At 39.7% G+C, this 140153-nt stretch overlaps 7 protein-coding genes across 11 annotated transcripts; 6 read left to right on the top strand and 1 right to left on the bottom strand.

Annotated features, from left to right (window-relative positions):
• Window positions 1-13349: 13349 nt before the first annotated feature.
• On the bottom strand, window positions 13350-15928 carry CHCHD10 (coiled-coil-helix-coiled-coil-helix domain containing 10). The gene is made up of 4 exons (XM_089489624.1): window positions 15879-15928; window positions 14873-15086; window positions 13793-13952; window positions 13350-13369 (listed from the first exon to the last, which is right to left on the bottom strand). The coding sequence occupies exons 1-4, from the start codon at window positions 15926-15928 to the stop codon at window positions 13350-13352; spliced, it is 444 nt and encodes a 147-aa protein (XP_089345750.1).
• A 1931-nt stretch (window positions 15929-17859) lies between these two features.
• Window positions 17860-49952, top strand: MMP11 (matrix metallopeptidase 11). Its single transcript, XM_089489492.1, has 9 exons — window positions 17860-18657; window positions 18985-19197; window positions 43719-43921; window positions 44481-44624; window positions 47361-47494; window positions 47673-47917; window positions 48617-48821; window positions 49342-49602; window positions 49810-49952. Exons 1-9 carry the CDS (start codon window positions 17860-17862, stop codon window positions 49950-49952), a joined length of 2346 nt encoding a protein of 781 aa, XP_089345618.1.
• Window positions 49953-54717: 4765 nt separating this feature from the next.
• SMARCB1 (SWI/SNF related BAF chromatin remodeling complex subunit B1) lies at window positions 54718-63456 on the top strand. Of its 5 annotated transcripts, none has more exons than XM_089489567.1 (10): window positions 54718-54807; window positions 55556-55666; window positions 56008-56138; window positions 56503-56640; window positions 57632-57635; window positions 57921-58110; window positions 58744-58910; window positions 59448-59638; window positions 60781-60912; window positions 63417-63456. In XM_089489567.1, exons 1-10 carry the CDS (start codon window positions 54718-54720, stop codon window positions 63454-63456), a joined length of 1194 nt encoding a protein of 397 aa, XP_089345693.1. The 5 variants fall into 5 exon arrangements, with proteins under 5 accessions (XP_089345693.1, XP_089345692.1, XP_089345696.1 ...); XM_089489566.1 differs by having other exon boundaries at window positions 55556-55682; window positions 55997-56138; XM_089489570.1 differs by lacking the exon at window positions 57632-57635 and having other exon boundaries at window positions 57983-58110.
• A 12111-nt stretch (window positions 63457-75567) lies between these two features.
• Window positions 75568-88142, top strand: LOC149290324 (solute carrier family 2, facilitated glucose transporter member 11-like). The gene is made up of 12 exons (XM_089489491.1): window positions 75568-75624; window positions 76159-76251; window positions 76877-77037; window positions 77848-77972; window positions 78673-78802; window positions 79942-80090; window positions 80639-80826; window positions 81040-81150; window positions 81309-81410; window positions 86301-86376; window positions 87440-87567; window positions 87942-88142. The coding sequence occupies exons 1-12, from the start codon at window positions 75568-75570 to the stop codon at window positions 88140-88142; spliced, it is 1521 nt and encodes a 506-aa protein (XP_089345617.1).
• Window positions 88143-91860: 3718 nt separating this feature from the next.
• LOC149290323 (solute carrier family 2, facilitated glucose transporter member 11-like) lies at window positions 91861-99230 on the top strand. The gene is made up of 12 exons (XM_089489490.1): window positions 91861-91884; window positions 92039-92137; window positions 92726-92886; window positions 93487-93611; window positions 94222-94351; window positions 95329-95477; window positions 95800-95987; window positions 96503-96613; window positions 97128-97229; window positions 97492-97567; window positions 98311-98438; window positions 99051-99230. Exons 1-12 carry the CDS (start codon window positions 91861-91863, stop codon window positions 99228-99230), a joined length of 1473 nt encoding a protein of 490 aa, XP_089345616.1.
• A 1608-nt stretch (window positions 99231-100838) lies between these two features.
• Window positions 100839-111499, top strand: LOC149290322 (solute carrier family 2, facilitated glucose transporter member 11-like). The gene is made up of 12 exons (XM_089489489.1): window positions 100839-100862; window positions 103274-103372; window positions 104397-104557; window positions 105657-105781; window positions 106369-106498; window positions 107585-107733; window positions 108304-108491; window positions 109870-109980; window positions 110273-110374; window positions 110477-110552; window positions 110729-110856; window positions 111302-111499. Exons 1-12 carry the CDS (start codon window positions 100839-100841, stop codon window positions 111497-111499), a joined length of 1491 nt encoding a protein of 496 aa, XP_089345615.1.
• A 4485-nt stretch (window positions 111500-115984) lies between these two features.
• On the top strand, window positions 115985-120243 carry LOC149290321 (solute carrier family 2, facilitated glucose transporter member 11-like). The gene is made up of 7 exons (XM_089489487.1): window positions 115985-116008; window positions 116679-116777; window positions 117258-117418; window positions 118076-118200; window positions 118574-118703; window positions 119118-119266; window positions 119945-120243. The coding sequence occupies exons 1-7, from the start codon at window positions 115985-115987 to the stop codon at window positions 120241-120243; spliced, it is 987 nt and encodes a 328-aa protein (XP_089345613.1).
• The last annotated feature ends 19910 nt before the right edge of the window (window positions 120244-140153 follow it).

Raw genomic sequence — 140153 nt, 5'->3', positions numbered from 1 at the left:
GATAAAAACTGAGCACAGTGTTCATGATGCAGGCGCAAATGACTGGATAACTTACAAACCCAGTTTCAGCCCTTTTGTGCTCAGTGACCCTATAGAGTAATATAGAGTATAACTCACACCTCCCCTTTATGCAAAACAAGAATATGCCTCTGAAATATGATTTGTTGACACTTCACAAACACTGTGAAGGAAAGCAAAGCTTTATGATGAATGATACTGAGCTGCCTCCGATGAGGAATAAGTAGACTTCAGTAATTGAAGATTATCCATTATCTCAGGCAGCTCTACCATGTCCACTCATAACCATAGGTACAATTATCTATTATCCTTCTGCATTTTCTGGGGAGCTTTTTAAAAGTAGAGACAACAGTAAGCTAACAAATATTATCAAAGGAAAAAATGTAAACACAGAACATTAAAATACTCATCACTGAACAAATGAAATCACCCAATAGAAGTGTATTTGAGCCGGCATCTCACATTTTGCTATAACAAGTTTCTACTATTGCTTCTTCAAAAGCTAAAAGTAAAACTTACAGCATCATTTAAGTGTTTCTTTGTAATTTTGCTGAATTATTCTGTCAGTTAGGGGAACGTGTTAATAAGAATGTGTGCCTGACTTCCAAGGGCAGGCTCAACTGTGATACCCAGGTTTTACTAGAGGTCCCCTTGGAACCCTTGGCAATCCGTTAACATCCATGGCTTGCAAAAAATATACATATATACCGGCATTCAGTAGTGAAGCAGCCCGCACAGCAAGGTAAGTGAACTACAATGGAGGGAGAGGGTAGATAGTGAGAAGGGGGGAGATAGTGAGAAGAGGGGAGCTAATATTAATATATATTAGCAGCAAGAGCTAATATTAATATATATTGGCAGCAGGGGCTAATATTTACATATATTGTCAGCAGGGTCTAATATTAAAGAATGAAAAATAACTGCCAGTTCAGCTGTTATTTTGAAATCATATTTTAATCATGGTCTTTACATCAAAGAGATAAGTACATATTATGCATGTCTAACGCATATATATATATATACATACATAGCGTTTTATAATTGCCCCCCTACTTTGGTCCCTGTCCCCCATGTGCCCCCTAAATATGAAAGCTGGAGACGCTATTGGCGAGTGGCATAGTGGAGCAATGACAAAGAAAGATTAATCTAGCTGCAGTATTGAGATGGATTGGAGAGGCTAAAGGTGTAAGAGGGGGAGGCCAGTTAGTAGAGAGTTACAATAGTCCATACAGGATATGTCAAGGAAGTGGATTCATTTTTTTGTTGTTTCTTGTGTGAGGAATGGGCAAAATCAGGAGATGTTTTTCAGGTGAACGTGGCAAGATTTGGTGAGGGATTGGATGTGAAGACTGTATAGCCCCCAGCCTGCCCCTTGATTTATGTAATGCCCCCAACTGCCCCTTTGTGTATTGATGCCGCCAGCCTAGAAAAAATGCTGCCCTGCAGTATGGGGGATGTATATCTGACTAGTTGGTTCCTTCCATTAGTCTATACATCCCCCATTCAACATGGCAGCATTTTATCTGGGCTGGTCAGCAATATGTAAAAGTTATATATGTGCTTGAAAACATGACCGATGTGGTCACCCTATTGACCCCACACCCCAGCTAGCCCCACATTGTATATTTATCCTACGACCCAGCCCCCCCCTTGAGTATTGATTTTTGTGATGCCCCCAGCCAGGACCTCCTTGCCAACACCCTTGCATATTGCCCCCCCTTTAGTATCATGTCAGTCCCGGTGGGTCAGCCAAGCTTTAACTGGGCCTTTTTCAGGTCCATTAGCCCCTATGTTAATCCGGCCCTGATCACAGCCATAACTATCAATAATACCACCTCTCTTTTTTTGGCTACTGCTACCTAGCAACTTTTGGGCTCTGGCTACCTACCCTTGTGGGACGCGGCCAGGGCTACCCGCTGATGTCAGTAAGCTGTCCCACTGACATCAAAAGTGGTCCCACTGATGCCGACTGGCTGTCATGCTGATTTCGGTGGGCCACACCCCCATTTAAGGGGGAAATAAGCGAGTAGTGGGGTGTGTCAGGAACCCGTGACCAGGAGGATTCAGGTGTCGACCTGGAGAATCGGTGCTTCTTCCTGGGTCTCTGGGCAATTACCCGAAGAGTTCCCTGGTATCAGTCATTCATATGTACCCTCCTATACACAGTCCTTTTCAACTTTACCTCATCGAGGAGCACCAAAACAGCTTGTAAAATTAGATACTTCAACATTGTACATGGATGGGAGAGTATTGGTTGTTTGGTTGGGTCAAATATTCTAATTAAGTTTCTTTGAGATTAGATGATAATGGTAAACTACAAAAAATATAGATTGTATAGATTTTTTATACAGATTCTAAGCTTGCAGGAGCAGGGCCCTCATCTCCTTTTGTACTAGTGTGGTTTAAGTGTAATTTGTGTTAGTATTAATGTTATGTACTATCAGTACAGTATTCCTTCATGTTGCAATAGCGCCATTTAACCCCTTCAGTCCCCTATAGACGTACCGGTACATCCTGTCCTTCCTGCATCCCTGCCGCTACATGGGAGATCAGGCTGTCCTCACAGCCTGCACTCCCTCCTGTCAGCAGAAGCCAGTACCCTGGCTTTCTGTTGCCCGATCTCATGTAAGGGCTTCTGGTGCGAACGCTGGAAAACTGTCACATTTTTAAATTCCCTTCCGGGTCGCGTCACTGCTTGACATCACCCAGAAGGTCATCGGAGGACCCTGCTGAGATATCCGATAGCTCCGATGAGGCACTGATCACAGACACTGATCTCTATGCAAGTCTGTGGGGACTTGCATAGAGATCACAGTGTGATCGGTGCAGGGGGATCGCAGGGAGATTTCTAACTCTTCTACTGTGAGAAACCATGTTTCTTCTCCCTTGCTGAAAAACGAATTAGCAAAAAAAGAAAAAAAAAGTTAGTGATTTAAAAAATTAAAATAAAAAATCACTAAAATAATATTAAAAAACAATAAAGTGAGCTAAGTGATGTCATTGTGACATCACTGGTATTAATAACAGGTTCAAGAGGTCCCTAAAATGACTTAAAAAAGGAAAAAAACCCATTGCCCTAACACAACAGCTAAAAAAGTATAACCATCCTGCCCCCATTCACAACCCCCAAACCAGTTAAGCCATAAGTTTAAAAAATACTACCCTATAGGATACTATATGCAAGGGATGGATATGGCCCTCTAGAAAGAAAAAACTAAGGATGTGGGGTACCTCTGTAATCAGTAGATCAGCTAAACAATTTTGGCCGGGTTTCTCTGCCATAACACATACCCTTGTGCAAAAAATCTAATCAACGCAGAAGTGTTGGTGAAAAAAGCGCAGGAAATAATTTCTGAGGCCACCTTTGACAGTGATTGGTGGCCAAAACGCTGCGTGAAGAATGCCCAAATACCCCTGATACGACAGTCTGGGTTGTCTGCTTTACAGAAATATATACTTTTGTGGGTATTTTTGTTTTATTTGTTTAAAATTAGAGTTGCAATCCCATCATACCTAATGTAAAAAATAGGTATTTCTGAAATCAGGACACCTGAATTGATAAACTTGGAGAGGATTTTCCATCACTTTACCTAATTTTGTGAGGATTCAGAGGGGAAATATATTAAAAAAAATAGGGTTTTTTTTTATTTTCACTAGTTTTTTTTAATTTCTCATCCTAAATTTTCAGCTAATTCTCTAACTATGGAATCGAAAGCTTTAGCTCTCCTTGAAAAAACAATATATAGTTTAAATAAAATGTAATCACAACAATAATGATGGTTCGCTTTGTTGGAATTATACAGGGCCCTGGTGCCATCTAGTGGTTACTTCAGAGAATAACATCGAAAACGTGCAAGGCTGATGCAGCTTTGTCTTTTTACCAAAGAGAAAGCAAATTTCTTCCCATGATCATATGCACTAATAACATTATATTTATTTTATTTTGACAGCCAAAAGGAATATTTTGCCAGTAATATTGTGACCTTTCTACCGGTGTAACCCTCTGTGTGGCCTTAGAACTAGTCTCCCTTCTAAGCACAAAAGACTTTCATCACATTTAGTCTTTAGTCTTTCATTGTAGTGTTCGGGTTTACTATTAGTTTAACTCAATGTATTTTATTATTTCAAATATCAATTTTCATCTAAGGGGTTTTACACACTACAGTGAGATGGCTTTCAAGAAACCTCACTGATTTCAACATGGTTTATACAGGGCTATCCAAGCTTTTGTTGGAGCTAAAGTTCACTGGTATATGCCCCTTTTAATGTAAGTGTAAATCAGTGAGATGAATCTGTGACATGTGCAATGTCAATTTGGTCATTAAAATAAAGGCACAGGCACAGAGTCATGGAGGTAAACGGCCAGTGTTATTGAACACTGTGACAATTTATTTTAAGGCAAACTGTAATGAAATCAACTGATCAAATGTGTTATGCTAAATGTGCTAACTGATGCAATCCTGCCTGGGGTCACTGAGGCTACTGACAGGCATTGCCACTGGCATAAACATCCCCTGCACATTAGGAAAAAAATGCTTGCCACTAACCCTGAATACAGCCCATGGTGAGTCCTGCACTTGGTCCTGCTACTTGGTACTTATGCCACCCAAACTAGCTGTACCTTAGACAGCTTAACTCACACTGATGCCAGCCCCTGGTACCATTGATCCTGACCTGAAACAAATAAGAACAGAAGGGAGGTAGGGAAATAAATCCTTGTTGGCAATTTCAATGAGGTCTGAAGTCAGTGAAGCACTACCTTTTTTAACATTCCCATTATGTACTCTGACCACTCTGCACTGACCTGAACCCTGGGCACTATGTATATGAATGAAATTCCATGCCCAATGAACATACAGGGTGATTCGAAGCTTCTCCTCCAGGTCGTGGGAGCGGGGTCTTGACACGTCCACCGTTCGCCCAAACCACTTTGGATTTGTTGAGCTTTAAGGAAGGTGGTCTACATATATCTTTGGGCAAGCTGCAAAAGAGAATCCTGATTTATCATCTGAGGAAGCCGGTTGTCCAGTGAAATGCGTTGAGAGAGAGAGGCTTTTATGCCGATTACTTTGTACACGCTTTTGTACTTTTCATCTGCTCTATGAAGAATTAAAGAATATTTTATAATGAGCTCATTTATGTCCTTGGAAATGTGAGTGCATTACTTACCTGCAATACTGCTAAGCCCCTATTTGCATACGGAGTTACACTATTTTGTGTAAAATATCTCTTTTTCCCAATGTGGATGTGCGCCCCATTTGGAAGAGATGTTGTCATCTCCACCTTGAATAACATTTTCTACAAGTACAGAATTCATTGTATGCAAGTTAGTGGGCTCAGTACATGCCAACGCATAGACATTGTTAGAGATGTAAGAGGTTTGTGTCCCTTGGTTACTGATATTTTGGCCACGTTCTAGATTGTATTTCCTCATTGTTGTTCCCACCATGGAAACTGCTGGCTGAAAAAACTACCACTTATATATATAATATGTATATTTCAATTGTGTCAAAATACAATTCAATAAAAAAAACATTTTTAAAGAATAAAAAAAGAATAAAAAAAAGAGCCATAGAAAGAAACCAACAGCTCTAATCCAAGTCATCAAATAACAGACCCTTATTGAACCATTAATACATTCTCAAGATTGTAAACTTGCAAGCCGGGCTCTCTCCACCTAATGTATCGGTTTGTCTTAGTCTGTCAATTCTCGTCTTGTCACATACCCCTTGAATATATGTATTGTATTAAGTGCTGCGTAAACTGTTGGCGCTATATAAATAAAAGATAATAATAATTCAATTGACAGTACCGGACATGCAGCCAACACACCGTTAGCAGTAGAAACCGTAGGTGCCTTAGGCAAGGTCAGAGGTCATGGTATTGTCATGTCTACTTCTAGAAGCAAGGAGGCACAGGGACATTGCTGCTGGGCAGCTCAAGTGTGTCTCTCCATGCAATGCCTGGGGTAGCGGCCCCTCTTGTCCCATGGAAATTGAATCCAGGGTTAGTAGCTTAGTTTCTTTTTTTTTTGGCGCTGTCCTGTAGCAAGTAACATGATTTGTGTCAGCCAGAATTAGTTTATAGGATTCGTCTTTAGAGGTTTTAGAGAGATGACATGATGAGTCTAAATGTGCCACCATAGAAATACAGAAAATGCAGAATAAACACACGAGAGTTTAAATTTTTTTTCTGAACAGTAAAACAGATTTAATTTGTAAATTAAAAAGGCATCAGTCTAGACAATAGGTATCTGTTTGGGAAAGTGTGTTGTATTATACAGTAAGAGGGATTCCAAGCCTACCATTCTTGTGCAATTGTAAAACCCCAGAGGGGTTAATTAGATTCCACCAAGCACAAGCTTTTGTGGCCTCTTAGATACCAAGACAAAAAAGACGTCTTCAGTGTAACCGACGGTTTGAAGCAGAGCTTGCTAAGCATAGACCTGTTTTCTTGTTTCAAAATGATTTGGAAATTTTTCTAAATAACAGCTGTTTTTTTAGTACTCAAACTTCAATCTGTGTCTTAATATCCGAGTGGAAATTTTGGTAGCTGTGAATCAGAGGCCCGGTGTGAGTTTTGGCAGCTGCCTGAAACAGTTTGTTACAAGATGTTTGTCACAGTGAAATTTGGAGGTATGTAGTAAAGTTTGGTTTTTTACTACTTTGGGAAACATTTTTGTTATAGGTAACATAAAAAGATAGATATTGATGATACGCAGAATATCTCAAGGAACAGAGGGTGACATGTAGCTCCCAGATTATCCAAATGCTGCCTTCGTTCAGTGGAACTCTCTATTATTGTTAGCAAATTAGCCTTAAGGTTTATGTAATTTTATTATTCCCTCTGTAGATTTAATCTCATAAAAAAAAAAGAAATTATGATGACGCTTTATTAGTTTTTAGAACACTAGACAATATATAACATATAAAGCAAATCAATGCCTTCTTTTTGTCACAGGATCTTGTCCTTCTAGATTGTAAGCTTGGTTGAGCAGGATCCTTTTGTTTCTTTCTAAATCTAAATTGTTATGTTATACACTAATTGTTTTATTTACCCGTCGTACTGTGAAACAAGATATCTATATAAATCAAAAAGTCATTAATAATACATGATAATTGTATCCCTGCAAAAATTATGAAAAATGACAATTTAATATTTTTGTGTGTTAATGGCATTCATTTGTGTCATGATGTAACATAAAAGATGCTAAAATTAAAGAAGGGTATTCTCAAAGGAGGAAAATGTATGTAATTAGCAGTAAATAGATATTAAATGTGTTTTTTTCCACGTCTTATCCTCCTTGACAGTATTATCACACCCATTGATATTAACTTTGTAATAATTTAATATCATGACTTTCTGAGACCCGACCCTTTGATTTAAATTCTGTTACAGCTGACCACCAAATTATATTAAACCCAAACTGCAAGGTAGTGAACTTGATTGAAAGTTTAAGAGAGAGGTGCCAGTGTGGATCTGATGGTGAGTACAGAGGATACATGAGTTGTCTAGTGGTCATTGGTGTGGGATTTGTGAAATAAGTGAGGACTCTATGTATTGTACCAGACAATGGCAGGAATTAACATGCAATAATAATAACATGCAAGTGGACCTGTCGCATTTTCAACATTTTACAGTTCAGTACACTAAGTAAACCTATGCTGGATTAAATTACGACGACAGTGTAATATCTCGTAGAGCCCGACTAACGAGTAATTCATACTAAAGTCAAGAAGCAGGGGCAAGATGTATAAAATGTATAGATGGGATAATACTGTAAATTGAAAGGTGATACTCAGGTATTGTAAGTATTAGAATGCATATAATGACTGAATTACTTTAAGCAATATTTTAGAATTCCTTTTTTATGTCTCCACCAGGGTAAAAAACAAAACAAAACAAAAAACTTTCTGCTCTCTTGATCTACAAGATTATTTTTAACATTGTGTATTTTCTCATTGTGCTAGGGTCTAGCAGCCTTTGTGACATTTGGTATGTTATTTATTTTGGTCACAAAGCTAACCATCAATTAAGTAAAGTTACCCCTTCTCACATATTTCAAAAAAACTACATTGGCTGAAAAAAAAAAAAAACACGAATGAATGCATTTGTTGAGTCAATAAGGTTTATTTGGAAGTGAGCTGAGGAAAGATAAAACATTTGTACTTAAGCTACTCCATGTTGTGCACATATTTGAGAGTATAACGGACACGGAGGCTAATCATGGACAGGGTGAGGGCTTTCCCAGAGCCCTGATAATAATCTGTGACACCTGGTTGCTTCAGGGAAGATTTTCAGTGCTTCTAGGTGTGAATATGTAGTGTAAACCACCAGGCACTTGATCCCATGATGAGAATGCTAATTTTTTGATCATTGCAATGTGTGTCTGCAGAAGCATATAAGTAGACTTGGGTTCCAAATGCACAAGGCAAGGTTTACTTGGCAGGTACTTTAAAAACATATGAGGTTTTCCATAAGGAAAGTATTATGAGGCCACATCCCAACTTTAACATCAATATAATTTTGATTTTATATAACATAGCTTACTTAATTAGTAGTGAGCCATAAGTTACTGAAAGCAAGATGAATAATCGGATCTTAAGCCATGCAGACTTAAGTCTTCTTCCTATCTGTTTCTCTCAGTTTCCATAGATCTATTGGATGAGTCGGGGAACTTAGTCAACCTTAGCGATTTGGAGGGATCACAGGATATTGGTACGAACTACCTAAAGGAACGTCATTGCTATGTTCTGGTCAAAATCATCCGTAAGTTTTTACAATACATCCAATCATTATTTAGAAAGTCATGTTACAGCTTGTTCCTAGTGTTTATGTTTAGCAGTTACATGTGCACGTGTGCAAGATGGCACTGTTAGTAATGGAATTGTAACAGCACTGCATAGCACCTCTGTCTCATATAATAAGGCTGGTGTAAAATCTTTGGTAACCCAAAAGATGCAAATCAAAGACAGGCACAGTCCTTACCAACAGATAGTTATATCCCTCAATTGCAAACATGTTGATAATAAGGTTATCAGCCTGGCATAACTCAACAACACTGTAACAAGCTCGCGTCTTCTTGCTACAATTAAGCTTCAAAAATCTCCATGGCTCATTAAAATATTTACGTAAATTAAAAGTAAAATAATTAAGCAGGTCGGTTGGTCCCCAAGGTAGTTTTTTTTAGTTAATGCATATTTAGTTATTGACATTAGACAATGATTTTTACTAAAACGTGGAAGCAAGCATAAGTACCTTTCCTGCACCTGCTCTGTAGAACTCCTTTTGAAATAGGATGGAGCTAAGACATATGATTTTTTTTTTTCTAACTCCAATAACGAAAGAGTGTATGCACCAATATACCAGCAATGTCACCTTAGATGTGAAGATTTATTTGTTGTAATATGTTGTAACAATTTACTTCCATTTGCTCCTGGATCTGGAGTACTGTTTTTTTCCTATCTGCCTACAAGTTATATACATTACAGGTGTAATCAAAAGAAACAGCAACGTACTATTTAATGAATCAAAGACAAAATAGTGTATAATGGTTCTTAATGTTTTTTTGTAACGTCTTCTGTGAACATCCATTTTCATGTTGTTTACAATTTGGATTGTAGGAGGAGATGGATCAGAGCCAGCGCGGTATGAGTCCATGCTGGAGAACTTGTGGAAACGCTACCCAGAACTAGCAGGTGGGGAGCCTTAAGGGAAGTCTAAAGGGTTAATACAATATTCTAAAAAGCATAGAATGGATCAATTGACCTTGGTCAGGGCTCCACATCTCCAGTCCTCAATCACTGCAAACAGGGCTGGAGCTCTGTGTATTCTTGCCTGAAAACAATGTGCTGTTTGCGGCCCTCCAAGGCTGGAGGTTTGCAGTCCTGCTCTTGGTCCATTCTAATATCAAGGGTAGTCAACACTGTTTGTTTAATGTCAGAGCCGGTCTTAAGTGTTCTGGCGCCCTGTGCGGACTACTCCTCTGGCGCCCCCCCATCCCAAAAAAAAGAAAGGAAAAAAATCTCCCCCTCTGTCCCTTCTCACTACCTTCCCCCCCTCTGCCCCTTCTCCCTGCCTTCCCCCCCTGCCCCTTCTCACTGCCTTCCTCCCTGCCCCTTATCACTATCTACCCCCCCTGCCCCTTATCACTATCTACCCCCCTGCCCCTTATCACTATCTATATCCCCTGCCCCTTATCACTATCTAACCCCCTTCCCCTTATCACTATCTACCCCCCCTGCCCCTTATCACAATCTACCCCCCCTGCCCCTTATCACTATCTACCCCCCCTGCCCCTTTTCACTATCTACCCCCCCTGCCCCTTTTCACTATCTACCCCCCTTGCCCCTTTTCACTATCTACCCCCCCCTGCCCCTTTTCACTATCTACCCCCTCTCCCTATCCTTACTTACCTTGTTGCCGGAGTCCTGCAGTGGGAGCGGGAGGCGTCCGTCACGGAGAGTGAAGGGCGCCGAGCGGTTGCTGAAAACTTCATGAGCAACCGCTCGGCGCCCCTGCCCAGGACTTAAATGAAAACACCGGGTTTTTTTGTTTAACTTTATTACAAAAGTTACAAAAAAAACAAACAATGTGTCGGGATGCTTGCTGGAAAGGTAGGGAGCATAGAGCAGGGTAGCACCAGATGGAAGGAATAAGCCAAATACAAAGTCCGAGTGAAAAGTCCGGGTCAGGGCAGGCATCGAAGGAGCAATAACGGGAAACAAGCCGAAGTCGAATACAGGAGGTCAAACACAAAAGGCAGGATAAATGGGGAATCGCACAGAGCAGAACACAAGGCACTAGAAGCTCAATAACTAAGCTCAGACTGAAGGGTGAGCTGTTTTTTTATATTCTACAGGCCAGGTTCCTCCCACTGACTCACAGGTGTTACCACCTACACCTGAGAGCATAAGTATTCCCCACCATGGGGTTAATTAGGGGTTAACTTTGTCTGCCCTGCACTACCGTACAGCGCATGAGATTGGGATCGTGCGGGAGTGCGCCTTTCTGTAATTGCTGTCCGCGGCCGCAACGGGGTGGGGGCGCGCCTCGCAGCAACTGCCGCAGGCGGCCGTGATGGCCGGATGATCCGCCGCGTGGTTGCCGGCACGGGAGACACCGGAGGACAAGGACGTAGTCCGCCCCGCAACGGAGCACGGCGTCCAGCCGAAGACCCCGGTAAGGGGTATGATGAGGGGCTGGGGGCCTGACACAATGTTTTAATTTAAGTCCCGGACGGCGCCCCTGTTGCCATGGCGCCCTGTGCGGCCGCACAGGTCGCACACCCCTAAGGCCGGCCCTGTTTAATGTTATGTGTGAATGGACACTATCCATATGGATCCTGTTGGTCCACTGGCAGGTAGCTTTAAAAGTAATATTATATAATATACCGAGACCATGAGTTACTGCTGAGAACCTGCAAGGGAGTAGAGGAAAACATAAATAATGTGTGAGACACTGAGTTCTCTGCTTGTTATACACTAGTTAAATATGTTGAGTAGCATATGAAATTGGATATTCCTTGGTTTGTGATGTGCCAGTTGATGCATGGTTGATCATAAAGCGACAGAAAGAAAAGATATGTAAAATTATTGCTTTACATATCCAAACAACCTTATGGGGGTTGTATTTGTGTTGAAGACCTCGGGAACTATATGTCCTTAAAGTAACTACACTTTCTTGAACGCCTGTTGTTCCACTGCTGTTATCAAATCAAGTTGTTTGTCTTTTTGTTGCAGAACGTCTACAGAAACTATCCCATCCGCACCTAAAAGATAAGTGGCGTAGTACTGCTCAAAAAAAGGTCCGTCAGGCCAAGGAAACACCTTTAAGTTCTCCAAGCAAGAGTCGCTTATCATCCCAACAAAAGAGTCGGTTATCCTGAGAAGCCACATACTCATGTAACAAAGAAATTTATGACCAGGAGATGAAAGCCTAGACTATATTGCATCTATATTTCTAGTTCAAGGTGGCTACTATGAAAGAGATATAGGCATTTATATACATACGTTTTTCAAATTGGTAATGTTTATGACAAATTTTTTATCCAGCTCGTTATTTAGATTACGCTATAAAAAGGACAAAGGTATTCAATTCTAAACTAGCATATGGGTGGAAAATGAATGCCTTGACACTAGAGATGGTGAAAGATTTTTTTGAAGAAAGAATGTGTGTATAATGAATATATATATACACACACACACACACACACACACACACACACACACAATAAACTGTTAAGACCCCTATCACCGACATATAACCTATACAGGGCAACTAATATTCATTATGTATTCTCATTATGCATCACGGTAAGGCATGTTGCCGCTTTATAAATCAACAAATAAAAACATGCAAGTAAGGCTTGATAATGGCGTAGAAATTCAGAATGGTTTCTAATCCGTGAAATCTGGGTTTCATATTGGGACAAAAGACCCAGACAGTGCCTATTCAGACACAGAAATGACTGCATTCAGCAAGTCGGAAATTGTAAAAGCAGTGCCAAGACAGACCCAGTAGGTAGATAACATCACAAAACCATCTAAAAAAAACAAAACACAAAATATTATTGTTCATAACAAATATAGAATAATAAAACAATAGTATTCTTCATTGCCTTTTGGAGTATGGATATATTCATTCTGGCATTTGACACACTTGCAATGACTCTAATCAGGTATTCTTGCTTGTCTTCACATCAGCTGAATGGTAACAAGGCAGAGGACTTAAACGAAATTAATCAAGACAAATTTGGTGGGGGGTTTTGTTTTAATCAGTGCCTGAAATCGCACGTCATTTAGTAATTTATACGGCAAACTAAGATTTATTGAGCTTGTATTGCTGCACTTAAGCAAACAATTTTAAGCATTTTTTTTTATAATTCTGTACATTTTATAGCTTTATTCACTGAATAAACCTGTGTAACTATGTTTACTGGCTAAGTTAGTTTGTTAGTTAGACTTAGTTCTGCTAAAATCTGTGACACCAATTAATGACCATGCTATCAACAGAAGTTTTGAGTTGCAACGCGAGTAAATGTTTACATTTATCTCCAAATGTTAAAATGACAGATGATGAACAGGTTGATATTCTCCTTTGTTTTACCAATCCTTCGATCGTTCTAATGGACTACATCCAGATTTTCTATATGCTACCTAGCTGCAGAGTGATAAACCACGGACACAGTGTTTAATTAAAATACATATTTATTTCAAGCTCTGTTTCAGAACAAACCAAGAAGCTGTGTGACATGTCTGGTTCTGTAACAAACACAAAACTGTAGTGATGAACTCTTGCACCTAGTTAAAGTATCCAAATGCTAATCGATGTCACAAGAGGGATGAGACACCTGCAGACACAAAAGTAGTATCAGTCAGATCAACTACAATCTCAGTTACTACTCAAAATTCATACTTCTGACCAGTAATCTCCCATTATGTCTCACGCTTACCGTATTTCCTCCAAACTCTAATCTTGTACTACAGACGTCACCCTCAGACACCCCTATATCTACCCACACTTCTTCCATCCAACCCATTTTACATACTATCTTGTATTTCTCACGCACCACAACGATGATCTGGTCAACACACCCTATTCTACATTTAAACTACCCCTTCAATACACAAACCTTCCAATAGAAATATACGACTCGAGTTCTATGAAGTATAGCATTCTGGCTTCCTAGACACTGCTTATTACAACCACATATTTTGCAATTTTAATATATGCTTCAATACCTTACCCCCTCCCCACACACACACACACTTACCATGGTTGTATTTGCACTGCTTAAGTGCCTCACTAAAGCCCTCACACAGGGTCAGGTCACTCTGTGTGGTAGCACAGTCCAGGAACTGCTTCATTTCATAGTGACATGGACCAAACTGGGACTGGGGCTGGGAAGTGAAAGCTGGGGCCTTTTGTGGTTCCTGTACAGAAAACAGAAGAAGAATCAAAACAGACGCACGAGACTGTAGATATGAATGATTTGGACCTCTGATCTGCCCTTTTCCTGTTTTATTGTTTCTTGGACGTGTCCTAGATTCAGGAAAGCCATCCTCTCCCATGCATGTTTAAATTCCGTTACTGTATTAACTTCTACTACTTCTGCTGGAAGAATGTTCCTCTCGCCTGTCACCTTCTCAGTAAAGCAAACTTCCTTATAATAAATCTAAGCCTTTGACCCCATAGTTTTAGACCTTTTTATCCTAACATTCCTCCTGCTTTGAATGTTTGTAAAGATTTGTTAAATCCTTTTACATATTTAAATGTACCTATCATCCCCTCTGTCTTCTCTCTCCAAGCTATCAAGACAAGAGGCATCTTATAATGACACAAAAGAAAAAGAACAAATATGTAACTGTATAATCTATGTCAACAAATGATTGCAAAAGAACAATGTCTAGTATGAAAAATATTTGGCACTTGTGCTATTTTTATAAAGTATAATATTTCAATGTAAAGCTGTTCATATGACTCATATCTGTTTTACAGCACTGTTTGCATTTCATTAGCACTCCGAGGAAGAAAATGTCTATAGGCTAATTTGAAAGCAGTTATTGTTCACAGTATTTCATGTATGTTCTGGAAATGTAGGCATCATAGGGCATCTAGCACAAGGAAAGTTACCAGAAAAACTATATATATATATATATATATATATATATATATATATATATATATATATCATGAATTTAGTAACTTTACTTTCATTTCACATTTGATCCAGATGGTTTTATATTTGCACAAGTTTTTGTGCCATTTAAAAAGTTTATGGAGGTTGCAGTGCATTATGCAGGAGTAGTAAAATTTGTATAGTTCTTTATTATTTGTGATTTTTGTAATTCACCTGTGCAGCTGGTTTGGCTGGCTCTGAGCTTCCTCCACTAAAGGCACCAGTGAGCGCTCCTCCGATAACATGTCCCACTGCTGAACCTACAGCGACCCCAGCTGCAGTAGTTGCCATCTGAGCCATAAGTCCAGGTCCCTGGGATGGGGCAGGGGCAGCAGACACAGCAGATGGGGGTGGGGGTGCAGGGGCAGGAGCATGAGAAGGTGCAGGGCTGTCAGGTAGAAAATAAATGTTATTTAATTTCACTGAGAAAAAAAAAGTATTGTTTATGGTTTTATATAGCACCATCATATTCCACAGCCCTGTACAACGTGTAAACAAATAGCGCATAACATAACAGTTTGATGTCAAGAAACAAGCTTACAATCTATTAATCAGAACACTGCTTGCAATGCCCAGTGTAAAAATACTAGATCCTGTACATTGTACATTTATTAACAATAACAACTAAAGGGCAAACAATGTCACTACAAGGGCAGATGTGTATTTCTCCTTAGTCTGATGAAGCAGTATACAGGATAATGTTGCATTACACAAGCTATGAGGGTTATTCTTTAATTAGATTTTTTTTTAATTGGGACCCAAAATTCAGAGGAGGACATCAGAATGGTGTCCTGACATCTAACTTGCTCCTCATTTAGGAATCTGTGCTTTTTAGCTGAAAAGCACTGCTACGGCAGGTGCTCACAACACACACTGTCCACTTTTCTAAACTTTCTTTTGGGTATTTAACTCTGTGGTTTCTTTGGTAGGTCACACATAAAAGTTTTCTATATTTCACAGAAAGCCACCAAGATAACTTGACACCAAGATTCGTTTTGTGTGTGTATATATATATATTTATATTGGGTATAATCTAACCCCTCCATCACAGTTTATCTCTGAATCCCTGTGTCAACCTGTTTACCGATGGCTTTCTATGGTGACCGTGACATTGTACCAGGAATCCATGCCAGTGACCTTGTCTTAATATTAGCGGCACCGGCCGAAACGTGGTTCTTACCTAGGACTCGGAGCAGTTCGGGCAGGAACGCTGCGGCTTCCACGCGGCATGTTGTAGTCTTCTTCAATTCGGGACTAAAACGAGTCTGACACATGAACTAACTGTGCCCTTAACAGAGACTCGAGAACACTAGTTCCAGAAGTCTCCAAGCGACTGGGCGCATTCTAGTGACGTCGGAATCTGCAAGTACTCTATTTATGGCAAGCATTCTGCAAAATGTGTATCAGTGTTAATTATTAACTATGAATTTGTACTAATCTCATTACCGATTTTATTGCCACAATATGTCTTATTCAGCCCTGCGGACATTTATTTAATGTGTCTTTCTTTCAGACTATAGATTACCCTGTTATGGAAGTTTTGCTGCCAATAATATAATCTATGACTGCAAACAGTCCTTCTGGGACTTAATATTCACTTGGCTGTGTATAAAACGTGTTGCTTCTAAAGTATATTTAATGCTGATGACAGATTGCAAGTCGATCATTTCAGACCTTCATAGTTCTCTACTATGTAAACAGGAGTTTCAATGGTTTCATTGCATTATAGTTGGAAATATGTCTGTTCTATTGGGCTTCCTAGAACCTGCGGTTTGGTACATTATCTGACTATATCAGTACACTTGTTTCAGTTTAAACTAGGAGACCTCTGGTTTTTGGTTTGAATGTAAATCGGTTTTTGACATTTGCCTTGACTCTGAGACTAGTGAATGGTAGGGTGTGGGTGGCATCAACATACTTATCTCCAGGGCATTGCCAGTTTGCCACAGGTAGAGAGATGTAGATTGTGAGGCATATAACACGTACCTATCCTGGGAACTTTCTAAATCATCTGACTGAGGGACTTCTCATTTGGTCAGTATTAGATCTTTAGTAAGACTTCAAAAATAGTCCTGTAAGGACTTACTAACTGAGGCTGCCACTTCTTCAGTGATTAACTAGCTGGTTAACCCCACTACTAGCACCAACGCTTCACCTTTCCTATTCTCATTTCTCCCACCATACCTTCCTACTAATCAGTGTCTACCTATGTCTATAAGCATTGCCTGCACTGAGCTGTTGTCATAAATCAAGTACTTACCCCCGCCATCGTTCCCATGCTGAAGTCTCCGTTCCTTCCCGGCTTACTGACACAGCAGCAAGCAGGGCCTCTCCAGCTACACTCCCACGCAGCTGCAGCCGGAGGTTAACAGGAGGGAGGGGGCGCTCGCTCCGTTGCCAGGGAGACGCGTCTCCCTCTAGCTGCCGGCAGAATCAAGTTAAACGTAGGACACGCTCCACCGTTGCCATAGCAACACGTTTCAAATACTGACGTCATTTTGGCGCCAAATTTGAACGTATTTAGACGCTTCAGTCCCAGTATCCTTTGCTGAAGTATCAGTTGAAGTTTATTTCCTATACTGAAGCGTGCTCTGTGTTTTGACCCTTCGTGTACCAGTTCCTATTCTCGCTTACCGACCATTATCTATTTTGCTGCCTGCCTTTGACCCTTGCTTGTTTTTGACGCTGCCTCTGCTTATGCCCTATTGTACCTCGTCTGGATTTTGTCCTGTGTGGATTGGTGTTTTTGCGATTAGGAACCTTTCGCTTACCAGCTCACTTACGGATCGTGACAGTATACTTCAGCCATGACTATGGTTCCTGCAGGACTCCAAGCCACGCTTTCAGATATGAACGAAAAGATGGAGAAGCTGGCCCAAATGATGATGGACATGCAAGCTCAATATGGAAATCTTCATAATGAAGTAGCGGACCTAAAGAACCAAGTTGCTGCTCCTATTAACCCTTCTCCACCACCTGCTCCCCCCGTTGCAGCACCTGAGTCAGGACCGTCGTTTGAACCCCAAGTTCCTTTACCTACCAAATTCTCCGGAGACCGAAAGACCTTCCGTACGTTTATTACGAATTGCGAACTCATATTCTCTGTTAAACCACGTACTTATAATTCTGACTCAGTGAAGATTCGTTCAATAATTTTGTTAATGGAGGGTGAACCTGCCAGTTGGGCACATCGTTTATTATCTTCAAATGATCCTGTTATTCATAATTATACCTCCTTTATTGCTGCTTTGTCCTCATTATACGATGACCCACACCTCCACTCCTCGGCATGTTCAGCTATCCGTACCCTATCGCAAGGCCGCCGTCCAGTGGAGGAGTACATTACAGAGTTCCGATGCCTCGCTGCGGATACTAAATGGAACGATTATGCCCTCGCTGACCAATTTCGCTTAGGACTTTCGGATGCTGTGCGTGACGAATTGGCTCATGGCCAAGTTCCCGATTCACTTGAACCTCTCATGGCTTTGGCTCTTTCTATTGATCGGAGATTGCGAGAACGTAGGGCCGAGAAACATCGTTCCTGGACTCCCTCATGGAGAACATCTATGCCTCGTTCACAGGATCCTACTCCTACATCCTCACCTCTATCAGAGGTGGAACCTATGCAGATTGGACTAGCAAGATCTTCTCTGTCCACTCAAGAAAAGAACAGACGTAGGGACAATAATTTATGTTTATATTGTGGAGCGGATTCCCATCTCCTGTCGGCCTGCCCTATCTGTCCTAAATCACCTAGAGGTGAGTCCAGAAACAGATCGTATTGTATTTCGTCCATACTTCTGGAGACCGCTACTCACCTATCTGTTCCTCTGCGTTTACAGTGGGGGTCTCATCAACTTCATCTCCAAGCCATCATCGACTCCGGGGCAAGCAGCAATATAATTGATAAAGAATACCTCGCCAAACAGAAGATCCCTACCTCTTCTAAGAAACATGAGGTATTTATCCAGACCATTGATGGCTCACCTGTGTCTTCCGGACCAGTGCATTTAGAGACTGTCCCACTCACCTGTTCTATAGGGAATAGGCATACAGAAAAAATAACCTTTGATGTCATCAATTCCCCTCTATTTCCATTAATCTTGGGCCTGCCCTGGCTCAAGCAACATGATCCCGTCATTCATTGGACTACAGGACAAGTTACATTTTCCTCTCCGTTCTGCATCCGCCATTGTCTCAGTACTGCACATATTACTCTTCAAACTTCCCCTACTGTATCCAGAACCTCCATCCTGGGTTTGCCTTCATGCTATATGGAATTCCAGGACGTGTTTGATGAGAAGGGAGTTGATTGTCTTCCGCCACACCGTTCATACGACTGTCCTATAGATCTCATACCTGGATCTAAAATTCCTTACGGCCGTATATATCCCTTGTCGGAATCTGAATTGAAAGTACTACGAGATTACCTCGACGAACACCTAGCCAAGGGTTTTATTCGTCCATCCACCTCGCCAGCCGGGGCAGGGATATTCTTTGTAGGAAAGAAGGATGGGGGTTTACGGCCCTGTGTGGACTACAGAGAACTAAACGCTATAACCATAAAAAATCGTTACCCTCTTCCTCTCATCCCGGAATTATTCGAACGTTTAAAACAAGCCGCTATATTTACCAAACTAGACCTACGAGGAGCATATAACCTTGTTCGTATCAAAGACGGTCATGAGTGGAAGACTGCATTTCGCACTCGTTATGGACACTTCGAATATTTAGTAATGCCCTATGGTCTATGTAATGCTCCAGCTACCTTTCAAAACCTTGTCAACGATATTTTCCGGGATTTATTAGATACGTTCATGGTCGTCTATCTAGATGATATATTGATCTTTTCCACTACCCTCCAAGAGCACCGCAGCCATGTCCACCAGGTTCTTTCACGTCTTCGTGCCCACCGTTTGTTCGCCAAAATAGAAAAATGCAAGTTTGAAACTAATAATATAGACTTCTTGGGATTTCACATTTCATCCAAAGGCATCGAAATGGACAAAACTAAAGTTAAGGCCATTGAACAGTGGCCACAGCCTCAATCACGTAAAGATGTGCAACGATTCCTTGGATTTGCTAATTTCTATAGGCGTTTCATTCATAATTTTTCCAGAGTCGTCCTTCCTCTCACAACCCTCACATGCAAAACTACCAAGTTTTTATGGAGCACAAAGGCCGAGGAGGCTTTCGCAATGCTTAAACAAAGATTTACCTCTGCTCCTATACTGGTACATCCCAATGCTGATCTGCCTTTCATTGTGGAGGTAGACGCCTCTACAGTAGCGGTGGGGGCTATCCTTTCTCAAAGACAAGGACCTAAAAATCTACTTCACCCTATAGCATTTTTCTCTCGCAAACTCTCACCGGCTGAAAAGAATTATGACATAAGCGATCGTGAATTGCTATCAATAAAGTGTGCACTAGAGGAATGGAGACATCATCTCGAGGGGTCTCGACATCCGTTTGTTATCTTTACCGACCACCGCAATTTGGAGTATCTTCAACGAGCCAAGAGACTACGACCTCGTCAGGCGCGCTGGTCTCTCTTTTTTACAAGATTTAATTTTCACATAACTTACAGACCAGGAAGTAAAAATGGCAAGGCTGACGCTTTATCTCGCCAATATGTCAATGAACAGGATGACCCCAACACCACCCAACCAATAATTCCCCCGAGACATTTTTTGGTCACCAAGAAAGATTTTATTAGCTCCCTGAGGGACTACTTCAAATTCAGAGTTCATCGTCCTACAGTCCAGCCGTTGCAGAGGAGAGGAGGACTCTTTTATCATCAAAATAAATTGATAATACCTCCACCTTTTGTGACCGACGCTCTCCGCATCTGCCATGACGCTCCGTTGGCAGGACATCCAGGGATCTCAGGAACGCTCAGTTTGCTTCGCCGTCGTTTCTGGTGGCCTAACATGGCAATGAATGCAAAAGACTATGTGAATTCATGCCAAGTTTGCGCAAGGAACAAGACCTCACACCAATGCCCTCCGGGATTGTTACAAATTATTCCCACTCCCCAATCGCCATGGTCCTCCGTATCAATGGACTTTATAGTGGAATTACCCTTATCTAACGAATATAATACCATCATGGTTGTTGTAGACAGACTGACCAAGATGGCACATTTCATACCACTGAAACACCTCCCATCAGCAACTGAGACAGCCGACATGTTCATAAAAGAAATTGTTCGCTTACATGGAGTTCCTCTTCAAATTCTGACTGACCGGGGTTCTCAGTTCACTTCAAAATTCTGGAGGTCTTTTTGTAAAGGGTTGAAGATTGAACCAGCCCTATCTTCTGGTTATCACCCTCAAACTAATGGTCAGACGGAGCGAATAAATCAAAGTCTAGAACAATATATTCGTTGTTTCACATCTTACCTCCAATCGGACTGGTCATCTTTGCTGCCTATGGCAGAATTTGCACACAATAATATTAAGAACTCATCAACACAAGAAACCCCGTTCTTTCTGCTATACGGTTACCATCCTCCTGACTTGCCTATATCCATAACCCCAGTGATGGTGCCCGAAGCGGCGAAAAGACTACGAATAATACATAAAGCATTACGCATGGCAAAACAAAATCTGACAATTGCTCAACAACGATATAAGGGTCAAGCGGATAAACATAGACGTAATGGCCCTGACTATCAACCCGGGGATAAAGTATGGTTGTCTACTCGAAATATGAAACTAGCCATACCCTCTTTAAAGTTGGGACCCCGATTTATTGGTCCATATACCATCACTCACCGTATTAACCCAGTCACTTATCGACTTGCGTTACCGCCATCTGTCAAAATCCATCCGGTTTTCCACGCCTCTCTGCTTAAACCAGTTACTACCAATAGACTGGCCACACGGTCTTCCTTACCTCCTCCTCCTATCATTGTTGAAGGTTATCCTGAATATATCGTTCAAGACATTTTGGATTCCCGTCTTAGGGGAGGCCGTTTGTATTATTTGGTGGATTGGGAGGGTTACGGACCTGCTGACCGTTCCTGGGAACCGGCCTCTTTAGTTCACTCACCTGCCTTGGTTCGTCGATTTCACAGGAGTTACCCCTCTAAACCTGGTCCTATCGGTTCCCGGAGGTTACCGTTCGGGAGGGGGTACTGTCATAAATCAAGTACTTACCCCCGCCATCGTTCCCATGCTGAAGTCTCCGTTCCTTCCCGGCTTACTGACACAGCAGCAAGCAGGGCCTCTCCAGCTACACTCCCACGCAGCTGCAGCCGGAGGTTAACAGGAGGGAGGGGGCGCTCGCTCCGTTGCCAGGGAGACGCGTCTCCCTCTAGCTGCCGGCAGAATCAAGTTAAACGTAGGACACGCTCCACCGTTGCCATAGCAACACGTTTCAAATACTGACGTCATTTTGGCGCCAAATTTGAACGTATTTAGACGCTTCAGTCCCAGTATCCTTTGCTGAAGTATCAGTTGAAGTTTATTTCCTATACTGAAGCGTGCTCTGTGTTTTGACCCTTCGTGTACCAGTTCCTATTCTCGCTTACCGACCATTATCTATTTTGCTGCCTGCCTTTGACCCTTGCTTGTTTTTGACGCTGCCTCTGCTTATGCCCTATTGTACCTCGTCTGGATTTTGTCCTGTGTGGATTGGTGTTTTTGCGATTAGGAACCTTTCGCTTACCAGCTCACTTACGGATCGTGACAGCTGTGCTGGTTGTCCATCTCAAATACTTTTCTTTTGCCTCTAAATTGTGATGCAACAAACTATTTGTGATATCCTGTTGCCCATTGTACATCACTGCAGAATATGATGGAGACTCCGATAGAAGCGGTGCTTCTCCAGCTCTACGGGTCGCCACTGGAAAACTACAGGTTGCAAGAGCGGCGTTCTGACACACCCCACTCCCCGCCAATTTCCCCCTAAAACAGCGGTGTGTACCATGACATCACCGGAACCGCCTGCGAGTTATAGCACAAAATATTTAAATCAGACCAGCATGGGAGGCAAATGATCCATGCCAGCCCTACCCAGAGCCTCCATTAGAGTTATGTTAGAATGTTATTTTTTGTATATTATGAATCGGGTTAGATACATTTCTCTAATTCCATCATGAGTTCATGTTTCACTTTTGCCCCCCTCACTTCGCAAAAGAAGGTTAATTTTAGTCTCCCCTGATATAACCTCTCCAAGCGTTCTTCCCTTGAATGCCTTCAGCAGAAATAATTACACAAGAAAATTAAACATAATTGTTTATATTGGGCAATATGAAGGGGGGTTTTTTGTAACAGAGAATGAAGGTCTGCACATCTATGGCAGACTGGCCACACCTGCATCCTACTATCCTCACCATGGTATGGCTCCTTTATTACAATGGGGCCGATACTACACTGGTAGTTTTCTTTTTGTTCTCAGAAAAACAAAGAATGTGATGGCTAAAACTCTGTTATTCACATTAAGATACTTTTTCCCAGGCTGTTACAATCTGTGACAAGAGGGGGCAGCAGAGCATAGTGAATATACAGTATATATGTATTTCTACAAGCAAAATGGCTATTTAAGTTATAGAATTTCTTCAAAAATGATCTGTTATGTTTTAAAACATTTACATACATAGAAAACTGGTAACTCAACCACTAGTATTACTAGACTTGTGTATTCGTTTTTACAGCAAACATGGAAACGAACAGGAAGGGTGCGTTTTTGTTGTTCAGCCCGAATACAGAACAAACGAACATGGCGGCAGCAAAACGTTGACGAAGACAACATGAAGAATCTTTGTGTTCGTCTTCGTTTACTAATCTCCCTGGTCCCTTCCCCATCTAGCCTACCTTACGGTTGATGCCCCAGTAGAGTTGCTCGCACGGCCCTTTAACTCTTGACGGCGTAACTTGGCTAGAGGAGACCCCGCTACAAGAGTTAAAGGTCCGTACAAGTGACTCTATTGGAGCGGCCAAGTTGCGGCACTAGGATTTTAAAAGTCTGTATGAGTGACTCTATTGGTCGCCAGCAGGGGGCTCGCCTGCCATCAACCAATGATGAACATGAATAGTTGGGCAGCGCCCAAGTCTAATTATTATATTCATGAAAAACATACTTTTCTGGCAAAAAACATTGATTTATTCATTGTTTAAACTGCTCTTTCCCAGGTTGCCATGCTATACCATCGCTCTCCATCTCAAAGCTGTTGGCCACTTCTAGACAGCCCCATAAGATAAGACAGTCCCATAGAAAATGTATGACAGATCCGCATTTATAAATATACATTGTAATTTACATAAACATTGCCATTATTAATACACAGTTGACATTCTACATTACGTTGTGGGTGATCTTCGGTGTCCTTTGGTTTACCCAGAGGTAACTTTATGCCCATTAGCCTCACAGTTCAGATTCTGTGGTGTTTCTCCCTAACAGTGCAGACATAAATATATGTACATGTATGTATTTATATTGGCTTTACCACAACATACCAAACTGTTTCATCACAGAGACCTCCCAGCTCCTGCCAGAACATCTGCAGGTTCAAAGACTGCCCCACGTAAAAGACCCTCATACTCATTATATATGTTATTGAGAGAGTTATACATACATGTATCCTTGGGCTTTTTCTGCCTCTCCTAGTGACCTCAGAGAGCCCGAATGTCTGAAAACCACATCTAAGTGCAAAGATCTGTGTACACTTCATCTTCCAGAACTATGTACTTTATGAACATGCGCATAATCTGTTAATTGTCTACTTTTGAAGATAACACTTCCGCTGCTAAGATTGTAGTATTGTACTGCATGTGAAGTAAGATGAATGACTGCAGTGTGTGGTCATTTTCGGGGTAGCAATGTGGCAGAGTAGTGTTTTGCAGATTAAGCGGAAAAGCTACTGTAGGTTTGTGCTGAACAGGTAGACTTGCAGCCTGTACTAAAAAAAATAGTGAAATAAAATATATATAAAGATAGACAATCTTAGCACTAGGACGCTGTCGGGGGTGTTTGAATTCGGGGTATAAAACTATGACAATATAACATAACACATACATTACATTTAAACACAAAAGGTGGGGGGGACGCTTGCTCAGCAACAGCTCCTTGCAGATTTCTCTTGAGGTGAATTTAATCTCCCTGCGCGCAGCTATTTATTTATTTTAGAGTTGCCCCACGCTGTGAACACAGCTGACTGCACCAATCAGCTGCGCTTATTTTTCCCGCCGCACAGAATGCCCACTCAAACCTCGTGCTGCAGCACAGCTTATTAACCAATCAGCTGCGCTAAATAAACTGCCTGCCCAGCAACCTAGAATTAGATATAGCTAACCTAGCCCGCCAAAACTTTATGCCTTAACTTTCCTGACCTTTTAGTGACCCCTATTATATAACTAATGTCCAGCAATGGACAATTAGCGCGCCGCTTGGGCAGCTTGCGCTTTCAATTCCCCCAATTATGCACTTCCTACAATGCGGAATATGATAGCAACATAAGAATCAATAAAAATAATCATGCAAGGGATAGCAACATTCGGTCTGCTGGGGCAAGTCTGGCCAAGTATGACAACATGCCAAAATTATGTGTACACTAACCAGTGGTGTTCCAATAAACTCAGACATGACTGAGCTGGGTCGTCTTTAAACATAAATAGACCTGGAGCAAGCTTTTTCAGTAGACTCCCCAGCTGTACCTGGGCAGCCAGACCTCTGCATTAACACTTTTTCTGTTGTCTGCATAATGCTTGCTGTTGGACACCATAAAATAATGTCATATCCTCTTGTTCTCCAACAGTAGTGGCACCCAGGATGTGAAGAAGTAAGCTTTAGGAAACATATGTGTCAATGCAGGGGCACAGACCTCCACCTGAATATGTCGGTTTTTAACGCAGCCTAAGGGACAGCTTCTGTGGGTCCAGTAATCGGAGCTGATTACCAAGCGCCTAGGTCAGTGTGTTTATTAATTGTGGGGTGAGTGTAACATCTATTGTCTACTCATGCCCAGCCCCTTACAAGTCTACTTGCTCCCTTCTTCCAACCTATAATGAACAAGGGAAGGAGAGGTCTGAAGGGCCAGCTCTGGCAAATTCCCGGGTATTGTGATAAATATCAGGCTAACAAATACAAACATGTATGGACTAGCAAGAGGGAGAGCACTGAGGTGGAATAAGTGATTATTGTGCAAAGTTTAAAAAGAGGGTCTTCTCACATTAGCAGGCCAATAGAATGGTCTATTCAACAGAAACATTACATATTGCTATAGTAAGGCCACTTTTCAAACTTTGTATACTTACATATATTGTATGATACAGTAGAAGTCCTGAAATACAGGAATCAAGATGCACTGAAATATGCAAGTCCAGCTGTTGTCCCCGAAATATGTGATGCAATACAAGTAACAGTCTGGGAAATATGGAGAGAAAGAAGACATTCATAAGTATTTTGGGAATGGTGCAAAGAGCCGTATTACAAGGAAAATGCTAAGAAGAAAGTGCTAAAAGTGTATAGAGCAGTAGTGAAAGCTGTCTTCAACATGTGTGTTATGTTATCTTACGCTATACTAATCCCCTCTCATTTTCTGAATCCTGTAGATTTTTCGCTGACTTTGCAGAAGCCAGGGCATGTTATTAGTCAAATCTGTGATAACTGAGCTGGAGGAGTTATCCCTCCTCTTATTTCTTAAACCACCACTCTCCCACCTTTTCACCCTCAGGCTAGAAGTAGATAGAATAACATTTTTTTTAGCCAGGACATGAGTACTGTGATAAGTCACCTTGGGTACAAACTCTGTGCTATACCAACTGGGCTGCTCTCCTGCATCCAGAGCTAACTGCTTCTGAGATCAGCTATGTGATCTAGGTGTAACTTCTCTGATTCTTAAAAAGAGCCGCAGCAGTAATTAACATTTAAACTTCTCTTTTCTGCAGTTTATCTGCGGTGGAACCTTTGTTGGTTTTAGCAACCTAATGGGAAAAATATATATATTGTGGGTCCATGAAATTGAATTAATAAAAAAAAAATATGGAACAAATGTGTGTGTGCCTTTTTTTATTACTCCATAATGTAAGGGTTTTACGATAAAATCTAACGTTGATTATGTCAACCAGACTCCTAGGACACATACGAAGGCTATAAGATTCAGAGTGGATTACCTTCTTTGCCACCCCTTTTTCATCTCCATGAATGATGTTAAAGTAATCTCACCATTCTGCTTTTTCCTTTTCCCACAAACTATATCATACCATTGACACTATCCAACTGACTTAACAAGTCTGCGGCCTTGGTGTCACATTTGACTTTGCTCTCTCCTTCACCCCTTATCCAGTCCCTTACCAAATCCTGCTGCCTTCCCTTGAAAAACATCTCCTGAATTCACACCTTCCTCACACAAGAAACAACCAAAATTTTAATCCACTCCCTAGTGATATCCCGTCTGGATTATTGCAACTCCCTACTATCTGGTCTCCTCCTTTCCCGCCTTTCACCGCTCCAATCCATCCTCAACACTGCAGCTATATTAATCTTTCTCTGTCATTGTACCTTATCTGCCTCTCCACTGTGCCAGTCGCTCCATTGACTCCCTGTACCCTTCAGAATTAAATTCAAACATCTGACCTACAGAGCCCTTAACAACTATGCACCCCATAAATATCTACTCTTTTATCCAAATACACCCCTAACCACTCTCTTTATTCTTCTCATGACTTGCGTCTCTCTTCTACTGTCATAACCTCTTCTCACTCGTTCATTCAGGATTTCACGCATGCTCTACCCCTTCGGTGGACTTCTCTTCCCCATTCCGTCCGACTTTCTGCCTTGTACACGGCTTTCAAAAGCTCTCGGAAAACCCACCTTTTTTATCAAGCCATCTGAAGGACCAACAACCTACACAGATCATCCAGACCATATCTGGACTTCTCCTTTTGTACCGGTATGTTATTGTGTGTGATTTGAAATTATTCCACTGATTATAACAACGCTACAGAATCTGCTATCCCTATATAAATAAATGTAGTGTAATGTATCACCAATTTAGTCCCACCTCTCTATCTTCCCAGGTAGAGGGGATCCTTGAAAAATTCCCATTTTAAAAAGTCACCCCTTTGTTGAATTGCGCTATGTGCAAAGTGTAGATTATTTATTTCTGTTCATTCACATTATTAACTACTACCTGACTGACAAACAGTATACCAGGGATATGCGTGTCCAGGAGTGTGTCCATGGCTTTTTGTAGCAATGGTTTAAGAGCTATTGGTTGGCTTCCCCTCCTGCATACATAGATCACAAGCGATCTATTCACCAGAACCTACATTTTCTAGGCTTTTTATGCCCAATTGGTACATATACAACCCAAACATATTCTGAATATAACAGATTTGTTATGCATACTTTCCTAACTTTCCCTGAGTCTGATCATGGATATATTGTAACTCTGTTATTGTTGGTATAATTCATTGTCAATTTTCTTCTTTTGTCTTTTAGGGTTGTTGAATACCAGGCATTCTGAGCTTTTAAGGAAGATAGATATCGGGGGGAGGACAGAGGGATTTGTGACCCAACGGGAGAGTGTTCATCCTAAAGAAGGAGAAATAGGAGCTATGATAATAAGGTAATGCATGGCACTGCATGTGTTGCGGTCTAACCTGGTGTTGAAGGTTTTATTGATACCAAGGGCAAAGTGACACAACAAAATAAAATGGCTAAATATATAAAAAGTGTATAATTAAATCATCCAAGACAGACAAAGGAAAACCGAAAAGTGACTAATGTCAGGATAGCCAATGAGAGATTTTGCAGAATAGTGTTGCCTGATCACACAGACAAAATATTGTAACAATGGGATGCCCAGCAGCAGGATTCCCAGTCAATGCGTTAAGTAAACCGCGCTCTGGCACATACTGTTCAGTAGTGAATGCAAGAACACAGAGCATTGTTCAACAAATAGGAGCATATAGGGTTAAAACAGGCACACATGCAAACAAAGGGAAATGCAGCTATGAAGCATTCTTGATGATTGCTAGATTTAGATGGGTAATATTCTTACAGATCTGTGTTTTCATTTATTTTTTTAGATCCCAATAAAGTTAAATCCCATTCAACTGTGGACATTTATTAAAATGCACAATTCTTGTTCTGCCTATGCACTAACTTAAGTCTAAGTGTACTAGTATTGTGTTTTGGCTGTTCATTTATTGGCCCTTTATGTGCTATTGCAGCATTGTATTTCAGGACATTATTGCTGTGAAATGGTTAAGGTGGGTCTCAAGTGCTCTCAGCATAATACTGTCTAGACAGCTCCCTCCCTGGGAAAGGTGAGGTGCTGGGACACCTTCAGAGAGCTAAGGGCTCCAAGCTGATCTCATGGGTATTCGCTCAGATTTCTGTGCTATGTGGGGGTAGGGTGTTTTTCGATTTATGGAATGGAGACAGCCTTTCAGTCTCACTGCCTGTACATAGCAACTAATAAAGTGAAATGTAGGGGTTTGGATTGTCCAGGACATACATATCTACAAAAAGATAATCAGATTTAGCTTGTCTCCCATAACCTCTATGCTATACTTTCCATTAGTGCTTTGCATGTCAAATACTATTATGTTTATTTCACACTTTTTTACACTCTCCTCCTATTTTTGGACCCAGAATAAATATTCTTGTGTTTTACTTTTTTGCTTCCAGATTACATTTTTGGTTCCCCCTTTTTATCTTTCCCAGATGCCTGTCGTGTTGAATTTGTTTTCATTTGTTTTATTTTCTCTGCATGCACCCATTTTATTGGCTCATTTATGCACCCTACCTTTAATGCCGGACGGCTGCTGGTCACAAACTCTTGGTAGTAGAGCTTCACAGTTTATTTGTAACCCCTTTTTTCAAAATCTGCCTGTACTCTAAGGTTCCTTTTACCGATCTTTGTTACCTGATGTACATCATTATGTCCTTCACTTCGGTCTTCTGCAAGACTTAATGTAACCCTTCTTGGCAAACTGGCACTCACTTGCCCATCTTCATCCATAACAAAGGACAACATTCTTGTTTTAAGTGTACATTGATGGATCTATTTATAAAAGGGAGAGTTGACAGGAAAGCGTGATTATGACTCCATCATACATTATGATGAGCCTATCCCAGTGAGCTTCTGCTGCAAGAAGAGCTTGGTTGATCCTCTATAAGTTATAGTTAATTATACAGAGCCAGCTCAGCCCTTCTCATGGGAGAGATTTGCCAGTGAGGAGGTTGAAACCACAACTCTTTTGCCACAACTCTTCCCACGATCATCCTCTTCTACTGCCCTCATTTCCTTTGCCATCTTATGCAATTATGCCAATTGTACAGTGGTGGAACATGATGACATTAAATAAAGAATAATAATGTAAATACAATAGTCTTATAATTGCTTATAAGTGTAATTATTCATTGTCCTTTGTTTAAAATACTGTACCATACTTCACCGCACATGCATTTACATTTCTCGTAGTACCATTTACAGAGAAGTGACGAAGTGTATAACAATAAATGAGTCAAGTAAAAAAAAATCTATGAAGTATAAAATGCGCTGTGTGTATGTCCATTTAACTGCTTTGGCATGAAATATGGTGCCAGCGGCACTTCCCCGCGTTTGGCTCCTTTGTGAGAAATCACAGAATCACCATTCTGTCAGCAGCGTGTTCAGACTTCTCTAGTATAGAGAATAGCCCAAGGCAACAAGAGGGGGAGGGTGGGAGACAAACACCACAAATAACAAAACTGGGCACATCCCCAGGAAAGCCCATTTGTGGGTGAGCATGGGCTGTGGATCACACTACAGAAGAGCTTTTTCATGTAGGCAAATATATTTGAATCAGTTCTTTTATTTAATAAACACTATTAGCGCCAGAGCAGCAATGTGCCGTTCAGTCCTTTTGAACTAAAAGGGTTAAAACCGTGGGCTTTATTTACACTACCTATCCTCAAGCCATACTACTCTTGCTGTGAATTACGTGTAAAGGGGCAATAATGGTAGTTCAAATATTGTACCCAGCAGGAGGGCAAGCTATAGAGAATCTTAACCGGAATGCAGTAGTGCTGTCCTGTGGATGAACTGTCCCAAGCAGCCTCCTGAAATGTGTTTTACAGTATTTTGTAAGCATGTATGCAATAATCAAAGTTAACAAAAAGAAAAAAATGCAAAGGATGCAGATTCAGGGCTTTAGTGGAATACCTCATCTGTTTTCTGGAAAATGTGCTGCCATTGAAATCAATGAGAGTGTTCATTGCACATGGGGAGGTCTCATTAGACCCCACCAAGAACACTGACCAAACACATGCTCAAGGAGAAAACATCTGCCTCAAGCTAAATAGTGGAGGGTTAACCACGACATAGAGCCCCGGGGCCCCCAACTTCACCAAACAAGCCACCTTTTCCCCCAAACAGCTTGTGAGTACCACCTTTGCCTGCTTATCAGTGCCATTGTAACATCCAAACACTCTGCCTGTGCTATCTTTGTCTCCCTAACAGCTGGACTGCGCCATCGTTGCCCTCAAGGAGCCTGTCTGTGCCTTCTTTGCCCCTTTCAACATTCACTGTGGCACACACACTTAAAAATACTTATATAAGTTTACACACATGTACAGACTAATTCTAACACAAACACTCCATTTCACACCACTTGTGTGTGTGTATATATATATATTTATATATATATGTGTGTGTGTGTGTATATATATATATATATATATATATGTACACACACATTTATGCTCACACACAAACACAACACATGCACAAACACACACTCATACTCATACATACAAATGCTTCCATGTACAGTTTCATGTTAACACACACTTCTACATACACATTCATGCTCACATACACTTTTACATAAACATCCACCCTCAAATGCACTTTTACTGACATTCATGCTCGGATTTACAAATACATAGACATTCATGTTCACATTTACATATACATAGACAATCATGCTCAGATTTACATATAGATAGGCATCCATGATCACATACATACAAAACATACATACCCCCTCCCTCCTGCCTGCACCTTCTTAACTCTCCTGCAGCTTTGGTTCCGCACTGTATGAGCAGACTCGGTTTCACCGCAGAGTCATGTGACGTAACATGACCCTGTTACGCTTTTGTCTCACCGTGGCGGTTCAACATTGTTTAGAAAGGGCCCTTCCAACCAGGACCGAGCTCTTTCTGAACAATTTTGAACCAGTACGAGGAGACAGGAACGAGTGGTCACTATGTTGCAGTTCCGACCCCTGTAGTTATGCCACTGAGGACCCAATGCTGGAGCTGAACACATCCCCTTCAAGCCAAGGAAAAATGGCAAATAATAAGGGTGATTCTGCAGAATACCCCCATGCATTTGCAAGGGGAATACCATGGAAAGTGTGTTAAAGTGCATATTGCCAGAATGTCCCTTTAAGGACCATAAGAATGGCATAGTATGACAGGCTGTTCATTGACAAGCTCCCCTCTGAGAGAATGGGACCAATCTTGTGAGCTAAACATTCCCTTAAAGAAACAGAATTAGGGTTAGCCCTTCATAATACATTGTGAATCTGGCAAGGTGAACTATTTCCTTAGTGTATAAACCCCATAGTTTTAGCAACAAATTGCAGGCTATGTGTGTGGGTGCTTGCAAAGAGGTTTACTGACATAACGATATAAACTCCTGCAAAGTTGTATCACACAGAGAATAGATTGTTGCTCAATATCACTGGGCTTGTTTTCTATTTTTTATATGTTATCCTTAATTTCTTTTTTTTAAACTTTGTTTACTGCACTGGAATTTCGGTAAATATACAAAAATGCAAGAATTATTATTATTATTTATTGTTTTATATAGCGCCATCAAATTCCGTAGCGCTGTACAATGGGTAGACAGGGCATAACAAGTAGTATAAAACATAACAAATGGACTTACAGACACAACAGGTAATGCTCAAACGAGCTTACAATCTTACAACTATTAGGAAACTGGATGAATAGCATAATAAACTGTAGAACACACATCACTAAATAGCAGATACTGTCAATGGCAATAATGAGTTCAAGTCTGGCCATAGAGCTATAATATACTCAAAGTGTGATTATAATGCCTCCCCATGCTGCTTCTCAGATGTTCCCCTCATTCTGTAAACACCAGTCGCACACTTTTTGCTAGGTGACATGAGTTATTTTTAATTATATAAATATTTGGATAACCCATTTCAAACAAGGCCAGTATTGTTTTTGTTTTGTTCTATTTCTGAGCAACCTAATTTATACACATTTTACCGAGCATTGTTTTGTTGTTGTGGAGAGATGTGAAGCATACATACACACCAAACATTTCCCACTTAAATAATAAAGAGGGACACCAGAGTACACGAGGAAGAAAAGCATTCTGGAATGGCTGAGCGATCTGTTTGGTAGCACATGTCAACATGGGAAGCAGGGCCCAGCTCAGATGAAACCTCTCCAGTATATTAGGTCTGCATAGACCTAATGGGTACAGTGCAGTGCATGAACTGTGTAAACTGCTCCGTGTAGCTGTCAAAGAAGCTTTTAGAGAGCCCTTTAAACTTTTCAAGAAAAGTTCCAACCATGCTGTCCCCAGATCTGTGCAAGTTCTAGTTTCTACTTACCAACTTCACTAGGCATTATGAAGGGCCAGCTCAGTAAACATTTACAAGAAAGGCTAAGCCCTACATATTTGATGAAGGGGAGATGTGGTCACCTCACAAAATGAACTCTGCAGGATGTATAGTGCAGTACTGAAGTTGCTGGGTTGAAAGTACAACCGTCCAGGAAACTCTAATTTATTTGAATAAACCGGTTAGGGGTGCGCGTGGTGACTTTGGTTTTATGCAGGACAGTCTTGTTTTTTAGTAGGTTATGAGCCCTTCTTGCACCGTGCTTGGAACAATGATATGTTCTTCAGTTCACGTTAATAATGGATGAAATTGCACTGCCAATAGATAAGGAATAAAGGGCCATTACAACTGAACTGCTTAGATACAGATCTTCATCGGGTTTTTGGCAGGTGGAAATATGGGTACTTTGATACACTGAACAAGCTTTCAGTTGTACAATTGATTTTATCTGTTATACACAAGAGTGCCTCTAACTATAACTACACACAGACAATTGTATTCTTCGCGAAATTCGGCAGGGTAGGTGCAATAGCAGCATATTAGGGCAGTAGGTTATTGAGTCAGAGTTGGTGCATTCAGACATATTCATCTTTTTTCCATTGTGTGTTAAGTAAATTGTCTTTTCTTGTAACTTTGAAATATGATTGATGGAATCAAACATTTTTATTATAGCTGATTATAGTGGAAGTAATATGAATACGCTCAGGATTAAAACATTTTATTGCAAATACCGGTAAAACAGAAATAATCCCTTAGGCATCCTAAATGTTACTGTTTTATTAAATAAAAATAACACAACCCCCACCAGTCCCTATACCAATGTTTGCTGTTTCTATGAGGGATACCATGGGGCCAAACGTCATGCCCTAGCCAGTGTTGGCAGCCCGGCCTCTCTTTCAGGCTTTTGTGGCACAGGCAGGGCAATAATGATTTCATTCCTTTGCTCAGCCATATCAGAGGAATACGTCCTGGGAGCATACGTAATGCATTCATTCATGGTGAAAAGAGAATACACATTTTTTTGTGAAACAGGGCTGCTTACTAAAAGAAAGAATGACATTATGAACATTTAGCTGACGAAATCTGTCCCTACTGGTACTTGGTTGGGAAACGTTTTACAAATACAGGTCTGTGGAGTCCCATACATGCACTGGTCTGCACACACACACCAAGACATGCCCACAAAGAGTTTGCAAGTACATCGAGGTTTACAAACACAGGAGTTAGGAAACAGAGACAGGTGTCAGGTGAGTGGACACCTGGTGTTTGCTGTGGGTCTGGTTCATATTTACATTTATGGTGGATTTCTTTTGATTGATCTGAAAGCAGGGCAGTTTTTTTGTTTTGGATTTATTTAAGGAATGTGTATGTCTTTGTTAATTCCTTTAGTTACTATGTGTAAAGTGTGTTTCTGTCTGAAATGTATTTCTTTTTGGGAAGAGATTCAATATTCTCAGTGTGTGGCATGTAATATTTGTAATTCTGGTTTATTTAAAAGATACATTATTAAAGGTAAAGCTAAAACAGATGGTATTGGCTTGGCTGGTCTTACTCGAAGGGTAGGAGTGCAGAAACAGCTAAAGCTCTTACCCTTACAGTGTTTGGGTTTGTGTAGTGCTTCTCTTGAGGTCGGCTCCTCACCTCACAAGCATAGTTGGAAGTAAGCCAGTCATCATCTCACTGCTAAAGAGGAGAGGGACCACTTAAGTTCCAGCTTAGATCCTTATACTCCGACAAAGCCATATGGCGTAAGCCCACATTGGCTTGTCTAGCCTTATATATTGTAACAATTTCCTAGCCATCTTAAATGTCAATATACAATTATAATTATAATGATATAATAGTAACAGTGTATAAGATTTGAAGACCCAGTTGGGCCTGCCTTGACCCAGGCATGTCTTTTATCCCTATTTTTTTAATGGGCCTCCTTGGAATGATATATTTTGTATTCTAAGTGTGTGGGCCCACCATACCTTTGGGTCCAGTGGATGCCCCTGACCCATGTCTAAAAACATGACAGTGTATTATGTGATTTTAGTAAATTAGAAGAATGGTCATGAGTGTGGCAGCTGCTGTTTAATGTTGATAAATGTAAAATAATGCACTTGGGACGTATATATATATATATATATATATATATATATATATATATGGCACAATATAGCCTTAATAACAATGTCAACAGAAGAGAGAGACTTGGGAGTAATTAATTCTGAGGACTTAAAAGTAAGCATGCAATATTATAAAGCATCAAAAAAGCAAGCAGGGCATTAGGTTGTAAAGCATAAGGCATTATGAGCAGAAAGAAAGAGGTGGTTCTGCCACTTTACAGGGCTCGGGTCAGACCTCACCTAGGGCAGGCAGACTAGATGGGCTAAACGCTTATTATCTGGCATCAAATTACATGTTTCTGTGGTGGACTGTACGGTGATGTAAATGCCTGGCCCCTCCTTTCTTGGCAGTGCCCAATCCCCACTGGCTGTATTTGTAAATTGGTAGTTATGCCACCACATGTGTCAATTTTGGAATTACAGGTTTACCATAGTGATACACAAGTCTGGTAGCAGATAATTATGGAAGTGAATAATTTCACCTTGTAGACGAATAACCCTACTAAATTATGACCCCTATACCATAACTGATGCAGAGACCTGGATTGCAACCCTGGGTCTGTATGAGTTGTGTATGAGAATGACTGTTCAGCATTAGCTGTGTTCTTGAGACATGCAGTATGTCTGATTGATTAATTCTTGTGGCCCTGGTTGTGTGATTGTGAGCTGTGCAATACAATGAATACCCCCTAAAGAGTTTCTAATAATACTCAAAGCTATGCCTATATATGTTTTAAATATATACGGATGTGTATACCTGGGAGCAGCCTCCAGCCAAGAAACATAACTTAGAAGAAACAGCACACACCAGGACTTGAATTATAGCTATAGGGTTTACATAAGGACACTCGACATTTCAGTCCTATCTTATCAAGATACAACTCCCCAGGTGGGACTGAAATGTTGAATTTCTTTATGTAAACACTATATCTATAACTAACATTTTACTTTTTGATTTGAAAGTCCTGGTGTTCCCTCTTGCTTCTTTGTGTGTGTGTGTGTGTATATATATATATATATATATATATATCCCCTCCCCAACAGTATCCCTCTCCTCAGTCAAACCCTCTCTCCCTCTCTCTCTTTCCAAAACTTCCAGCACGTGATGCTGCTGAGATGTGTCACTTCAGGCCATAAAAGTGAAGAGAGAGAACAAAAGACAGAGAGGAGTATAAATCCCCAGCAGGAATCCTCTGCTGGCTGACAGGCACCGGACAGCTCCTCCACACACATGCAGACAGAAATTAGGAACACAGACAAATGAAGGTAGACACAGGAAAGATAAGAAAGACAAAAGAACACAAGAAGAAATAAACAAAGAACATTAAGAAGAACGAAACCTAATAAGTGGAGACACAGGAATACCCAGTGCCTTTTTTTCTCCAAACTCACATGAATTGGGGTTAGCTCTCGGAATGTATCTGCTCACCATCCTTCCAGCTCTGTACCTACTGGGGGTACAGGCAGTCCCCCTACCTCAAAGATCCCCCTACAGGGAACAGGTAAGTAGCAGAGGAACTGTACACTCTTAACAGCTTTTTCTTAATAATTTGTATTCATTAGGGATGGTAAATGTGATGTAATGTAATAAATATGTTTATTCTGATTTAAATAGCCCCAGTGCCCTAATTTCATATTGTCGGTAGCTTGTAATATAAAATCACAACTGTATTTATCAATAAACTAATGGACGGTGTACTTCCAGGCATTGTAAGCATGTACCACATGAGCTTTCTATACCATTTTTGTTGTTCACTTGTTGCATGGAAAATATTTTCTAAACTCACAAAAATATCCAGAGGGTACTTAAAGCAGAAATAATTATTTTTTTGTAGTTAGTGAAGGGTTACATAAATACATGTTTTAGGAAAAAAGATCACCTGTACATAGTTGCTCAAATGCCCACTACGCTGAATTGTTCAGGATTGGTCCTCATTTGGTCCTTTTGATACAGTATTCCTACTACTACATTTGTCCCTGGCTCCTCTTTTCACAGTCGATATTTTTTGAATATTTCCTATTTATCATAAATGTTTCATCATATATTTATCTACACAGTTTCCTTATGTTCTATGCTATGAAGGCCCAATCCTGGTAACATATATTACAATTATATACCAAATAACATTATTTGTTGCCCATCAATTCTTACAATGGTTATTTATGCAGGGTTAAAACTGTTTTTACACAAGGTTTTTGTCTTTCAGTTTTTTTTGCTATTTTTATCCTTGTCGGTATGACCAGAAGTAAAACCAGCTGGTAATTTAAAAGCAAAACAATTTAGCACACTTCTATTTAAGGACCAGTATGTTTGCAGTTATTAAGCTCAACAGCACCCATAAAGAAACTAATGGTTATTTTGAAAGATTTTTTTTTTTTTGGCCCGGTGGGCAATGTGTAGTCATGTCTGCAGATGTTTGCACCTGGGAGGGATGTGCTGTAGATCTTCTCTTACAGGATTTTCTGATTGGATGGGTGCGACAGCCGCAGGATGACTCTGGCAGAGCCTGTTTGTATAAGGGATGTTGCATTTCTGTACTGTCAGCTGCCTAGGATTTGGAATCTGCATGCTGGCATTTTTTCTCTACAGTATATTAGTGCTGAACGTGATGGATGCACTTAATGCCTTTCACCAGCACATATACACAGACTGAAACATTTCATATTTTCATTCAACCTGATATTGGGAATTCCAAGTAATGCAGATTCCATAAAGTATTTGGTATACAGGTAATGCTTCTGGGCTCTGTGTATGTCTAGTATAGGTACCCAGGTGCTGTATGTATATGTGCAAAATTCTGTGACATGGTGCACAGGATGTTGGGTGCACACCTATGTCTGTTTTTCATTTGATGGTATAACGAGAAAAGAGGAGAATTTAATGTATTACATTTCCTAATCAATTGTTTAGCACAATGCATAGGTAAAACCTGACACCCTAGAAAGGAACACCTTATCATTTTTTTTTTTCAATGATAGGTGCACTTCAAGAAGGACAATCACATGCATTCATACAAAGATAACCCCCATACTCACATGCACACATACACTGACTCTTCAAAGCTCCTACATGCAAAGAGTATCTCAACTCCTACGCCTGCTCTTCGGGGGTATCTCGATATAGTAACTTTTTCTCGTTTCCAGACAGCCATGCACATTTCACTATTACTGACTACAATATGTGTACAAAAGGAACTTCTTAATGGGTGATCCTAGAAGTGAAAATCTCCCTCTGCCACTACAAAAATGGAGTCTGTCTGTACTTGTACAAACACCCTGCTGCAGGAGAGGCCCCCAAGGGCCGGTCCAGAAGCAGGCAGGCAGGAGTGGTGGCCACCTACCCACCTCCATTGATTTTTCACTTTCCAGCTGGGCCAATAAGGGGAAATCAGAGTCTCCCTCCAGCCCATGCTTGCCACTGTCCACAAAAAAAAGGTGATGTGTGGCTGCATGTGTACAGCTATCAACTGAACTTATGTAGTTTGGCAGCTGCTGGCCCTATAGTGCCAAGGTACAAAAAATAACCGGAATCTGTAGGCCTGGCCCTAAGGCCCATGTGAGGTGTTTTAATGTGCACAGCTCTAACTAGTTCTAATCTGCATCAAGGATCATTAGAGCTGTAGTTCAATATGCACTGGTCTGAAGTTTCTTCATGGTGCAATGCTTAGCAACAGTAGCAACCTTACCCATAAAAGGTTGGCTGAATGATATTAGTTATATTTTAATAACAGCTGGATGTCTTTCCCACCATATTTGTATAATGGTCCAGCTAGAGGTAACACAAGGTAATGGTGTGCTAATAACTCCTTTGGTAACGTGAAGGCCTTCCAGATGGATGCTGTGTTCTTTTCCTAAGTAATTTCCGATCTTCTGAAATGTTTATACTCCGTATAAACAGGAGCTGAAAACATAGTACAGATTGAAATTTCACTGGAGGAGGTTAGAGAGGAAAGAATGGAGGGAAATAAAATTAATTGGAGAAAGTAAAACCAAGTTCAAGAAAATGGGAAAGTTGGACCACCAACTATAGAGAAAAGGGTGGGAGTGGGACAACAATAATAATTTTCTAAATATATGGTATGCGTGTATATATATATATATATATATATATATAGATACACAGATATGTATAGTACAGCAACATATCCAGTGGTGCCCCCACGATACAAAACCGGCGGGGGGGGGCAGATCACCCTCTCTGGCAACCAAGCCCACAGGTGTTGAGCTGCACAATGGGCCTGTTACAAGGGAGATTTGATCTCCCCAAATAGCCTATATACGCTATGGAGGCTGTGACATCACTGTGCAACTGTGATAAGATGCCACCTTTGCAATAATTCAGTTTGTGAGATTTCATCCCTGCTAAATATTGCACGGTCAACTGTAAGTGATATTATTGGAAAGCGGAAGCTTTTTGGAACAGCAGCAACTCAGCCACGCAGCGGAAGTCACAGAGCGGAGTCACTGCGTGCTGAAGTGCATGGTGCATAAAAATCGCCAACGCTCTGCTGATTCCATAGCTAAAGAATTCCAAACTTCCACTGGCATTAATATCAGCACAAAAACTGTGCAGTAGGAGCGTCGTGGAATGGGTTTCCATGGCCTACCAGCTGCATGCAAGGCTCACATCACCAAGCACAATGCCAAGCGTTGGATTGAGTGTTGTAAAGCACGCATCCACTGGACTCTGGAGAAGTGGAAACATGTTCTGTCTACTGATGAATCAAACTCTGTTTGGCAGTCTTATGACCGAGTCTGGGTTTGGCGGATGCCAGAAGAACTTTACCTGCCTGCATTGTGCTAACTGTAACGTTTCTTGGAGGAGAGATAATGGTCAGGTGTCCCAATACTTTTGTCTATATAGAGTGTGTATACCTCAAAGATCCTCGTAAAAGACACAGGTAAGTAGGAAACCATACACTCTAGCAGCATTTTCTTAATAATTTGAGTTGGTTATAGCTGGTAAATATTAAGTCATGTGATAATTATGTTTATTCTGATTTAATCAACTCTAGTGCCCCAGTCTCATACTGTCTATAGCTTGCAATCTAAAATCACAATTATCTTAATCAATAAACTAATGGACAGTGTACTAACAGGCATTGTAAGCATGTACCACTCACATTATGAGCTTTTTAAACTACATTTTTGTTCACTTGTTCCATTACTGGTATGCAAATACATGTCCATGTCCAATGTTCCCCAGAGGGATGTGAAAGCAGCATAATAATTAAATTTTTGTAAACATAAGTGTTTTAGAAAAAAGATCACCTGTTCATAGTTGCCCAAATGTCCACTACCCTGAATGTTCAGGATCAGTCCTCATCTGGTCTTATTGATACATTATTCTTACTATAAACAACAAATAGTTGTTGAATATTTCCTTTTTTCATATATTTAAGTTCGTTTATGAAGCATTTTAGATTGATAGCGAACTTTGAATTGGAGGAACTTGGAAACATTCAAGTGGGGGTTTCAGGAGATCCTTAGTAAGAAACTGAGGATTTAATGAACTGAATCCTTAGGGCAAGAAATATGTCTCCTGGTCACTAAAAAACAAACAGAGACACAACCCCCCTGTCTGCAAAAATCCAGAGACCAGCAGACCATTTAACTTATTCACTACCAGGGAGTCAAAGACAGCAGGGGGATTAATTTCAACATATTTAAAAGGAGAAAGAATTCCTTGCAGTCATTGAGTATGACAGTGAAAAATGCATTCACCCAATTAGTAACACCAGCCTGCAGTGTGACTGTCTGAGAGATACTGCCCTCCAGTGGATGACTGTCAAGTGAGGGTCCAGGTATGTACATGCTATCAACAATGGAACAAAAGTTCTATTGTTATAGATTTGTACAGTGTTAGATAGAAAATTTGAAAAAAAAGGATACCTTTATTCAAGGTTATATAGATCTCTTCTTTGTGTATGTGGCATATCTTGGCCAACCCCCACCACTTGCCGCAGTGGCTACCATCCTTTATGCGGAACGTTGGCATATGACGTCATACGCATTACCATTTTCTTTGATTTATCTAAGCCATGTACTTCCCTCTTTTTCTGTTTTTCTTGTCTACTATTTTTTGGACAGGCAAATCAGCTGAAAAGCCAAGTAGGTATTATAGTAGTCGTAGTTAGCTCCTGTCTATGACAACTATTATTAATATATGTTATCTCTTTGCCTAAGGCAGAGCAACATGACGCCAGTGTGAACAGAAGTGGTCTGGGACAGCCACAGTTAGTGCATGTTTAAAACAATGTTACTAAGCAGAATATATGATCATATTGTAGTGGCTGGTTGAAAACATGGGCAGTAGAATGTGCTGTACTGAAGAGATCAGTGGCACTGTCATAGACTTTGTCACAAGTCAGCTGGTACATTTTCTGTCCTGCTAGATTTGCCTGTAAGTGTTATTATTGTTAAGTTGAAGAAGCAAGGAGTAACAACAACTCAGCCACAAAGCAGTATGGTTCTATCAAGTGTGGTAGGGCATAGCATGTAAAAATCATCTGTCTTCTGTAGCATCACTCACCACAAGCACTGTGCGCCTGAGGTTTCGTGAAATAAGTTTTCAAGCACACCTCCACTGGACTCTGGAGCAGTAGAAGCGCATTCTCTGAACTGAACTGTGTGCTACAGCATAGACATACACAGTGGTATGCTTCCAACTTTGTTGCACCCATTTGGACTGCGCCCTTTTGTTTCAGCATGGCTGTGTCCCTGTGCACAAAGCAAGGTACCAAAAGACATGGTCTGACAAGTTTGTTGTGAAAAAAACAGCACAGACCCTTGACCTTAACCCCATTTAACACCTTTGGATTACAGGTCAGGCCTTCTCATCCAACATCAGTGCCTGACCTCACAAATACTCTTTTGGCTGAATTGACACAAAATCCCATGAGCGCACTCCAAAATCTGGTAGAAAGCCTTCCCATATTAACACCCATGGTTTTGTAATAGGATGTAGAACAAGCTCATATAGGTGTGATTGTCAGGTGTCCATATACTTTTGGTCATGTAGTATACATGCAGTTTCTGACACTCGATTTCAGTGCATGTCTTTGTGGGTTAGAATGGGGTATTTGCTACATAAACTTCTGTGAACTCTCCTTGCCCCTCAAGAACTTTAGAATGAACTTCTGTGCTTTGTATTCATCTTTTTGTGATGCCAGCTTTCCAAGATTTGAATGTGCCATGTTTTATGTTATTGAATAGAGTATGTTCACCTGTATCTCTATTGGACTATTCTGTTTTAAGGATTACTGTACAATCCCAGGTGATCTAGTGGCGTGAAGAAGACACTAAGGATGACAGAATGTGGCAATTTACTTTAATGCAAGACTGCTCACTTCCACTGCACTATGGCCAGATGATTGTGTACCACCTGGGGATCATGTAGTAGCTAAACATGTTGTTCCTAATATATTTCTGTACAGAAATCTTTCAGTATAGCACACAATCGAGTAGCCTACGGTAAATACCAGATGACACTCATCAATTGTATTTCACTTACAATGAGTACATTTAAATCATTTTAACATAGTCACTCATCCTAACCCCAGATTACAAGATTTACTAAATATAACGCCAGACAATAAATTGTATTCTATGATTCCAAAGGCATAACCGATAAAATAATCCTTAAAAAATATAAATGCTACAGTGTAAAAGTTAAATTGCACGTATTTGTTTCATAAGAATTACCCAGACATTTTTAGGGGGTGTATATATGCATGTACAGTATATCATTCTCAAATAATGAACCAATAACCTGTAATGAGGATTTCATGTAGTTACCCACAGTGGCACCACCAGGTGTCTTCATGTCCTATGTATTTTTGAACAGCTCACAGAACTCTCTTCTTCCTGCTTTGCTGACATTTTCTAAATTTAGTATATTTTTATGTATCCAGAGAACGAGCCTCCCATTACAATAAGTGATACCAAACATGTACAAGCTATGACTACTACAAACATCCAGAAAGGAACAGTCATAAAAGAAATTGTGTTTCCCATGGGGAATCTGTGAATTGTTAACAATATTAACCCTAGGCTGCCTCTAGACTCTTTTTTAGCACCCTAGGCAAACAAGGTTTCTGATAATGTATTCACTTCCTTGCTAACATAGCTAAAAGTTAAACATGGTGGTGGTATTCCTCCAGCTGAGCTGCCTTTTTTTGCCTACAATTCTTCTTGTATTAATTTGAGGGAAATTCTAAATAAAATTAAACCACATATCAATGCAAAAGTGTCTAAAGGAGCAGTCCTTCAAACTAAAACTGTAACTATAATTGGTTTTATGAACAGGACCAGACCTGGAAGGAGCAGTCCCGTTCATGGATCTATCAGCCTCGCACGAAGGGACTGCTCAGTGCTCAAAACTCTGTGAATCCCCCTCGCTGTGGTGTACCAGACATGCCTTTCCCTCCTGATTCCTTCAATGGACGTAATCGCAAGAAGCGCTTTGTGTTGTCTGGTGGACGCTGGGACAAGACCAACTTGACATATAAGTAAGATACCTTCTCACCATATCTATTTCTTTAGCTTAGCCATATTCTTGTTACGGAATTGTTCTACCTAAACTCGAATACTGTGTGCTACATTTTTTATACATTTTGTATTTGGACACATTCTCAATAAAGTAAAAATAGAAATTCAAATATATAATAAAACACATGATCAATGAGAAACTAATGCTAAGCAACAGGAAATCTTTTATGTAAAAAAACAATGCGATGTTCGTATTCCCATGAAGAACAGATACAAGCATATTTTATTAATCATTAGACAAATTTCCATCATATCTTATTATATGAATTAACATAACAATCATCTTTATATAATAATAAACTTAGCACACTTATGATCCGCCTTGACATAATATAAAAATGTAAGTAAGATACAAAATCTGTATATTGATGTGACTCAACCAATCTATTATTTCTTCTGTTATTTAGTATTATCATTTTTTTTTAATCTATAGTCCGTTGAATATTTATTTACATGTTTATTCACTTTATTTGTGACACTCTCTTCTCTTAATGTGACAAAGCAATACTAATATTTTAGGATCATCCGCTTCCCATGGCAGCTCAGCAAACTAAAAGTTAGACGCACACTTGCAGAAGCATTGAAAGTATGGAGCGATGTGACCCCTCTAAATTTCACAGAGGTGTTTGAAGGTCGTGCTGACATCATAATTGACTTCACACGGTAAGTTTTCTTCAAACTCAATATTAGCATCCAGGTCTCCTGCTGTAAAGAATTTTTACATTTCTTGTGCTCTTTCTCCATTTCCCCACTTACACACTCTGTGTTGCTTATTGTGAACAATCCTAATCCTACAGTTTTGGTTTACTGCAATATTTAACTTGACAATGGAGGAAAATAAATGCACATAAAAATAAATTCAATGAGTCCAAACTGACCAGTCCAAATACCTCTTTCGCCATGCCTCCCAACTGTCCTGCTTTGCACGGCACAGTCCCATTTTTGCCACTCTATCCCGCCAAGCTCCTGAAAAAGAGACAGAGGTAGAGCTCAGTGAGATTCGGATCTACAAACCCGCGGTCCTGATTTCATTCTCCGGTGTCTAGGAATTGGGCACATCTGCACTTGCACTGCAGTAGCGCTACCTCCTGAGCCCCTCTCTCAGTGTCCCAGTACACTTTTGGGTGATATGCTTTCACAAATCTAATTGTGGGTGTAAATAATTCCATTAAGTTTATATTTAACCAACTGTCATAAGAATCAATATTAAATATATGAGTCTCAGAAACACTCATACTGGGCTGGAATGAACAGGTTAAATGTCATCAGTATTATTTAAGTTTCAATGTCCATCTCTTAAACACAGAAGAATAGAATTTAAAGACAGATTATAAGCCAAATAGCCCATCTAGACAGTATTTTTTCTGTGAGACCTCAAAAATACGGTGAAAGAAAACCCAATTCTCACGTGAAAAAGTCTAATAAATAAAAATTACTTCCCCCGAAAGCACTGCAGCTGCCCAAAAAAACACCCCTCAGGATGTTTGGAGATGCCAGTCAACAAACAATGGGAGAGAAAAATAAACAACAATAGTGCAATATTGTTAAATGACACTTAGTGGTTTGTAGTGTGAATATAACTTACAAACGAATGAAGTTAATCACAGATTTTAAAGAAATTATTAAAGAGACCTCAAACATTAAGAACAAATTTGGTAAAGATAATACCTTTAATACCTTGGCTAATTGATCTATAACAGATTGCAAGCTTTCAGGACTACCTAGGCCTAAAGAAAAGACCTGGTTAGTCTTCAAAGCTTGCAATCTATTATACTGTGAGTAGCCAATAAATACATCACATTTACAAAATGTGCTTATTATTATTATCTTTTATTTATATAGCGCCAACAATTTACGTAGCGCTTCTTCCAATACATATATTCAAGGGGTATGACAAGACGAGAATTGATAGACTAAGACAAATCAATACATTAGGTGGAGAGAGCCCTGGTTGGAAGCTTACAATCTTGAGGGAATGAGGTGACAAACATAAGGAACAGAGTGAGAGGTAGTGTGGTGGTTGCATGAGTGATAAGGAGGTTCTAGCAGCTAAGATGGTGCGGCTTCTCTGAAGAATTGTTTTTTAAAAATTTTTTTGAGTTGGGAGGGAGGGTGAAAGCTGAAGCTTTGGTATAAGTAGTTTCCAAAGGTATGGGGCAGCACGAGTGAAGTCTTGTAGATGGGAAAAGGAAGAGATGATAAGTTAGGAGGAGAGCATGGGAAGAACGTAGGGATTGAGTATTTGTTTATGAGGGCAGAAATGTATGGGGGAGCAGTGTTATGGAGGGCCTTATATGTTAGTACCAGGATTTTAAATTTAATTCTTAAGGTAATAGGGAGCCAGTGGAGGGTTTCGCAGAGTGGGGAAGCAGAAGAGGAGCGACGTGCAAGGAAGATAAGCCTAGCAGCAGCATTTAGGACAGACTGTAGAGGAGAGAGTCGAGACCAGAAGAGTGTTGCAATAGTCAGGACAGGAAATGATAAGGAAATGAACCAGAGTTTTTGTGGATTCTTGGGTGTGGAATGGGCAGATGCGAGAGATGTTCTTTAGATGCAAGCAGCAGGATCTGGTGAGGGACTGAATGTGAGGAATGAAGGAGAGGTGTGAGTCAAGGATGACACCAAGGCATCGGGCCTGGTTAGTGGGAGAGATAGTTGTGTTGTTAATGGTGATAGATGGAGGGAGGGAATCTAATGAGTGCTGTTGTAGAAAGATTAAGTTTCAGGTAGCCTTGTGACATCCATGAAAATAGTAGACAAGCAGTTGGTAATACAGGACATAAGAGATGAAAAGAGATCAGGAGATGATACTGGAGGCCAAATGAGTTGATTAGTTTTCCAAGAGATGAAGCATAAAAGAGAGAACAGCAGAGGGCTAAGAACTGATCATTGGAACTGAAAGAGGAAGAGGTGATGATGTTTTGCAAGAAAAGCTGACATTTTTTTGTCTTGTAAATCATGCCTCATTTTCGTTATCTTCTCAGAATATGAATTTGCTGCTGAGGATGAAGTCTGTGGTTCTATAGACTATGATATAGATGCAGTGTGACTAGTGAATTGGCATGGCTACTTTTTAATGGCTTCAATACTTTATATATTATGATACATAAATGCATGCAATTGTTAAAAAATACTTTGGGGTCAGAAATCAAAACATATGTATGCTGTTTTATGCAGGTGGAAATACTGGGCACTTTCTCTGTGGATGGGTAGCATTGGTTGCCGTTTGGACTTGAGTTGGCAAGGCATATTTCTGAGCAAAGGGGGTGGAGCCAATGGGTGATGATCCCAAAACAAATGTCTTGGTATTTTCTGTTTTATAAAATCTCCAGTGGATGGAATGGCAAGAATGAGGTCATATTTAAGATTTTTTGTTTAGTAAACAAATGGTTTTTACAGGTACTGGCATGGTGACAATCTGCCGTTTGATGGCCCAGGGGGCATACTGGCACATGCTTTTTTTCCAAAGACACATAGAGAGGGAGATGTACATTTTGACTATGATGAAGCTTGGACCATAGGGAGCAACTTAGGTAAGTGCCATATATTAGAAGTGAGAATCTGATTCCTATAAACAGACCTAAATAGACCACGCAACTTGAGATACACAAGAAGTGCAACCTTAAAGATTTCTACTGCTGGTCATGTGTTACTGATTATGGTCCTGGATTTGAATGACAGCATGTCTCATTTTCATTACTCCTGTTGCAGGTACTGATCTTCTACAGGTAGCTGCTCATGAGTTTGGGCATGTGTTGGGCTTGCAACATTCATCAGTCTCCAAATCTCTGATGTCTCCTTTCTACACATTCCGCTACCCTCTCAGCCTCAGTGCAGATGACAAACATGGCATTCAGTACCTATATGGTGCACCACGGCCACTAACTCCAGAGCCCACTGTTAAGCCTGAACCCAAACAACCAGAGAACGAGAGCAATGAGATCCCCACTTCAGAGGTGAGATAAGAACTAATGGCAAAGCTGTCTTTAACATTGGGCAAAAATGGACAGCTGTCCTGGGAACAAGCTTACCTTAGTAGCCCACAGGGTTGTCCTTCGGGATCCCTAAATATCTGGTAGGGTCACACTAAGGTGTGTGCATAGGATGCACCACACTAGGGTGCCACCATTACACAGCATGATGGAGGCAGAGGTCTATGCAGCCATCAGCACACACCTTTCCATACACACTCCTTTATGGTATGACTTTATATCCTGAAGCCCAGCATCAAGTGGAGCACAAAACATGAGACATTGCTAGTGCAGATATCTGTGCCAGCGGCACTGCATGGATAAAGCACCATCAATGGAAAGGGTCTTTATAGCAGATTTGAGTGGTGGTGGTGGGAGAACTAAGGGAGACTTGGCCCTGAGTGTAGGTGGCATGGTATCACTGGACCGGAAGGAGTAGTCCATCCTTTATTTGTATTTATGAGACTAGAAGGACTTCACATAGAAGGAAGAGTGGACCTCTTTGAGGCTCAAGGAACTCTGTCTTAGGATCTTATATATTCTTACTGCTACCACCCAAATACTGTGCAGTTCCTTTCAAGGTCTTTGTCACTTTATTTTGCTGTTGTGTCATATAAGTTAGTAAGCTGTAGCCCATTTTGTATTATGTTCAGTTCATTGAATGCCCCTGTCTTTCCCCTCTAGCCGAATGCCTGTTACACAGGTTTTGATGCAGTTTCCGCAATCCGTGGCGAACTATTCTTCTTCAAGTCTGGTTATGTATGGCGTCTCCGAGGTGGGAAATTGCAGAGTGGATACCCAGCACTGGCTTCACGACACTGGAAAGGAATCCCTGAAACTGTGGATGCTGCATTTGAAGACTCTGCAGGGAATATCTGGTTCTTTCATGGTAAATAAAATAGTGAACTGTTTTAAGAACATACAACCCAGCTGTGACAGCAAATATGAACTGTTTTGCCCATCTTGTTTAATATTTGGTCTTTATTTCAGCATAGGCAAATCCTTCTGCCATGCATGTTTAAACTCCCCCCACATCACTAAACCATCTGCTGGTAAGGCTGTTCCATTTGTCTACTAACAACTCAGTAAAGCAAAATGTCCTTACATTACATCTAATCATGTGTCCCTTTTAGATTATGACCTCTTGTAATAACGTTTCTGAAGAAAAGAATGGGTCCCAGTACAAATAAATGAGGCACCCTACTAGTAAAACTTTCTTCTGAATATTTACCAATAACTACAATCTTCTGCCAGTTGTCACTCAACCACTTCTTTATCTATTAAAGTATTTAACATCCAGACCCAAACATTGCAATGTATTTATCTGTTATGAGGGACAGTTTCAATGTCTTACTGAAATATGGATAGCCCATATCTGAGCAGGTTTTATGTTTCCTCTTTATCCCAAGGTTCTCAGTTTTGGGTATTTGATGGCAAGCTACAGGCCTCAGGCCCTCATCCACTGTCAGACCTTGGTCTCTCCGTGCCACAAATCCAAGCTGTGCTTACATGGGGTACTGACAAGAACAAGAAAGTCTTCTTGTTTAGAGGTGCAGAGTACTGGAGATTTAACCCAGATACTTGGCGTGTAGAAATTGGGTATCCACGCAGCATGGGGGATTGGAGAGGAGTGCCTACCAGTATTGATGCAGCCTTCCAGGATGAACAAGGTAAGAGCTCAACAACGGTGGTTCTCCCTTACAGTAATCTCTTCTACAAAGTATCCATTCCTCCTCTTATTTGTCTATTGTGTATTACAATACTCATCACTCTATGTATTCACCTACCAGACAGCCATGGCTATAACAGTCTGTTGCTAGTATGTGTAACTTGCGCTCAGTTTCTCACAATAATCTTTGGCCTTTACACTTAAACAGGATTTGCGTACTTTCTGCGTGGGCAATACTATTGGAAGTTTGACCCAATCCAGGTACATGTGTTGGAAAGTTATCCACGTCGGATCAGCCAGGATTTCTTCAGTTGTGCAGTGACACCTACATCTGCCAATGCATTACGATGAGGATGGACTCTTGAGACACTCAATTCTTACAGTGAAGTCTGGTCCATACTCAGCATACCAAGGAAGACACTTTCCATCAGTGGACACATACTGTATGCAAAGAACCATTTTTCAGTTACAACATTATCATGGTCTACCAGTTATATGTTGTTCTCCTTATTACCATGTCCTTATCATTCAATGGCCCTAAAAATATACATTTGGTTTTTCAGGGCAGTTCTTGTCTTCTTGAACATTGCCAGAGTACAGAGGGTCACTTTAATTAGAAATGATCAGAGCTGAATCCTTCACCTTTGTATATGTGTTGCCAAATTATTCAAGTGTGCAACTCCTATGTGATATCTTTGGTTGTTGAGCATTGAACCATTTCATAGTGAGAGTATGCATATACACAGTACTTAAAATGTATTTTCGTGATATTTGTGTTAACAATACCTCTGTCAGTGCAGGACACTGATTCCGTGAGATTCTCTGGAGTTATTTGATGCTTGCTATAATTCAGTGCTGTTCAATGAACAGCAGTTGTTAATAAGCAATTGTCATTATTCACAATTCAATATCATATTAATGTTTTATTATATTAATAAAGTGACAGTGTTTCTTCTCAGTTTAAAAGCCATACAATGATTCTGAAGCTGAAAGAATTAATTAACTGAATAATGGTTAATCTAATTGTAGTTCTAGCAGTAACAGCTATGCCATTTTACATTCCTTAAGGATCTTGTCACTGTTGTTAGTGAAATCACAAGCACAGTATATATTTATTGGCCCATGCCTAAGACATACCACTATTTTTATTCGGTGACCAATGAAGCAAGCTAAGTTTGCTTCACTGATCGCTACTTGAGCCAGGAACACTTTATACTCAGCAGCTGCCAGCTTGTACCAGGTCCTGCACATGTGCCATGTATAGGCATTGGCTGCATGCATACCTGCACTGACATTGTACTCTGCCATTGGAACTTGGTTCATGGTTGAATCACTCATGCATTCTATTAGGGTACTTATCCTAAAGCGCAGCTGAAGAGACTAACCAAAAGTAGGTGAAAAAGGATGGTTTTCTATTAAAACCTATCAGAACCAGTAACGTCAGTAATGGTAAAATTGGAAGTCGAGATGATGAGAAACTCAAATGACAATTTTAACACATGTCCCAACCTGTTATTCATGGTATTGTTATATCTTTTGTGCCAGACCATCATTTGACATTTTGCAAAGCAGAGGACGGACAGGAAAGTAGCCTTTATCAAGCAGTCAATTAAATGTTATTTAAATTTTCAATGTGAACTTGTAAAGCTCCAGTGTTGTATATAAACTTTTTATATGACATGTAATAAACATGCTTTGTTTTTTACAAAATGGTTTATTATACTTATTATATGCTTGTGTTAACTTGCTGTATTGTTCAGATGTCCATCATTTAATGTTATGTAATTTCTTCACTGCACACTTCCTATTATTAAAAAAAAAAGGTTTGTCATGGGGCTATTGGCCAGCCACAGCACGGTGGTGTTTAGGTGTAAAAGGGTTAACAGAAACCAGCCTTAAGGCAGGGCACAGAGCAACAACAGGTAATCAGCACAGGGAAGATCTTCATGTTATGAGTCCACTTTGAAAACGTAACCATATTTCTTCTGAAGTCTGCAATTGCCCCCCAGGCCACCCGAAATCTAATCTAAATCTAATCTAAACGGCCGCTGGGTGCTGATGCCGCCGGCCGGCGCTACTTTAATACTTTTTTTAAAAAATTTAACATGGCAAACCGGATTAAAGCAGCGGAGATTAAAGCAGCGCCGGCCGGCAGCATCAGCACCCAGCGGCCGTATGATGGGAGCAGCATGAGGGGTGAAAGCTCCGCCCCCCCCGCACAGACCTTTCACCCCTCACGCTGCTCCTATCACTTGCGGCCATCAGATTGTTGGAAATCTAATCTAAACGGCTCCTGCGTGCTGATGCTACCGGCTGGCGCTACTTTAATACTTTATTTATTTTTAATATGGCAAGCCGATCCGGCATATTAAATAAATAAAAAAAAGGATTAAAGTAGCTCCGGCCGGTGGCATCAGCACGCAGCGGCCATTTAGATCAGTTTTCCAGCAGTTTGATGGCCGCAGCGTGAGGGGTGAAACGTGAGTGCGAGGGGGCGGAGCTTTCGCCCCCCCCAGGCCTTAGGCTGCCAGCCCTCCCCTGTCTGGCATCCTTTGAAGATACCTGGCTTAAATGCTCACTATGTTTCACTGGCTTTATGATGGGATCTGGCCAGTTTTCTAGATAACTTTGATGGCATGTTCTGCCCTAAGAAAGAGATTTTCTGCTATATATGCAAGATGCTTTGTTAATCCTTTGTATATCCTGAATCTATGCATGAAAGGACTCTCCAGACTTCGACGTAATGTGGGAATCATGTGCAAAAAAACTACTGTTTATGTTTAATTAATATTGTTCAAACAACAAAATTTACACAGATAATACAGCCATTATATAGATCGTTGGGTTCTTTAAACACTGCATGTACCCAGTGGTAACGTCCAAATGGCACAATTGTAAAACTATAGTGTTCTTTTACAAATAAATCTTAGTAGCCTTCTTGATGTGTGCTCAGAACTTCCTACACAGATACTATACACTGTATTTCTACCCATAGATTTGTACCTATCAGAACCATAGGTTGGCATTGGAAAAACCCTGTCATCATATAACTCAACACTGCTGGATGGGGATGGCTACATATTACCTTACCCTACAACAATTCAAGCCTTTAAGGACAGCATAAAACCTAGAACAATGAACCTATTGGATTAGTGTACATCTAACAACACAATCCTAATTCTTCTCTTAATTTCATATATCAATGGTTTGTGATATGTAACATTTTGAAAAAAGTATTCTTTTTGCTATTTAATAATACAATTGGAGCTATGTATAAGAATTTTGTTACATAAAAATGAACAGATAGCATTTTAACATTAAAACAAGAGACATTAGTTTACATTGGTGACGTGATGACAGCTCCACATATATAACATGAAAAACAGCCAAAAAAGATAAATTTCATAACCTTTTTAGTAATATGTAGCAGCATTAGCACTTTAAGTGTCAGATGGAGTCCCTAATGTGATTCCATAAAAGTCCTTAGAAGAAAAGTGAGTAATTTTTCTTGAATGCTCTTGTTTTATTGGTTTTCTCAAAAGGTTGGCGAGGTCAGTGAAAAGGGTTACTTTGCTGAGTGAGGGGTTTTTTTGTAACCAGGGACAATACACACACATCTAGCTCTGGCCACATTACTATATTTCCAAGCGACTGTGTTAGGCCATTTTTCCCCCAATAATTTCCCAGTAAATTGGCTACAGAACATTTCAAGGTGTTGTTTAGCTAGTATGTGTAACAGTAACTGCAGAGAGTGAGCACTCTGGTTAGGCAGCTTTATAAAACTCCCACTGTTGGGAGTATTTGACTAGGACATTACTGTTCACATAATCACTATACAATCATAACGGTACCCCAACTCTGAAATAGAGCACTATTACCTTGGGCTGAATCACAAACACATTCCCAGTAATGGTAAACTGCTACTTGTTTGGGATTATTATTATTATTTTTATTGTGACCCTGTCTATACCCTGCCTGGCCATAGTTGGTGGTCTTCTCATGGGGCGGGAGAGCACTCCTTCTTAGTGCAGCTGAGCAGAATAAAATATAGCTGTTTGCAACCGAATCCTCTCCAATAACCAGACAAGGTTTAGTTAAGGAAGGAGAAGTAGGCCCATGTACAATTTGAAAGACCATTTATTGTTATCCTCACCCATGAATTTTTAAGCCCCCACCCTACATTCACATTTTTACAATCCTTCTACATTGTAAGCCGGGCCCTCCTTACCTCTTGTTTCTGTGAGTGGAATTGTTATTAACAACATGTCATGTTTACCTATTGTAGAGTGCTCCACAATATGATGGTGCTATATTAACCCCTTGACAACAATTGACAGTGCAGGCACATCACACAAAAACAGTCAGTTAATGACAACTGACGTGCCTAGCACGTCATGACTTTAAACGGGTGTAGAAAGCAATGAGTAACAGATTTTTTCTCAATTTTTCACCATATTTTTTTTTTTTTTTATATAGTAAATGATATGATACAATCAAAATAATGAAAGCCCTTCTTGTCCTGAATAAAAACAATGTATAACTTGTGTGGGTTAGAAGAAAATTACAGCTAAACATGTGCACCGCAGAAATGTTAAAACAGCCATTGTCACAAAGGGTACAAAATGAAAATCAGCCATTGACACAGAGGGGTTAAACAAAAAATAACACAAACCGTTAAACTGTATTCAAAAACAAACTGCATGCCACACTGGCCATGAAATCTTTTCAAGTAAACCTGTCAATTGCAAATGAGTGGATGATAGAGGTGTATTAATTGCAAATATGTAGTACTGCAGGCAAGCCAACTTCCCACCGATACATTTGCTCGGAAAGCGGGTAACGTGATCTGCTCGTGGTTAAATAACTGCTGGACTAAAAGCGAAAGACAGTATATATATATATATATATATATATATATATATATATATATCGCTTCCAGTTCATCCAACTGTACTCAGACGTAGTTCCGCTACCAAATGCGCAAGCGCAGCATACTCAGCCTCGCAGAATCACCGAGCTCGCGCAACACTGCTTTTGTTGTTTCACGCATGCGCCGTTCGGTTTTGTTGTTCGGCGCATGCTCAGTGCGGCGGGCCCGGCGCTGGGAGACGGCAGAATGATTATGGCGCTGAGTAAAACGTTCGGCCAGAAGCCGGTGAAATTCCAGTTGGAAGAGGATGGGGAGTTCTATATGATCGGATCTGAGGTATGAGATCGCTGTCTTAGTCCGTGGCGGAGTCGCACGATGTCTTGGGGCCTAAAATTCAAATACAGGCCTTGGACAAAGGGTCGGGGGAGGGGAGGTTGGAAGGTATGGTTTGAAAAGGTAAATACAGTTTAATAGGCGAAATGAAAGGAGGTGTGACGTAGATCTGGCACGGACAGCAAGTTAATGGCAAATGTATGGGACATGTTATATGTTTACACTGAGTATATGAGTACTGTTATCTCACTATGGAACATATAACTACATTAACATTTGGTTTCATATCAATTATGTCTTCAGACTCAAGCCATTGTGCAATTTAATGTAATGCATTGTAACACTACATACATAGACTGCAAGCTCTTCAGGCTAAATCTCACCGGATGCCAGCTATATTGTGCAGCACACCAAGATAATTATTTGAGTTTAATATCCATAACATACAAGGTAATTGTAAGCCATGTTAATATAAATATGTGCTCAATAATCTGAAGCATGGATAATAACTTGTGCAAAACAAGCCGTAAATGGTAATATACTGAGGGAATTGAACCTTGTAGACTTAAGGCTATTCTGAATATCAAAGTAGCAAATAAAGTTTGTGTTTTTTAACTGAAGGAAAATAGGCCGACTTGATGCGCTATCAGTTTCTGGTTCTGTCACTAGCGCGGTTTTGTTTATAACGTTATCGTCATTTGACTGCCAGAGGTGTCAACGTAATACTTTTCTCTCTTGCTCCTACTTTCAGGTGGGCAATTACCTGCGTATGTTTAGAGGTTCATTATATAAGAGGTACCCTTCTCTTTGGAGACGTCTGGCAACCGTTGAAGAAAGAAAGAAAATTGTAGCCTCTTCTCACGGGAAGAAATGTAAACACATCATTTATTTACCAATATATTCATATTTTTGTTATTTGTTATATTTTCCACACAATTTGTACTTTTATTGTATACGTGTCCTGATATATTGCTGTGTATAGTTCATGAATGTTGACATATATAATTTTAAACTTGATGTGTTGTTTACAATACTCAGTTTACGTTATAGCTTAAAATTGTAATTGATATTTGTAGTCTTATCTATATCATGTCCCTTTTGTGCTTAAAAGACTTTGATTGCCCACCAAGTTTCTCTGTCTCCGACAAACTTGAGTGTTCTGGTTGATGCATACGTGCCTTTTATTGCTATTCCTTCTTGTTAGATCACGGATACACCACATTAGCCACCAGTGTCACCCTCCTGAAAGCTTCTGAAGTAGAGGAGATCCTAGATGGAAACGATGAGAAATACAAAGCGGTTTCAATCAGCACAGAGCCACCAACCTACCTCAGGTCAGATTGATTGTTACCGCTTGACTGGCAAGAATAAAAAGTATAAAGCTTGAATGAGAATTGTCATTTTCCAGATATTAGGAATCCTAATTGTTATGCTTTAGTAAGACATATTTATCAGGTTTTGGTTCACGTAGGCTTGGGTTTGGGTTTTGCAATAAAGCACAGCAAGCAATACCAGGAATCATTTTCCATTAAATTATTCTGCACCTCTGTTACTCATTCCCCACCTTAGGGTTAGGTGAAATCAAGAATAAAAGGCTGTATGTACAAAATATGATTTGAGGTTTGTAGCTACATTCGTTACTAAGCACAGGGTGTATAACATTTTCTCACTCATTTACCACTTTTCAACTTATTGCAGGGAACAGAAGGCAAAGAGGAACAGCCAGTGGGTACCAACATTGCCCAATAGTTCTCACCATCTCGATGCTGTTCCGTGCTCCACTACTATCAACAGGAACCGCATGGGCCGTGACAAGAAAAGGACCTTCCCACTCTGGTGAGAGTTACTTTTGTAGCTGTTTCAAAATGCATAATACTGCCAAAATGCACAATAGACGTGCAGTTAATGTTGTGGGGTTTTTGTCTATGAAAAGCTGCAGCTCATTATCTTATCATAATGCAGATTTTCGTTTAATTAGCGCAGGTTTCTCAGACATAGATCATGCCTAAAATAATTTCGGATTCATTTTTTGTTTCTTTTTTGGCTATTTCTAATTTCCTGCCTCTCCGGTTGAGAATAAATACGGAAAGGCTTTTTTTTTCTTTTTCATAAACATCTGCCTCTCTCACTCCCACTCTCCTTAGCATATCCACCAGTCTTGTCTGTGCCCCCGGCACCCTCTCCCTAAGTCTCTCTTTACCCACTGCCTGGGGAGATTGTCAGTCTGTGTGAGGAGTGTGCAGCTGCAGAGTGGAAACTGACTTGAGAGAGGGGAGGGATTGTGTGTAGTGTACACAGTGCCTGCAATAGAGGCTGTCCTAAATGATAATATAATCCTGGCTTGTCTGTAGAAGTAAATTAATGCACAGCTTTCCTTACAGGCACTGAAATGGTTAATTGTTATTTACATATTATACTAGTAGTTTTTATAAGATATATTAGTTTGATAACATTGTGTACGTTTAGCTCCAATAGCCAGTATTAGGAAAGATGTGCCTACCTGGTGGTAAAGTGTCTCTTTTTTTTTTTCTAGAGAAACATAAAAAATGAATTTTTAGAGCAGCTAAGACCCATTCAGCTAATCTAGCCTGCCTCTTTTATCTGGTGTAGAGGCTCAGACGTTAATCAGTCCTTGGTCTTGTCTTCGATTCAGCAGCCATATGCCTATCCCATGTGTGTTTTAAATTCCCTCACTGTGTTATAGCCTCTACCATTTCTGCTTGGAGGCTGTTTCACTCATCCACCACCCTCTCAGTAAAGTAAATCTTCCTGGCATTAAGTAATGTTTGCCGAGCTGACTGTTAGTAAATATGTCTTGTGCCAGGAGGTGTGTTCAGACGAATACATCTCCTGTATAGAAAATGCCAATTGGGGAGGTTGTTCACAAAAATACAAAGGATCATTTCCATCATATTAAGGTGCGTATGGTATGTCCTGTTATGTAAATCCTTCTCGGTTTATAACTGTAGTAGGATTGATCTAATTCTGCATTCATATTCAGTGATAAACCTCACTCATAAGTAATGCAGGAATCTAATACAAAACAGGTTGTATTCCAGGTTTTTAGCTCTACCTTTATTTCTGATGTTGGGTAGCATCAATATGCATTGTATAAGGTGATTATGTATTTCATCCAATTGTATTGCCAATCGGCCATACTTTTTTTTTTATTTAATAGCTTTGATGATCACGACCCAGCCGTAATCCATGAGAATGCATCTCAACCCGAAGTGCTTGTTCCAATCAGATTGGACATGGAGATAGATGGACAGAAGTTGCGAGATGCTTTTACGTGGAACATGAATGGTATGTGCAGGGACTCAATCTACCTCCTAATCCTAGTAACAAATACTCTGCTTGTGACTATAACGGCGTTACTTCATTTCCCTACTGTAATTATGATGTTAGACTGTTAGAAACCTTTGCAATAAATAGTTGTTTGTGAAATGACATTTTAACAATTTTGTCTGCCATAATATATTGTCTTAGTAGTTGTGAAGCCTTTGTTTTGTAATACATTGTTGAACTTATACCTAGTTAACTATTAGTTAACCAGTTATTTGGCATTGTTTGACCACTCCTTGCCCTCTTATTTTATGCTTGTTGCAATCTCTAAAATGACTTTTTTTTCTTTGGTAGCCACAGATTAATTTACAAGTTATTGCTTGTGGCTGTACAGATGTTTTCTTTTAAAATGTAAATATACAGAAGGTGCTAGTTATATCAATACACTATCGTGTGTGCTCTAGTTACCCCTGTATGAGATGGAACCATTGTTTTTTTGGTTTTTTTTTGTTTTTATGAGCTGCATTTCTTGTAATACATGACTGTTGAATCCTTATCAAAAACTGCTATTTAAGTACTATAGGAGTTATATGAGAAAACACATTGGAAGTAGCTCTTTTCACTAAACATGTTTTTTGGTTTCCTTTACCTCAGAAAAATTAATGACTCCAGAAATGTTTGCCGAGATTCTGTGTGACGACTTAGACCTGAACCCACTTGCATTTGTTCCTGCCATTGCTTCAGCAATCCGCCAACAGATTGAGTCTTATCCTACTGACAGTATCCTAGAGGACCAGTCTGACCAGAGAGTTATCATAAAGGTACATCTAAGAGACCAAAAAAATCTTAGGTGTTCTCGGAAAACTGAAAACGACCGATGCATTTTTACAATCAACTTTTACAAACACAGATGCAAAATAATGCAATTAATGCTTATACTTAATACTGTGCTTTAAACATAAAAAAAATCTTGCCTTTTAGTACATGTTTAAGCATACTGTGTACAGCTTAATGCCCTATATATAATAGGTATGACATTTTTTCTCTTAACAAGGTTGCTGTAAAATATAGCACTTAACGGAATACAAAAAACAAAATGCATTTTATTTTAGCATTATTTGTGTCCTTTCTCGGTTTCCAGTCTAATAGTCCGTTCCTTTGAGTTTGAAGTGGTTATTTGAGGGAACAAGCTTGAGTTGCATTGTACACGGTCATACTGCATGTCTTTATTAGTTTCTAAGGGGCTACTTTTAAATAGCCCGGTTCCCCCTTGTGTCCACTGAAACAAAGCAACGAGGCAGTGCTAGGAGCTTTGCCTGGAAGATGGTGACAGCATGTTTCCATTTGTCTTTTACCAGCTTAATATCCACGTTGGCAACATTTCCTTGGTGGACCAGTTTGAATGGGACATGTCAGAGAAGGAGAACTCCCCTGAAAAGTTTGCGTTGAAGTTATGTTCAGAACTTGGGCTGGGTGGGGAGTTTGTTACCACTATTGCATACAGCATTCGAGGGCAGCTCAGCTGGCACCAGAAGACATATGCATTCAGGTAAAGGGCTGGGCATACCCACTTGTTTCGGTCATTTGTAGTAGATATATTCACTTCTTGTTTGGGCATAGTTTCAAATTATCTTGTGCAGCATCAGGTTTTAATTTCCGAAACGTATAAGGCCCATATCTTCAAAATAGGACGTTCTATCCATTTTCCCCATTCCATGAGGTTTTAAGTATTTTCTTCAGTTTTGTGCCTTTCTGATAAGTTATTTTCTGTGTACTTATGATATTCTTCTGTGCATGATATGATATGAAGCGCTGCATAAATTGTTGGCGCTTTATAAATAAGATGATATTTTGCAGCACAGCAGGCACATTATATATTTAATAGGCATATGCTACTATTCTGGTGCATTACTAAAAAGGAACCACCAGTTTTCTGTCAAACCCTATGCAAAGCTACCAATTCCTTACACTGGGACATTAATATCCAAGCTTATCTAGAAGGCATGTGTCTCAATGACAGACATGGTGCATGTCAGGAGGCAGCCACACGTAACCAGTAAATAAAGATACTTCTGCTATTTAGGATAGAAAAAGGGATTTTGCTTCACTGATCTGAAAAATGTGCATGGCTGCCCCTTCAAAACCCATAATATACTCTTTTTGTTCTATGTATTGTCTAAACTTGATGACTGTGGTGATGCAAACATGTCTATGTAAACAATTACTACTTCCAAGTTTATACGAAGCAAAACTGTAACCCAGGGCAGTTTTCAGATAGGCTTTTCCTTTGATTTATTTTGGTTGCGTATTCTAAACGTGCGATACAGGCTCTCTTGAGTGGACTAATTTAAGAATACAAATGAATGCCTTTTATTAACAAGCTGACCACTCCAGCTGCAGGAAGAAAATCAAAACAGATTGCGATAAATTGCAAACCTGGAATATGTTTTGGCTTAATTTGCAGGGGTTTGGGATGAATCAGAGAGAGAGAAGCAAATAATGTTTACAGTCACATTTTACAATATTAGGATATTGTTTAAATGAATCTTGCGCCATTGTAAATTCATTAGTTTAGCTGTTGGATTTTCAGTTAACACAGTATTTTCTTGGGAATAACGGTATAAATAAATTTGCATTGTACCGTAAAAGCTGTGAAATTTAATGTGTTTTACGTATCTTGTTTGGTTTCAGTGAAAACCCGCTACCGACGGTTGAGATTGCAATCCGGAATACAGGTGATGCGGACCAGTGGTGCCCCCTCCTGGAGACCCTTACCGACGCCGAAATGGAGAAGAAAATCCGGGATCAGGACAGGAACACCAGGTGCCACCGCCGTTTCATACGCTTTTCCTTCCGAGCTTCCCGCCGGGGTAGAATATAGTCATCAAGGAGGCATTTCCTCAAAGCGTCCACGAGGAAGACCTATCTGCTTTTGCGCACCAGCCTATGAAGTGATGTGTCTTTATCTGTGTCTGTGCCGTCGTTGCTTCAGCCGGTGAAGCTACTTTATTAATCATAATTGCACTTTGCAAGTGATGTGTTGATATTTTACTTGACGTTAGCTGGTGGGATTGGACATTTCTCCCAGTGCTCGCCTTTAGCTTAGTAGCACCATTCATACCGAAATTCTTTTTATGCTCTTATTAGTTTCTTTCTTCAATTCTGTCCCCTATTCTTTATTTGGCCTTATAGCCTAACGCACTTAAAAATTCTTTCCAAATTTCACCTTTGTCTCACATTGAGATGATCTGAAACCCTCCAACTTTCCTTTTTCTGCCTTGGAGTGCCTAATGTATCGTAGGTCTCTCTGGCAGCCAAAAGTTTGAATCTTTGATAGGCAACGTCAAATCCACAATGCTCGCTAGGATTGTAGCTTTTCATGAGTTAGGCTTTGTTTCGGTGCTCTTTATATTGAGCAATACTGTAAATGTCTGGTGCCAAAAACATGCTTGACTGTCAGTTGCCATGTTAAATAGATAACCTCGCTGCTTTATATGCTAAACCTAACCGTTTAACTCTTGTCTGTTTCGGCTGAGCATAGCTCTGCTGAAATAAGCTGTTGGTAAAGTGGGTATCCATTGTCACTGACCGATTAGTGGCTTTATGATGCGTAAGTGCAGTGTCATTGTAAGCTTATTAGGGCTTTTGTTGTTTCTTTTGCTATGTGACTGTCCATGTAGTTTACAGTATTATTTTCTTGGAGGGTGAGGAAAACATTGTTTACAGTTGTAAGGAAGGTACGCCAAAAGTGTATGTTGAGTTGTACGAATCTTACGCTCTGTGTTGGGACTTTTTGGAGGCTGCACAAAAAGGTCCAGGTCATAAATAGTTAAAGACCACTTAATCCTCCTATAGTGCAAATTATATTCTTCAAATGTTATTGGCCAGCCATTTTTATGGACAATTTTATGGCTGGCCTGTATGCTATTGAATAAGTTAAATGTTGGGCATTATGCAATAATTCCAATAATATTTGGGATTTCTTTTAGGGTTAAAACCTTTGGGATCCCAACAGTTGACACACAGAGTTAAACTTGTTAAGCATAAATGCCATTGTAGGGCAAAATAAAACCGCGCTGGTGTAACCCTAATGTTTGTAGCAAGGGTTGAATCATGTGTTTTGCAGGTTTGGGCTATATAATTTTTTTTTTTTATATAGTTTCATGATCAGTATTGTCACCCCCCCCAGCCTGTTTACTATTCTGGTATTGTTCGTTAGACTTGTCGTTATTAAGAATAAATTAATGTTAATTAGCCTTGTAGTTGGCTATAACTGTACATTCAAAACAGCATAGTTTTTTTTTTATTGTTTACATGATTTCATTGGAGTCTTGGTTTGATTTTTGTCTTTTTTTGGTATTGTATTCCTTTTATAAAGGGAGACGCGGTTATATGCTTGGAAGCAGTAGGATTGTGGTCTTGTGCGTTTTCTGTTAGAGAGAAGTCTAGTCGTTTGCTGTGTCAAATATGCAACTTGTGAAGTTACCAAGTAATTGACATACGTTGTTGAGACTGGTCCCTCAAGCCATCTTGAGTGTTTTACCCGTCCAAAATGTCGCAGGACTGCATTGTCTCGGTTTTAGACCTAAACTGCTAATGGCCATTATAGAGGCAAAAGGCCCTGACACATACGTGCTAATTATTATGCGAGGTTATAGAGTAATACCAAACACCAATGTGTATTGATCATTTTTGTAAGAGGTTTATCTGTGTGTAGCCCTTTACAGGTACTTTCATTAGGAAAGGTGTCCGAACATGCTGTTCGTTTTCCACGTTATCAATATGCTGCAAATCTGCCCATTGGCCTAGTTGTTTATCAAAATGTGTGTAAAACAATAGCGTTCTCTTTCTCGTACTAACGGAAGAGAGTTAAGATAACGTTAAGGTAATGTTATGCTTTTAGCGTACTTAAAAAGTTAATAATAGCATTACATTGGTGTCATTATAAAAATAGTACTGTATAGCAGGGGACTCATTTCTGGGCCAACAATTATCGCTTCCAGCTTCTCCTATTCATTAATGCCTTTATACGTTTTCTATTGATTTTCTAGAAACCTCCGTTGTAATCCCTGAATAGGATTTCAGGAGGTCAAAGCACTAAAATAGACGATGTGATTGTTTGTTTGTGTGGGCATTTAATGTGGGGATAGATGGTAGTGTAATGGAGATACTACGTATAACGTGCAGCATGTTTCTTCGAATGGCTGGTGTGAACAGTGAAAATATCTAACCTCCCCTGTAAACGTGAACCTAAGCCTTAGTGTTAAGATACTCCTGCAGCCTCCGTTATCATTTACCTTGCCCCTCTTCTCTTTTCCTCCTTATAGGCGTATGAGACGTCTTGCCAACACTGCTCCGGCCTGGTAAACATTCCCATCCCGACGAAACTCGCGGTTCACATCCTGGAGATGGAACCCCGTCCCATAAATAAACACAATGTAACAGTTTAAAAACAAAACAAAAACAAACTAAGACTTAAGATTTTTTCAGGAGAGGAGGGTGGTCCCAGCACCTCTTGAGCCTAAATCAGGGGGAGCAGGGGACCCACACATTCCACTATGATAAGCAGCTGGATGCTGCTGAGTTTGGCTCCCTCACACCCCTTCCTTCCATGTACAGAGCGTGATGCATTAGTGCTACCTGACTACCGGAAGACCTGAGACAGATGTCCCAAGCCCTCCTTTATACCTGTGTACGTGATATGTAAAGCTTTTTGTGTTCTATTTTTCATTTGTATAGGTGCCTGATGCACTTGTAGGTAAAACTTTTTAAATAAAATGATTGCTCAATATTCTTTATTACTCGAGTTGTTTTTTTTGTGTCCGCATTAACTGTTATTTGCTCACAATTAAGGCACCCTGTTCTGCTTTGTGAATGAAGCTTGTCTCGTCCCAATCTGGAGATAAAGTAAGTTAAAGTGTGCCCTGAAACCAGATTTACTATTGGGCCTGAAATTAAGTATAAGTCTGTGTAATAGTGGCATTGTCTGCCCAGTTATGGCTTTATTGAGCTGCTTTTGCCCTGATTCGAATTACTGCTAATAGTTCTGTGGTATGATGAATATAAAATGTACTATAAATGACATCAGACAGGACAAACTCTTCCAATGTACCAGATTTGTCCTATGCACACTTTACTGGTGAAAAGCCATCCATACCTACACATTTTTTTGAGGGCAGGTTATGTGTTTAACTGTGTTGTCTTTCAGATAACTGAAATCCTGATACTTAGAAGAGCAAACTGTGCGTAGGTCTTAATGAGCTTTATGCTATTGGGACATTGCATCTTTGCCCTTAACATGAAAACCTAACTTCATCACTACAGCAGGTATGTTAAATCTACATGAATGTTTGGGGCTGCAAGGATACTTAACCTTAACCATAGCCATGACCTACAGTAAAAACGACACAATGTTTGTGTCTGGGGTTACTATTGTAAAATCGTGCAGCTTGCTTTTTATATATATATATATATATTTTAAATATAGTTGTATAGAAGTATAGTCTCATGATTTTCTATATTACTTCAGGTTTCCACATTACATCATGTCTTTTATTAATATAGATTATAGTTTTCCTAACATACATTTAATCCTGTACTACATATAATCTTTTATGTATCATTTTTTTTCAATATATTTATTATGTAGTTAAGACATAAGTTTTTTTTCCCTCTCACTTGTTCATGGCAACATTACTCAAAATATTATTCTACAACCTAGAATTCTGTCTCCGTTTTTCAGGCTAGGTCTGATAATTACTGAGCAACACTTATGTCAGACATTCCTAATTCTGGTAAATACGTTGTATTTATATATGTTGGAGCATCCCTAGGTGGTCAAGAGTGACTACTTCATTAATACCTTGGTATTAGAATTTTTATTTATTTATGCATAGTATTATCAGTATAGGCCCTAACACCTTCCCATTTAAGATAGGCAAACAATAGAGATAAAAGGTTATAAAAGAGGAGAATAGGGGAGAAATTCGCATAACTTTTGGAATATACACATTTTCGTTTATTATTTTCACTGGCATTTGGCCAAACGCGCCATAAGGCACTTCTTGTCTGTTAATCTAACCACTTTAAACAAAACTTTTCTGAACCCTTCCCTCCTGATTTATGCTTTCTGCTATTTTACGACCATCCTACGATGACTGCTTCCAGTCTGAAGGGAGCCAGACTGGTTACAAAGCAGTTAATGATCAGGAACCTACATCGGAGTGGTATAGTATGATCTCCTCTTCATTGCATCCTATTCTGGTATTTTGGTGAATGGAGAATGGAGAGACGACATTGAGAAAGGAATTCTAAGCTGTGCTTGTGAAATGTGGGAGGAAAAGTGTAGAGTAGATACTTGACTGACGTTTCTGCAAATTTGGACACAAGTGATAAAACCATGCTAAAGAACTTTGGTTAATTCATGGACGGAAATCTTTCTGTTGTGTTAATACTTGAAAGCTCGATGCATTCGCCAGACTGGAGAGAGTGCCGGAGTTAAGAGAGACTGTATCTGTACACTTGCAGCCTCCTCGAATTCCTGAGGTGACAATCATTCATAGTAATCACCTTTCTTCTTTTAACCTCAGATTGAAAGAGAATTCAAAATACTCACTTAGAGGGGATGTGTTAACCATTTGTTTTGCAATCGACCATATGTCATTTGAAATAAATCAACACCCGCACTTAGTGAAATAACTAAAGGCCGGAACTGAGTTTTGTCAGTGAAAGTCTGGAAAAGCTAATGCAAACTCCCATCATAAGGCATTTAAAGCCCTATGAAAGGTTTTTTTATGGTATTGACCATAAGTCCTCCCAATATCCTACTGTGGCTGTGTCTTTTATATGTTACCTTGGGAAATAAAAACGTTACTCATGTTCTTTGGTTTTGTTATTTTTTTGGATTGTAAGGCACAGAAGTATTTAGGAAATGATGTTATACATCTCTTTGCCGCAGAGGTGGATGTTATTAATTGTTTTTTGGTCCAGATTAAGGGGGGATCCTCGGTTATAAAGGTGGCTGGAATGCCCTTAGGTCTACCTAGCTCATGCCATATGTAGTTGCTATGCAGGGCCATGAGAGTGTGACTGTTCCAGAGGGAGTGAGTTGTTTTACTCTTCCTTTACGTGTGAAGTATGCACAGAAAAAAAGCTCCCCTTCCAAAAAATGAAAAAAAAATAAAGGGAAATGAAATAAAAAATGTATGGGGAGCCCAGTGATGTCATTGCGATATAACTGGCATCACATGGATGGCCAGGTGTGTGTGCCAACATCTTGGTACCAGATACTACAGCATACCTTCAGAGGTCTAGTGGAGTTCATGCCTGGTCAGGGCGGTTTTGGTGGCTAAAGGGGGATTTACACAATATTAGGCAGGTGGCCATAATGTTATGGCTGATCAGTGTAAATGAGAGTAGTTTTAGACAAGAAAAAAAATAGCCCTTGTCCTAAATATATATATGACCAAAATACAGTTAAACAAAGACCGTAAATATACTAAAAATAGTGTAAAATACCCACGTCCTTAAGACTTAAAAGTACCTACAAATTACTTTGCCCCTTTGTGATAATGGCTGTTTTCCGGGGGTGCTCGCGTTTTATTCTTTGTCATTTACTGTACCCACACAAGTTATATATCGTTTTTTCTTCTTCAGGACAAGGGTTTTCTTTACAGACATTATATTATATAAAACAGTTATTTTGATGGTATCATATAATTTACAAGAAAAATAAAGGATAAAATATGGTGAAAATTGCCTTGAGTTTAGAAATACCCAATGTTTTCAGGGGGTCATAGAGCAATAATACAAGTAGCATATTGCTAGTTCAAAACCATTTTTTTCCAAATCTGGTCATTCTGCCCCATGTGCTATTTGGGACATCTTTGGGGCCAGACGCTTTAATTTACCCCCATCAAACCATATATGTTTAAAAACTAGACACCCCAGGATATTTCAAATACTAGTATTGTAACTCTTTTCATGCACTAAATCTACCACCAGCCTTTGGCAAACTTTGGTAATTTTTTTGCATTTTTCTTCTTTTTTACGTCTGGGGGAAGGGCCACATGGGGCTCCTCCTGCAGATCTTCGTGTTTCTAGATGCCTCGACATCGAGGCTTTACAGCAACACTGTTTGGGTGAAGGAAGTGATCATAGATCGCTTTCTTACACCCTTTTAAATTCATGACATGACAGGCACGTCGGTTGACACCAACAGGATGTTTTTCTTTGACGTGCCAAGCACGTTAAGAGGTAAATATTCATTCTTCATTGGGGGGTTTGTATGGGACTAAACTAACACATAGGTTCTATAATTTTCTCTTATGCTTCTTCTGGTTATTAGCTACAAAACCATGGATCCAGAAGAATCTAGCAGCATTTAATATAACAGCTAGTATAGAGAATTATGGTAATGTCCATAGGTAGCATAATACAAGAACAAGATATTGCAATGTAATTGCCTTCCCACTGTAAAGGGATGAGTCATGGACATCTGGAAGGCATAACTAGATGTGTATCAGGATCAGTCTCTACTGCTGGGCTCTCTGAGGCTTAATATTAAACATAAAAATATGCAGACCCAAAGCTGCACATACTGTCTTTATCATGTGGTTACTGGAATGGCTTTTAAGATCAAAGGTGCTGCTGTGTAAGCACATGTAACACATGTTCAGTATTATATATAGGATAGATCATTTATAAGGATTGGCAAATGAGTCATGTCATCAAGACAAGGATACAGAAAAGTTGTGGTAAAGGAAATGGGAACCTGGAGGTCCAAATGACAGGAAGTTGGTAAATTGTCTACAACTCTGTATCAAAACTTTAAAAGATTATGATGAGTTAGGAACTTTTCATCATTTTTACATCAAAACATTGGCTTGTTATTAGTGTTCACAGTATGACCCATCTAATGGCTTATTTTAAAGATGAAATATCACTACAATTGTTACAGCTAGCTTGTACATTTTGTAGTCAATTTAAATGGAAATTTGGTTTAACATTAGTAGGCTTTTAAAAGGGAAAGTAGTATGGAAGAAAATGTATTTACTCTTTAAGCATAAAACATAGTGCAGTATACAGAAATGTAGGTTAGCACAAAAAGGTGTTTTTATTTAAACGTATCTATAAACCTGTATGCTGTCATTGTTCTGGTATTTTCAGTGACTTTTCCCTGTTCCTATAGGAGACAAGGTGATAACACAGCTAAAATACATGGTGTTGTGGTAGTACGTGGTGTGATTCCAGGCCTTGGTAACCCAGACAAGATGAGCCATTCTATCTTCAAGGATATGCATCAAATAGCACTATGCATACATAATATATATATATATATATATATATATATGTGTGTGTGTATGTATGTATTTAGAGTACAGTGAGATTTGATCAAAATAAATGGTATGTAAAGAAATATATTTTGTGTGGGTACAGTAAATGAGAGAGAAGAAAACTAATGCTAAACACAAAAAAACTGCCATTGTCACGGAGGGTGCCAAAAAAACAAACAAAATACCTCTGGGTTAGAAGCGGGGAGAATTATAATCTGTCAAAAAAAATAAACGATCAGGCTGTGGAAATCGCGAAAGTTAAGAACAAACTGTAAAAAGCCACCAAGCGAATAGATTATTTAAAGCAGGTTTTATAAGAAATCATTTGGATACAGTATTACATAAAGGTCAAAATTAGATTTGAAAATAAGCAATGTAATACAATTTTACTCCTTGCTAAAAGAACATTTCTGCCTGACCTTTAAGTGTCATTTGCAACAGGAAAAACAGCAGTAGACCCACAATATAACTTAACATGTTGAAATAAGGATATGACATGACAACATGACCAGTGATAAAACAAAGGTCTGTCTATAAACAGAATTCCAGATTGGATATGAGGGGTTTATTAAGTTAAGCGGGAGTTTGCAGGAGACCTGCAGTTTCAGATTACCAACTTCACAGTTCTTTATGAGGGGCCAATCATAATGAGGGATTCTTATAAATATTATTATTAAGCTTCCAGATGCTGTAATGGCGTGCATAAACCGGTCTCCCAAACAAGGCACCAAAGGGTTAAAGCCTTCAAACAAAGGCAGGGAGCCGGGCCTTAAATTCTGTCTGCAGTGCACTGGTGGATCATGGATCAGAACAAGTCATTTGGGTCTAAAAAAGTGCTTCAGTTTTAAACCTGAGAGAGAGGCCTGAGCGAGACATCTCCAGGTTAGGACTGGATGCTGCGTGATGGATTCACAATGAGAACACTCTTGGAAGTGAGTTTTACAGCTGCCTATGTATGAAGAGATTTTTTTTTATTTGCTGCGAATCTCTGCTGTTCTTACGAAATAAAATGGACTTTATTTTAACTTTCTGTGTCCTGTCCTGCTGCGAGAGAACCCTCCAGAGGTACACACTAATATCTTCAAAGCAATTGACTTTGAATCACTTAAGTATGATGCGGTAGGTAATGAATTATAATCTGTTTAAATAAGTGTTTCACAGTATTGCAATATTGCATTTTGGTAACCATTGAGCAAACGGGATTGTAGGGTGTTCAGAGCTGTCTCTTGGCATTGTGGCCGCATGCAACCCCTACAGCAACCCAATACTCTTGGCCCTTACACAAATGGAAAATTCTCAATTCTGAGGTTACATCATTAATGTTGCTCCTTTCACATGTATATAAAATGTAGACCCTTGGACCCAGGCATCAGGACAGTAGGCTACCACAAAATAAATATGAGAAAAAAATATTGGTCTTGCGTGTGACCTGAGGAGGTTTATGTTTATGGACTGCAATACAAAAATATAATTTGTGGTTGCAGCTGAGATGTACTTTTTTTTTTGTCTTTTAGGGGGAAGCAAATAAAGCCTCTTAAAAGAACACCCTGACCTAAAGTAACCCATCTATTCAAGTCGTCAGCCACAAAGAATTAAAACCTAACAAGTGGGGGAAATGGGTTCTTGGGTCTGTCTCCATTTAGTGTGTGCTTAATTTAGAAAATGTTTTTCTTAGGCCCTGTGGTATGCATACATCAGAACACTTCCTTTTTAGAGCAAAACAGGGTCATGTCTGCGTTTCATTAAATGTACAGAATGCATTTACATTAGCGGTAGACGGCTTTTGTCCTCAACTTGTAGTTCAAGGAAGCAAGGAGACAATGCTAATGGTCTTTAAGAATATCAGGTTTTATACTGTTCACAAAATTTTGAGCATGGTAGGAGGTAGTCCTAAATATTTACTGCAAAAGGAGTCTGGGAAGAAGCAGGGTGGAGATCTATTTTATATTCACCACGGTGAATGACTCCTGGGATTTGCCCTGCTCTGTTATATATTACATTCAAAGGGCATTAATGGCTATGACAGCTCATCACTTTTCACACTGGTTAGCGGTTAATTCATAAAGCAGAGCTTATCTAAATATCACACACCATAATGATGAAATGCAGAGTGTTTGAAGATTTTGTTATGGAAAACAGACCTATATAGCTAATTGAGTAGCAGCTGGTTAAGTAAATGTACAGAAATGTATACAGAAACTTAATCCCAGTTCTTTTGTGACATCCAGACCTGTACTGTGTTTACACTGCCATCTAGTGTTCAAAACATGTCCTGCAGCTACAAACCCAATTGCTAACGTATCACAGGACGAAATGGGAAACATAGAAAATGTATTTGAAATAGTTGGGTATAGCATAGGTTTCTTAGGGAGACACTTCTCCTAAAATTAATGTGTGCGTACGTTAGAAAATATTTCGTATTGGGAAGCAAACGTATGTTTTGGATTTTCAAGTTTTGTAATATCTACTTGTTCGCATATACAAACATCAGCAGATACTACAGGCACAAATAGAAACCCTTTTCTATTCTAAGAGGCCTACAGTGATTTCAATAGTTTCTGCAAACTGTAGATGAAGCCAGTCAGCGGTCTACAACCAATTTGCAAATACTATTTACTACATAAAGAAATAAGGAAGACCCGCAGCATCCTCTAGAACATTTAACACATTTCAAGAGCTCACAGGGGAAAGTAATATGGTTCCTTGATCCTACAAAGTTAATGCAGCAGGATTACATTTTTTTCATCCTGCTCCAATTTGTAAATTCTGCCTTAACTTCATATGATGTGCTTATTATTTTTAAACATACAATATTATTTTTGAGGATTATTATAGGGTTGCCACCTACGCTACATTCTTGAAATGCTGTTCTAGATGCCTGTACCTTAATATTCCTGACCATCAAGCTTCATTATTGGTGATAACATTAAAAATGTTTGAATGGTTGAAGTGCTGAGCAGGCCTTTAAACAATCTCACAAAAGATGATTGAGGATTACACCTTGCCTTGTTTTGGATGACAAATGAATGCTTGCATCAGAAAGGATTTGGGAGATCAGTAGGAATTAAATTTTGTTCATGTAGAGAACAATTGGACAGCAGAATTGGACCATGAGAATATTTAGCCAGTTCCATCCACATTTTTTTTTTTTTTTTAAAGTGCCTCTGAAACAAGACTGGTACTACAAGGTCAATTAAAAAAAAAAAAAACTTTAAGGTAAGCAACTCCAGCACCCTCACATGGATTGCTCAGAGACTGTTGCATATGTCAATATAGCTGAAGGTACTTGCTGTCCGATAACACAGTTCTAGACTGATTAGTCCCTGTTACGATAGTCTTCAAGACAAAGTTGTATTAGATTTCCAGTAGAATTAAAATTCCAGAACAGCTGCTAAAGCAAATCTTAATGTTTATTTTATTTGTAATCAGTTACATCTCCATCCCCGGATGTGTTGCAAGAAATAACATTTTGTGGAATTGTATGGTGGACTTTGAACAGCTGTTAACGCTCTGATAGTCTGTCCTGCAATACCCCTATACAGAGGTCATTTCTTTGTCCTGCAAATAAGTTCCCTGCGTCATGTAATATTCTTAAAGTGTACTGCCCTTAACCAGTTCAATCTCAAACACAAACAGATGAGTGCATAAAAGGACAGCACCCTGCAATGTTACCTGAATCGCTGCATAGTAAACATCTTGCATTCACATTTAAACAGCCGAGTACCAATCACCAACCAACAATTCAATTACAATGAACAGCAGGATTTAGAGCCTTTGGCTTTTTGGGGGGATTGTAATGCATGACCAAAGTCACGGTGTGAGTTATTTGTAACCTTGCAAATCTAGGTTACTGGTGGATGTACATGTATCCAGATGGAAGTCAGATGCTACAAGATTGCCTCCTCCTACTCTTAATACTTTGTATTTTAACATGTACGCATTGATAGCTATTCTATGAATCTTCTGAATGATATTGAGAATGCGTCAGTGAATAAGCTATTCCATAGAAACAGCAATTGTAATGTGGGTGAATGTCTGTAACTTTAGACCTTACAGTTAACGACTCATCCATTTTAGCAAGAATTCAGATATATACAAAGCGTGTATATACTGTATATAATATATATGATATGGTTGCACAGTTCCTATGGGTAACACTTATTCTTTCAGGTCAAATGACATAAGGGTTTATCAAATAACACGCAGTAGCATGTTTGATGTGTCCTCTTCTGTTACGTCATTGCTATCTGTACCGTGGGTCAAGGACATGGTCAAAAGGGTTGAGTCTGAGGACAATGGTTTCTATATGAAATGTTTACTTTTACAATTATATAGTCTCCCTAGGGACACATTGGTTGTGTTCCAAGGATTTGGAGGACCATGGTGTGTGTGTATGTGTGATATATATATATATAGAGAGAGAGAGAGAATCAAGATAGAATAAGGCTATCATATTCCACAGTGATTCTGGTGGAACCGTTGAAATGATAATTGCAAAAACGAGCATGCTGGAAGAAGCGGGACACACGTGGAAGATTGTTTTTACTAAGGAAGAGACAACATAAAGACTGACACCAGACATGTGGAAATGAAGGAGGAATGGTTATGACTGAGGATAATTAGCATATATTGGTCTATTGCTAATTGGTTTAAAATAAATGACTTGTTAAGAAGAAAGATAACTGTAAGACCGGAAATGAAATGGGTTGCTAATTGGGTTGAGTTACCAAAGGAAGTACATGGGATTGACATGTTAGTGTCGCAAAGACAGAATGGGGAGCATGAATTCAAATACATCAAAAAATAACAGGAATCTACTGTGTAGATGGTCAACCAATGGTTCTCAGAAAATATGTTTACAATGGCTGCCAATGTCATGTATTGGATACACGTGTAGCCACAGTCATTTCCTTTTAGCTGTGCCTACATACATGTTCTCCTTCAAGCACACATAAAAACATGGACAGACACTGAACATTACACATACAAAATCAATTATTTGCCACTTAAATACAGACATCTTTCACATTCTCATACATAGTATTCTAAGTATCAGACCATCCTGGCTGGTGGCCACAATGAGGTCTTTCTATTTGTCTGTCCTCTAGCATTTGGTTCCAGAAAGCTTAAAAACATATTCTTTAATTAAATTTAAAGGGAAACTCCCGCTTAATTTTCTGATATTATTGGTGGGACACTGACCAATGTATGCTAAGTAGGTTTAGTTGCTCAAACTAAGAAATTGTACATAAAGATTTGCATTAGTGTCTCTGTTCCTGGTCTCCCAGTGTGATTTACAGACAGTACAGGGGAAAAGTTAGCATTTTGTGACCTGGGGGTGGGTAGGTAAAGCAAACAGGCCCATTTGCCCCCCCCCCACACTCAGTAACTGACATACACACGCACACTTATACACTCTCACTCTAACATAGAAACATACACCACCCCTTACCCTATATCTCCCTTACTCACGCTTTACTTCACCCGCAGCTTTTTCTCTGGCCTTACGTGACCCCACTGCCGTCCTACCATCCAAAGTGCCGGTGCAATTGCCTTTGTTAGCCTGGCTTCTGGCCTTAAGGAGCGGCAAAAACCTGAATTGACATCAGAATAGTGAATAATCAAAAACGGATTACATTTCACCCTCCTGTGAGATATAAAGTTACTATTTATGTGAGTTTCTCATAAACTCATAAAGTTAAGGTTTGAAAAGCATGGACTAATGTTTGCCTTTATTCACCCTTCTATCATTCTCACAGTCTGCGTGATCTTCAGTTATCCATTACAGACATTCCTTGATATGAGGAATATACTCTTGTAGACTGGGCACAAGACTACGGAATTCATGTGCGGACCAGATAATGAACAAGGATGGGAAAATGGTAAGAATCAATGGTTTTATTTGATTTTTATGGACATACCTGAAATCTAGATTTGCGAGTATTAATTAATGAGATTTGGATAATGGTGTAAATGATATCTACATGGTGATAACACTTGGAAATGCACCCTTCTAATTTTACAGGGAATTCACAGCTAACGATTTCCTGTAGGACATGGGCATTTTAATATTACATATATTACATTTAAAATCACCTCTAGCTGGTCACAACACAATATTTTACTAATTATACCGCTGTACCCAGCAGGTCTCATGTCTCAGTCCCCTCTCCATTTGAGCAAGAGGCTACCATAATATAGCAATAAATAAAAAATGCAGAGATGTCCTGGCATCCTTCTGTACGTTTCAAATAAGAACATGCTTTGTGGTCTGAAATAAATGATTGCGCGTGATCGTTAACACGATATTCAAGGTTTTTCCTTGTGCTGACCACTTCCAAAATAAAACTTATCGGCAGTAGGCATCTCCAAGTTATCTTTTGGTGGCCGTAGGGAAATCGGTATTTAAGCCATAGTGAATTTAAACCAAAGTAGGAGAGCACAGTGCTATCTGGCTGGGTTATTGGGAACGGGTGCCTCTAAAGTTGTAGGTCGGTAACTTTTGTCCCATGGAATAAGCCCAGAGATGTGCCCCAGTAACATAGTGGTGCTTAAAACAGATAATTAGAGGAATCTGATCTGTTTGTCTTTCAGTATCAGAAATTCTTTGTAACAGTGGTTATAGTGTTAAATGTTACTGTGCAGTGCCAAGTACACTGAGGGCAGACAATACACTTAGAGTACAGCCAATAGCCGGGGACAAGGTAAATAAATATGGGGGGATTCTGCAATAAGGGAAAGGTTAAAAGGGTCATTTACTACCATATGTATTAAAGGGCATACGATGGCTGGTGTGCCCCTGCGGCTGAAGCATACAACTAACGCTGTGAGGGAGGGCTAGAGCAGCTTCTGTAATGAATGGAAGAGACCCAGCCAAGCAGGTGAGGTTTCCCCTGCATTCTATGGCGCGGGACCCAGAACGCGTGGCCGCGCATGATCGTCATTCTCCACACATTTGCCGGGTGTAGGTGACGTCGTAGCGGCCTCCGTTTCATTGAGTAAAAGCTTCCCACTGAGTTCAGGTCTGAAGGTGACGCAAGGTCACAGGTCGTGTTTGTACTGGAAGGGGGCGGCACAAGTGTCGCACCGCCAGCTGCTCGTGTCGTTTCCCGGGCTGCTCCGGTTTCTAGTACCTCACCTTCGGATGAGTGATAATGGTGGCGAGGAGGAGCCCGTCGGGCGCGGCACCTCCCGGACCCAGGTGAGAAAACACATGCTCTTTGCATGCCCCAAAATCCTAGGGAGAGAGAACATGCGCCCGTGACGTCACGAGGCGGTGCTGCGGGAAGCTTCGGGGCTTTTCAAGTGGGCGGGGCAATATTTGTTACCGCAATATAAATACAGTCTGTCTGCAAAATAATGCGTTGGTGTGGAGCGAGGTATTCGCCTTCTGTGCACCTGTAATGTAATTGCATTATTAAAGATCATTATTTCATTCCTGTGCAATATTTTGGCTTTTGGTAATACAAGGAAGGCTGGCAGAGCCAATAACATTCCCCAATTGAAAATAACTGTTTACATGCCTGTCTGTCTGTCTGTCTATCTATCTATCATTTGAAACAAGTCTTCTATTTTTTGTGTGCTATTTTAACCCCCCAATAATATCACTCAATAATATCTCTGGGCTTCCCAGCTAATCCCCAGATTAGTGTGTGTGTGCGCGCAGGTGGACAACAGTAATCTAATGTATAGTGTGTTCTTTCACACCTTCATGCCTATCGTGTGTCGCGTATAGGGTCGTGTGCTCCTGTTAATGATGTGTGCCGCAGGGATTGGGGGGACATTTCAGTATGGATACAATCTCACTATCATCAATGCACCCACCATGGTGAGTAGTCATTGTAGACAATATCTAAGTGGTAAAATAAATCTTGTTAACCATTCACCGATGTGCTTGTGCGCGGTTTGTCTTTGTACTATACTCTTGATGCACCGTTTCCTTTTTATGTCATATAACTCTCCATCGAGTAACACATACCGCCTCCAACATTTTAAACGGCAAGATGAGCTGGGCACACTTTCTATTTTACCTAGCCCATCCAAAGTGACACTCACTTATTAGATACCTAATAAGGTATCTAATAAGTGAGTGGCAAAAAACCCATCAAGTTCAGGACAGAATTCTGAGTTACTTTGCTTACCACTTTTCTCCAGATGGAGAATTTTCCATTTTTATTATCCAACCATAAGCATTTAAATTAGAACCACTATTTTTAGGCATGTATTTACAGAATTATTGCCCTGTTGCGTCCCTCAAGAGCTGGAGTTGTGCACCCCGTCCATAGACATGGAAATGTCAGTAGTGTAGGAAAGGAACAAACGCTTTATGTCAAAATAAATGTATAAGCACATTTACTGAGAGGTTTTTTTTTTAAAGACTCCAAGTTAGGGACAAACGAGGGACACTTCTAGTAGTTCACTTTCCTCTTCCCACTACCTCCTATCTTCTGTAGCACATCCAGAAATTTGTGAACCAGACATGGCTAGAGCGCACTGGCGTGGAGCTGCAGAGTTGGGTTATCACTTTGATCTGGTCTCTTGTGGTGTCTGTGTACCCTCTAGGTGGGTTCCTGGGAGCACTGCTGGCAGGCCCGTTGGCTATAAGACTTGGAAGGTATTTTGTTTCTGTCTTCTCAATATTTTATTTTTAATAATATAAATAATAAAAAACTGGAAGGAAAAAACCTTGTAATCACAGGGGGGCTAATATATTTCTACATTTCATACTGTAAAACAATAAGTTCTTCTTTGCAAAAATGCAAAAAAAAACACATAGAAGTAAATGGTTTGCAACAATTAGAGCTCTTCAAAAAATACTGCATGTAGAGCTGTTTGACTAGAACAATATGGATTGTTCTGAAACGTGGTTAAATGGGACGCCATTATTTTTGTCTTGCGGTGTTCCATTGATCCAAGAAGCCATTTGTATCTGTTCTGTTACTCCTGTGTTTCTTATGAACAGCAATCAGCCCACAATCATGGCCCCTGTAGTTCAATAACAGCTTGATATCTGCCTGTTAGGTAGCCTTGGTGTAAAGGTTACGAATGTAGTATCAAATTATGTTGTTCTTTTCAGGAGATCCCCATTGTTATAATATTAAAAAATAATCAGTAGACTTTCAAACACAAAGTCAGGGGGGGCATTGTGAACCAGCTTCCAGTAAATATGATCAAGGTCTGTTTAGCCAATAGGCATTAAAAAGGGAATCAATCAATGAACACACAACGGTGGCGTATCATCTGCTGTCCACACACATTAATTGTTTTACCCCAGGCCGCAAATATCACCCATTTCATTTGTGGGCACTTGCTTTGTAGTCTTCGGCAGATATTCTAAAAGTGTTGCACACCGTGAAGTTGTCTGCTTTTTTTGACAGAATATTGTGTATTTTATACTATATGAGATTTCCACTTGTATCTGAAGGAAGAAGTCTCTGCTTCTTAACAATTCCTTCATAATGCTATCGGCAATCTTGTGTGGGTTCAGCCGGGCTGCAAGATCCTTTGAGATGATTGTGCTGGGCAGGATACTTGCTGGGATCAATTCAGGTAAGAGTATGAGGTATCAAAATGTACAATTTATCCGTCAAATATATGTCTTATGCAAACCAAATGATGCAAACTAGGTAGACAGAGGTAGGGCTTCTTTTTTTTCAAAAGTAGTGCAAGGTCATTAGATGTCCTAAAATGAGCCGTGATTTGGAGGCCATCAGCATCTCATCCTGAAACATACCCTTGGCCTATGATCATAGTTAATGTTTGCTGCAATATGTACCAGACAGCTGTGCAGGGTGATATAGCATAGATTATGTTCTGCACTAATCTATAAATTGCGACTTGCTAAATGTTAGGAAACTTTTAGAAGAAGAGTGTCACAAAGTGAGTCACCAAAAACTGTCTGCCTGCCTTCTAGAAACTACACAAACATTTATATGAGAGAAACACTTAAATACATAGAGGGTAGAGGCTAAAAAAATAATGCAATTTAAACATGGTATAGGCATATGGATATCTTGAATCTAGAGCAAGACCAGGGACTGATTAAGGTCTGATTATTTACAGCATGAAACAAATGGGCATCTGTCCTCAAGCTTTATGCTTCTATGTACTATAGGAATGTGTATAATGCTCTGTGAAATACATTGATTAGTGCTGTTTGTTTTCTAGTTTTTCTTTTCTTTGGTGTATTGGTATACTCTTGGAAACTTGTGTGAAACAGCAATGTATCATAAAAGATCTTCTTGTCTAGGAGTCAGCATGAACATTCAGCCTATGTATCTGGGAGAGAGTGCTCCTAAGAAGCTTCGGGGGACAGTAGCTTTGTCTTCTGCAGTTTTTACTGCACTGGGGCTGGTGATGGGACAAGTGGTGGGACTCAGGTAAGAGACAGAGTGTGGACTAGACTGTAATGTATCCTTCTTTAGCATAAACCATGTAATTAGACTGTTAGATCTTGAAATGCCTTCAGTTACTTATGTGTTAAAGTGGAGACCAACAAAAGATGTGTTAATCCTAGGGAATCAATTAATGTTTGCTTTAAATTATTATTTTTTCATTAATGCCTGAGTTTGTATTAGCTATGCAACACCTCTTGCCTTGACATCAGCACATATGTTTTTTGCACAGGCTTAAATGCTAGTAGCAAGTATAGAGTGTCGGCAAGGCTCCACCTAGCCACCAGCAGGAATACTTAGACTGAATTTACACATTTGTATGCTCACAAGCAGGGGTGTAACCAGAAACAACAGGGGACCAGTGAAAAAATTGCCCTGTGGCCCCCAACTTCCCCAAGCAACATGTTCCACATTGCCACCTTTACCCCAAGCAGATTACCAGTGCCAGCCTAACTCCCAAACACCCTTTCTGTCCCATCTTTTCCCCAGCTGTTCAGTGCCCCCAAGCAACTTATCTGTGCAATTTTTGCCCCAAACAACTTGTCTGTGCCATCATTGCCGCACCATTGTATATGCCACCACTCACTCTCACACTACTCATTCTAACACACATCATACATCATACATCCTCAGATACACATGCACATTCATGCTCACACACTTGCACTTATACATAGGCGTCCATGCTCACATGTTGGAGAGAGTTCAAGGGGCAATGATGGGACAGACGATGACAGTCTAGGTTGGAAGTGCTTTTTTCTGAAGAATTTTGTAACCGGCACAAGGAGACAGGAACAAGTGATCGCATGGTTCGCTTGGTAGAGTTGGGCCCCGCTCCAGTTGCAAACCCTGAGATCCCTGAAGTTACGCCACTGCTCACAAGCCTTGCTGGGTGAGCTTGCAAGAGTAGGGTCTTCTTCTCATTTTGTATCAGTTTTTTATTGTGTGGGATTTTAAATTATTTTATTGACTTTGTTGTAACAGTGCTACGAAATCTGCTGGTACTATATAAATAAATGTAATGGGTGCGTTCACTGAATCTGAGACCTCTGGAGACATTGGTTTGTTTTCAAACTGTTTCAGTAGACCGCTTCACAAAAAGTGTTCTTTCCTTCCTACCTTAGGGAGATCCTGGGAAGCGAAGAGTCCTGGCCTCTGCTGTTGGCTAGTAATGCTGTTCCTGGCATCCTGCAGCTTGTGGTTCTTCCATGGGTTCCCGAGAGCCCTCGATATTTGTTAATTGACTTAAAGGATAAGGACTCCTGCATCTCTGGTGAGGAATGGGACATTACTGTGGTGTAAAATTAAAGTGGTAGCCAGGAACCCACTGGTGCACCCAATCTGTTAAGTTCCTACTGCTTATCTGAGAATGGAACTGGGAATTATCTTACTATGTTACTTCATTACTTCATTAAATCATGTCTGGAGGTTTCCTTATATTGTATAAAGAACATAAACAAGACATTAACTCTTTATATCTGTGAGGCTTACCTTGTAGCTATACCATAGTGCATTATATGATGATAGATTATAAAGTCTACCAGCACCGTATATATGTGCATGAACAGTTTGTATCCTGGTTGTCAGCATCAGCTTGTGGTTACAGATTTACCCTTTAAATTACAACTTGTCATCACTCATGCCTGATGTTTTATATATATGCTTTATTCCAAGACACATGTTCTTTGTAAAACATTTCCTGTTGCAGTGGGATCACCAGATTTATTGAGAATGTAAAATGATTGCACTGATTTGGCACTGAATGCTAAAGACACCTAAATAATTAAATGCAGCCATTTAGTAACTCAGAATGTTTTACAGCGTTGCAACAGCTGCGTGGCCACTGTGACCTAAGCAGTGAGATGGAGGAGATGTTGGCTGAACAGGCTGCCACAGAAGGCCAGAAGCCCAAAAGTCCCCTAGAACTGATACAAGAGCCATCACTAAGGTGGCAGCTGCTTGCTATTGTGGTGCTTAGCAGTGCCATGCAACTGTGCGGGAATGACTCGGTGAGACAATCTACCCCTTATCCATTCTTTTTCTACATCTTTGTTTCCAACTACATTACCCTTTTAACTGTTCTATTAGATATTACTGTGCATGTTCCCTGCACTCTATGTCTATTCTCACATCCTCTTCTCGTGTCATCGCTTCTCTCTACGACAGATCTTCGCTCTGTTCTAGCCACTTCTCTTTATCATATGGTATTTTGTCCCTCCTAGATGTATTTCTACGCATCCTACATATTTCAGGAAGCTGGAATCCCCAATGAAAAAATCCCATATCTTGTGATTGGCACTGGGAGCTGTGAGCTGATTACGTCAGCTACCTGTGTAAGCAGTTTTGGCCAAGAGGTCTCACAATACCATTGTCTCTGTAGTAGATGTAAAAATACTTTTTTTCATATAGTGATTTGATTCATGGGTTGGTATCTGATTGTTCATGTGGTATTGCTCAAGTGATGTGTGTTCTAAGTTGTATCTCATTCCAGACTCTGTTCATTGACCGTGTTGGCCGCCGAGCGCTGGTGATTGGAGGATACAGTATGATGTCAGTTTGGGCTGTAGTTTTCATGGTTGCTTTGTCTCAGCAGGTATTTTAACCATGTTCAGTAATGTAGATTAGCATTTATAAAAACTTTTATTCAGTAATGTAGATTAGCATTTATAAAAACTTTTTATCTCTTTTTGTTACAATAAACTTCCTTTATTTGCAGACCTGGAGGCTATTGGTGTCAGTCATGTGATATTTTGGTTGGGTTTCACTCCAAGATGATTGTTTATGTCAATTGCAGTGAAGTCTGTTCCTCCAAAGACTTTCATAAGTCAGCATCCTGCTGCAAAAACTGTTCTGTTGTTTATCATAGGAAGTATGATAAAGACAAGTATTTGTCTAGTACAGGGGTGGGCAATTAATTTTCCCATGGGGCCACATGAGAAATTTGAATGGTTTTAGAGGGCCAGACCTCTACAAACTACAAACTCCAAAGCCTTGTCCATTTTGTTAACTTATGTGCTGTTTAATAAAGTTATTCAAGCCTACGTCATTGGTAGAGGTGCTTGAATAAGTAAGGCCTGAATAACTATTAGCACAGCACAGAAGTGAACAAAATGAACAAGGCTTCGGAGTGCATACCGTATTTTTCGCTCTATAAGACGCACCTGCTGATAAGACGCACCTAGATTTTAGAGGAGAAAAAAAAGGAAAAAATATTTTGAGCTAAAAAATGGGCTAAAATATTTATTACAATAACTGAATAAGCTATGAACACAGTAAGACACACACAGACACAGTAAGACACACACAGACACAGTAAGACACAGTAAGACACACACAGACACAGTGAGACACACACAGACACAGTAAGACACACACAGACACAGTAAGACACACACAGACACAGTAAGACACACACAGACACAGTGAGATACACACAGACACAGTAAGATACACACAGACACAGTGAGACACACACAGACACACACAGACACAGTAAGACACACACAGACACAGTGAGACACACACAGACACAGTAAGACACACACAGACACAGTAAGACACACACAGACACAGTGAGACACACACAGACACAGTAAGACACACACAGACACAGTAAGACACACACAGACACAGTGAGACACACACAGACACAGTAAGACACACACAGACACAGTAAGACACACACAGACACAGTGAGACACACACAGACACAGTAAGACACACACAGACACAGTAAGACACACACAGACACAGTGAGACACACACAGACACAGTAAGATACACACACACACAGTAAGACACACACACACAAACACAGTAAGACACACACACACAGTAAGACCTCCCTCCCTAACCCCCCTTCTCAGTATCTCCCCTCTAACTCCCTAACCCCCCCTTCTCAGTATCTCCCCTCTAACTCCCTAACCCCCCCTTCTCAGGATCTCCCCCCCCGCCCCGGTCACTTACCTTAAACTCCTGTGTTGGAAGCGTGAGGCGTTTGTCTCGGGTGCCGGCGCTTCACTGCTGATCGCCGGCGTCTGACGTCATATGCCGGCGCCCAGCGTAAAGCGCCGGCACCCGAGACAAACGCTTCCAACACAGGAGTTTAAGGTAAGTGACCGGGGCGGGGGGGGACACCGGACTCATTGGTGAGTCACCAGGACACTCTTTGCGGGCCGGTCCGAGCTATTCAGCGGGCCGGATGTGGCCCGCGGGCCGTGCTTTGCCCAGGTCTGGTCTAGTAGATCAGTCTAAAATAACCAGTGGCGTCGCTACAGGGGGGCAATTGCCCCCCCTAGGTTGATCCTTGCCCCCCCTGTTGCCCCCCTGCCGAATTTGGAATAAAGTCGCAATGCGACTTTAAATCCCGTCCTTTTTTTAAAATGTATTTATTTTTAATGCGGAGGAGAGAGAGGGTGCGGCCCGCGTAAGATCGGCAGCCAGGGAAACCGATCTTACGCTGGCCGCACCTCGAACCCTGCTACTTACCTGTGGGAGGGTCTTCTGTACTGCATAGAGGAAGCGGAACCTAGCAGAGTTCACGTGACATCACATGACTGCTCCAGTCCCGCTTCCTCTGTGCAGTACCAGAGAACGCAGAGGGTGGCCTCGCCCTCTGCTGAAGTCTGTGAGCGGCATCGAGGAACCGCAGTGCAGGTAAGGGGGTGGGGAGGGTGTTTGAATGAGTATGCGTGATTGAGGGAATTAATCTGTGAATGAATGAGTATATGAATGAATGAGTGTGTGTGTGATAGCATGGATGTGTAAGTGCTGGAACCTAGGCATGATGGGACTGTGATTGCTGTTAGCAATCACACTCCTATCATGCCAAGTCAGCCAGTACATGCTGAAACCTAGCTAGCTGCCCCCTTGTGTATTGATGCTGCCAGCAGTATGGGGTCTGCACATCACTTACAGCCACCTTGTACCAGCATGTACTGGCTGACTTGGCATGATAGGAGTGTGATTGCTAACAGCAATCACAGTCCCATCATGCCTAGGTTCCAGCATTTACTGTTGAATGTGTAAGTGCTGGAACCTAGGCATGATGGGACTTTGATTGCTGTTAGCAATCACACTCCTATCATGCCAAGTCAGCCAGTACATGCTGAAACCTAGCTAGCCCCCCCTTGTGTATTGATGCTGCCAGCAGTATGGGGTCTACACATCACGTACAGCCACCCTGTACCAGCATGTACTGGCTGACCTGGCATGATAGGAGTGTGATTGCTAACAGCAAGCACAGTCCCATCATGCCTAGGTACCAGAATTTACTGGTTGCCTGGGTATGATAGGAGTGTGATTGCTGTGTGGGCAGTGTGGACGCCAGGGCTGGCTTTGGGGTGTGCAACCTGTGATCTATGCCTGTAATTTAGGGGGTCTTAAATATACCTTTTAATGACGTGTTTTTATGTGAATTCCAGTTGATCTATACCTGCAAAGCTGGGTTTTTGCGTTATTCTGTAGATCCATATCTATATATTTCCATACATTATTTATGTATACCTGCAAATACAGTGTTTGTATGTCTTATTCAGTTGATTAATACGTGCAATGCTGTTTCCATGTATTTATTTGATCTATACCTGCAATGCTACGTTTCATATACTATTGTATACCTGCAAATACAGGATTTGTATGTCTGATTCTGTTTATTTGATATATACCTTCAGTGCTGAGATCACAAGTGTATAGATCAACACATTAACACACAAACCAAGCTTTGCATGCATAGATCATACATGCAAAGCTTGGTTTGTGTGTTAATGTGTTGATCTATACCTGCTATCGGCAACTGGGGCTAATATTAATATATATGGGCAGCAGGGGCATCAATACACAAGGGGCAAAAACACTAATGGAGGTATAAACGACAATGCAGTGTGAAAAATCCATCCTGATGTAGACGTCTGTGACGTAGATTGTGTCCTGCTGTTTGTGTGTTTTTGGTTATCAGTGTGTAGCAGAGCCTGTCCTCGGGTATGTGTGTATAGGTGTTGGTGTGGCAGAGCCTGTCCTGGTGTGTGTTTGGGTGTTGGTGTGGCAGAGCCTGTCCTGGTGTGTGTGTTCGGTTGTCAGTGTGGCAGAGCCTGTCCTAGGGTGTGTGTTTGGGTGTCAGTGTGTCAGAGCCTGTCCTGGTGTGTGTGCGTGTGTTTGGATGTGGGTGTGGCAGAGCCTGTCCTGATGTGTGTGGGTGTCTGTGTGGCAGAGCCTGTCCTGGTGTGTGTGTGTGTTTGGTTGTCGGTGTGGCAGAGCCTGTCCTGGTGTGTGTGTCTGGGTGTCTGTGTGACAGAGCCTGTGTTGGGGTGTGTGTTTGGTCATCTGTTTCCTGGCACTTAACTTACAGTAGGAATTATTTAATTTATACTTATCCATAGATAAAATGCTCTCCTGAAGTTGTAGTGACTTCAGGGGACAAAACGTTCAAGGTCCTGAAATCATTTAGTGGAAAAGTTATTTATTGTGTTATAATATTTATTTCAAGGATTAGTTGCACTCAATTGTGGCTTCAGGCTTCCCATGTTGAATGATCAAGTATTATTTTAGCCCAATAACAAAAGTATAATTCCATAGCACATTACTTTTGGAAATTATGAATGCCCCCCCAGTTTGACTGTGGTATCTTGTGTGCCCCCCCTATATATTGTTTCTAGAGTCGCCACTGATAATAACATACAAATGGTTATTATGAAGCGGCCTGAAAACATTATGCAAAAACTAGAACTGTTTTAAAAATAAAAATAGCAAAATAGTTTTGAAAGTTTGACTAAACGTTCCCCTTTAACCCCTTAGACATACATTACATCCAAAAATGCATTCAGTAAAGCCTTTCAGGTGGCAGGGACATCTCCCTGTCACTACATGGGAGATAAGGCTGTGTTTTGACAGCCTGGACTCCCCCCTGTCAGCAGAAGCCAGACAAGTTGTGGGGGCAATGATGGCACAGACTAGCTATTGAAGGGGGTATCTGGGCAATTTTCAAACCAGGGCCCTGTGGGTTCTAGTTACTCCCCTGAAGTAGGGTACCTAGTGTTATGTGCTGAACTAGCTAGTGTTAGATGAAGCAGTTTGTTTGGAAACTTACCATTTCCATGGGTGTCCTTGCTTCCTGGTTTCTTCCATGTGCACAGGAGGCTGTTTCTTCAGTCTTCACAATGCTCTAGTGTTGCCACTCACAGCCAAAGCACGGACCAGGAGAGATGGTGACATCCTCCGATAATGTCAGCTGCAAAGCCACTTATTGCTGAAAATATGGCTGCAATGTTGGCCTTTTTCGCAATTTATGGCTTCCATATGGGTGACCATACATAATTTGCATTTGTTAGATGCTGCTTGTGTGCATACAATAGCAGCTTCCAAGAACAAATTAAATAAAAACAACTTTTCTCCAGTGCTATACTACACTACTATATAAAAGACTGTATGTAATGCTCAAAGAAATATATTTATTTTTCCATGGCACCTTCTTCAATGTTTTTTTCAGGAGCGGGTCCATTGGATGCCATATCTCAGCATGGTCTGCATATTTGCCTACATTCTGAGTTTTGGAATCGGTCCAGGTATGTGTGTTGAGATTTTCTAGTGTCCATATCTCTATTTCCCAGATTCAGTGTTCCCCGCAGCTATTGCATGTGGTTGCATGAAATTGTTTTGCACACATTTATCCTACATGACACTGCAAGACAATCGAGCAGAAACAAAAAAAATGCATACTAAAATTTTAACTATAGTTATGATACAGGATAACATGTTCAGTGTTATTATTATTGATTATTATCAGGGCATACCTTCTCAATATAAGGTTTGTTGACTGAGTAACCATCAGTGATAGACTCTGCACCCACATTTACTGTATAGGTTTTATGTATTTTTAATGTGTTCCCCTTTGACTTTAATTTCAATATATTACTCTGGCAGTATCTATGTGAATTATAATGTGGCATTCTCCCATAAGGTAGCATATATAAGGTTATAAATTACTGTGGCAGTTTCTATGTTGTAAATTATGATGTGGCATTCTCTCATAAGGTACAATCCTGCATGACTGGATGGGCAGTAAAACACAAACGCAAACCATGACAAATAAAGCATTACATACATTTTTTTTACATAGTTAACACAGCCCACTTATTTTCATGATGCCAATCTGTTCATTGCTAGTTTAGCTACTGGGGAATCAGGTCTGCTGTGCATGGTCCATAATGATGCACAGGTAGACTTAATAGAGTATTGTTAGTAACTTATTTATGAGCTTGATAAGTGTAGTGACACATGTGAGTAAGTGCTACATAAACCATAAAAGGCCGTAAAATCTACCTGGAAGGTTTTAAAAAGTTTGCCTTCACCCTGATTGATGTTTAGAACGAAATTCTTGGTCCTACAGTGCTTGCCATGGCCCATAACAAGGCACACCAATTTGCAAGAATACCTGATAGTTATTCTTCCTTTATAGTTGATTGTCCCTAGTTTGGCATGAGGTAGTTGCGACTTGTTTTAATGTGTTGCATTGGTAAAAGGTCTGATTCCTTCTCTGCGACAGTTTTATTTTTGACATACCTTCGCAGATGAAATGTGTATACCTGCATCAGTCACCTGTTATCTTGTCCTCCTTTTACTGGATAGCTGGGGTTACTGGCATCATGCCAGCCGAGATATTTGACCAGATGGCACGTCCAGCTGCTTACATGATCTGTGGGTCCCTTATTTGGCTCAATTTGTTTGTGATGGGACTCGCTTTCCCTTTTATTGTGGTGAGTAAAATCTGCCTACTTTATTCTTCTCATTTGTAAATTTGCTTGCTGCATTGTTGCACTGTTCCTCTATCCTCATACTTTTTACGTTATTAGTGTTGCGATACCTTTAAGGAGGTATCATTTGTTTAGTATTGATTGTCTGATGCAGTCAGGTGTTCAAGGCATCAGAGAGCTCTAATTTTATGAGACAACATGGCAATATCTATGTTTTCCTTATACAGCAAATCATTTTACAATATTCTGTAAAAATAATTTTACACTTCCTCTCTTTTCCTATTTCCTAATGTTCCTTAAACTACTTTCTTAACTTTGCTTGTTTATTAAAAGCCCAAATCCAGGAATCGACTATTCCAAGTCTTTATCTATTTCAGCAAGGCCTTGGTCACTTCTGCTACATCCCGTTCCTCATCGTTTGTGTCACCACTGCTCTGTATGTTGGATTCTTCTTGCCAGAGACCAAAGGCAAAACTCTTCTAGAGATCACAGAGGAATTCAGGCAAAGCAGAGAAAAAAAACAGGAAGGGAAAATTGCCTGGAACGGACCTCAAGAGATCAAATCCACAATGCTATGACAACAACCTTAATGCAAACAGGGGGCATAAATATGCACGTCAGTGCATTCTGTGTCATCCATCAGTGATGTATAAAACACACAGGTCTGGTGCTGGCCTCTTATTCTCAAGGCACTATAAACTCACCCTAAATCTTCCAATGAAAATGTTATATTTAATTGGGAGTTAACGGGTGAGGTACAAGATACCTCCATTTATCCTGCCTTTGCTGCTATGAGCACTAAAAATGACTTGTGTACCAATAACCAATTTTAGTTATGACTTCCAGTGTGCACCTCAGGCCTCCAGGACTGTACCTCTCACAGTAATTTATTTACAACTACCTGTCTTCCAATCCATTAAGCCAAAAGTTATTAGGAATATATTAATAGTATCTAATTGCACTTGAAACTCTGTATGTGGTCGTCTTGTATTGTCTCTTCTGAAATATGAAGTCTCCAGCATGTGATAATCAGGGAATGGCTGGCAGCATTCCACCAAAGAGTGCAAACCTTGTCTGACATTTCTTTCATTGTGCATGATCCAGTTATTTATATAACATATTTATTGTCCCATGGTGATGGCACCAAACTGTACAATGTTTAGGTTATATCAGTAAATATTTTTTCTGAAATAAATGTGTCTAACAGCCATTAATTAGTAATAGCCCTGTCTGTTGTATTGTTTTCTGCTGTCACATGCTATGTGGATTTGAATACATTTTCCAAAAATGTAGGATCCAGGTATAACCAACTATATAACTCCTGCTTGTGAATATTTTTTTGCAATCTCGTATTTGGCAAGCTTGACAATATTAGGTTATCACTGACTGTTTTGGGGAAGTTGGCTAGACACATGTTTGTTACTATATAACTGAACCTTTAAAGATTCATGGATATCTGGCAGTGCGGCAATTAACCATATATGTGGTCTGTAAGGTATGTACATTGTACGGGCAAACATTTTTACAAGTCAAAAATTTTACACTACCAACATGTCTCAAAACAAGTCGTAGTCATTAAAGGAGTTGCACACGTGCTTTTAGTTATATAATGATATGCAATCTGGTGCAGCTAATTTTTTTTCTTAAAACCCATTAAAAAGTTCTGACAATATATTCTTTAGTTGAACATTCATTGGCTATTTATTATTAGTTCAAGGTAACATTGTTAAGTCCAAGTAGAGGATTTGTATGAGAAACTGTGTACCCACAAGGGGCAAATGCTATCAGCTGTGGTGATTACAAATAAAGTGTCCTGTTTTCCTTTTATGTGATGTATTACTGTTATCGCCTTTTATAAACAACGAATGATTAAAATATATTGCCTTTAAACACGTCCTTTCTAAACTCTGTGATGTACATAAATTACCAATAGCATTTTGCATACGGAGCCTGATTGTGGGACTGTATGGAGAATCCATGTCTTGCACTATTACTGTAACACTACAAATTCACATTGTGTCAAAATTAAATGATTGTGCAATCGTTTTTTTTTTTATCTTGTCAATGAATATACTAATTGGATTCCAGATGACCTGATATAAAATGTACTATTTAAAAAGCAACTAAGCTCATTTGAGTAGAGTTGCCAGGAGTATTGTGGAGTCAACTGCTTCATTTCTCTTTTCATTATCAAAAGTGAGTTTGTTCAGCAAGGAGGGCTGAGCTGGCCCTCTATATTGCCCAATGAAATGGATTAGAAGAAATCTCATTGATTTAAGTATCCATTATATAAGGCCAGCGAATCTCTTCCTATAGTAGAATTTCACTGGGACTGGACCTTCATGATGAAAAATTGACAACTCTCCTACACACTTTCTTTAGGAAATAGACTTAACTGTTCAACCTTTAGCGTGTGCATTTTGTTTGTCAGTCAACAAAATTGATATCAAGATATTTAGTTTAAGATTTTAACCTAAGGAAATAGATCTGTGCCTGAATGTAATCCCTTTGTTATCATGAAGTTCTCTCCCTTCTCCTCACCTCATCCACAATTACTCCAAGAACCAATACAGAACAATTCACAATATAATAGCAGGGTAGAGATGACTTTAAACATTAGATGGCCTGGAGATTTTCCAAATATTAACCTTACTGGATGTCACTGGTATCCCAACAGGGATTTTAAATGTTATATTTGGATGGATGTCCACATATAAGGCCAGGGAATACCGTAAAGCCGCAAAAATCTTATTACCATGAAAGCCGGACCATTTACACTGAAACCACGAGGCTGAGGCAAAAACGCTATTCAATGTCAGACACTGATATTTCCCAGATAATGACGTAAATTAATGAGGAGAAATAATCATGCCGATCCTGAGCTCACAGGATGGCTGATCACATGCTATACACATAAAATTGGGTTCTAGTACATTTCAATGCATTTTTACACAATTTAAGAACTGTAAAGTATAAGATTTGAGAAATGTAACAGATCGGCTTTTAATTTTCAGCTACAATGGATTGTTACATTATTTGTGCCAGCGTTATGTATTTATTTCGTGGGTCCTATTTTGCAATGCATGAGAGTCTTGCAGGCCACAGTGACAGATGTAATATTTGCTCCAAGTGATAGATTTCTAGCATGATCTACCTAACTTAATCTGGAAAGAATGATGAGACAACTTGGTAAATTTAGCAGTAAGCTTCTACTTGCAAAGTCTAAATTATTATATAATGCTCTACCTGCTATGTGCCATTTACCCATTGCACAATGCTGAAGAATATTATGGAACTATATAAATCAATAAGTAATTTAACATGTGCATTATTAAATAGTTATAATTGTTATGGATTCCTAAGAAATAGAAGTAGAAACATATAATCTGTCTATGATTTATCAATTTTTATTTTGACATTTTGTATGTTTCTAATCAGCTCCTGGGTTAGGACCCAATGCTTATTAAAGAAAAACATCATAGAAATGGTTAGACACCAACTTTTATTTAAGTTACCTTAAAGGCAAATCTATCTATTATAAGTCCAACACAGAGGACCTTTCTCATCTCATATCCTATATAAAAGCCACTATTTCTGCACTAATTAGCAACGCTTATTAAAATCCTAGGTGGTAAATAGATCTCCTTTCACACTTTAACCACCACAGGATCCATTTGTCTTCTTACTCCTAGATGCAGAAAAGTTGTTGGCCTATCATGCAGGGAAGTAATCATTTGAATGCCATCCTAGTTAAAGGGGCAATCGTGTTACCTTATAGTACAGGAGTTGATTGATCTGAAATTCATTGTTTGAATTTTGCCTCAACAATCGTTCTGTTTACTAAACACTTCCAAGTCCTTCCTTATTAACAACCAAATATAAACCAGAAAAGGGATATTTAGTGAATGGTGAAAAGGAAACACCACATGTCCTTTAATATTTAAACGAATCTATTAGCTTTCTATTTTTCTATTTTGCATGTACCAAGTAGGTGCCAAGATGGCTTGCTGTGAAAAGTTTACATGAATTACTGATCATGGCATGTCTGTGTTGTCTTCCTAACTGGAGGTTACCGGTTCTCACAATGATTCAGGAGGTGCACAATAAAGATCTCCTGGGTAGTGATCGCATGGTGCTTAAGGAGTGGCCATGTTTTATTTTGTGCGCATTTAAATGACATGAGCAGCTAATCAGAAGCCAGGAGTTAGAATTTAGCTAGAAAATGGGAGGTTTTTTCCTGGCATCTTACCTTTTATAACCCTGGATTTCTGTGTCTTCTGAATATTACCCTTATCCATGGACTATAAACCTGCCACTGGGGTAAGCTAGGTGTTACTTTTTTCCTATTACCTTTGGTCTTAAATTAATTTCAGTTAGTGTTAAGGTACTTCCTATCAGCTGAAGACAATTTATGAGTGAGTCTTTACACAAGTTGTCCAATCAAACCTAACCCATTTCCATTCTTTATTTTCAGGTACCAACCCCAAACCTTGCATTTCTTACCCTGATCTTGGGCATTGGAGGTACTTTTCAGTATGGGTTACACATCACGCTCATCAATTCTCCAGCAAAGGTAAGTTATGTAATCTTATTTTCTTTAGTCTACAGCCTGTGTACAGTTACTCATTGATGGGCAGGCTCACTCTAATCTGTGTAGGTTTTGCCAGGAGAAAGTAGTAGTTGAGCCAAAATGATGATAGCAAGTTATTATTTTTGGACTTTTGTCCAAATTATTCGGTTTGAATATTAAGCTTTATGGAACTTATCTTTAAAATGTCAAATTCGCCATAGGAAAAGAACTCAAAGCTTGAGAGAATATAATATAATAATAACCCTCAAATATGTTTGTTTTCATAAAAACAAAAAAAAAATTGTTTGTACATAATAATATGCACAGTGCCAAAAATATGGATAAGGGAGCAAGTTTGGTGCAAATATATTCTTGCTAATGTATAGGGTCATGATCCAGTATGGGAAGCAAAGACTTGTCACTGTGGGATCAATGAGTCCGAAAATGTGGCACAAATGACCATTTATTGTTTAGAATTGGAAAAATGATGTAACAATAACTCAATTCAGAACCAGCATCAGGTGATGGGGCAAGCTGCCTTATATCACCATCTGCAAATTTCTTATTTTCTAAATTTTCATATTTCCTCAGCACATCCAAGGATTTATCAACAACACGTGGTATCAGCGTTATGGGAATACTCTTAACCCTGATACAGTCATGCTTTTGTGGTCTTTCATTGTGTCCGTTTACAGCATTGGAGGCTTGATTGGATCTCTGGTAGTTGGATACCTCTCTGTCACATTTGGAAGGTACAGTACATGATTTGGATATAGGGACTTATGATTTACACAACAGAGATAGTTGGGTTTATGCATAAAATTAAAGTGCAACGTTTCAAATGTGGTCTTCTCACCATAGCAACCAATATAATTATCCAATCAGCAGGACCATTTCATTGATTACTATGATGATAACACAGCGTTTTATACTTTGGACCAGAATCACTATTTTTACACAGTGCTCCTCAACTTTCTCAAGACTAATACACTGTAACAAGCTTTACAACAGGGATTCATTGTAACGATCATCTTGCATGACACGCAAAGAACTATTCTGTTATTTTATATAGTGGTCCAAGAAGTTTGAACACTTTTGGGTGGATTTATTTTAACAGTATAATATAGAATCAAATAAGCTTTTAACATGTTAAAAACGTATGTGACATTTACACTCCATGTTCATTTGTCTACCAAAAAGTGGTAATGCAAACATCTACTCTGTGACCAGTATGACAGTATAAATAATGTGTTGCTATTGTCGTTTCAAGCTTTGCGTCAGAATCGTTTATTATACATAACCCCTAAAGTGTTCAGTGAGCTAAGTTTATTCTAAGCGCTTCTCTCTTGCAGAAAGAAGACTCAGCTGTATAACAATGTGGTTGTTTTGTTGGGAGCTCTGCTGATGGGGATAAGTCGGACTGCCAATTCTTTTGAGATGATAATACTAGGGAGATTCCTGTATGGCATTAATGCAGGTATGTCATGCTGTTTCTGGGCTGTCAGGCAATTGCAATCAGGTCAATTGTTAATTTCACATATCTATAATTTGTGTGGAGTGTTATTGGGGCACTATCAATTATAATAGTGTGTCTATATTAATATGGGTACAGTAGTAGAAGCATTATGAAACACTCATCTACAGACACCAGACAAGCCAGAACCCTTGTTTTTCCCTCAGAAATCTCATGGTGCTGCCACAACCACAAGGGATTCTGGGTAGGCGCATGCAAATAAGGTCAACAATGATCACCTTTATACATGGATCCCTTGAAAGTAATTGCCCGCTGTACAGGACAGCCTTTAGACAAAACTCGGGAAGAGGTGCAATAACCAGATCACCACTCATGGACAGCTCATGGACACTCATCTGACTATTGGTTAATAGCATTCAAACTAAAATAATCTTTCCATTGTGCTACAAACAATCCTAAGAAAAGAGCACTTGAAGACAGCCACTCAATCCTGTTTCTTGCTTTGTAAACTTTAGACACACAATATTTAGGAAAAGAGAACACGTTGGGAATCAAATACACTCTACGTTTACTTTTAAAACACTAATACAAGTCTTCTATGCATGTTTTTCAGGTGTTAGTTTAAACCTCCACACAATGTATATTGGGGAATGCGCCCCCCAGAGGCTGCGTGGGATGGTCACGGTAACAGTGTGCTTCTTCATCGCATTTGGAAAATTGATGGGGTTCGTTGTAGGACTCAGGTATGTAAAAAGAGACATACTTCAGTGATTGCTGGCCTTCTAGATTGACCTCTTCATTTCATTTTGCTGTATTACTGAGATTACACTTTAGATGCCGTCTCTTTCTTTGTCACACTTAATTATGAATTATGTTTTAACTATGAATGTAATATCTGGTGAAACTAAAACCCATTCCACCTCCAAGTTAACAAGCTAGAAAAAGAGAGATTTATAATACAAAGAAAACAAAAGGATTTAAGAATAACCTATTATAATCTATGCTAAAGTGTAGCTGCACATGGTACCAACAGTTTAACCTGTTGTGTCACAACAGCTCATTGACAATAAACTGGGACAAAATAGCCTGTTGTTGACCATTCTGTCTGTGGTTGCCATAATGATAATGGAATGGTTGTACAGCCATGGTTTTTTTAACCATTCAGCATAATTACAAAGTGTTACATATAAGAGCAACTGCTCTTAAACATTTAGTATTACATTATTCGATCAAACTTCAGAAAGCAGTTACTTTATTCAAATTATCGTAACACATACTATCAGGGCCGGCCGAAGACTTAACGCCGCCTGGGGCGAAGTTTAAAATGCCGCCCCCCGCCGACGCCGGGGGGGGGGCGGCATTATCTGAAAGGCCCCCCCCCCACCGGTACTTACCCTTAAACAGTCCTGCGGCGAGTCTCCCTGTGCTGCCACGGTGCCGGCTTGTAATGCTGAGCGCCGGAAATTCACGTCACTTCCGGCGCTCTGCATTACAAGCCGGCACCGAGACCGAACAGGGAAACTCGCCGCAGAGGAGAGAGAGAGGGGCGCCGAGCGGGTAAGCGAAAATCACTCGGTGCCCCTCTCTCTCTCCTCCGCTTCAAAAAAAAACCAGTCGGCTCCATTGTAGGGCCGGCCCTGCATACTATAAAAGCAAATAAATTATTTGGTTTGTGTCTCTATTTGTGCTTTGTATGATTTCATATATGTTTTTATTTTAGGGAGCTTCTGGGCGAAGACGAAATGTGGCCTTATCTAATGTCTGCAAGTGCCATCCCTGCACTCATCCAGTTAGCAACACTTCCCTTCTTTCCAGAATCTCCTCGGTACCTCCTTATTGACAAGAGTGACAAAGACGGCTGTCTTAAAGGTAAGAGATTTATCTTTGTTGAGTAACTTTTCCAAGTTACCATGTAAATTACACACAAAGGCAGTTATAGTACAAGGTCCCTTCATCTTGTAGACTTAATGTGGGATTAGCCAACCCAAGAAAGGGCTTGAGGAGTGCCGTTCTTTGGATATGTTCTTTTTCTACCATAATCCCTTTGTGCTTATCAAAATGTATTGATGATATTATATTAAATTCACCTCTTGATTAAATGCTTTAACGTAGAGTCACATTCTGTGCCATCCTTTAGCATCTCTTCAAAACAAGCATGTAGATAGAACTTCATTATATATTTTTCTTCCAGCTATGCAGATGTTATGGGGCCCAGGTGACCACGGCTCAGAAATGGATGAGATGTTGGCAGAGAAGAAGGCAATAGAAGGAGAGCAGATAAAAAGTGTGAAGGATCTCTTGAGGGATCGCTCAGTTCGCTGGCAGATGATCTCACTGGTCTTGATATGCGGAGCCTGCCAGCTCATCGGCATCAATGCGGTAACATACACTCGTGAATTTTTTATATTGGAATCCTAAATCTTAGTGAAATTCAAGAAATGCCCAGCGTTACCTCTTGGAGGAGAAACATGTATTATTACATGCCACTGATTTTATGGGGCAATTTTTCTGTGTTGTGCTCCCCAATATTTTTTATTGATTTATATTTTGTATCTTTGTCTTTTGTCATTTTTACCACCATAAACTGCTCCACTCCATAAAGATAAGGTAGATATTGTACTGTCTTTCTCTATAGTGAATGCTTCACATAATGTCCCAAAGTTTAAAATATGACATTACAAGATTTGTAAGGTAGATAAACATTGTATGTCTTTTGAATTAATTTGGGATTATATTTTTAGGTTAGCAATGAAGGTGAAACATAACACAGTTAACATTAATTTAGAGGGCTTTTCTGAATGTAGCAGATGAAAGAGGTGACAGGTCCACAGCAATTGTGAGACTCCATAAATTTGTATGAAGGACTAAACATCTTTCTTTTCTTCCAATTTCAGGTCTATTTCTATGCGTATGATGTCTTCCAGAAGGCGGGTATTCCAGCCACTCAGATCCCATATATGTCACTGGGCATTGGATTTACCGAGATTCTAACCTCAATACTCTGTGTGAGTATCTGTCTGTCACTGCGTAAAAGGCTGTCTATTTCAGAATTTACATGGGAGGGAGAGGGCTTTTTGCCTATGATACAGTAGAATACATTGGGAATACAGTAGACGAGTCAGGGGTCCGAAAGGACCTCAGAGCATATCATTGGCATTTTCCAGAAAATTGCTTACAGGATTTTTTTATTACTCTTGATTTCTTTGTTCCAAAACTAATATTCTAGAACATTTCAAAGTTATGTACAAAAAAGTCTGAAATGTTTATTTTCAGTGGAGTGGTCTGTTCAGCAGAACGTTCCATTGGTTCCTATGGTAAGATCACGTTAACCAGAAGCAATTTATTTAAACCTCACTGACTCACCTTAACTACTTTTCCCATATTTTTCTCAGTGTCACTCTATGCAAACTATATGCAAGTGGACCTGTATGTATTTTATTGTGTGTGGACGTATTTACACATACACATCTCACCCCACATGTGATCCTCACTCATGGACTATGTACCTTCTATGTGCAGGGATCTATCATTGATCATCTCGGCAGGAAGCTCCTACTCTGGACCAACTATGGAATGTTGGCATTGACTCTGGCACTGCTCACTACTACCCTCTCTCTGCAGGTAATTCCCCACAGTAATTTGATATCCGTATTACGGTGGCATGTTTAAAACTAAATTCATGTATATAACGCAAGTAATACATTTTCATGTAATTGTATTTTCTAGACACTAGGAGGTGTGATTAAGATTTTATGGAGTTAAGTGATAGTTCAAACTGTTATACAGCTTAGTTTATATTTATTCTATAATAGCTACAGAAGCTAGAGGAGCATTGAGATATCAGACTGGTATAAGGGAGCTTACATTTATTTTTTTCTTGCAGGACTCCTTCTATTGGTTCCCATATGTCTCTTCCATACTCACATTCATCTTAACGCTGAGCTACGGCTTGGGTCCAGGTCAGTACATAAAAAGTTTTATAAAGAAATTATAAATACATATTTCTATAACACACACATATATATATATATATATATATGTACTTTTTCCATTGCAAATGCAAAATGCATGAGGGGATTCATTAGAATCCCTTTTAAGCATTTACACTGTTCCCCCACCCACTTTTCATTGGCTTATATGACATGTATTTGGCAAAACACATCTCCTTATATACTCTCCGCCAGCCATCTCCAGCAGCAAGGCTACCCCTTTGCGCATGTACAGAAAGCACGCCAAATGATTTCAATGGGATCAATTTATTCCCAGTGATTGGCTTAAAGCAGCCAAAAAGTAACACAAATAAGGAACAGAGAAACAAAGAAGTGAATGGGGTGCATTGCAGCTCCGGATCTGCAGCTATATATATTTGTTTTTTTGTCTTACATGTAAAGAATGCATATTAAAGTACTAAAAGTACTTGCTTAGCCATTCTTCATTTATGTAGTTTATTAATTTATTCAATTATGCATTTATTCAATTATTTATGAATATAAGGGTGAATTTCATGTGAACTGAAAATGTGTTAGCTCAAGAAATTGTTATTTGCGATAAACGCCACATTTAGAACCTGGCCCCCAAATACGAATGCTCATTAAGTAGAAGTCACAGATCCTCAAAAAAAATAAGTTGTAAGAAACATGGTTGTTATATTTTTGCTATGTGAGTGCGAGTATTTCTGTAACGGTATTTTTCTGCTCTACAGGTGGCGTATGTTGCGTCCTCCCCACTGAGATGTTTATACACTCGTACAGACCAGCTGCCTACTGCTTAATTGGTGTCATGAACTGGGTTGGGCTCTTTGTTTTGTCCTTGGTTTTCCCTTTCATTGTGGTAAGTCTTAAAGTCTTATAAGTCTGACAAGTAGCTTTTAAATAAGAGTAGGAGACACAATTACAAGGAGCACCAATTTATGTAAACCAACAAACATGGTTCTCCCAAAGCTTTCCATGGTGGTTCTTCAGAATACCCATCTGGAATTGGATTTATCCAATATAAAATCCCTTATATAATCCCAGAGTTTTCTTTTGTACGATAAGTTTCATATTGGCCTGCGGACATTGTCAGTCTTTGTTTGTACTACTGTAGAAATGTGCTGAAATCAGGCATAGTTACACAGTCTATGGCAGCTTCTTTTGAGGCTTTTAAGTAAGAATCTTGCCTGTTAAGCAGAATCTTGTGGTAGCTAGGCATCCTATCATAGGCTTTGTAGGCTGTGTGTTTAAAATTTATATAAACTAAACTGCTTGGCAATAGTGGAGATAGATAACAAGGTAAAATCTACCGATGTTCATAGCTGACAAATACAACCGTGAAGGAACCCATTGTTGCTGCTTACCAGAACACTCTTCCATTCTAGCAAAGACTGTCTACTTTTATATCATGTCCAGCAGATCCTGTTCTAGAGGCTTGTTTGTTGTAATTAGTTTTTTTTTCTTCTTACAGGAAGCACTGGGACCTTTCTGCTTCATTTTCTTCTTGGTTTACTGCTTTTCTATGGCTGTGTTCACTTTCTTGGTGTTGCCGGAAACCAAAGACAGAAGCATCATGGAGATTCTGGAGTCCTTTGCTCCATTGAACTTCAGGGAACAAAAGAAAATACCTGTCTATGCAACGCAACTTTAAAGTGTAACTTGTCGCCCTATCATCCCCTCATTGACGGAGGAACGGCAGGAGTGAACACTGGACTGCAAAAATGGGCACAATCTGTCTGAATATTAACGGTATCAGGATGAAAACTTTCTTTAATGTGTCTTCACAACCCTCCCCATACCTCAAGTTTTCTTTTGCATGGATGTTGATATAACATATCAAACATATTAAGCTTAAGGGGCAGAGGCACACAATGAAGTCATTCATAGAGTAACCTAGAGACTTCCAATGCCTGTCTTGGGGTGTGAGCTATTTGCTAGAATATTTGTATTAAAATGACACTGTTTGTATTAACATATTTATTTTACGTACTGTCTTAAATTTTGTAAAACCAGGTTTAGCTTTTATAGAACGTTAGGTTTGGTTATTGTATTTATAAATCACTTGTGTTCAAATCTCTTGTGTCTTCCGTTATTTTTAATCCATTGAGTACAATGCATTAGCATACTTATCAGCCAGTAGACAAATAATTAGTTAATGCTGATATTTACTTGTAATTATAGAAATTAAACGACCTTGGTTGGCACATTATATGCCCCTTTGTATAATACTGTTCAAATTAGGTCATCCCCTCTGGATTAGATGTCATTCAAATGTATATTTTCATTACAATATTTCCGTCATAAATAGAATTATTTTCATTGCTACTTAACTATATCAGTTGACAAATATTATTATAACTGCAAAATAAATGATTTATACTTAGCAAAGGAGTAAAGAGACATCAAAACCAACATGAGCAAGCTTCAAAAAATATCAGCGCTTATACTACCAACAATTGGCAACAATCTGTGCTAACATCGGCTAGTTGTTTCCCTTTGATGTTACCAAGTGCACAGTTGTTTAGACACAGAATAAGGGCACACAGTGATGAAATACCCTCACTTCATGTGTAAGCAAATGTAAGCAGTTGTCAATCATGTTGAATGTCTCCCCCTTACAGTTCAATTCCTTACCATTGTGATTTTAGCACGTGAAAAGTCTGATTTTTTGACTATGGAGTACATACAGCTACCGTTTGAATGGTAGCGGAACATAATCGCAAAATGTTTTTGTAATGATCAATTAGCCTTTTAAACTCAAACTTGGATTAGCAAACACAACGTGCCATTGGAACACAGTAGTGATGGTTGCTGATAAAGGGCCTCTGTACACCTATGAAAATATTCCATTAAAACAATAGTCTACAACATTAACAACATCTGCGCTGTGTTTCTGATCTACGGTATTTGATGTTATTTTAATGTACAGAATTTGCTTTTCTTTCAAAAACAAGGACATTTCTAAGTGACCCAAAACTTTTCAATGGTAGTGTACATTGATTGCTTTTGATGCCTGAGCATGTATTTCTCCACCTGGACAACTAGGATTTCAATCAAACGCAAGACCTTTCACATGCCGGGAGTTTTTCACCTTTTTTTCTCCTTGTTTTTCTCCTTGCATCGTTTCGCCATTGGATGATGTATCTGGCTTGATGCCCAGTCATTTGTCCAAATTAAACATCAAAAAACATAGATAAGATTTTTCTCTGCATTGCCCTTTACCCCACCAGTGTTCATCTGTCCCTGCAGTATACATGACATGGCTGGGGTTCTCTCTGAACTGGTAAGCGCACAGAGCATTTAATTAGGAAATAAACATACTCCTGCATGTATGTGCATGTGTTTGTGTTTGAGGGGGTTTGATAGATACAAAATGGTGTAATTTCAAGGTGACGCTTACTCCAAATAGTCTCAGTTATGAGCACACAATACAATATGGCTATTCTTGCCTGTCTCAATGTTTTTGGAGTAAAAGTCATTATTCCATAAAAAGGACGTACTGTTTCGAGACATTGCTTTTCCAATCGTAAATATTTTGATGGTACAGATGTTACGTCCATAGCTAAAGCTGTCGGAGTGGATGCGGCCGGTGTATTCCAGGATGCAGCTTGTGACAGTATCTGTGTGAAAGCTGTGTATTACCTCTTTTTGTCTGCAAATGAATAAATTACATGGTCCAGTTTAAGGCATATTTAAGGCAGCAAGTGTTACCCTACTGATTCAACTATACATTATAAAGGGCCAGCTGAGAAATTCTGGACAGGGATGAACCTTTACAATCAGCGTTGAATTCAGGGAGTCAAAGCCACAACTCTTCTGCATGCTCTATTACATGCTTTGTTATGGCTTTAAATGCTGTTTTTATTTATTGTCGTATGCTAACACCAACCTTCTAATCACAAAATCTAAAATATATTTTATTAGATATATATCATAGTGGTTTAATTGCTCAGAGCTGCGGCACCTGACTTGCCCATGCTGGACACAAGAACACATGCAACTGCTTGCTGGACACACCAATAATTTCACATTGCCATGTCAGGGGCCAGGCAATTTGGTTGGAGCCATTCTTTTTTTTTACTGTTTTTATTTCAAGAGGAAGTATATGATACACTACAGTATCATAGCTGTCACAAAGTTCAGCTATATTAACCAATATATATATACGAACTAACACATAAGTGTCTACAGTAAAAGGAATAACATAATAAGATTCCAGCGGAATGAATTAAATAATATATTAACTTGTCCCATCCATGTCACTCTAATTGTTAATGCAAATATCAGGGAGTAGAAGCTTCCCACATGACATATTAGAACTAAAACCATATACTTGTATAAATAAGCTTATAGTTATATAGTTATATTTCTGAAGATACTTCTTACATGCATCCTCAGGCTGGGCCAAGCTTCACAAACCATGCCCCCAGAACCCCAAAAGAGATAAGGGCACCCAGTAAATGTGTAAACTAGAAGCCAATACAACACCCTTTAATGTCTGCAGACAATACCATTAAGTATCTGGAAATGTGTTATACAGGGCTGGAAATGGAATTAAAATCAGCCCTGGAAATATTTGAATACCAACCCCATTTTTCATTGTGCCAATTTTGGTCACACTGCCCATTTAACCATTTTCAAATTTATTTAAATAAAATACTAAAAATAAAGTTATTTAAAACAGAGAAAATCCTTTCTCAGTAGGTAATAAACATTAAAAATAAACTCGTAACTCTCCTAAAACATTAAGAGCTTAAAATATAAGAAGGAGGCTGAGGGAGGAGGATGTGTGTTAGCTGCATGGATTATCAGAGAGAGTGGCTGTGTGTGTATGTAAGAGTATGGTTTTAGAATATGTGTGCATGAATGTTTAAGTGTATGGTGTTAGAGTATGCATGTGTGCATGTATGGATGTATATTTTTATGTGTACGTGCATCATGTAAGACTGGCTATGTGTATGTAATGATAAGTGTTAAATGTTAGAATATGTATATATTAAAGATGATGTATAATGATAGGGTGATATTCGTCCTGCAGTTGCTATAAGGGAAATATAGTTCCCTTCTTCAGGTCAATATAGTCATTTAACAGTTTACCCTCACACTGAGCCAACTGTCTAAAATAGAATCCTACTTGCTGTGTTGAAACCTGCCAGGCATAAGAATCTGGAACTTTGGAAATCTAAACCTATAAGTTTTCTGATTATTTCCCATGCTCTACAAGCGTGATAGAGCAATGGGTTTGAGTAGAGCTCCTCAGGCCACGTGGTCTTGAGCAGGTACAGGAGGAAAGCCAGATGGATGTCTGCAGATAACTGATGTTCCAGATTGGATCAAGTAAACCTATTAAAATTAAGTTAATAGCAAATTTATAGCTGACAGCCAGATCTAGCAGATTTAAGAGATTCAGACCACCATTACGTGAAGGTTGTTGTAGCTTGACCAACGCAATCATGAATGTTTTATGTTGCCATAGAAATTGTTGTAGGATTTTGTTTTGTTTTTTGATCTCCTTCTTTTTGAGAGTAAGAGGCAACACATGTATCAAGTGCAATAACTTTGGAAAAACTACCATTTTGTAAAGATGACAGTGACCGTTGGACCAACTTTAAAAAAAATCTGTCTGGAACCAGTCTTATAGAGGAGGTCATCACCAAACAATTTATTTTTACTTGAACTATATCCCCTTTTCAGGCCCAGCATTGGAAGATACTTCCATTGATCATCGTGCTTGGTATTGGCTCAGGTTTACCTTTGGGTTACCAGATATCGGTGACCAGCTCATCTTCAGTGGTAAGAAAAAATTACTCTATTATTATTAGAGTAGAAGAACATATCACTATGACAAGTGGTGGCATCACACTGATTACATCTGAATCGGTGTAGTAAAAATATTTTCTGGTTTATTTATATGTTTATACCTAGAAATATGGTCACATGATGTGGTTACATGACACTGTATCTCAAATTTTGTTCCAGTAAATGCTTGCTATAATGAAATCAATGTATAAGCATTGTCCCTGCCTCTAGGCTTTTGGTAAACTAATTATTTTGCGAACCACCTTTTTAGCTCCTCATGGAGAATTACATTAATTAAATATGAGAAAAATAGGCAAACATATGAATTAAAAAATAGGCAAACATAAACATACATAGGACATTACATAACACACATTTACAGAGCTCCTGCAAGTTCCATAGCTCTATTACAATAGGGAGACAGCGAAAATTAGCAATAAAATTAAGATTGACAACATATAATTTGAAAATAAGATTGACTCATACTGTGACTGACATAGAAGAGGGCCCTGTTCTTATGAACTTACAATATTTCAAGAGGCTGAATGGGAATGAGACAGTAAAACACATTCAGGGAAGTCTGGATCCTGTGCTATCCAAGGGCCAATTCTCTCAACTATAAAATTATACATAGTAATATGGAGTCACAGTGAATGCAGAATGGGCTGACCTCTTCTAAGATGTTGCAGGAGCACACACCATGACTTACATATGTAATTGACTCCAACAATCAGTAGCGATTCACTGACCCCTGTCTCCTTTCAGAAAGGTAAAACAGTTCATAGGACCTGATAAGTAGAACAATACATATTGTAAAATAGAGGACAGGCAAGACGTATTTCAGATTCTCAATATATTCTCGGGAGGATATTATTGTCTTGCTGATATTATTGTCGCTTGCTGAGTAGTTAAAGGGGAAACGTCAATCAGTCACCTCTAGGTTTCAAACTACAAGTTGTTTGGAACTTGTTTAAGTCGTTGAAGCACCAATTGTCAATTATGTATCTCTCATTTGCAGTTTGTTAAGGAGTTTATCAACCAGACATGGATAAGAAGATATGGAACCTTTGTCACAGAGGAAACAGTCACTCTGCTCTGGTCCACCGCAGTGTCTATTTACAGCATTGGGGGGTTGTTGGGATCTCTCTTGTCTGGATATTTTCTGGGAAGATATGGGAAGTGAGTAACTTCTTAAATTTCAACTTCAATATGGACATTACCAACATACACTATCTTGCAATGTCAATGAAAAAAAATATTCAAAAGCATAGTATATGTGTTGGAAGATCTCATTTAAACATTTTGGGGTCAGTTAACATACCCCTGTGTCTACCTGTGGATTGTTATATAAATTGTTTATTATGCTAGCTTTCTAATGTTGACTAGTTGACCCTCTCAATAGCTGGTTTCATAGTTATGTCACAAAACTTATGGTTGATTTCATAGCATTCTTCTATCAACGCTATACCTTTACAGATCACACCAGATTTTCTCTTAGGCCTATTCAGTAAAATATCTGTCCATAAGTTACCAGAGAGCTGATAATTGTCAAATTGTTATTTTTCACATTCAGGGCGGCCCTTAAGCTGCCTTATGACATTAGTGTGGCCGCTGGCTGGATATGTGAGGCTGCATGCCATGTTTTAATGCTCATGTAGTGTGTGGCCAGGAGTATTCAGCAGCTGGCCACATGCTGCAGCACCCGATCTGCATTTGCAAGATGGCCAATGGCCTACTAGCATTAATCAAACTACAAAATGCCGGTCCTATGTCAAAAATGTAGATTCCTTCATTATCACAAACTGACAGATTTTTAATGCAAAGCCCAGTTTCTGACTGAAGTAGGACTTAATAGATATCCCTGCTGGTTCCTAAAACATAACTGGTCATGTGGCTTGGCCCATATGACTTAAAGCTGCTTTCTACTTAGACAAAACATATATAACACTTTCTAGTTTTTTGAGCAAATAAAATGTCATTGATGTGACATTTTAGTCTTTTATGATTTAGTCACTAAAAATAATAGAAAAGCTTAAGAACATTTTTCAAATTCTATAGTAAAAGCCTTCTTTTGAGTAACAAAAGGGTGCATTCATCAGTACTATGAATTGTGTTTTCAATGTTGCATTTAGTTACAAGCGCGTTAAACTGAACAGAATAGGAAGAACATCACATTTAATGGTAACACATACACATTGGCAGTTTTGGCAGCCTTTCTTTATTAGCTTATGTATGTGTATGTGTATGTGTATAAACTGAAATCTCCTGTTCCCTCCAGGAAACGGTGCCAGATACTGAGTAACTTGGTTGGTATTACAGCCGCCATGTTTCTTGGATTATGCAAGGTAGCTGGGTCCCATGAGATGATTCTGATTGGACGGTTCCTTTATGGCTTTACCATAGGTAAATGTTGAAGTTGTATATAGTTGGGTATAGGCCATATTATAATGGGTCAATGCAAGAATCTTGCAGCTACTCACGTAATAGGTCTCTGAATTGACAATAAATTTATAGCAATAAAAAGTATTAGAAGAATGCTAACGGAAGGAATATTGAAATACTTTTATATTGTATATTTTTGAAAATAAGAACAAATACAAGTAATGAACACATTAATCTACTTGAAAACATGTTTAGTATTGGGAGTTAACTTAATATTTGCATTTACTAGTTGATTAGTATGAAACATATTTTGCTGTATTGATTTCTATTGCGTATACTGTTTTCATTTTTAGTGATTTTAAAGTTCAGATCGCCACTACTTTGTAGAAAAGAAATTGAGTATCAAGCTATGTCTGAAAAAAATAAATAGAATAATTTCCCAGAATGCAACTCACATTGATGAAGATGTAATGCAGGCTATTATCCTTCTCACTTATCCATGCCATATATATTACCTATACAAATACATTATATGCTATACATAACTGCTATGTTACAAAGCAAAATAGATGTGATATCCATCAGTTACTCTCTTTTTTCTCTAATAGGTTTATCAATGAATATATATGTTCAATACCTGGGAGAGATTGCCCCAAGGAACCTCCGGGGCTTCATCAACACCACAGCCCCAGTGTTTATGACATCAGGGAAGCTCTGGGGCCAAATTGTGGGACTCAGGTGAAGTGGCAACCAAAGTGAATAAGCAAGCATATAGAATAGAGTATATGTGTGTGGCTGAACAAGGAACCCTGTACATTGTTTTCCAACATCTTTTCCCTGTTCCACAAATAGCCCCATAAGAACTATGTTTTTGCTGCCCCCATCAGCAAACCTGGGGGTCTTGGAGGTTCTGACTTACATACTCTATGGATAACTGTGCCGAGCCATACCCGCCTATGCATAGTATATTTGGGGAGGTGTAATTACATTTTACCTACCAACTCGCCGTTTAGTAAATAAACCCCTATGATTAAATGACTTACAGTGTAAAACACCCAATGTAGTTTACGCCCTACCTGAAGCAAAATGGAGATATACTCACCTTTTCTTCTTGTACGTTTGTGGTACATAATTCTCAAAAAATAATCACCCCAGTGTTATTCTTGGCTAAGCACTTTAATACATTTGCCCATCTTACTAGACAAGATGACAGCTCATGTCATCACTAATGTGCATCCTACAGAAGTAAAATATGTAGTTAGAATGTAAATTAAAGGGAAACTGTTACTAATGAATCTTTTGGAACCTTTCATTTATTAAAACTACCGATAATTTGTAATTTTTTTTCTATTTAATCGGTAAATGTTTTGGAAATTGTTGTTTTAAAAGTAAGTTATTATAAAATCTCTAGGACGCAAATCTCAGTGGCAAAGTGCAGCCAAACTAGCATTACAGTTAATTTTCTGTCCCAAAGTCCTTTCCCCTTATCCAGTAATTGGGGCAGTATAAGAAGGGAAAGAATAAACTAAATGAAAGAGAAATTGAGGACATTAAGATGGCTACTCCAATTATATATATGGAGTGGATATATATAATGTTTACATTTATTATATAAGCACCATTATATAGGTTGTTCTACTTACTAAATAGTAAAATGCAAGATTTGGTGGAACGGCAAACCATCTTTGATTAAATACTGTATATTCTAAAAGAAGACTTCATGCCAGATAATTTAAAATGACAAACCATAATCTTTAACATTCTGTTTATCTTTCATAAACCATGACACATTCCTTTTGATTACATATTTTTACATTCTTGCAGGGAGACTTTGGGGACAGAAGCACTTTGGCCCTTGATGTTGTCATTAAGTGGGTTTACAAAAGTACTGCAGTTGGCAATAATGCCATTTTACCCAGAAACTCCCCCATACCTCCTCCTGGTAAAAAAGGACAAGGAGCGCTGTGTGAAAGGTACTATCTAAAACTATCGCATTCATAAGCGTAAGTATATGTTATATAAGCAAGAGAAAAGAAACATATGATACTTTAAATTTATGTTTCTAGTATTGGTTACCCTAGGGTAATAATGGCTGCAATAGTATTACTTGCAATAAAGATTGCTGATTATAAACATTACAATGTTCATAAAACAAATACTTGACTTGAGTTAATTTGAGTTTTTTTGCACTTAAAGTGAAAAGAAAGCAGCCTTTTGTATTATTTTTATAACAGGCATGCTTTTTCGCCATCTGGTGAATATAAACAAGGTTCCATGTTTGCTGTTGATAGCTTTAACCATCGTTAAAACATAATCGTCTGGGTCTAGTATGCCAATGATCATTGTTTCTTGTCTTAATAGGTCTACTTGCTTCAGACCATTGTCTACCCATCTTGATTACCATCCCATGTCCCTCTGTTTCTGTGTTCATATTCTATTCATTTTATACGAATGCCATTCCTACAAAACCATGTTTTCGTGATCTTTTCCTCCAGCCCCTAAATCCAACCCTGGTCATTTTATCACCTACTTCTCTTTCTCAGCTATGAAAAAGTACTGGGGGAATCACAACTACCAAGCAGAGATTGACAACATGCTGTCAGAAAAAGAAATCTGTAGGACAACAAAGGCCATGAATGTGCTGGAACTTGTACGTGATCGCTCAATGCGATGGCAGCTGTATGTTGTGATCTGTATCAGCCTCGCTCTCCAGCTTTCTGGGATCAATGCAGTTGAGTAATTTGCTCTCATATCCAACGCACAGATGAACTGTGGACTGTTCCCTCTTAACATATCCCAGTACAGACATACTAAAATTCAGACATACTAAAATACTAAAAACTCCAGCTGGGGCTTGAGTTAGGTCTGACACACTCATCTTACACAGGTTACACAGTTTTACTTGATAGTTGATACACAATGTCATTGGGTACAACTGCTATTTTAGGATAGGGGGTTGGATTACTTGCAAAAGAGGGTACCATCAGGGCCAGACTTGGGATGGTGAGGAGGCCTTTGCACTTTAAGGGTGGTGGATGCCAAATAATGTAAGTGCATATTAAATTTTTATGCTTAACCAGCTTGCAGCTGGGCATATCCAGCAGGAGGCTGCACACTGCAGCACCCCATCTACCACTGGAATGGCAGATAGAGTGAGTATGGGGCAAAGTTGGCCAGCAGCCCCCCTGGCATTTGACCCAGTGTGCCAGTTGGTCAGTCCAGGTCTGGGTGATATCCTGTCCTAGTTTTTTTTACCTCAGAGCTAACCCTGACACTCCTTTTTTTTAATTTCAAAAATACCATTTTCACCTCTCAACGTTGGTGTAGGTATTTATATTCCTATACCTTTATATAGGAGGTATTAGGCATTTCCTCCATTTCTCTCTATGTTTTTGTTTATGCTGTAGTATACATAATTTTTGCCTGACTGTTTGATCACTGTCCAAGACGATGACCTGTTAGGGGGTAGAGCTAATACTCTTTCTCTGAATTGGGAAGCAAACGTAAGCAGTGAAACAAAAACTCTATGGGCAGCCACGCCTCTCTAAGTCAGGACATAAAGAAGTCCATCTCAGGATACATTTAAAAGCTTTGTATGCCTATATCTGGAAGAATTAAAACATTTTTGTGTATGTGGTTTTTTTTTTTTTACTTTAAATGTATATTTGCTCAACTTTTTGGGTGAAAATAGCAGAATATGAGATTATACCCCAGTGCTCTAACATGGAAGATGGATCTCTGCTATTGAAAACACATATTTTTGGCACTGTCCTGCTAGACCACCAGGTGACAGTTGTATGCAGCTGCTGGACCCTATTGAACTTGGAGCCAGCTTGTAATTTCAAGTCCTTAAACAATGGATACATAGAAGCAGAATTTGATGGCAGAAAAGAACGGTTTTGAACATTTCGTCTGTCCATTGTTTTCCATATTAACCTTATATACCCTTGAACATGTCTTATCAAGGATAGCTTAATGCATGTCCCACGTATGTTTGAATTCCTCACTGTAGCTTTTATTATTCTACCATTACACATAGGCATAATGAATCAAACATGATTACTTACTATAGTATCTCTAAATACGGTATAACTTACTATCTTTTTCAGATCTATTATTATGCAAACAGTGTGTTTGTTACAGCTGGCCTGCCTGTGGAGCAGATCCCCTATATGTCTCTGGGCATGGGGAGCTGTGAGGTTCTGTCTTCAATGTTATGCGTAAGTAAATAATTATTATATAAGATTAATGCAGACACGTTACATTTTATGGATCACAATACAGGAGGCACGAGCATTGTCCTTGAGCTCTGCACTCTTTATTGCTTGTCCATGCGAGGTTTCTTTTTATTTTCAGCGTGGCAAGCACAATCAAATCACTTGTATATGCAATTAGCACACAATTTTGCAATCATATCATCACAGCATCAATTTGTGAAAAATCATGTGATTGTTGAAGGAGGGTTTGAGGCCTACTGATGTGAGTAAACTTAAATCACGTTACTTTTTGTAGACCATACTAATTGAGCGTTGTGGAAGAAAGACTCTCTTACTGGGCAGTTATGGACTTATGGGTGTAATGCTGGCTCTCCTCACTGTCACATTGTCTCTTCAGGTAAGACAACAGTCTTAGTCTAACCACTCACACCCTAAAGCCTTCTCCTCGTGGTATTTTATGGTTGCAAACAAAGTATTGATTTCATTTCTCTTCCCATAGGGATGGTATAGCTGGATCCCATACTGCAGTGCTGTCCTTATTTTCCTTTACACTTTGTTCTTTGGTGTAGGACCAGGTACTGTACAAAACATCTTCACAGATAACGCTGTTATTTCCCCAGCACCAGTACACTTTTCACAAAATTATTTGTCTTTGGCAAAAATTATGCTGTCAATGCACTAGGAAGAGCACACATTATTGATCCTCTTGATGCAGAATATACCATCTGACATGTTTTTATCATCTAAAAAGGGGCCGTCACACTATCTGTGGTTATAGAAATGTGCAGTCACTCATCTCGTCCTGCAGTATTTGTTATTATCAGTAGCCTCAACTGGATCGGCATGTATGTCATTGGAGTGGCATTCCCTTATGTAGTGGTGAGTATAATAATCTGTTTAGACAGAGATGAGCATTTTTTCAGTTATTGGCAATGCACCAAAGTGGTAATTTGGCTTATCCAGAAATCTAACCAATGTGTTTCTTGCGATAAAGATAGCTGTACATTTTCATGGAGTCAACTCCACGTCACATTTATCTCAGTTTATTTAATCAATCTGAATGGAGGTTATATCCAGCTGCAAAGCTATAGCTTGCCTGCTCCTGCTCTACATTAAACTGGGTTAAGAACCACTGCTGTCTATTTTATATGCATGTTAGTTATTTCCAGAGAGAAATCTGTTACAATTTCATCTCTTCCTCCTCCAGTGGTCTATATACCAGATAAAAAAAGATGCACATAAAACAAATTAGCACATTACATCATCAACTGACCCCAAAAAATCACTTGCTCAATCTAGTTCACATTTTATCTTGTCTTCCTAGGCCAGCCTGAATCAATTCTGCTTCCTCATCTTCCTTACCTGTATTTTAGTGTCTGGGATATTCCTGTTTGTCTTCCTCCCAGAGACAAAAGGGAAAACGTTACAGCAAATTACAGAAGAATTTAATCGATTCAACTTCAGAGAAAAAAAATCCAAGGACACAGCTGAAATTTCTGAAAAGATAGAAACTAGTGTGTGATCCATGTCATTCCAAATTTTCTTTTATATAACTCTGCATCTGAGATGGATGAGCAGAGGAACGTGTGTAGGAATGCATTTTTCTTGTGTTTTATGTCAACGTTGCAAAATAGAAATATTGCAATGGGAAAAATAGTAACAATTATTCCCCAAGTAGACAATGCACTTTATCATTATCTTGGCCGGCAAAGCAGTGTATTATAATGGTGCTATCTGGCAGAAATTTAACAATGGTCTATTCCATAGAATACCTCTACTTCATCTACAAGAACACCTGAAAAGTTTAACATATGTTGTACTTAATGAAGAGCAAATTTTAATCACCATATCAGCTTATCACCACCACAACAACTGGAATAATCCATTTTAGTTACATTACTATACATAACCCCTACCCTAACAATTTTCTCAGGCGTAAAGAAGCTTGTAAGGGGGCAGATTAGGGAGCTAATTGCCCACTGGGCTGGACTTATATTAAATTTTTTGGGCCACTGCCTGAATTTTTCATTATATATGATTTTTCTGATGTGCCTGGATTTTTTTTCCGTACACATGAAGCACCTCTCTGCCAGAGGTTTTTAGGCTGAGATTAATGCTCATTACGCACATACAATATTGCAAGTTATTTAATAGTTTATTTTAGTGCAGAAAAGTTACTGTTGTGAGGTGCATTGGAGAAGCTGTAGTGACTACTGTACTGTATTACAGGGACTGCAGCAGACATTTTCCGCCCGCTCCTCAGTAATTTAGTTGATGAAGACATTTATGCTACCAGACACAGGGCCAGCCTTAGGGGTGTGCCTGCCCGGGACTTAAATTAAAACATCAGGGTTTGTTTTTTTTAACTTTATTTAACATCCTCCATGTTAAATAAAGTTTTTTTTAACTTTCTTTAACACGGAGGATGTTAAATAAAGTTAAAAAAAAACGGTGTTTTAATTTAAGTCCCGGGCAGGGCCGCCGAGCAGTCGCTCGTGAAGTTTTTAGCAACCACTCGGCGCCCCTCACTCTCCGTGACTCCGTCGCGGTGCTGGCGCTTCATGCTGAGCGCCGGAATTATTCTGGCGCTCAGCTGTGAATCGCGCACCGTGGCAGAGCAGGAAGACGGACGCCTCCCGCTCCCACCACAGGACTCTGGCAACAAGGTAAGTAAGGAAAGGGAGAGGGGGTAGATAGTGAGAAGGGGCAGGGGGGCAGTGAGAAGGGGCAGGGGAGGCAGTGAGAAGGGGCAGGGGGGAAGGTAGTGAGAAGGGGCAGAGGGGGAAGGCAGTGAGAAGGGGCAGAGGTGGTAGATAGTGAGAAGGGGCAGAGGGGGGAGATTTTTTTCCTTTATTTTTTTGGGGGGATGGGGGGCGCCAGAGGAGTAGTCCGTGCAGGGCGCCAGAACACTTAAGGCCGGCTCTGACCAGACAAGCCTGTAAGTAGTTTGAGACGGTTGTCCATTTACGCTACCAGCCAAACCACAAAATATTTATCTTCAATTAATTGCTGAATAGTAAATATTGGTGACAAAATGTGTGAAATTCCTAAGTAGGGGTATACCTTTTATTTTTTTTTTTTTACTGGAGAGTATATGAAGCATTTGGAAATGTCCATCAGAAGGAGTGATTCCAGTGTTCATGTGTTGGGCTGAGCTGGCTGCAGGCGTGTACGAAAAAGTAGTCAGGTATACCAGTCCCAAGTAGGTAGAAGCCTTCTTGCTTGAAGTCAGAAGTTTAACTACCCTTACCATGAGTCACGTGCAGCACCTGCAGCAGTACCAACAAACATCCTGAATCTACAACTAAAATCTTGTCCACCACACCTACCAAAGGTAGGGAAGATTTTCATCACAAACCTAACCAAGGACTCACTGAGGGGTCATGATCCAGGGTGAAGATTGCAAGCTATTTTATGATGAAGCAAGGACTAAAACCACCACTATCAGTGGCACTGTCAGATGATAGTAGCAGGTCTATGTTGGCCCTAGAAGAGGAAGGAGTAGACCTTACTCCGCCTTCTGCCCAGGTCAAAAAAGATATGGTCATCTTTGATGAGGATGTTGATGAAGACAATGACCTTTAGATTTAAGCCAGACTTGGGGGGGGGTCAACGACACATCTTCCTGTTTCTCTGTTGAATGTGTCCTTCCATCATGCAGAAGTAGAAGCAGCACACCTATGCAACAGGTTCCCCTTCATACACTGGAAGCACCACCACCCTTACAACCGTTATGAATACAATAATGGAAAAAATGCTCTACTACTATTGCTGTGATGGAACCCTCCATCACTGGGGCCACTGGAGAGGCCTGGCAGCCAGCCTCCTCTATATTGACTATGGGCCCTGACTTTGTAAATACTTCTGTGGCTACCCCAGCAGTATTATTATTATTTATTGTTTTATATAGCGCCATCACATTCCATAGCGCTGTACAATGGGTAGGCAGGACATAACAAGTAGAATGTAACATAACAAATTGACTTACAGAGACAACAGACAGCCATGATATGCAACCAGGGAGTTGCCACTATAGTTTTAGTTTAATGTTGTATAAGTCAGTCTCCCCTCCCCCCAGTTCCACCACTACAGACATTTACCCTGGCCAAAACTTGGAACTGATTTGAGCCAGTAATAGATAGTGGAGGTTGGGACACTATTGTATTGTTAATCCTGTTACTGCCCCTGTTGTCTCTGGGAGGCAGATTAATGGGGCGGTTTGTATCCCAATCTTGTTTTATGTTAATGTGTGTTTCGCTGGATATATTCAGCCCTGTGTGAGGGAAATAAATCAGTCTTCATTTTGGTTTATACCCTACACTGAGTCTCGGCTAGTGACTGGGAAACCGGGGAAAGAGTGTGTTGTCCCAGGCTAAGGGAGCACAAGTCAGCGGAGGTAGTCGGTTGGACTATCCAGCTCCGTAACAGAACCTTTTTTTAAAAAAAAATTCTACCATAAAAGGTGAGTCCAGAAGGTGTCTGGGGCCTCCCCGTTGGGATTGCCCCCCTAATGTCAGAACAAATAGTTGCCCAAAAGGCAAAAAATGGAAGTTTTGTCCAAACCGATTTTGCTCGCCGTGCACATGTCTAATAATAACCTTTCACCAGGGAAACAGTATACTAAATAATGAGTATGCGATGTATAGTATAACTGGATTAATTGTTACAAGCTTTTCATTGGGTTCTTACCTGGAATACAATATAACCAGCTTCTCTTCTGCAATACATTTGGGATTCATTTTATTTCCATAACGAATTATCACTAATTTTGTTTAATTGTTATGCAACAACAATGGTATCCCCGAAGGGGCCGTGTATATTTTCTCAATGCTTTAGATTAGAAGAAACATTATTTAAGTGTGTATGACACCCTTAATACAAAATGGAAAGAAACAAACATATGACTAATAATAATGGATTTATTATATCTATAAATATATATTATACATATATTGTGAAAATATATGCATGCATAGAGCAAAATGTAAATGGGGTTATGGATATACTCCCTTTCTTAGAATGGCCTGAAGGTACAGACTTGAAATGTACAATGTTTTTAGAACTTTAAGTGAATCATGGAAGCCAAGGTTTGCTTAGTCATGTTGATGTTGTAGAACTGCCCTCGTTACTGCTAGTTACATATTAGCATTTCCACATGGTTCCAAAACCTTTTCCCCAGTCACTCTTGGTAGAATTATTTATTAGTTAAGCATTAAAGAGTAGAGAGTGGGTTTAAGTCTCTGCATGATATGGCAACCACAGATAAGGTTATACCCAACCATCTCCTGGTCCCGCCAGTTGTCTACAGCACTTCTATGACTTATACCATAAACCGAGTCATATTACCTACCTGTTATTCTAAATGAATCTACATCACACATTACAGTTCTAACTGCATCTTAATAGCCACCTGTCCAGTACAAGGTGTAAAGACGAATATTACTTACAATTAGCTATAATGTAGATCTCCATCTGTAAAATCACATGCAAAATCAGTATCCAGCATCCTGTCTCAGTCTGTCAGCCCTACCTGGGTACACTTAATGGAAAGATGATATAGGAAGAAACAAGTAACAACAATATTACCATATGTATTTTTTATTACTGCTGATTAGTAAATATAATAACAATATGGTTATATAATAAGAATACAATGAGCCGAGTCATAGCATGTACACAGTAAAATATTTTCATTCCCTGGCTGATCCTTGATGAAGGATCCATGTGTGGATAAGAATAACCCTACTCCTCTATTACGTTGTGCTGTTCTTGGTCCACTGATCAGCTAACCCTTCCTTTTCTGTGACTGTTAATATTTTCCTATGTTTCCAGCCTCTTCTCCCCTAGTCATCATGTCAGTAATTAATACTACTTACTACATAAATCTTTGCCTTACACTATCCTCAGTACTAAAGGTACTAAAGTTCTGCAGAAAAGAAAGCATCCTACTTATTTTGTAGGCCTTATGAAGAAATAGTATTACAGAACATTATAATCTTCATTAGCAATGGCGAACTTATCAAATGAGCTGGTAAGTACAATTTTTTCCTGATTTTTTTTCTTGTCATTTAGAATACATGGACATAACATAAGAAAAAAGAAAGATTATTGGCTTTGAATGTGTTAATATGGAATATTGTAAAAATATTACGCAGATATGAATGATCTTTTTATATAGAAAGACTGTTATTGAAATGTTGGTAGAAATGCTACAAACCCAAAAAATTGAAATTGAACCTTTTTTTCACAACAATAAATTTAAGAGGATACCGTGCTTCAAGGGAATAAGTGTGAGGTTTTCTCACTATACTTTGTGCCATGGAAACTTTGTCCCTTTTTAGTAACATTATTTTAGACAACATGTAAAGAATGTTAGATATGTATTTATTTAAATGAAAGCCAAGTGGACTGTACTTTATCTGGGATAAAATTATCATTGGCTGTATTTCCAAATGTTGCCATAAATCGCAAACAATAGCAACATAAAAAAAGGTTTATTGTACTTGTAAGTATCATCTATTGCTTTGGCAGAATTTGGATATAAATCTAGTGATAGTGTTATTAAAGGAAACATAAATGGATCTTATAATAAATAAGTCCCCCAAAAAATTTATGTTATTAATTGTTAATAAGGTGCAACCTTTTCTGCTGAATACTTGTGTTAAATCGGTTTACATTGTGATATAATGTTCTATCATCAGGTTCAGTACAGGGGGCTCTTCCTGTTTATTCTTGTGCTGGGCATTGGAGGCACATTTCAGTACGGCTTCAACATTTCCGTAATGAATGCCCCTTCTCCGGTAAGTTAACCCCCAGCTCCTGGCCAGGGCCCTACACACCGATCAACAGTGAATTCACGTTAATTAATATTTGCATGTAGTTTTACGTAATATTCATTAGCATTGCTGTTCTTTCTTTAAACTTTGCATTTTATTTTGTATTTACAATCGTCATTTAACCTACTGTTTGCATTATGAAACCTTTAAATTGGCAAGTCCTGGATTAGGTTGAAATAATCGACATTAAAGAACCAAGATAAAGAGGTTCTATTATGACAGCAAAACCCATATGATTGTTCATGTATATTTGCAGACCTAATGCGATCCAAGTATGTGATTTTTTGCTATAGAGAAAGTTTTTTATACTATACAGCTGATTTGCCAAATGCAAGTAAGACTTTACACCAGAAAATATTGGAGAGCCATGAGCTAAAACTTGGTTAAATTAAGTACTTTTATAAGTTGGATCACATATAAAACCTCCCTGTACTCCACCACCAGTTCATGAAAGCCTTCATCAACCAGACATGGATAAGAAGGTACGCAACACCAATCCCACCGGAAACACTGACCCTGATTTGGTCCTTTGTGGTGTCTGTTTTCAGCATTGGTGGACTGATTGGATCTACTGCTTCTGGATACTTTATAGGGAAATTTGGGAAGTGAGTAATAACGAACTCAATTATGTATGAGTATGTCTTTTTTTCTTTCAACTATCTAACACAGTCTACTTTTCAGAGTTCAAACTCCTCAAAGCTTCCCAAACAGTAAGTACCACTAAATAACCCAGTGTAATAGTCTGGGTATGAATGAGGTGAAACCCATTTTCTCTAAACCTTCTAGGGGTAGCTGTGAACTGGCATTTGGGAAGCACTGTTCTACAAAGTATCATCCATTTATAAAGTACATGAGACTGTACATTCTAGACTCCCTAAAATGTAATTCCTGGTAGCAGCTATGTTAGAATATATTGTATTACTTGTATGAATTATTTATTTACTAGCACAAATTTAGTATGGTGTATATATAGCCATGCATACAGTACATCCACATATTTCAATAGCCTAGCCAAGGGGAGCAAATTTTGCTTTACGGGTATAGTTCAATGTTAAGCTAGACGGCAAGGCTAGGCAGTAATTAAACTTAGTGGTTTCTCTGTAGATAGCTGTTTGTGGTACATCATTCTTTATATAAAATGTTTTCTCTTTAATCCACTGGCATGTTCTGTTTAGACACACATGTGGAATTAAACTATAATGGTAACCATCAGCCATCTGCTTTTACCTGATATTAGTAGTTAACCTATGTGTGTTTTATAGGAAGAAGTGTCAGCTGTATAACTGCCTACTGCCACTGGCCAGTGCTTTGCTCGTGGGATTGAGCCGTACAGTCAACAGCATTGAAATGATCGTGGTTGGACGCTTCCTTTGTGGCTTTTATTCAGGTCAATCTTGTCTTAATGTAATATCATTGAAAGGGATAGATTGGACAATAGCGAAATATTGGTGTATGCCAGTGCTATGACTCTCAGAAAAAGAATACAAAATATTCTTGCCATGGCACCATAAGGGATGCCACTCATGAGTAAAGCTCCACAAGCCTAAATCGGGTTTAATCATGAAAGGAGATGCAATGTTTCAAAAATGGTCTTATTATAACAGCAACAGCTAGAATGGTCCTGCTGATGGGACCTTTAAATATTGTACAATCCAAGTATACTACACTTGCCCATATAATAAACTACCTTCTCAAGAAAAACTTAATTTGTACTTGTGTATAATATGTACCCACTGTCTGTACTGTGTGGTTTTTTTAAGGTTTGGGAATTAATGTCCATGCACAGTTTGCTGGAGATATCGCACCCCGCAAACTACGTGGATTCATCAATGCCACTGGCCCCTTGTTTGTAACTCTGGGCAAACTATTTGGGCAGATTGTTGGACTCAGGTATGGAGCATATGTAACAATTTAAATATTATGACTTGGTAACTAATGAAATAAAATAGTATCATAGTAATTAAAATATTATATTTAAATAAAGACGATAGACTAAAAAAATATTTATTCTTCTATTATCGCCTTTATTTGAGCTACTATGAGTTTCATTTTATGTATATGAAGTCAACTGAAATACTGGTGCAGATGCAATGAAAATACACCACTGCCCTTATAACCCCACTATTATACTATTCTCTCTCCAGCAACATAAATTTATCATGGAAATATATGAATCATGTACACATTCTTGACAGTTTCTAGAAGCTGGGAGAATTGTCTCAAGTGCCTGTGGGTTGTTGAATACCACACACTCACACACACACACACTTTACATTTACATTACATTTCTTCTGTGCTTTCTAGGGAGTTCTTTGGGACGGAATCTCTATGGCCCCAACTTCTCCTCACCAGTGCCATTATATCATTTGTCCAGCTGGTGACGTTGCCCTTCTTCCCAGAATCCCCTACATACCTCCTACTGGACAAGGGTGATAAGGAAGGTTGTATGAGAGGTAAGTGTAATATAACAGCTCTAGAGATCTTTTTGTACTACAATCTATTAAAATACTCATAAACCTTAGAAAGGGAAATTGCTGAAAGATAAAGGGTTGGGGGTCAGGAATCCAAGAGAGAGCAATGTTGTTTATCTTTGTAGGATTTGTGACATTTTTGTTAATTAATAGATCATAGGGGGATATATAAATGTATGGATGTGTTAAAACATTCTTTGCTTTAGAAAGTAGCCTTTCTACCAATCTACAAACGCAAAACATATTTAAAATGTTTATACATATTTATTATGAATATATCAATATATATGCATTATTGACAAATCTTCATAGTATGGCATAGGCAGATTATATATTTTTTAGGGGCATGACAAGAGACAAATTGGAAGAGGCTTAATGATAGCCACATCCACACGCATCCATTGTAGTGTGTTCTGCCAGCTTTTAAGCACAATACATCCACCTTTGTTCATCCTATACCTATACAACTTTAAAATTACAAGCCCTTTTTTAAGAGCATCAAGGAACATGCCAGTCTTTATCAATTGCATAGGGATGTCCATAATGTAAATCTTCATAAATGTATTACCGTATCTCCTAAATATTAACATACGCACAGGACTTTAGAGCCCAAGCAATCTGCAGTTTGATATAAACTCACATGAGTTCTAATTTTTATAGCCCTGAAGCAACTCTGGGGGGATAGAGACCACCAGCCCCACATTGATCAGATGATGAAAGACCATGGCTCAAGTAAAAGAAAGATGAGTGCCTTGGAACTTCTGAAGGACCAATCCCACCGCTGCCAGCTCTGTGTAATGATTGGCATGATCCTCTGTTTGCAGCTCAGTGGTGCCAATGCAGTTGAGTATTTTCATCACTTTGGTCATGCACAGCAAACATTAAGACCTGCGTTGAGTGACAGACTCAATGTAACAGAAGGTTCTTGTTTTAATCATGTTCCATTCACTACTATGTAACCCTAAAAGGAAACATGATGCTCTTTTGTGTCTTTGAAACTATTTTGTCCCTTGTGTATCTTTCAGATTTATTTCTACTCATATGATGTGTTTCAAGCAGCTGGCTTCCCTCAGGATCAGATTGCATATGTTTCATTGGGGGTCGGGGCATTTGAATTTATTTCTGCCCTAATCTGTGTAAGCATGCTATTCTACATACATCGATAAATTTTTATGTTAATGAATTAATCTAAGCCAATTCCTACTTAGTTTTTTTTGGGGGGGGGGGTTACAAAAAATATACAGCTTTTAAAAAAAACATTTAATTAAGAAGCCAATCAGATCTTTTATTACCAATATTGTATTAAAATAGTAATTCAGCATATGTGGAGGTTTTTGTAACTGGCAGATATGCTGATATTTATAAGTATCCCTGTTTTGAGCAGACGATGATCATTTTTAGGATGTGAGAATGTATAGTATAAATGTATAACAGTGCTGCTTGCCAGTACAATGCACAACCAGATGTACTTAACTGTTAATATGTGTAATCAGTGATATTTGGTACCATGTTATATAGTACTTAGTACTGTGTTAAAAGCACCAGACTTCCATTTGTATGGTGTATTTTTAAAGGCTAGCAATATGTCAAGTTAACATTGGAGTTGCTCAGGTCAACCCAACTAAATGGACCCAAATTAAACAACTTGTCAACATAACCAAAATGTAAGAAATCTCAACTGTCAACTCAAGCAACTAATCTGCTCACCAGTTGAAAATATATCAGATGAAAAGATCTCCTCTCACTTAACAGAATGCATTCAATATGAATTAGTTGATGTTCTGATTAGGTCAATTGATGCTGTTGACAGGGGAAACACAAATATATATACAAATATAGATGTGCATACAACAGACATTCCCATTGATAAACCAGAAAGAAGGAAATCTATGTGACAGGCCTGATCCAGTTCCTATTGTCTCGACAGAGCCTGCTTATTGATCGCTTTGGAAGGAGGGTGCTGATTTTGGGAGGATACAGCCTGATGACTCTGACATTGGGAATCCTTACAGTTACTCTTTCCCTACAAGTAAGTCAGGTGCCTCATTTCTTGCATACACACTCACTTAAACTCACATATATTTATATATACTGAATTTCCCTGCCAATCTTATAATACTAGAGTGCCAGAACTTTCTGCCCATGTGAAGTCCTTTCTGCTTACATGAAACCAAGCTTTAAACTCATTTATACTATAAAGCAATTATATCCAACACATGGAACACTTTCAAGGCTTATACTGGTATCTATGGTTTCTTTTGTGTTCCTCATTTGTTAAGCCACATTTCCTGGAGACATGAGTTACTATTAGTAATTAATATTCAAGGGACATAGCTCTTTATTTGACATGCAGTAGATACGTTATGTCCACTTTTTTGAGCTTATTTCTTCTATAGTTTAGATAGCACCATGATACTGTAGCATGTAGCACTCTCATATGAAATCAGACATCGGGTTGGTATTTAGGACACCAGAGGCTTCTTCTCATACCAAGTCAGAAATTTCCACCACTACAGAGTGGATTAAGGTCACAAAGATTCTTATGACATCTAGCTATTAAAAAGGGTGCATTGCTCTGTTTCACCCCACAGGATGCATACATCTGGATGCCGTACTGCAGCGTGGCTTCCACATTTCTCTTTATTTTTCTATATGGCGCTGGACCAGGTAAATGTTAAAACTATTCTTAAACTGTTGTGAGCGTGGCTATAGCTTTATGTGGAGATAAGTATTTATATTTTATTTTATAATTTTGAATGGCCATTTTAAATCAATTTAACAAAAGTTCAAACTTTTTGACTAAATCTCTACTCTCCTTAGCTGATCTATGGATAGCTGTGCTAAGGAGGTGCAGCCTCTATAGGAAAAAAAGAAAGAAAACAACACATCACTAAATCTGTTCACCAGCCGCAATGTGAACCTATGTAACCCCTCCTTACACCTTCAAAAATATACCAAAATAACAAAAAAAGTCATTCATGCGCCAATCCCATTTTGATAACCCGGCTCATAAAAGGAGCAAAAAAAAACTAAAAAAAAAACAGTGTAGTATTACAGAAATCCTTATTAGTGGTTATTATGCATCAAATGCACTCACATTTGCCCAAACAAAAGCAGACACTACCTTATGTAGAGGAGACATTTGAGACCTCTAGTATGTGCTCATAGCAAGGAAAGAGCAAAAACAGATAAAGAGCAAAACAACAGTGAAATATTGTATGAGATCTTGATTACTTGAATATGCATCAGATCCACTCACGTGTAATCCAAGATACAATAGGCACTTCAAAAGTAAGGTAGGTGGATATCGTCTTTACAGTGGAGTTTCCTTCAATACACCCCAGGAGTAGGTATGAAGAAAAAAACTTTTCTCTATTGGATTGCTATATCAAAAAAAATATAAAATGTCTCATGTTATTGTAACGTACCTGGCTGCCGGTTTCTCCGTGGTTACAGGTTCTACCTTACGCTGTGCGTGACAGTTATAAAGTATAAGAAGACCATTGAAAAGCGCAGCGGACACCTGGTAGAAGCCCGTGAAATGGCGAAACGTTGCAAAACTGCACTGATTCTCATGAGACTTTTTTATTTATATACATTTTTAATATTTTCCATTTCCTGTTGAAAATTAAATGTTGTTTATATGTTTTAACTTTATTTGTGACAAGGATGAATGATATAGCAATTCAATAGAGAAAAGTTTTTTTCGTCATACCTACTCCTGCATCTGATGCATTTTTAAATAATCAACATTTCATACAATATTTCACTATTGTGTTGCTTTGTCTTTTTTTGCTCTTACCTTGTTATGAGCACATACTAGTGGTCTCAAAAGTCTCCTCTACATAAGAAAGTTTTTCACAAGATCCTCCAAAGTGTCTGCTTTCTTTTGGGCAAATGTGAGTAAGTTTGATGCATAATTACCATTAATAAGGATTTCTGGAATACTACACTATGTTTTTTCTTGTTTTATTTTCTCTCCTTTTATGAGCCTGTTTATTAAAAGGAATTTGCTTTCAGAAACACCCTCTATAACACACATAATCCCAGTGGAATGAATGGTGGCTGTGGAGGTAGGTGTCATTACCTAACAAGAAATAATACTTTGTGTAGTTTTAGTATTTTAACAGTGTATTTTACCTTTCTGAGAAGGTTACAGATTTTGCTTTTTAACTGAGTTTTTTTTTATCTCACAGCGGGTGCCACAATATCGACATGCGTTGAAATCTTCTCCCAAGTTCCACGAGTTCCAGCTTTTGTCATTTCAGGATGTTTCAGCTGGGTGGGACTTTACATCCTTGGAATGGTCTTTCCATATATTGTTGTAAGTATCAGGACTATTCAGAAAACAGGTATTGCTTAAGAGCGGAAGTTGGTGTAATGTCAGGTGTCCAATACATATATTATGTATATATATATATATATATATTAATCTTGACCAATATCTTTTCTAAAACCAAAGAATCTTACATTTGTTATTTCATTAATTCACATTTAGCTGCAATGCATAGTTGACATTTCCCCTCTTTTTCTGCAGGGAACCCTGAACCATTTCTGCTTTCTATTGTTCATGGGCGTTATCGTCATCTCGGCCACTTTAATATTTTTTATTGTTCCTGAAACAAAGGGTAAAACAATAGCACAAATTTCAGATGAATTTAACAAGTTCAACTTCAGGAGGCAGCACAAACAGAACAAAGTAGAAGCCCAAGACTGCATAATAAGCACCAGACTGTGAAACATCAGTAGGTCATCACTCCCCAAGCTTTCCCTGCGAGATTCCAAAACATGCCTCCATTCTCCAAGTGTGCTCTGAGCACCTGACTGTAAATCCTCAAAGCATGCCACCAAGGCAGCCCAATCTCATGACGTGCAATTAAAACAAACAGTATAGAGCGATTCTGTGCTGAAATGTGCCATGGTCAATCTACTGTACATGAAAGAAACAGCAAAATTGTGGACAGTAACTTCATATGTGCACTGAATCATAATGCATCAAACTGTATCTAACGCTGCCAGGGCTGCCTTACTTGAGGCATAAGAGCCAGGGAAGGCTGCAAAAGCATTTTCTGTATCTTTCACCTTCATGGGACTCGAGCAGGGTTTATTACATTATTTATCAATTGAGCAAATCCTTATTTAACAAAAACTTAGAAGTCATAAACTGATTAATTAATCTTTGCTCCCATTGTTTTTGTGTGTTTACGTTTGCTACATATTTTTTATCATACATGTTGGTGCTTTATTAAATAAAAGTAAATTTAGGGAGAAATAAGGAAAAAGGAATGGACGTGCACTATACTACAAAAATAAAATGGTACAATTTCAACCCCTGAAAGGTGTTTGCTGTTTAATTCTCAGTAAAATATTCCTAATAACTGCATAAAAAAATTTGTATAGCTGATGAAGTAATTGGGTTTAATTCTACTTCTAATATTTACTTGCAAATAATGCATTTATAAATATTATCATTAATGTCTGTGATTGTATGTAAAATAATTTCTTAATGTTATTTATAATATTGTAATATTAATAAAAATATAAGATGTATGTGTAAATATTGTTTCTATTTATAATAATAAAAGCAGTTCATGATGGACGTTAGTTTATAGTTGTACTGTTTTGAAGTTCAATGTTCTGGTGTTATATGCCATTATATGCTCCTAAAACCTCTTAAGGATAGAGCTGTTTTTCAATTTTGTACTCTTTGTGACCATGGTTGTTTCAACATTTCTGCAGTGTTTGTGTTTAGCTGTAATTTTTAGACGTGTGCATTCAGATTCGTATGAATTGCAAATTTACCAGCGTCTTCATCAGTGGACCACATCAACGACGTCCAGGATGCATCCCCGGCCTCTGTTGCGGCATGCGCCGCAGAGGGAGCGTCACGGGAAATAATTGATGGAGGGGGGGGTGTCCTGGGGTCCCATGACACAGGAGGGCAGCTTGGGGGCGGGATAAGCGGTGACGGACAGGTCACCATTGACTATGGGTATAGGCGGGCTGGGGGAGGAGTCAGGTTTTGGTGGGCTATTTAAACCTCCAGCAATGCTCCAACATTGCTTGATTGTTCTTGTCCCTTCCTGTATTCCCAAACCTCCTTGCTGGATACCTGTTTCTATAGGCCTTTATAAAATGAAGAGAAAAGAATGTAAAATTCAATATTAATAAAGATGCCATGAACACTTTAAACAAAATGTTTATATTTGATGCTTCTAAATTTTCTTTATATTAATCTGCTACCAACTTTGTATCAGTGAATTTAAAAATAGTGTATACCTGTGATCCTCTCTGTAAATAATTGTAAAAATCCTAACATGCCCTAATAACTGCTAACAAACTTTCTTATATTGCATGATAACTCAGTTTTTCAGGATCAAATGTTTCCCTTGTTATTTAGAAATTACTTTTAACTTTGTTAGTTGTTACTCTGTCTGTGTCCCTGTGTGATAGGGACATACCAGCAGAATCACAATGCCTGGGATGGACAAGCTCGCTTACTGCAAAATTCTTAATTTCAATATTTTGTCTACAAAACATATTTTGTGTACAAAATCATAATTTCCAAAATACTAAAGTCAGCAACTGTTCATTTTAATGTTTTGATTTTATGCACTGCATAATTATGTCTCCCTCGATATCCTCTATACTGCTATTAATTTGTTGATTTGGAAAGAAGGGCATAATTGATTAGCTATGCAATTTTCGCCACTGATCTCAACTACTTACTATTAAAAACAAACATCTCCAGGACTGGGTGTAGAGTTGGACCAGTCTCACCAGGTGGCGCTATTGGGGATGTCCCCGCAATCATTCCTTCAAACGTCAGAAAGCTGATAACGCATATATTCATAACAACTCTTACCTGTATAGCTAGAGAGTGGAAGAATCCATCCCACCTCATCAATGGAACAGGTCATTGCGGTTTTGAACACTAACAGGCTATATGTTAGCGGTATCAACCATCAGAATGCCGGGGGCCCTGGCAAAGTTGGTGCAGGGCCCCTCAGAATCCCGGTGCCCTAGAGCAATTGCAGCTCATTGAATCACTTGCTTTCATTTATTTCTATGTATCTTTTTTCAGAAATCTAGATTTCAGGAAGTTGAACTATGCCGCCACTTTTAATATTACTATATTTGCTTGATTATAAGACAACCCTGATTATAAGATGACCCTCCAAAATCTGAATATTAATTTATGACAAAAAAAGAAAAAGCCTGAATATAAGACGATCCTATAGAAAAACGGAAATTTTTTACTTACCGTAAATTCCTTTTTCCTTAGTCCAGTGGCAGTACAAGTGGGTAGTAATCTTACTCGGGACAAGTAGAACCTAAAAGTGAATAAACAGTTAAAATATCCGAAGCCCCTCCTCCTTACCCATAAAAACCGGCACCTCTCCAAAGATGGCAGTTAGTAACAAGACACACAGAAATGGATGCAAAGTAAAGTTTATTCTCAACGAAGGGAGGGAAATCTGTACTGCCACTGGACTAAGGAAAAAGGAATTTACGGTAAGTAAAAAATTTCAGTTTTTCCTGTCATCCAGTGGCAGTACAAGTGGGATGTAACAAGATCCCGGAGAAGGGGGGGGAAAATGCCTAGGAGACAACAGCTCGAAGCACCTTGCGCCCGAAATCCGCCGCAGAGGAGGAAAAGACGTCTAGCCGGTAATGTTGTATAAACGTATTGAACGAGGACCAGGAAGCCGCCTTGCAGATCTCTTCAGGAGAAGCCGAAGCCTTTTCAGCCCAAGAAACAGACATGGCTCTAGTGGAGTGAGCCCTAACGGGACATTGAAGCAACTCGCCCTTGGCCTGGTAGGCCATACGAATGGTGTCAACAAGCCATCGAGAAATGGTAGCCTTTGAAGCCGCCTTACCAGCAGAATGACCAAAAAAATTGACAAAAAGGTGGTCGGTGGTGCGGAAGGATGAAGTACGCTTGAGATATATGTCCAAAGCCCTTTTAACATCCAAGGAGTGCCATTTACATTCTTCCGGGGAGGAAGGAGACGGAAAAAACGAGGGAAGAACCAATGGTTGATTGATACTCGCCCTGCAACACGACCTTGTCCTGATGGAAAACAGTGAAATCCGCCGAAGACGAGAGGGCTTGAAGTTCCCCCACTCTCTTGGCTGAAGTAATCGCCACCAAAAAAATCGTCTTGAGGGAAAGGATCTTCAATGAAACTTCCTCCAATGGTTCGAAAGGAGCCGAACAAAGAGCCTGCAGGACGAGAGTAAGGTCCCAGGTAGGAAAAGGAGACCTTGACGGGGGACGCCGAATGGTCGCGGCTTTAAAGAAACGTCTTACTAGAAGGTGAGAGGCCAAGTCTGAAAGAAAAAAATGATTAAGTGCCGAGACCTGACCCTTTAAGGTAGAAACACTGAGACCTGAATCCAAACCATCTTGCAAGAACTGCAGAATAGAGCTGATATTCTGAGGGAAGACAGTCAAACCTCGAGCAGAGCACCACAGAAGAAATTTTTTCCAAATACGAAAATATATCCTGGATGTAGAGCGTCTCACAGAATTCAACAGAAGATCAGAAAGGTCACCGTCAACACCTTGGTTCCGCAGAATCATCCTTGCAAAAGCCAGGCCGTCAACCGAAACATCCGAAGGAGGTCTGGACGAAGCTCCCTGTTGTCCAACAAAGGCTCTGACGTCGGAAGTTCCCAGGATGCCAAGGTAAGTTGTCTGAGAAGGGCAAACCAACTTCGACTTGGCCAGTAAGGTATGATGGCCAAGACCCTGGCCCTGTCTGAGCAAATCTTTTGGAGAATTCTCGGGATCAAGGCTACCGGAGGAAATATGTAGGCCAAACGGAAATTCCATTGAATTGAAAGGCCGTCCAGAACCTGAGGAGAATCCAGCCTGTTGAGGGACGCAAAAACCGGCACTTTCCTGTTTTTTCTGGTAGCCATCAAGTCTATCTCCGGGAGGCCGAATCTTGCCACCAAGATGGAGAAGGTCTGCGCGGTCAGGGACCACTCCGCCTGAGACCACTTTGCTCAGCTGAGGTCGTCCGCAATAAGATTGTAGCAGCCTCTGATGTGGGTTGCCGAGATGTCCTGCAGATGTTGTTGGGACCACTTCATTAAAACAGAGCACAGAATCTGAAGCTTTCGTGTTCGCGTTCCTCCTTGCTTGTTTATGTAAGCCACTGTAGTAGCGTTGTCCGACTGGATTCTTACAAAACGACCCTCTACATGGGGCCTGAAAGCCATGAGGGCCAGAAGGACTGCCTTTAATTCCCTGTAATTTGAAGACTGATGAGAATCTTCCGGAGACCAAATTCCCTGCCTGAAGAGGCAACCTAAATGCGCCCCCCAGCCGATTCTGGAGGCATCCGTGGTTAGAGTTATCCAATGTCGGGGTTGGAACGAGAGACCCCCGGAAAGATGGGTTGATTTCTTCCACCAGTTCAGCTGAGATAGGACTTGGCGTGATATTGTGAAGATTGCGTCTAAGTCTTCTTCCCTTCTTGACCATTTGGAAAGGATCTGCCACTGTAAGGGACGCAGCTGAGACTTTGCCCAACGGACCGCAGGGATGGGCGCTGTAAGAACACCCAGGACACTCATAGCCCTTCTGACAGAGCAGGTAGGATTCCTTTGAAGAAAGGAAATTTCCTGTCTTATCTTCCTGATCTTTGATTGCGGGAGGAAGATGCACTGGGAAACTGAGTCCACCATCAACCCCAGGAACTGGATCCTGGTGGAGGGAAGGAGATTGGATTTCTCCTTGTTGATGATCCAGCCATGTTGTTCTAGAAAATGAACCGTGGTGTCCAAGTCTGCCAGAAGTTTTTTTGTAGAGTTGGCCTTGATGAGCCAGTCGTCCAAGTATGGTATGATAGCGACACCCCGGAGTCTTAGGCTTGCCGTCAATGGGCACAGGATCTTGGTAAAAACTCTTGGAGCCGACGAAAGACCGAATGGGAGGGCTGTGAATTGAAAGTGATAAATTCTCTTGTTTACTCGAACCGAGAACCTGAGGAACTTTCTGGACGCGTCGGCCATAGGCACATGAAGATAGGCATCTTTTAAATCCAGTGTAACCATAAAATCTCCTCTTTGCAGAATATGAGTGACAGATTGGAGGTTCTCCATACGGAAATGTTGATAGCGTACACAACTGTTGACCCTCTTTAGATCCAAAACCGGACGGAATGAACCGTCCGGCTTTGGAACCAGAAAGAGATGAGAGTAGACACCCTGGAATCTGTGACGAACTGGGACCTTCTCTATGACTCCTTTCTGTAGCAGCGTGAGGCATGCTGAAAACAGGGCTACATTTTTGCTTTCCGCAGGATATGAGGAGATGAGAAAGCGGCTCAAAGGAGGTCGAAAATTTTGTATCCCTCCGCAATGATCTTCCGAATCCAAATATTTTGAGTGGTCTGCTCCCAGGCGTCTCTGAACCATAGCAATCTTCCTCCTACTTTGTCAGAACTTCCTCTTTTCTTGCTTACCAGGACGTTCTTGGAATTTCCTATCTCCGTAGGGACGACGAAAATTCTGAGAGCGGGAAGACTGGAAAGGTCTGGCATTCCGATAAGGGTATTTACGATTCCACTTGATCCTTCTATCTTGAGGGAGAGCTCGTTTGGTATCCGACATCTGTCTGATCAGGTCTTCTAGCGGAGCTCCAAACAGCTTTTTCCTCTCAAAAGGTAAATCACATAAAGAGGCCTTGGATGCCGAATCCGCTGTCCAGGATCGTAACCACAGGGCTCTTCGTGCCACTGAGGACAATCCCATAGTTCTGGCCTATAATTTAAGAGATTCATGAGATGAATCCAACAAAAAACTATTGGAGAGCTTTAACCTGTTAAGGAGTCTGGAAATCTCAGAATCTGAGTCATCGGAGAGACATTCTCCCAAGGCGTGAATCCAAATATTCTGGGCTCTAGCCACCGCTGCGCTGGCCACCGTTGCCTTACACTGCAAACCTGCAGCTTGAAATATGCGCCTGCACGAAGTTTCTGCCCTTCTATCCATGGGGTCTTTAAGACCTGACACCCCTCCAATTGGAATGGTCGTCTTTTTGGAAAGTTGTACAATTTGGAAGTCCACTTTAGGGGGATCATCCCATGTGTCTTCCCCTTGAAGTTTAAACAGTTGTCTGAACTGTTTTGAAATAAAGGCTCTTTTACCTGGGTGCTTCCATTCTCTTTCCATAAGTTCTGTTAATTTCGGAAGAACCGGAAAACCTTTAACCTTCTCTGAATCCTCCTCTAGTAACAGACGCGAAACCTCCTTAAAAAGCTTACGAAGCTCCTGAGGAGGGAAAAAAACCTCATCTTCTGAACTATTACTTGAAGTAGAAAGAGATGAGTGAGAGATTTCACCGGAGGAAAGGTCTGATCTAGATGATGATCTGGACCTCTTGCGTTTATGCGAACTTTCCTTCCTTTTCTCCTGGGAATGAGCAGCAGAAAGTTGAAAAGCTTCAAAGGTCTGGGCCAAATTCTCCTGGAACCAACCCAGGAAGGAATGCAAATCTTTTTGCTTTTCAGTAGCAAGTTGTTCCGCCGAGCATGAATTACACATTTTCTTACGACAACCATCCGGGAGAGGAGTAGCACACTCTGAACAAGCCACATGCTTGGATTTAGAAGTAGCTTTTCTGGGAGCCGGTGGCCTTTTATCTTTCTCCGGAATTTCTATAGGAACCGGACTAGACATCTGATAAAAGAAAACAGAGGTTAAAAAAAAAATCTTTTTTTTTTTATTTTTTTTATATGAGGGTAGAGAAAGTATATAGCCAAGATAAATAAAATCTTACCCTAAACTCCTCTGAACCGTGTGGGGGGGCTGGTGACACGGTAATCCTGTACTGGCAATGCTCCTGCAGTTAGACAGGAAAAAGCGCCTTTTATAGCATTCAAAAATGCCGCCCTCCGGAAGATCCGATTCGCGCATGCTCAGTAGCGAGATCGGATCTTCAGTGGAACGCAACGACACCCGGGCGTGCGTTCCACCGTAATGCGCATGCTCCCGCATCACAAATACAAAAGGATGCATAACAGTCATCTTCCGTAACGCGAACCGCTACGGAAGCAAAAGCCTCTCTCTGCTCACCACCCGGGGAGCAATCGGAGGAAGAGGAAACCCCAGGCAGCAACCCGTGCGCCTCACCAGCATCGTCCGGAACTGAAGATTCTACCGTCCGTCCCTGAAAGGGACAAGAAAAAAACTGCCATCTTTGGAGAGGTGCCGGTTTTTATGGGTAAGGAGGAGGGGCTTCGGATATTTTAACTGTTTATTCACTTTTAGGTTCTACTTGTCCCGAGTAAGATTACTACCCACTTGTACTGCCACTGGATGACAGGAAAAAAAGTTTTACTAGTAAATATTAATTCATGTAAACTATTTTTTCATATTTAATAAAAGCTATGATTGAGAAAATATTTTTCTGCACATCTGCTCCCCAGATATGTCTTATAACCCCCTATATTCCACTCTGCCTCCCTGATATGCCTTATACCCTCCTATAGGGGGTTAAAATGCATATCATGGGGTAGAGTGGCATTTAGGGGGTATAAGACATTTCAGGAGGCAGAATGGCATATAGAGGGTTAAAAGGCATTCTGGAGGCAGAGTGGCATATAGGGGGTATAAGGCATTTCTGGAGGTAGAGTGCCATTAAGGGGGTTAAAAGGCATATCATGGGGCACTCTGCCTACAGAAATGCTTTATGCCCCCCCATTTAACACTCCCCCCCCCGACTTACCAGTGCTTCTGACTCTCTGGTGTCTAGTGGGGGGCAGCGGGTGGACATCTGTGCGATTCGCATAGGCAACTTCCGCTGCAGCTTCTATGACCCGGAAGGTCATGTGACGCCGGTCCTCTATCATAGAAGCACCGGCGAAAGTGCTGGTAGCAGCGGGAGTTGCCTACACGCGTCGCGCAGACCTTCCCCGGCTGCAAGAGAGGAGAATTCTCCTCTGGCAGACGGGGAAGGTATGCTCGGTGATAGACGCCCGGTGGAAGTGCCGGCAGCAGCTGAGGTTACCAGACAGGAGGATCCAGGTCCCCTGCAGCGCTGCGGGGGATCTGGATCTTAGTCTCATAGTCAGACCTCTTTTTGATAAGACGAGGGGTATTTTAATCGTCTTATAATCGAGCAAATACGGTAATTAGGTGTTAGATGGGTGATTAAATCAAGTCCCTCAATACCAATGCTAGCAGCTTACTGTTGTACAACTAGTGGGTGCCTTCTTCACATTTTTTATTAATAAATATATTGTTTGTGTATATATATATATATATATATATATATATATATATATATATATATAAAATTTCTCCTCCTAAAAAATAAAAAATGAGAAGCCTTTCCTCCCTGTGTCAGGCTGACTCGGCTACCTGGCTGCTACCAGGCAATTCCTTTCTGGCTATTTAAGCAGCCAGTTCCATTTCCTCTTTGCTCTTTTGTCTGTTCCGGCTTTTAAGCACGTTATTTTGTATCCTGTGTTCCTGTGTATGACCTCGCTTCGTCTGACTTCTCTCCTGGCTCCTGATCCCTGGCTGATCTTCTAATATTGGCTAGTGAACCCGGCTTGTCTTTTGATTATGTTATTGTGTCTGTCTGGTTCCTGATTCCTTACACCGTTCCCATACTTTACTTAAATCACTTGTCATTTCTATTGTTCTACCATGAATGTCTACCCTTTTGCAGATCATCTGCAAAAAGACATACCTTTTCTTTAAGACCTTTTGTAATAATGTTGGGTGCCCAGGTTTTCTTACATAATCCACCATATGCTAGGGCTGACACCTTCTGGCTCAACGGCCAGCTAAAGCCAAGTGGCCTCCACAGTAATTACAGTAACACAGACTCTAACACACACTTATACACTCATGCTCACACAATTTACACATACAGACTCATACTAACACACATACTTACATATACCATATATATTCTGGTGAAAAAGAGGATGCTGTTTAATATCCATAAACTAGACATGCTACAAGATTATGGAAGGTATTAACCATATAATGTCAGGTGGGGTGTACACACTCCAGGTGTTTTTAATGCTGTTAATATTATTATTATTATTGTTTTATATAACGCGATCATATTCCTTACCTCTGTACAGTAGGTAAATAGGACATAACAAGTAGTATGTAACAGAATAATTTGACAGGTGAGGACGACCCTGCTCAAACAAGCTGACAATCTTGTGTAATATTTCCATATTTCCATGGAGTTAGGAAATATTACACAAGAGGTAAAAGTGCCAGTCTTAGGGGTGGACTAGCCACACTAGCACAAGCACTGTAGGAGAGAGACTTTTTAGCACTGTTTTAAATTAAAAGTGTAATTCGCTATCTGTCTGCCACAAGCCATGTCCATGCTGAATCCTGTATTAAACCATGTGTAATTGTTTTGTTGCAGATTTTGGTGAATGATGGCAACCCTACTGAATGACAAAGGTGCTTCAATCAAATTTGCACCAATGCATATAGGGACGTTTGAGAATTTGTTCTATGACAGCAGAGTAAGGTCTATGACGAAGGCATCCGAAGGGTGTTCAGTGGGGTTAAGGTCAGTGCTCTGAGCAGGCCACTTATGTTCCTCCATACCAAACTCGCCAATGCTGGAACAGGAAAGGGCCATCCCCAAATTGGTCCCACAAAGCTGGAAGCATACAATTGACTCAAATGTTTTTATATGCTGTAGCATTAACATTTCCCTTCACTTCAACTGAGGGGCTTGGCTCAAACCCTGAAAAACAGTCCCACACCATTATCCCCCTTCCATCAAACTTTTACCATAGGCTGGTAGATAGAGCTCTCCTGGCATCTGCCATACCCAGATTCATCCATCAGACCTACAAATAGTGAATAGCCGTGTGCTTTTCACCACTTCAGTCTGTGTGTGCAGATTATTGGCCATGGAAACCTATTTCAGGAAACTCCAGATGCACAGTGCTTGTGCTGAAGTTGCTTTCTGAGGCAGTTTGGAACTTTGTAGTGAGTGATGCCCAAGAGGACGGGCAATTTTTATGTGCTTTAGCACCCAGCAGCCCTGGTCTGTAAGTGTGTGATTTGTTTTCTAAGGACTGGAGCCCAACAAATAATGGGTTATTTTAAATCACAATTAGCAATGCACATCCTATGACAGTGCCACATTTAAAGTCACCAATCTCTTCAATATGACCCATTGTAATGCTAGTTTTTGCCTATGTAGAGTTCTGCCCATGTACTTGATTTTATACACCTGTTAGCAATGGGTATGACTGAAATACCAAAAGCCAATCATTAGGAGGAGTGTCGAAATACTTTTGGTCATATAGTGTAGGGGACATCTTGATTCTAAAGGTTACTTAAGAGTTGTTATAATTTTAAATTATCCCATACAGTGATACTCAGCTGGCTTTGCATTGCACAATTATTGAGTATTAAGTGTTGCAGCTACAACTATATGTTATAAGATAAAAGACTATGTTGACCTTCCTTCTTGGACAAGGGGAGGATGTATTTCATAGACATAACAGAGAAGTGATATCTCATGGTCTGAATAAAAGAAAAACAGTTGGTGGTTCGCAGTTATACCACAAATGCTGAAACGACTATTCTTCATTTAGGTAAGTGAGATTTTACTTTTGTTTTCGGGATGATTAGTTCTTTTTTCAGTGGTTGCATTTGGAGGTGGTTATGGTAGTTGTCTGAATATCTGTTCAGCATGCTCCAAAGTCACATCTAGACCAGCTAAAGTGCTCAATCCTGATTGTTGGCTTTATGCGGTGGGACTTAAAGTGACTCAGTAACATGAGTCTAAGGTCTAGCACCAACTAGGCGACTGATATCTACAAAGTGCAACTATTTGAACAATTTAAGCATCTAGTGTATTTAAAGCTCCCGTTATTTTGAGACTATGTGAATATGGAGGGGAAAGACACATGCAATTTTGATGCTGCCTTGTCATAATCATACCTACAATAATGGATAAATCTGCCCAGAAGCGCATTAGTGTGCATTCAAATAGGTATTCCGTTTGTTCCAGTATTCATTAAAATGTTTACTAAAAGTGTAGGGATTTAACAGTCCAGGTATTTTCTTAATGCTATCCTGCATGGTACCAACTGCCCTTAATCTGTGTAGGAGAGGCAGAGTGTTGTGTCTGTTAGTTAATTTGTTATGTTACATGCTACTTCCCTTATGAAAAAATTACTGCAGTTTTTCTGAAGTAATACTGCAGTTTTTTGGACATGAAAAAACTGCAATAATGCACTTTTACTGCAGTATTACTGCACATTTACTGCAGTATTACTGCATTTGTACTTCACTGTACTGCAGTTTTACTGCAGTTATTTTTGTACGGAAGCACAAATGCAATAAAGCTGCAGTACATTGAAGTACAAATGCAGTAAAACTGCAGTAAATGTGCAGTAATACGGCAGTAAAAGTGCAGTAATACTGCAGTAAAAGTGCAGTATTGCAGTTTTTTCATGTCCAAAAAACTGCAGTATTACTTCAGAAAAACTGCAGTAATTTTTTGTAAGGGTTGTTATGTCCTGTCTACCCATTGTACAGCGCTACAGAATTTGATGGCGCTATATAAAACAATAAATAATAAAATAATAATAAGTGCTATGCACAAGAGGCAGTTCAAAACCAACTGCTCAACGGTCATCCTGTTTCCCAAATCTTGCTAAGACTGTCACCTAATAGATTCACACATATTATAACTGATCATATTATCTGCATTACAACTATTATTTTTATTGTATAAATTATTCTCTATACTGAAATTCAGCTATAACTGCATTGCAGGGGCGTAACTAAAAAATACAGGGTCCTGGTGCCCCCCCAGCTTCACCAAGCAACATGCGCCACAGTGCCACCTTTGCCTTAACAGCTGACATGTGCTATCATTGCCCCCAGACAACTTGTCTGTGCCTTCTTTGCCCCTAGCCCGCTTCCAACATACATTCTGACACATATATGTAAACGCACTTACACAAATTACACACGCTCATACTCACTAACACATGTGAACACATTAATTCTAACACACACTCCACCTCACCCCACTTACACATTCATACACACACACACAATTACACATCCATGCTCACACACACAACTATACATCCACAATTAGAGGAAAAAGGGGTCCCATGGCTCGCTACGGGCCCCCTAGAAACCCCTGTAGTTATGCCACTGCTGCATTGCACGATTATTTAGTATTACATGCTGCAGCTACTATTTGTTATAAGATAATAGACTGTGTTGACCTTACTTCTTGGAGAAGGGGGAGGATGTATAACAGAGACATAACAGCAAAGTGTTATCTTGTGGTCTGAATAAAGTATTTATATACATACTGCCAGCAGAATCCGTAAGAACTTTAAAATCAGTCGGTAAATTTTAAATCACAAACAATAACAAATTGGAACAAATAGAGAAAGCTCTTGCAAGTTTGCAATCTAGTTATACCAGATAAACTGAAAAGACTATTCTTAATTCAGGCAAGTTTTATTTTTGTTTGTTTGGTTTTTTTTAACTGGAATAAAATATGGTATATCAAGACAAGGCTGTTAAAATATGCTTTTACATTTACAGGTGGTCATTTTTCTCCTGGGAGGCCAGGCCAGTTTTGGTTGTTTCACTATAGTTAATATAGTTAATATAGATTTTGATGTAAGTGATAACCTTGTCAGAACAAATTCAGAAATGACTGTCTTATAATGATAAGTTCTTCTTCCAGTGGTTGCATTTGGAAATGGTTACGGTAAGAGATCAATTAGTTGTCTGAATTTCTGTTCATTGTGCGGAAAAGTCACTTCTAGACCACTTAAAGTGCCCAATCTCAATTTCAGGGCTTACAAGTTAGTGGCTGTTAGTGTGTATTTACAGTGGTTTGAAAAATGAATTACTCCCTCTTTGAATTATATGCTCTGAAAAATACCCCTCGTCTTATAATCAGGGTCGTCTTATAATCAGACTTCAAATAGAGGTCTGACTATGAGACTATGATCCAGATCCCCCGCACTGCTGCAGGGGACCTGGATCCTCCTGTCTTATCCCCCACATTTAACACTCACCCCCCCACACACACTTACCGGTGCTTCCGACTCCCTGCTGTGTAGCCGGGGCAGTGGGTTGACGTCTACGCGATTCACTGGAAGGAAGTGGGGTTAGCAGCGGGGGTTGTCTGCATCCATCGCGCAGACCTTCCCCGGCTGTCAGTGAGACTTCCCCGCACCGGGAGGACAGGTTGAAAAATAATAGGAAATAAAAACCAAAAAAATATTTTTCTCAATCATAGCTTTTATTTAAAAAAATAGTTTACATGAATTAACATTAACTAGTAAAAAAATTTCCTATAGGGTCGTCTTATATTCAGGCTTTTTCTTTTTTTCCTAAATTAATATTCAGATTTTGGGGGAGTTGTCTTATAATCACGCCCGTCTTATAATCAAGCAAATACGGTATGTATGTTTATGGTGTTACAGTGATTGTATGTATGCATTAGTGTGGAGCTAGCCCTGACATCTTCATACCCCCAACATCCTAATTTATTTGAATACCCAACCACAATCTTTATCCCCCCAACCACCATATTCCTCCCCTCCATTATTTCTATTCCCAACTATTATCACAACATATTGCACACAGCGCCCCGGTGTTAAAATCCCCCCCCCACACAAGCATGCTAGCGATGGGTCCCCTAAGTGTTTACATTTGGATTATTATTTTTTCCCATTTGCTCCTAAAAACTTAGAATTGCTCTTGTCAGCATAAACCCTTTACCCTACCTTGGTTTATTTTTTGTTACATCCTTTCATGAAACTGTTAGAAATATATGTAACATTAATGCTTTACATATGGTAACGCTTAGGAAACATATAACACATTTAACAGGAACACAACGTCAGTTGAACCTTTGGACAATTATTTTTTGCATTACAATAATGACCAGTCAAAAAACCCATAACCTTTCTTTATGTTATCTACCAAGCAAATTGCTTGTCGACCCCCCCCCCCCCCAAGTTTCCAGCATGTTCGCTAAAACAGAGTTTCACAAGATTTATGACAAAATGTCTAAAATTTTGAAATTTTTACATTTTGAACTTTACAAGAACAATAATAAACAAAACTGACTTTTCTTCAATAAAACGGACTTTTCTGGTAAACTCCATGTGACGGCCCGGGGTTAAGTGCCGTCCATAGTAGTTGTTATGACCATCCGGGGTTAATAAGTGCTGCCGATATACCATTAATGTTTGATTTGTGTATTTCCTTTATATATGTGGTGTTTATTGTCTGTGCTTTGTTCTCCCTCCCGTACTACCCTATCCATGTGCCACATGCCCTGCCCACGGACTTTGGTCCCTCGTAGCCCAAACACCCTCGAGCCTTGCCACAGCGTTCTTGCATGGTGATACCCACAGGTAGTGGGGTACGGACCAGGGGTGGTTCGGAGAGGGAGTCTTCTACAGATCCCCGGTCGCTGGGACCGCTAGGGGAGCGGAGATCACCCGGTCTGGTTATCGTACGCACGCCGGCTATCTCACGGTCCATCCTGGGGAAACTTTGAACTGTTGTCGCTCAGGGTCCCTTCGGCCGATCGCGCCGTTTTTTGGACAGGATACCCTTTAGGACACCAAGCTATCCATCGGCACCCCAGGATCGCCGCCGCTCCTTTAGGATCACCCCGAGAATTAAGGTTAAAGTTTTATGGACATTGCGGGGCTCTGTTGCCTAAGCGAGGCGCCGGACTGTCTGGGCAGGGCAGGAAGATGTGGACATGATTTACGGTCTTTTTCTCACCTAATGTCATGGACTGGGTCCAAACAGATGACTGAAAGGACCCAGCGCGCCCAAAGATTGTATGCAGGAGTCACAGTGCAGTAGTGGAGTTTGGACAGGGCCTGGTTGCAGGGTGACCACACTCACCCAGGTGTTGAGCACCTAGGGTTGTGCAGCCAAACACCAGCGCCCTGATATGGCAGCAGATGAAGTCCAGAATGAAGTGAAGTGATATCCTGCAGGCACCCTGGAGCAGGCATGAAGCATATCACTAGAATCACATGCAGGATGCTGTGAGTATGGAAGCTAAGCAAAGGGTATAGCAGAAACATAACAAGCAAGGGACAGGGAGACCAGGCACGAAACATAACCAGACAAGACATACATGTTACAGGGCACTACAGCGAACCAGACAAGGAATAAACATTACTAGACAAGATATACATGATACAGGGCACAACAAAGGACAGGGAACAAGGCAAGGAACACAGGGGAAGGAGTGAGGAGCCGGAATCCTCGGACACTTCTCCTTTAAGCAAGGATAGGCCATATTGACTAGGACAAAGGGAGAGGAGAGAGGAACCAGAATCCTCAGATGACACAAGGAAGAAGGGCAAAGGTACATAAGAGACAAACAAACATTAATACAGGAACTAGCCTAGAACTATATGATAACAATTGGAGATTCCGTCACATCATATGGCCATAGTATGCTTAGCCCACCACTACGCCAAAGTACTCCAATGACGGTGGGTCCTAACGCTAATCCCTGCTGACAGAAGTACGAAACAAACCAAACATGAAATCGAAATACATGTCACTGAGACATACCTGTAGACTGCAGACTGAGACAAACAGAACACCTGGGTGGAGCACACCTTAAAAAGGAAACAAAGCTGAAGCAAAGAGCTGAAGCAGAAACAAGGAATGGGAGATCAGAACAGAGCAAAAGGAAATCCAGGAATGGATTCAAGAAAAACAGGGAAACTGAAGCAAGACAGATATGCAGCTCCGCAGCCTGGGCAGAACCTGACACCTAACCTGTATATAAGCTTGTGTGTTTCCCCAATAAAGTTGGCCAAAATAGATG

This window comes from Sceloporus occidentalis, unplaced genomic scaffold, assembly GCF_023333645.1.
Source record: "Sceloporus occidentalis isolate IW3139 unplaced genomic scaffold, rSceOcc1.0.p SCAF_40, whole genome shotgun sequence".
Classification (NCBI taxonomy): domain Eukaryota; kingdom Metazoa; phylum Chordata; class Lepidosauria; order Squamata; family Phrynosomatidae; genus Sceloporus; species Sceloporus occidentalis.
This window is presented reverse-complemented; position numbering and strand designations above follow the sequence as displayed.

Bases quoted from the DNA above. Each gene is read 5' to 3' on its own strand.
- LOC149290322 (XM_089489489.1), top strand. From the start codon at position 100,839: ATGGCTGGGGTTCTCTCTGAACTG. The intron at 104,558-105,656 runs GTGAGTAACTTC...TGTTCCCTCCAG, and splicing joins TTTCTGGGAAGATATGGGAA to GAAACGGTGCCAGATACTGA. The intron at 107,734-108,303 runs GTACTATCTAAA...TCTCTTTCTCAG, and splicing joins CAAGGAGCGCTGTGTGAAAG to CTATGAAAAAGTACTGGGGG.
- LOC149290323 (XM_089489490.1), top strand. From the start codon at position 91,861: ATGGACTATAAACCTGCCACTGGG. The intron at 93,612-94,221 runs GTATGTCATGCT...CATGTTTTTCAG, and splicing joins CCTGTATGGCATTAATGCAG to GTGTTAGTTTAAACCTCCAC. The intron at 97,568-98,310 runs GTCAGTACATAA...TCTGCTCTACAG, and splicing joins GAGCTACGGCTTGGGTCCAG to GTGGCGTATGTTGCGTCCTC.
- LOC149290324 (XM_089489491.1), top strand. From the start codon at position 75,568: ATGAGTGATAATGGTGGCGAGGAGGAGCCCGTCGGGCGCGGCACCTCC. The intron at 77,973-78,672 runs GTAAGAGTATGA...CTTCTTGTCTAG, and splicing joins ACTTGCTGGGATCAATTCAG to GAGTCAGCATGAACATTCAG. The intron at 80,091-80,638 runs GTGAGGAATGGG...AATGTTTTACAG, and splicing joins TAAGGACTCCTGCATCTCTG to CGTTGCAACAGCTGCGTGGC.
- CHCHD10 (XM_089489624.1), bottom strand. From the start codon at position 15,928: ATGCCGCGTGGAAGCCGCAGCGTTCCTGCCCGAACTGCTCCGAGTCCT. The intron at 13,953-14,872 runs GTGAATTACAAA...TTTTCTGTACAG, and splicing joins CAGCCAAACCAGCTGCACAG to GAACCACAAAAGGCCCCAGC. The intron at 13,370-13,792 runs GTAAGTGTGTGT...TTGTGTCTGCAG, and splicing joins GCAGTGCAAATACAACCATG to GTGTCTCATCCCTCTTGTGA.
- LOC149290321 (XM_089489487.1), top strand. From the start codon at position 115,985: ATGGCGAACTTATCAAATGAGCTG. The intron at 116,778-117,257 runs GTAAGTTAACCC...CTCCACCACCAG, and splicing joins TAATGAATGCCCCTTCTCCG to TTCATGAAAGCCTTCATCAA. The intron at 117,419-118,075 runs GTGAGTAATAAC...TGTGTTTTATAG, and splicing joins TTTATAGGGAAATTTGGGAA to GAAGAAGTGTCAGCTGTATA.
- SMARCB1 (XM_089489566.1), top strand. From the start codon at position 54,718: ATGATTATGGCGCTGAGTAAAACGTTCGGCCAGAAGCCGGTGAAATTC. The intron at 55,683-55,996 runs ACATCATTTATT...TTTATTGCTATT, and splicing joins TCACGGGAAGAAATGTAAAC to CCTTCTTGTTAGATCACGGA. The intron at 58,111-58,743 runs GTATGTGCAGGG...CCTTTACCTCAG, and splicing joins TTTTACGTGGAACATGAATG to AAAAATTAATGACTCCAGAA.
- MMP11 (XM_089489492.1), top strand. From the start codon at position 17,860: ATGGAGGGTGAACCTGCCAGTTGGGCACATCGTTTATTATCTTCAAAT. The intron at 48,822-49,341 runs GTAAATAAAATA...CTTTATCCCAAG, and splicing joins GAATATCTGGTTCTTTCATG to GTTCTCAGTTTTGGGTATTT. The intron at 49,603-49,809 runs GTAAGAGCTCAA...ACACTTAAACAG, and splicing joins AGCCTTCCAGGATGAACAAG to GATTTGCGTACTTTCTGCGT.